Genomic DNA, 144,179 nt, shown 5'->3' on the forward strand with positions numbered 1-144,179 from the left:
CTGTACAGAGTGTCATGGCTGTTCGTCACTGGCACCGTACACAGTGTCTTGGCCGTGCGGCACAGGCACGGTACATAGTGTCATGGTGGTGCATCACAGGCACGGTACATCATGTCATGGCAGTGCGTTCCATGCACGGTACATCGTGTCATGGCGGTGCGTCACAGGCACGGTACATAGTGTCATGGCGGTGCGTCACAGGCACGGTACATCGTGTCAAGGCGGTGTGTCACATGCACGGTACATAGTGTCATGGTGGTGTTTCTAGCTGCTTGCTAATGGAACCCTAGCTGCTTGCTGATGGAACACGAGCTGCGTGCTAACGGAACACTAGCTGCTTGCTAATGGAACACTAGCTGCTTGCTCATGGAACACGAGCTGCTTGCTAATGGAACACTAGCTGCTTGCTAACGGAACACGAGCTGCTTGCGAATGGAACACGAGCTGCTTGCTAATGGAACACGAGGCACTTGCTGATGGAACAGTAGCTGCTTACTTATGGAACACCAGGTGCTTGCTAATGGAGCACGAGCTGCTTGCTAATGGAACACGAGCTGCTTGCTAATGGAACACTATGTGCTTGCTAATGGAACACGAGCTGCTTGCTAATGGAACACCAGCTGCTTACTTATGGAGCACGAGGCACTTGCTAATGGAACATGAGCTGCTTGCTAATGGAACACGAGCTGCTTGCTAATTGAACACTAGCTGCTTACTTATGGAACACTAGGCGATTGCTAATGGAACACGAGCTGCTTGCTAATGGAACACGAGCTGCTTGCTAATGGAACACTAGCTGCTTGCTAATGGAACACTAGCTGCTTGCTAATGGAACACTGGCTGCTTGCTAATGGAACACGAGCTGCTTGCCAATGGCACACGAGCTGCTTGCTAATGGAACACGAGCTGCTTGCTAATGGCACACTAGCTGCTTGCTAATGGAACACTAGCTGCTTGCTAATGGAACACTAGCTGCTTGCTAACGGAACACGAGCTGCTTGCTAATGGAACACGAGCTGCTTGCTAATGGAACACCAGCTGCTGGCTGATGGAACACGAGTTGCTTACCTATGGAACACTAGCTGCTTACGTATGGAACACTAGCTGCTTACTTATGGAACATTGGTGCTTGCTAACGGAACACGAGCTGCTTGCTCATGGAACACTAGGTGCTTGCTAATGGAACACTAGCTGCTTGCTATAAATGGAACACCAGCTGCTTACTTATGGAACACTAGGCACTTGCTCATGGAGCACTAGCTGCTTGCTCATGGAACACTAGCTGCTTGCTAATAGAACACTAGCTGCTTGCTAATGGAACACCAGCTGCTTACTTATGGAACACGAGGCACTTGCTAATGGAACACGAGCTGCTTGCTAATGGAACATGAGCTGCTTGCTAACGGAACACGAGCTGCTTGCTAATGGAACACGAGCTGCTTGCTAATGGAACACTAGCTGCTTGCTAATGGAACACCAGCTGCTTACTTATGGAACACCAGCTGCTTGCTAATGGAACACTAGCTGCTTGCGAATGGAACACTAGCTGCTTGCTAATGGAACACTAGCTGCTTGCTAATGGAACACGAGCTGCTTGCTAATGGAACACGAGCTGCTTGCTCATGGAACACTAGCTGCTTGCTGATGGAACACGAGTTGCTTGCTAATAGACCACGAGTTGCTTACTTATGGAACACTAGCTGCTTGGTAATGGAACACGAGTTGCTTGCTAATGGAACTCGAGCTGCTTGCTAATGGAACACTAGCTGCTTGCTGATGGAACACGAGCTGCTTGCTAATGGAACACTAGCTGATTGCTAATGGAACACTAGCTGCTTGCTGATGGAACACGAGTTGCTTACTTATGGAACACTAGCTGCTTACTTATGGAACACTAGCTGCTTGCTAATGGAACACTAGTTGCTTACTTATGGAACACTAGCTGCTTGCTAATGGAACACTAGCTGCTTGCTAACGGAACACGAGCTGCATACTTATGGAACACTAGGTGCTTGCTAATGGAACACGAGCTGCTTGCTAATGGAACACGCGGTGCTTGCTAATGGAACACGAGCTGCTTGCTAATGGAACACCAGCTGCTTGCTAATGGAACACTAGCTGCTTGCTAATGGAACACTAGCTGCTTGCTAATGGAACACCAGCTGCTTACTTATGGAACACCAGCTGCTTGCTAATGGAACACTAGCTGCTTGCGAATGGAACACGAGCTGCTTGCTAACGGAACACGAGCTGCTTGCTAATGGAACACGAGCTGCTTGCTAATGGAACACCAGCTGCTTGCTAATGGAACACTAGCTGCTTGCTAATGGAACACTAGCTGCTTGCTAATGGAACACCAGCTGCTTACTTATGGAACACCAGCTGCTTGCTAATGGAACACTAGCTGCTTGCGAATGGAACACTAGCTGCTTGCTAATGGAACACGAGCTGCTTGCGAATGGAACACTAGCTGCTTGCTGATGGAACACGAGTTGCTTGCTAATGGACCACGAGTTGCTTACTTATGGAACACTAGCTGCTTGGTAATGGAACACGAGCTGCTTGCTAATGGAACACGAGCTGCTTGCTAATGGAACACTAGCTGCTTGCTGATGGAACACGAGCTGCTTGCTAATGGAACACTAGCTGCTTGCTAATGGAACACTAGCTGCTTGCTGATGGAACACGAGTTGCTTACTTATGGAACACTAGCTGCTTACTTATGGAACACTAGCTGCTTGCTAATGGAACACTAGCTGCTTGCTAATGGAACACTAGCTGCTTGCTGATGGAACACGAGCTGCTTGCTGATGGAACACGAGCTGCTTGCTAATTGAACACTAGCTGCTTACTTATGGAACACTAGGCGATTGCTAATGGAACACGAGCTGCTTGCTAATGGAACACGAGCTGCTTGCTAATGGAACACTAGCTGCTTGCTAATGGAACACTAGCTGCTTGCTAATGGAACACTGGCTGCTTGCTAATGGAACACGAGCTGCTTGCCAATGGCACACGAGCTGCTTGCTAATGGAACACGAGCTGCTTGCTAATGGCACACTAGCTGCTTGCTAATGGAACACTAGCTGCTTGCTAATGGAACACTAGCTGCTTGCTAACGGAACACGAGCTGCTTGCTAATGGAACACGAGCTGCTTGCTAATGGAAGACCAGCTGCTGGCTGATGGAACACGAGTTGCTTACCTATGGAACACTAGCTGCTTACGTATGGAACACTAGCTGCTTACTTATGGAACACTAGGTGCTTGCTAACGGAACACGAGCTGCTTGCTCATGGAACACTAGGTGCTTGCTAATGGAACACTAGCTGCTTGCTATAAATGGAACACCAGCTGCTTACTTATGGAACACTAGGCACTTGCTCATGGAGCACTAGCTGCTTGCTCATGGAACACTTGCTGCTTGCTAATAGAACACTAGCTGCTTGCTAATGGAACACCAGCTGCTTACTTATGGAACACGAGGCACTTGCTTATGGAACACGAGCTGCTTGCTAATGGAACATGAGCTGCTTGCTAAGGGAACACGAGCTGCTTGCTAATGGAACACGAGCTGCGTGCTCATGGAACACCAGCTGCTTGCTAATGGAACACGAGCTGCTTGCTAATGGAACACTAGCTACTTGCTAATGGAACACCAGCTGCTTACTTATGGAACACCAGCTGCTTGCTAATGGAACACTAGCTGCTTGCGAATGGAACACCAGCTGCTTGCTAATGGAACACTAGCTGCTTGCTAATGGAACACGAGCTGCTTGCTAATGGAACACGAGCTGCTTGCTCATGGAACACTAGCTGCTTGCTGATGGAACACGAGTTGCTTGCTAATAGACCACGAGTTGCTTACTTATGGAACACTAGCTGCTTGGTAATGGAACACGAGTTGCTTGCTAATGGAACTCGAGCTGCTTGCTAATGGAACACTAGCTGCTTGCTGATGGAACACGAGCTGCTTGCTAATGGAACACTAGCTGATTGCTAATGGAACACTAGCTGCTTGCTGATGGAACACGAGTTGCTTACTTATGGAACACTAGCTGCTTACTTATGGAACACTAGCTGCTTGCTAATGGAACACTAGCTGCTTACTTATGGAACACTAGCTGCTTGCTAATGGAACACTAGCTGCTTGCTAACGGAACACGAGCTGCATACTTATGGAACACTAGGTGCTTGCTAATGGAACACGAGCTGCTTGCTAATGGAACACGCGGTGCTTGCTAATGGAACACTAGCTGCGTGCTAATGGAACACCAGCTGCTTACTTATGGAACACGAGGCACTTGCTAATGGAACACTAGCTGCTTCCTAATGGAACACGAGCTGCTTGCTAATTGAACACTAGCTGCTTACTTATGGAACACTAGGCGCTTCCTAATGGAACGCTAGCTGCTTGCTAATGGAACACTAGCTCCTTGCTAACGGAACACGAGCTGCTTGCTAATGGAACACGAGCTGCTTGCTGATAGAACACTAGCTGCTTGCTAATGGAACACAAGCTGCGTGCTAACGGAACACGAGCTGCTTGCTGATAGAACACTAGCTGCTTGCTAATGGAACACGAGCTGCTTGCTAATGGAACACGAGGCACTTGCTGATGGAACACTAGCTGCTTACTTATGGAACACAAGGTGCTTGCTAATGGAGCACGAGCTGCTTGCTAATGGAACACTATGTGCTTGCTAATGGAACACTAGCTGCTTGCTAATGGAACACCAGCTGCTTAATTATGGAGCACGAGGCACTTGCTAATGGAACACTAGCTGCTTGCTAATGGAACACGAGCTGCTTGCTAATGGAACACTAGCTGCTGGCTGATGGAACACGAGTTGCTTACTTATGGAACACTAGCTGCTTACTTATGGAACACGAGCTGCTTACTTATGGAACACTAGGTGCTTGCTAATGGAGCACGAGCTGCTTGATAATGGAACACTATGTGCTTGCTAATGGAACACTAGCTTCTTGCTAACAGAACACGAGCTGCTTGCTAATGGAACACGAGCTGCTTGCTAATGGAACACTAGCTGCTTGCTCATGGAACAATAGCTGCTTGCTAATGGAACACGAGCTGCTTGCTAATGGAACACGAGCTGCTTGCCAAATGGAACACTAGCTGCTTGCTAATGGAACACGAGCTGCTTGCCAATGGAACACGAGCTGCTTGCTAATGGAACACGAGCTGCTTTCTAATGGAACACGAGCTGCTTGCTAATGGAACACGATCTGCTTGCCAAATGGAACACTAGCTGCTTGCTGATGGAACACGAGCCGCTTGCCAATGGAACACGAGCTGCTTGCTAATGGAACACGAGCTGCTTGCTAATGGAGCACTAGCTGCTTGCTAATGGAACACTGGCTGCTTGCTAATGGAACACGAGCTGCTTGCCAATGGCACACGAGCTGCTTGCTAATGGAACACGAGCTGCTTGCTAATGGAACACTAGCTGCTTGCTAATGGAACACTCGCTGCTTGTTAATAGAACACTAGCTGCTTGCTGGTGGAACACCAGCTGCTTGGTAATGGAACACTCGCTGCTTGCGAATGGAACACCAGCTGCTTACGAATGGAAAACGAGCTGCTTGCTAATGGAACACTAGCTGCTTGCTAATGGAACACTAGGTGCTTGCTAATGGAACATGAGCTGCTTGCTAATGGAATACGAGCTGCTTGCTAACGGAACAGGAGCTGCTTGCTAATGAAACATGAGCTGCTTGCTAACAGAACACTAGCTGCTTGCTAATGGAACATGAGCTGCTTTCTAATGGAACACTAGCTGCTTGCTAATGGAACACTAGCTGCTTGCTAATGGAACACTAGGTGCTTGGTAACGGAACATGAGCTGCTTGCTAATGGAATACGAGCTGCTTGCTAACGGAACAGGAGCTGCTTGCTAATGGAACATGAGCTGTTTGCTAACAGAACACTAGCTGCTTGCTAATGGAACATGAGCTGCTTTCTAATGGAACACTAGCTGCTTGCTAATGGAACACTAGCTGCTTGCTAATGGAACACGAGCTGCTTGCTAATGGAACACGAGCTGCTTGCGAATGGAACACTAGCTGCTTGCTGATGGAACACGAGTTGCTTGCTAATGGACCACGAGTTGCTTACTTATGGAACACTAGCTGCTTGGTAATGGAACACGAGCTGCTTGCTAATGGAACACGAGCTGCTTGCTAATGGAACACTAGCTGCTTACTGATGGAACACGAGCTGCTTGCTAATGGGACACTAGCTGCTTGCTAATGGAACACTAGCTGCTTGCTGATGGAACACGAGTTGCTTACTTATGGAACACTAGCTGCTTACTTATGGAACACTAGGTGCTTGCTAACGGAACACGAGCTGCTTGCTAACGGAACACACCCCAACTTCCTTCCTTCATCCTTCGTTCCATCACTCATTCCTTCCTACTCAATCCTTCATGCGACCTCCCTTTCCTCAGAAGACGGTTGCTCGGCAACAGAAGGGGCGGAAGTGGGGGACGCGATCAGGAGTGAAGGTGAAACTTGGTCAAAGAACAAATGTGAATGTTACCGCAGATGGAGTGCAGAATGGCTGAATCATAAATAAAACTGTTAAAACCAGGACGACGGGTTCTCCAAACACAAGAATTCCCCTTTTAAGCGAGGTCAGTGTTCCAAGAACCTGCGGAAGGCGCGAAATTCTCGTCATGGTTTCTCCCTCAGCTGAGGTGAATGTTGTTGTTGAAATCCGTGTAAGATAATAACAACAGATCGGTTGAGAATTAGTCACCGGAGCTTTCAGGGAAAATCACTTCATTGAATTGAACTCCTGCGAGGTCAAACGACGCGACCAGCGGTGGGAGAAGTTCAAGAGAAAACACAAAACGGGCAGAAAACCTGAACCGTGTTTCCTACGAAGTCCGCGTTTATTGATTACCTGAACCGTGTTTCCTACGAAGTCCGCGTTTCGTTCTTAAATTCTTCACATTTTTCTTTCTATGGTTTAATTTTGTTTTTGTTTTTTTCTTTCATCTTTTTCATGTTTCATCAATTCTTCTTTGTTTAATTATTTGCAGCGCCAACATCTATGGCGAGTGAACGGTCGCAGATCTTCCAACCCTTTTTTTTTCCTTCCCCGTCCCCTCTTGCTCCCTTGCACCTGTTTTCCCCTACTCCACCTGAAGATCTCGCGAACGGTCCCGCCGCATATAGATGTTTAACTCTCGAGTGAAGGTGAGTGGGAAAACGTACGCCTGGTTTTGGCGGTGTAGGGGAAATGGTGGGGGAGACTCAAGACTCCAATGACCGGACACAGGTTTTACAAAAGGTCATGACTTTATTATTAACTGGTTGTTCACTTTCATTCCAATACCAAATAACTACCGTTTAACTCAATGGACCAGGTCACTCTATCCGCATGGTCCTTCTCGTTCGGCCAATGTTCCTCCGCCATTCCCGTCGGGCAGAGGTTCTGAGTATGAGTGCTCTCTCTCAGCGCTGTTCACAGGGTTCCGTACCGTACCGTAGGTCAGAGCTTCTGGTGACAAGTCTCTTGACTCATCGTTTGCTCTGGTTTTTATGGGCCTTGTCGCGCTAATCCTTTCTCCGCTAATGCCCCGAGGTCATGCATGCACCGAGTCCTGGCATCAGCTCGCTCCCCTCCTGCTGTGAGTTCCGTTTACCAAACGATAGGGGGGTGCTCCAGCCTGGGGCTGTGACCAGGTGGACAAGAGATTACCATGTTTGTGCACATTCTTGGCATCCATTTACGAAATCGTTACCAGTCTTTAATCAATGAGTTACCAGTGCCAATCAATAAGTTACACTGAGTTACACTTCCACAATTCCCTCATCTTTTTGTTTTTGTTTATATTAACCATTAATCTAAACATCAATATAAGTAAACAGTCAATCACTACAAGTAAACATCATTACAAGTATAAGTAAATAATCAATCACTGCAAGTAAACATCATTACAAGTATAAGTAAATAATCAATCACTGCAAGTAAACATCATTACAAGTATAAGTAAATAATCATAACTTTGGTAATCAAATTCCCTTAGGCATACACCGTCATCCTGCAAGAATCACAAAACATTTCGTTGGTCATTGACTCCTTCCATATTGTTCAATCTATTGCATTTGCATCACAAATATATTTTCAAAACAACACTTCACCATCACCAAGATACAACAATTTCACTTCATTTTCAAGTTTTGTAAAGCATCTGCACCATCTGGCAAAAACGTTTGCCTCCACACAAATGTTGACTTTGTTTGAAAGGAAGGGCTGATCACTTGTGTTTGAATCCAGGTATGAAACATTTTCTCCTAATGTCTTCATAGCTCCTGCACTACTTTGTGTAGGATTTCGCTGTTGTGGTAACATTGCAGAGTCATAGACTGACCCTGCTCTCCTTGTAGCATTCTTGCCACTTTTTTTGCTGTAAACCATTGTAATTCCTGAACAAGGCCTTCACCCAGTTGTAGTCGACTTGCCTCCTCCCTCATTGTGAGTGGGCAGCAAGTATTGGTGTGACGTTGATTGGCCAGCAAGATGTGGAACAGGGATGCCGGATGCATCCACAATGATGTTGGGACCATGGTGTTCAGGTCATCCATGGTCCATACCAGGAGTGGCCCGCAGAATCGCGCACAGCTGTTGTGAAAAGGCACAGCCATTGGTTTGCAGCTCCATGCTGGCTCCCCGGAAGTTGGTGAAGTAATAACATATGTCCCCGCATTTCACAGAGGTTGCGGGTAAAATGTCGTTGTCCTGCAACTTCTGATGTGATGAATGTTCGAAGCCTTCGAACAAGAGTAAGTGATCGCCTTTCTTTCATATGTTGCAGTGTGATCCAGGCAAATGGTCACATAAATTTCCTTGGTGAAGGTAAGCATTCATCTCCAAGTTACACGGGAGAATGTCTTCATCATTCTTTGAGAAAGAGGGTGTATGCCATGATTAACTTCATTTTTAGCCACAAATTTTCTTTCTCGAACTTCTTCCCAATTCCGTTAGCACTCCCTTCAAAATGTGATCTCGTCTTATCCTTATGCTCAGTCACATCTGAATCTGCTTTCCGCACACACTGAATCAGATAGGGTACATCTTACCATGAAATCAGCATAATCATGTATATCTTCCGACAGTTTCACATTCAACAATTTGTTGTTTTTCCTTAACACATTCAAAAAGTTATATTCATTTATATGCGTCACACAAATAATATTCAATCAGGTATGTATTTCACTACTAAACTAAGAATAGCATCCACAATTGCTTTCAGATTAATATAGTTCAAAAATTAACTCATGCAGGTATTTTAGCACTACTCTAAGAAAATAAATTGTATATGATTACAATCACAAACGGGTATATCTAATTCCCAACAACAATTTTCCCAAACCAACAAATTAAGCATAATGTATTATTACCATAATTCCTCTCCACTTTTCTTTTTCCTTTTTTTTTTTTTTTTTTTTTTCTAACAGTGTGTCACTCGTGGTGATATGAGTTCACTGATATTGTAATTGACACAACTCATAACATTGTCGTTATGCCATTATCTTAATTCTACTGTATTCATTTGCAACCTCACTTGATTTAATCTTTTAATCTCAGTATTTATGTCGCCATAAAAGTCTTCCTTTTCTGGTTCCACATTTCTTTCCTCATTTGTCACTTCATGCGTTATCATCGTGTTGTTGGTTGCCTTATTCAGGCACACCGTCACTAAGGCTTTCAAGCAAGCCACCACTAAAACAATTGCCAATATAACTACTAAACCAACAAACAAGTCTGCTACTCCTTGTATATATTCATACCTATGACATAATTATATGTTGATGACATTCAACATTATATACCAAACTAACAAGCTTCCTAAAAGGTAAATAAAGAAAATCCATTAATATGTAACATAAATCAGATTATTTGTCTTACCCTGATCCCCCTATCTCCCGGGGTTGAACTAACTCCCTTGATCATGAGTGTAATTGTGCTACATTATCACTCATGCTGTACTAATATCAGTAGGTAATTGTATGTCATGTAGGCAAATAAATGTCGCTATCTCAAGTAGGACTACTACATGATGAAATAATCAATCACTACAAGGGGCGTTAAAATGTAATTCAAATGAATGTAAATCACGAGTATGGTTTATCCGCCACTGAATGTTCTGCTGGGCTGCTAGGTGCAGCCTCATTTTCTGTGGGATCGTCCACCTTAGCCCCATGTGCTTGCTTGCAATGAGAGGCATGAATCCAACTTTCTATTTTGGGTCCATATTTGTTTCTATTCTTATCAATCTCCTATGGTTTATCAATTCTTTCCAAGATACCGCAACCAAAGGTTTTAACCAAAGCTCTACCAAACTATTTCCAATGTGAACAAAAATGCCAGTGAAACAATGATTCGAGGCATTAACTTCAAGGGGTCAATAAATTTATTCTATAACCAGATCTAATTTTCCCATCCAATAGTTTGCCTTGCCACATGTCATATTAAAACACTTTAATACACCTTCGAAAAATGTTTCCCATCTCAACAAATTTCCTTTTTTTACAAATAGCCATGTGTAACTTACGTATTTAACTACAATTTCCTCTCAATTTGTTTGGCCTAACTGGCCGCAAAAGTGGCTGCCAGCATGCAGTACCGTTTTTTATCTACCAAGGAAGTGTTCGTCCACACAAGACCTCTACCAAAATGTTGTTTGTAAAAACAAATCTGGGATTTCTGATTACATGGATGCACACTCTCAGGACATTTTCAGGCTGCTGTTAACAATCCACTACGATAAATTAATTCCTTTACCCACAATCAAATAATTAGTACAAATTGAGGATATTATCCCTATCACATTCTTTTATAGATTCATTATGTTGGATCTAATTTTTTTCCCAATAATTTTCCACTGCTGTAAGGAAGAACAATAGCTCTCATAAGTCTTAGTAATATCGTACTTAATTTACCCAGCATCGAATAATTTATTTACTATCCTCTCTCATCTGTTAACCAGTGACTTTGTTTGAACTCCAGAACTGAAAAACTCATAATAGTTCAAACCAGCAAAATTTTCTTTACTATTTTCCCATATCATCTATGCCTAAAACACATCCATACATACAGCACAATTTATATGCTGATAAAATTCAAGTTTATATATATAAAAATCCATGAGCAGAGTACTCTGGGAAGTCAGTGTAAGACCTCTCCAAAATTTGGCTAATTTTGTACTCCCACATTTTTATGAAGCTCATATCCATAAATAGCTTTGATTCTCATATAAATTCGATCACAATGGAATCCCAAGATTACTCCCAATTTTTACTATTAATGAATAGCTGCTCATAACTCAGCAAATCAAATCTTTATTCTCCATCTGCCTTGACAAAAGTGATAATTTTCATAACCAAATTATATTTCTAATTTTTTTTATTTTACGAATTCTCTCGATATGCGATCCCATCCCCATGGAACTATCTATTTTCCAGACAAGGCACACTGTCGGTGTCAACAATCTTGTAAGATTGAAACACAAAAACACTAACATTGACACACAAAATACCCACACACACATGCATTATGCGTATTTGTTTGCGTTGGAACCCTTATTTGCAGATCCGGATGGGTGTCAACTTTATTTCAATTTCTCAAAATTTGTCCTTCAATTTTATAAGCGCTAATACACAAATGGACCAAAAAGTTTATTCTTAGAAAACCCCTATGACGTCACATTGACATTACCCTTTCAGTTCCCACAATAATTTATCCAAATTTGACTACCCACCCATTTGTATGTCAGTCGACCACTGACCTATCAATCGTGTGGAACAATAGTCGGAAATTCCCACCTGATCATGATGTGACTCTTGTCACTTGGTTTGCCAAAAAAATTGCAAAGCAATTGTTCCAAACTTTGTAAATTTAAAATTTTGTGCCCAACATAAAAGATCCAATTTCGGCATTTGATCAATTAATTATCAATTTGCTTACAAGCAAAAGAAAAATGAATAATTATTGCTCCGAAAACTTTTCAGACCCAAGAATCATCGACAGTTATTCATGTTTGTCCAGTAATCTAATTTGTTGAGGCCGATCGTCATTTGGGATTTGTCGCAATGAAGGCCTAATCATTGTCTGAGGTATCGGTCAGCCCTGGTACCCTTGATCTTGGTTTACCCTATGAGCTTGTCTTCCTTTTGGTATACGGACATCCTCTTTTCCAATGTCCCATCCGTCCACACTTGAAACACCGGTTTCTGTCGTTGCCTGGTCTGTGCACCTGTGCACTTGTATTGCTGGGCTGCATCTCTACATCCCTGAGTTGCCACTGCAATCTCTCGTTATCTCCTGAAACACGAAAAATTCTCTGTACCGTCCTTTTTGGGGAGACAACTGGAAATCAGATGGGACAACTGACACTTTCATTCCTAATTTCGAGGGCAGTTGTGCATTTGTCTCCTCCACTGTATCCTGTATCCTTTTTATTTTAAGTTCTAGATCCGTTATCCGTTCTTGCTGTTCCCGTTGTCTGGATTCACCATCCCAAAGATGGAATGCAAGCCAGTCTACTGTTAGATTCTGTCTCTTCCTGGCTTTCAATCTTTGTTCCAATCTTTCCAATCGACTTCGCTCAAATGTACCATCTCTTGGAAACTCCTCATCATGTCCCTTTGTCCACAAATACCAATTCTCGACCTGCCTTATAGCTTCGGCACCATAACGGTCGTACATATGATGTGTACAAGTACCTTTTTGTGGAATCTCTGGTTGTCCTTGTGTATTCTTGCAGGCTCCATTTCCCATTTTGCCTTTTATCAAAGTAGCGTTGGATGTGTTGTAGTTTGTTCCTCTAAAGCTTCACTCGTACCTCCAGGAAGGATCTCTCCACCTGTTCAAATGGTGATTTCCAGAGAATCTCTCTCACCTGTGGCTTTTGCACAATCCAATCTCACAGATCAGTATTTGCAGATGAGCCAGAGGGTCAGTATGAAATGGGTGAATCCTCAGGTGTCCGCTCTGTTGAAGGGGAAATCATACAATGGTAACCGCACATATATATCTATATATAAACTCACCACCTTGCTCAATTTTCCAAGGTTGTCTTCACATTGATAATATCTCACAAAGATATTAAAGCTTCTTTCTTGAGACCGCATTTTCATCAATCAAACGATCAATATATTCAATTTAATTTATTCAATTCAATTTATCCAGTTAAATTTATTCAATTAAATTCAATCAATTAGATTCAATCAATCAACAATTCAATCAATTATTCAATTTCAATTAATTCATCAATATTCATCAATAAATCAAATTAATCATTTTGGATGACTCCTTGCATAAGCCCTTTCCCCAATGATGTCAGGACAGGTCCATCCATTGACTGAGATCGAATCTCATCGGTCGTCACCTCTGGTTCATACCTCATGTCAATTGATGAATCACCGTACTGTCCTAGGGTCATATCTGACATATTTCCCCATTTTGCCTGGTCTCCACAAATTTTCTTTGCAACCACTAAAGGCAACTCATCCTTCATTCGTGAGACAGCCAAAATGGATGGCAGATATTAAAGTTCATTGGGAAAAATATCTCATCATTTTTCTTTTAATAGTACCCAAAATCTCTTGGCAATATAAATTTCGTAAAACTCCTGAAATAAGACTGTAAAATTCCTTCAATCATGCTAAATTTTGAAACTCCATCGCTTGTAACACCCAATTTATCCCATAGGGCTTGAAAGTTCTTTCCCAAGTTCATGCAATCATTCTGCATTTGAACCCTATGATATCATTCATAATAATCATCATGATTTTATAGTCATGGTCCTATCATAATCATCTATTTAAAACGAACATTTCCTTTATCACCACAGCTATGTGGTATAATCAACAATAGAATAAAACTGTACATAGCAACAGGCTACCTCATGGCCACTTAGTATACCTATTGACAATAAGTCATAACAATATCGAATAATCATTGAACAATTAAAAAATCGCTTCCACTGCTCCAGCCGCAGCATTCGTCATTTTGTCTGCTCATCCGCGTGACCAAAACGAAATAAAGGGAGCTCAACTATTACACAGCGCTTTTAATGGCGCATGCCATAGGAACTCAACGCAATTTCGACTCGGCCAGAAAAACGAGCAAATTTTGCAGGATGTTAACTGGAATTAGCCGTGAAAATATATACAAAATACACAAAAATACACACCCACAAAAATAAACAACAAAACCCAAACAAACCCAAGGTCGACCATCTTACACAGTAAATTACATCATTTCAGCATCGTATTGATTGCTGAAATATTCCAGGGTTTATACACACCTTAAAAGAGGTATGCGTGGTGTTGCCCCCTCCCACGTTTATTCCAGGGTTTATACACACCTTAAAAGAGGTATGCGTGGTGTTGCCCCCTCCCACTTTTAATTCCTCATTAAATTCCTCATTAAATTACTCATTAAATTACTCATTAAATTACTCATTAAATTACTCATTAAATTACTTATTAAATTACTCATTAAATTACTCATTAAATTACTCATTAAATTACTCATTAAATTACTCATTAAATTACTCATTAAATTACTCATTAAATTACTCATTAAATTACTTATTAAATTACTCATTAAATTACTCATTAAATTACTCATTAAATTACTCATTAAATTACTCATTAAATTAACTTACATAGTTTCAGCATTGTATTGATTGCTGAAATATTCCAGGGTTTATACACACCTTAAAAGAGGTATGCGTGGTGTTGCCCCCTCCCACGTTTATTCCAGGGTTTATACACACCTTAAAAGAGGTATGCGTGGTGTTGCCCCCTCCCACTTTTAATTAAATTACATCGTTTCAATTAAAAACATCGCTTCTACTGCTCCAGCCGCAGCATTTGTCACTTTGTCTGCTCATCCGCATGACCAAAACGAAATAAAGGGAGCTCAACCATTACACAGCGCTTTTAATGGCGCATGCCATAGGAACTCAACGCAATTTCGACTCGGCCAGCAAACGAGCAAATTTTGCAGGATGTTAACTGGAATTAGCCGTGAAAATATATACAAAATACACAAGAATACACACCCACACAAATAAACAACATTTATTCCGTTCAACAGAACAAACATTTCCTATATCATGACATGCATGTCTTCAAAATTATATGACCAAGAGAAAAAGTAAAACTAATTAAAAAACTGCGGGCAGTGATGATCCGGGGACCATACCGCTCCATCCTGATTGGACGAGTGCGTGCTAGAGTCGTTAACAACGACAGTCCAGATCCGATTGTTCAAAATTTCAACTCAATCGATCGAAAAATGAACGCAGGGATGCATTTTAAAGGAGCAGTGGCACTAACTGAGTTGCCACGAATATGGCCACGAAATTGCCAATATGGCCATCACAAAATATTTTCCTTAATCAATTGGCTCATAGCATAACCAATCTGCAAGTATTTCATCCGAAGATGTATCTCTGAGGAATTTTAATTAAATAAGTCATTTATAAATCAACGAGTTAATTTATTAAATGATTAATCAATAAATCAAAATTTTCCCTGACAGCCACATCACTTGGTCAGTGTCATGTCCAAATATCAGCTTCCTTACTCAAAAGGTGCCTGAGTTAATGTAATGTAATTACTGTAATAAGATTACTGCAATTACTGTAATGATTACTGTAATTACTGTAATTACCGGAACTGTAATTACTGTAATTACCTCAGGTAATTACTGTAATGTAATTACTGTAATGTAATACGAAATGTAATTAATTAAATAAGTACTTCCTTAATCGCTAATAATTAAATAACTCGTGAATTCTTATCCGATTTACTTAACATTTGAGTGTCCCCAAAACGTTGGAGCAAAACGTTGCAACAACGAAAGTGAAACGTTGTGGCGACGTTGTGGAAACGTCAGCAAAACCCAACATTTGAATGTTCCCAAAACGTTGGAGCAAAACGTTGCAACAACGAAAGTGAAACGTTGTGGCGACGTTGTGGATACGTCAGCAAAACCCAACATTTGAATGTTCCCAAAACGTTGGAGCAAAACGTTGCGACAACGAAAGTGAAACGTTGTGGCGACGTTGTGGAAACGTCAGCAAAACCCAACATTTGAATGTTCCCAAAACGTTTCAACAACTATTTTATTCAACATAGGCCAAAAGTCAACAACAATTTCAAAATCCTTAATTTTCATCCAATTCACTTGACTTTTGAATTGGGATTTATATATCCGTCAACTAGTTCAATCAACAACTATTTTATTCAACATAGGCCAAAAGTCAACAACAATTTCAAAATCCTTAATTTTCATCCAATTCACTTGACTTTTGAATTGGGATTTATATATCCGTCAACTAGTTCAATCAACAACTATTTTATTCAACATAGGCCAAAAGTCAACAACAATTTCAAAATCCTTAATTTTCATCCAATTCACTTGACTTTTGAATTGGGATTTATATATCCGTCAACTAGTTCAATCAAAAACTATTTTATTCAACATAGGCCAAAAGTCAACAACAATTTCAAAATCCTTAATTTTCATCCAATTCACTTGACTTTTGAATTGGGATTTATATATCCGTCAACTAGTTCAATCAACAACTATTTTATTCAACATAGGCCAAAAGTCAACAACAATTTCAAAATCCTTAATTTTCATCCAATTCACTTGACTTTTGAATTGGGATTTATATATCCGTCAACTAGTTCAATCAACAACTATTTTATTCAACATAGGCCAAAAGTCAACAACAATTTCAAAATCCTTAATTTTCATCCAATTCACTTGACTTTTGAATTGGGATTTATATATCCGTCAACTAGTTCAATCAAAAACTATTTTATTCAACATAGGCCAAAAGTCAACAACAATTTCAAAATCCTTAATTTTCATCCAATTCACTTGACTTTTGAATTGGGATTTATATATCCGTCAACTAGTTCAATCAACAACTATTTTATTCAACATAGGCCAAAAGTCAACAACAATTTCTCTGCCGTCAAAGGCTAAAGTTTGGCCTCGGTGACTCCTCAGCTAATTGTCACTTTTTTTTTTTTTTACAAAACAAATATCTTTTATATTTATCCCATTAAAATCCCATTACAATCCCATATCTTGTCACCCTTTGCATTGTTGAAAGCACAACCGTGAAGCATGTCTCAAAGGCTTAGTGATGGACCTGGACAAAATTTGATGCAATTTTCATCCAATCGCCATCTTTCATAATAATTCTGGACCGGTATAAGATGGGGTTGTCTGTCATGAATTTATTTGTTGATCGAACGAGTTTTAGATACGGTGGGAAAACTGAAAAAAATTATTTATTAAAAACGGGTGTACACGATTGTACACATGTACGGATCTTACCGAACCTTACCGAACCGGCAAACAAATCGCCTCATGGTGCACTTCATGAGCCGATTTGCCTGCAGACCAGAGCAAGGCTTTTAATACCCAGCGTATAATGTCCTCGCAAGCTCACGAATAAATAGAATCATTTAAAACGTTCCATCCTTGGATTACCTATGGACAATCACAAGTCCCACACACCAAATCCTCCATGTATATACACATAACTATTCCCAAGTTCGTAAATCATACTGGACAAAAACAAGACACACTCACCTTTAAAGGTCTTGTATGTGTCCAATTGATCCCAGCGGTGCCTCCAAATTGTAGGGGAAATGGTGGGGGAGACTCAAGACTCCAATGACCGGACACAGGTTTTACAAAAGGTCATGACTTTATTATTAACTGGTTGTTCACTTTCATTCCAATACCAAATAACTACCGTTTAACTCAATGGACCAGGTCACTCTATCCGCATGGTCCTTCTCGTTCGGCCGATGTTCCTCCGCCATTCCCGTCGGGCAGAGGTTCTGAGTATGAGTGCTCTCTCTCAGCGCTGTTCACAGGGTTCCGTTCCGTACCGTAGGTCAGAGCTTCTGGTGACAAGTCTCTTGACTCATCGTTTGCTCTGGTTTTTATGGGCCTTGTCGCGCTAATCCTTTCTCCGCTAATGCCCCGAGGTCATGCATGCACTGAGTCCTGGCATCAGCTCGCTCCCCTCCTACTGCGAGTTCCGTTTACCAAACGATAGGGGGGTGCTCCAGCCTGGGGCTGTGACCAGGTGGACAAGAGATTACCATGTTCGTGCACATTCTTGGCATCCATTTACGAAATCGTTACCAGTCTTTAATCAATGAGTTACAAGTGCCAATCAATAAGTTACACTGAGTTACACTTCCACAGCGGTCACGGGGGGGGGGGCTCCCTTGGGCTCCGAGGATCCCGAGTGCGAATCCCGGTCGATCGTCAAATTTAAAAAGCGCCAGGCAGGTTCACTCAGCCTGTCATCCTTCCGAGGTGGACGAAATGGAGGACCAGCTTGCTGGGGCCGAATGGTCTTCATCACCATAATCATCATCATAATCATCATCATCTTCTCCATCATCATAATCATCATCATCTTCTTCATCACCATAATCATCATCATCTTCTTCATCACCATAATCATCTCGCCATGAACAATAAAGAAAGAAAGAATATGACTGATTAGGCAAAGATACGTGGACAAACATCGTGTCACGGCGGTGCGGCACAGCCACGGTACATCGTGTCATGGCGGTGCGTTCCATGCACGGTACATAGTGTCATGGCTGTGCGTCACAGGCACCGTACACAGTGTCTTGGCGGTGTGGCACAGGCACGGTACATAGTGTCATGACTGTGCGTCACAGGCACGGTACATAGTGTCATGGTGGTGCATCGCAGGCACGGTAGCTACATAGTATCATGGCGGTGCGTCCAATGCCTGGTACATAATGTCATGGCAGTGCGTCACATGCACGGTACATAGTGTCATGGTGGTGCGTCACAGGCACGGTTCATCATGTCATGGCAGTGCGTTCCATGCATGGTACATCGTGTCATGGCAGTGCGTCACATGCACGGTACATAGTGTCATGGTGGTGCGTCACTGGCACGGTACATAGTGTCATGGCGGTGCGTCCAATGCCTGGTACATAATGTCATGGCAGTGCGTCACATGCACGGTACATAGTGTCATGGTGGTGCGTCACAGGCACGGTTCATCATGTCATGGCAGTGCGTTCCATGCATGGTACATCGTGTCATGGCGGTGCGTCACAGGCACGGGACATAGTGTCATGGCGGTGCGTCACAGGCACGGTGCATAGTGTCATGGCGTTGTGTCACAGGCATGGTGCATCGTGTCATGGTGGTGCGTCACAGGCACGGTACACAGTGTCATGGTGGTGCGTCGCAGGCACGGTGCATAGTGTCATGGTGGTGCGTCGCAGGCACGGTGCACAGTGTCATGGCGGTGCGTCACAGGCATGGTACATCATGTCATGGCGATGCGTCACAGGCTGGGTACATCGTGTCATGGCGGTGCATCACAGGCACGGTACACAGTGTCATGGTGGTGCATCACAGGCACGGTACATAGTGTCATGGTGGTGCGTCACAGGCACGGTACATAGTGTCATTGTGGTGCATCGCATGCATGGTACATTGTGTCATGGTGGTGCGTCACAGGCACGGTACATAGTGTCATGGTGGTGCATCACTTGCATGGTACATAGTGTCATGGCAGTGCATCCAAACACGGTACATCGTGTCATGGCAGTGCATCACAGGCACGGTACATAGTGTCATGGCCGTGCGTCACAGGCACGGTACATAGTGTCATGGCAGTGCATCACAGGCACAGTGCATAGTGTCATGGTCGTGCGTCACAGGCACGGTACATCGTGTCATGGCGATGCGTCACAGGCATGGCACATAGTGTCATGGTGGTGCGTCACAGGCACGGTACATTGTGTCATGGCTGTGCATCACAGGCACGGCACATAGTGTCATGGCGGTGCGTCACAGGCACGGTACACGTGTCATTGTGGTGCGTCACAGGCACTGTACAGAGTGTCATGGCTGTTCGTCACAGGCACCGTACACAGTGTCATGGCCGTGCGGCACAGGCACGGTACATAGTGTCATGGTGGTGCATCACAGGCACGGTACATCATGTCATGGCAGTGCGTTCCATGCACGGTACATCGTGTCATGGCGGTGCGTCACAGGCACGGTACATAGTGTCATGGCGGTGCGTCACAGGCACGGTACATCGTGTCAAGGCGGTGTGTCACATGCACGGTACATAGTGTCATGGTGGTGTTTCTAGCTGCTTGCTAATGGAACACTAGCTGCTTGCTGATGGAACACGAGCTGCGTGCTAACGGAACACTAGCTGCTTGCTAATGGAACACTAGCTGCTTGCTCATGGAACACGAGCTGCTTGCTAATGGAACACTAGCTGCTTGCTAACGGAACACGAGCTGCTTGCGAATGGAACACGAGCTGCTTGCTAATGGAACACGAGGCACTTGCTGATGGAACAGTAGCTGCTTACTTATGGAACACCAGGTGCTTGCTAATGGAGCACGAGCTGCTTGCTAATGGAACACGAGCTGCTTGCTAATGGAACACTATGTGCTTGCTAATGGAACACGAGCTGCTTGCTAATGGAACACCAGCTGCTTACTTATGGAGCAGGAGGCACTTGCTAATGGAACACGAGCTGCTTGCTAATGGAACACGAGCTGCTTGCTAATTGAACACTAGCTGCTTACTTATGGAACACGAGGCGAATGCTAATGGAACACGAGCTGCTTGCTAATGGCACACTAGCTGCTTGCTAATGGAACACTAGCTGCTTGCTAACGGAACACGAGCTGCTTGCTAATGGAACACGAGCTGCTTGCTAATGGAACACTAGCTGCTGGCTGATGGAACACGAGTTGCTTACCTATGGAACACTAGCTGCTTACGTATGGAACACTAGCTGCTTACTTATGGAACACTAGGTGCTTGCTAACGGAACACGAGCTGCTTGCTCATGGAACACTAGGTGCTTGCTAATGGAACACTAGCTGCTTGCTATAAATGGAACACCAGCTGCTTACTTATGGAACACCAGGCACTTGCTCATGGAGCACTAGCTGCTTGCTCATGGAACACTAGCTGCTTGCTAATAGAACACTAGCTGCTTGCTAATGGAACACCAGCTGCTTACTTATGGAACACGAGGCACTTGCTAATGGAACACGAGCTGCTTGCTAATGGAACATGAGCTGCTTGCTAACGGAACACGAGCTGCTTGCTAATGGAACATGAGCTGCGTGCTCATGGAACACCAGCTGCTTGCTAATGGAACACGAGCTGCTTGCTAATGGAACACTAGCTGCTTGCTAATGGAACACCAGCTGCTTACTTATGGAACACCAGCTGCTTGCTAATGGAACACTAGCTGCTTGCGAATGGAACACTAGCTGCTTGCTAATGGAATACTAGCTGCTTGCTAATGGAACACGAGCTGCTTGCTAATGGAACACGAGCTGCTTGCTCATGGAACACTAGCTGCTTGCTGATGGAACACGAGTTGCTTGCTAATAGACCACGAGTTGCTTACTTATGGAACACTAGCTGCTTGGTAATGGAACGCGAGTTGCTTGCTAATGGAACTCGAGCTGCTTGCTAATGGAACACTAGCTGCTTGCTGATGGAACACGAGCTGCTTGCTAATGGAACACGAGCTGATTGCTAATGGAACACTAGCTGCTTGCTGATGGAACACGAGTTGCTTACTTATGGAGCACTAGCTGCTTACTTATGGAACACTAGCTGCTTGCTAATGGAACACTAGCTGCTTACTTATGGAACACGAGCTGCTTGCTAATGGAACACTAGCTGCTTGCTAACGGAACACGAGCTGCATACTTATGGAACACTAGGTGCTTGCTAATGGAACACGAGCTGCTTGCTAATGGAACACGCGGTGCTTGCTAATGGAACACTAGCTGCTTGCTAATGGAACACCAGCTGCTTACTTATGGAACACGAGGCACTTGCTAATGGAACACTAGCTGCTTGCTAATGGAACACGAGCTGCTTGCTAATTGAACACTAGCTGCTTACTTATGGAACACTAGGCGCCTCCTAATGGAACACTAGCTGCTTGTTAATGGAACACTAGCTCCTTGCTAACGGAACACGAGCTGCTTGCTAATGGAACACGAGCTGCTTGCTAATGGAACACTAGCTGCTGGCTGATGGAACACGAGTTGCTTACTTATGGAACACTAGCTGCTTACTTATGGAACACCAGGTGCTTGCTAACGGTACACGAGCTGCTTGCTAATGGAACACTAGGTGCTTGCTAATGGAACACTAGCTGCTTGCTATAAATGGAACACCAGCTGCTTGCTAATGGAGCACTAGGCACTTGCTAATGGAGCACTAGCTGCTTGCTAATGGAACACTAGCTGCTTGCTAATGGAACACTAGCTGCTTGCTAATGGAACACCAGCTGCTTACTTATGGAACACGAGGCACTTGCTAATGGAACACGAGCTGCTTGCTAATGGAACACGAGCTGCTTGCTAACGGAACACGAGCTGCTTGCTAATGGAACACGAGCTGCTTGCTAATGGAACACCAGCTGCTTGCTAATGGAACACGAGCTGCTTGCTAATGGAACACTAGCTGCTTGCTAATGGAACACCAGCTGCTTACTTATGGAACACCAGCTGCTTGCTAATGGAACACTAGCTGCTTGCGAATGGAACACTAGCTGCTTGCTAATGGAACACTAGCTGCTTGCTAATGGAACACGAGCTGCTTGCTAATGGAACACGAGCTGCTTGCGAATGGAACACTAGCTGCTTGCTGATGGAACACGAGTTGCTTGCTAATGGACCACGAGTTGCTTACTTATGGAACACTAGCTGCTTGGTAATGGAACACGAGCTGCTTGCTAATGGAACACGAGCTGCTTGCTAATGGAACACTAGCTGCTTGCTGATGGAACACGAGCTGCTTGCTAATGGAACACTAGCTGCTTGCTAATGGAACACTAGCTGCTTGCTGATGGAACACGAGTTGCTTACTTATGGAACACTAGCTGCTTACTTATGGAACACTAGCTGCTTGCTGATGGAACACGAGCTGCTTGCTAATGGAACACTAGCTGCTTGCTAATGGAACGAACACTAGGTGCTTGCTAACGGAACACACCCCAACTGCCTTCCTTCATCCTTCGTTCCATCACTCATTCCTTCCTACTCAATCCTTCATGCGACCTCCCTTTCCTCAGAAGACGCTGACGGTTGCTCGGCAACAGAAGGGGCGGAAGTGGGGGACGCGATCAGGAGTGAAGGTGAAACTTGGTCAAAGAACAAATGTGAATGTTACCGCAGATGGAGTGCAGAATGGCTGAATCATAAATAAAACTGTTAAAACCAGGACGACGGGTTCTCCAAACACAAGAATTCCCCTTGTAAGCGAGGTCAGTGTTCCAAGAACCTGCGGAAGGCGCGAAATTCTCGTCATGGTTTCTCCCTCAGCTGAGGTGAATGTTGTTGTTGAAATCCGTGTAAGATAATAACAACAGATCGGTTGAGATTTTTTTTTTTTTTTTTTTGTATACAAGATCGAGGCTCGTGAAAGAGCTAACATTAATCACACAAAAAGACAAACCGACACACAAAACACAAAAAACAAGGGGAGCGGCAGACAAGATGAGGAGAGAGGGGGAAGGACACAAAAGAGAGGGGGAAGAGGGGGAAGGACACAAACACAACATTTGAGAGCAGGGACATCGGGAGGACTTGGGGGGAGGTGGGAGAGGATTAAAACATATGAACACTGCAAGGACTCTGGGGTGAATTACCGGGGGTAGAAAAGATCAAGGTTTTCGATGGGGGACGATAAGAGATGGTGGTGAACAGCTGTTTTAAAGACCTGGAGGGAGGAGTGGGATTGAAGGGAGTGGGGGAGTTTGTTCCAGAGGCGGGAGAAAAGGGGAATGAAAGAGTGAAGGTGAGCAGAGAGCTTAGACTTTGGCAGTTTAACCATAAGAGGGTTGCAGGCAGATCTTGTGCGACCTGAAGGAATATTGGGGGGACAGAGCACAGAGAGAGCTGGGGGAGCAAGGCCGGAGAGGAGTCGGTAGAAGACAGAAAGACCACCAACCTGCCTGCGGTGAGTGAGTGAAAGGCCCTCGGCGTTGACTACATCGCAGGAGATTCCAATGATTCTGAAAACTTTGGCCTCAACAGCGTGAAGCCGAGCAAGGTGTGAGGCAGGAGCACCAGCCCAGAGGGGGGAACAGTATTCCATTGAGCTGCGGATGAAAGCCTTGTATGTGGTGAGGAGCTCAGGTGTGCCAAGGAAGGACTTCGCACGACGGAGGATGCCCAGAGAATTAGTCACCGGAGCTTTCAGGGAAAATCACTTCATTGAATTGAACTCCTGCGAGGTCAAACGACGCGACCAGCGGTGGGAGAAGTTCAAGAGAAAACACAAAACGGGCAGAAAACCTGAACCGTGTTTCCTACGAAGTCCGCGTTTATTGATTACCTGAACCGTGTTTCCTACGAAGTCCGCGTTTCGTTCTTAAATTCTTCACATTTTTCTTTCTAAGCGTCTTTGGGCTTCCTGAAAATCGCTATATAAAATAAATGCATTATTATTATTATTATGGTTTAATTTTGTTTTTGTTTTTTTCTTTCATCTTTTTCATGTTTCATCAATTCTTCTTTGTTTAATTATTTGCAGCGCCAACATCTATGGCGAGTGAACGGTCGCAGATCTTCCAACCCTTTTTTTTTTCCTTCCCCGTCCCCTCTTGCTCCCTTGCACCTGTTTTCCCCTACTCCACCTGAAGATCTCGCGAACGGTCCCGCCGCATATAGATGTTTAACTCTCGAGTGAAGGTGAGTGGGAAAACGTACGCCTGGTTTTGGCGGTCACGGGGGGGGGGCTCCCTTGGGCTCCGAGGATCCCGAGTGCGAATCCCGGTCGATCGTCAAATTTAAAAAGCGCCAGGCAGGTTCACTCAGCCTGTCATCCTTCCGAGGTGGACGAAATGGAGGACCAGCTTGCTGGGGCCGAATGGTCTTCATCACCATAATCATCATCATAATCATCATCATCTTCTCCATCATCATAATCATCATCATCTTCTTCATCACCATAATCATCATCATCTTCTTCATCACCATAATCATCTCGCCATGAACAATAAAGAAAGAAAGAATATGACTGATTAGGCAAAGATACGTGGACAAACATCGTGTCACGGCGGTGCGTCACAGCCACGGTACATAGTGTCATGGTGGTGCGTCACAGCCACAGTACATAGTGTCATGGTGGTGTGTCACATGCACCGTACACAGTGTCTTGGCGGTGCGGCACAGCCACGGTACATAGTGTCATGGCGGTGCGTTCCATGCACGGTACATAGTGTCATGGCTGTGCGTCACAGGCACCGTACACAGTGTCTTGGCGGTGTGGCACAGGCACGGTACATAGTGTCATGACTGTGCGTCACAGGCACGGTACATAGTGTCATGGTGGTGCATCGCAGGCACGGTAGCTACATAGTATCATGGCGGTGCGTCCAATGCCTGGTACATAATGTCATGGCAGTGCGTCACATGCACGGTACATAGTGTCATGGTGGTGCGTCACAGGCACGGTTCATCATGTCATGGCAGTGCGTTCCATGCATGGTACATCGTGTCATGGCAGTGCGTCACATGCACGGTACATAGTGTCATGGTGGTGCGTCACTGGCACGGTACATAGTGTCATGGCGGTGCGTCCAATGCCTGGTACATAATGTCATGGCAGTGCGTCACATGCACGGTACATAGTGTCATGGTGGTGCGTCACAGGCACGGTTCATCATGTCATGGCAGTGCGTTCCATGCATGGTACATCGTGTCATGGCGGTGCGTCACAGGCACGGGACATAGTGTCATGGCGGTGCGTCACAGGCACGGTGCATAGTGTCATGGCGTTGTGTCACAGGCATGGTGCATCGTGTCATGGTGGTGCGTCACAGGCACGGTACACAGTGTCATGGTGGTGCGTCGCAGGCACGGTGCATAGTGTCATGGTGGTGCGTCGCAGGCACGGTGCACAGTGTCATGGCGGTGCGTCACAGGCATGGTACATCATGTCATGGCGATGCGTCACAGGCTGGGTACATCGTGTCATGGCGGTGCATCACAGGCACGGTACACAGTGTCATGGTGGTGCATCACAGGCACGGTACATAGTGTCATGGTGGTGCGTCACAGGCACGGTACATAGTGTCATTGTGGTGCATCGCATGCATGGTACATTGTGTCATGGTGGTGCGTCACAGGCACGGTACATAGTGTCATGGTGGTGCATCACTTGCATGGTACATAGTGTCATGGCAGTGCATCCAAACACGGTACATCGTGTCATGGCAGTGCATCACAGGCACGGTACATAGTGTCATGGCCGTGCGTCACAGGCACGGTACATAGTGTCATGGCAGTGCATCACAGGCACAGTGCATAGTGTCATGGTCGTGCGTCACAGGCACGGTACATCGTGTCATGGCGATGCGTCACAGGCATGGCACATAGTGTCATGGTGGTGCGTCACAGGCACGGTACATTGTGTCATGGCTGTGCATCACAGGCACGGCACATAGTGTCATGGCGGTGCGTCACAGGCACGGTACACGTGTCATTGTGGTGCGTCACAGGCACTGTACAGAGTGTCATGGCTGTTCGTCACAGGCACCGTACACAGTGTCTTGGCCGTGCGGCACAGGCACGGTACATAGTGTCATGGTGGTGCATCACAGGCACGGTACATCATGTCATGGCAGTGCGTTCCATGCACGGTACATCGTGTCATGGCGGTGCGTCACAGGCACGGTATATAGTGTCATGGCGGTGCGTCACAGGCACGGTACATCGTGTCAAGGCGGTGTGTCACATGCACGGTACATAGTGTCATGGTGGTGTTTCTAGCTGCTTGCTAATGGAACACTAGCTGCTTGCTGATGGAACACGAGCTGCGTGCTAACGGAACACTAGCTGCTTGCTAATGGAACACTAGCTGCTTGCTCATGGAACACGAGCTGCTTGCTAATGGAACACTAGCTGCTTGCTAACGGAACACGAGCTGCTTGCGAATGGAACACGAGCTGCTTGCTAATGGAACACGAGGCACTTGCTGATGGAACAGTAGCTGCTTACTTATGGAACACCAGGTGCTTGCTAATGGAGCACGAGCTGCTTGCTAATGGAACACGAGCTGCTTGCTAATGGAACACTATGTGCTTGCTAATGGAACACGAGCTGCTTGCTAATGGAACACCAGCTGCTTACTTATGGAGCAGGAGGCACTTGCTAATGGAACACGAGCTGCTTGCTAATGGAACACGAGCTGCTTGCTAATTGAACACTAGCTGCTTACTTATGGAACACGAGGCGATTGCTAATGGAACACGAGCTGCTTGCTAATGGAACACGAGCTGCTTGCTAATGGAACACTAGCTGCTTGCTAATGGAACACTAGCTGCTTGCTAATGGAACACTGGCTGCTTGCTAATGGAACACGAGCTGCTTGCCAATGGCACACGAGCTGCTTGCTAATGGAACACGAGCTGCTTGCTAATGGCACACTAGCTGCTTGCTAATGGAACACTAGCTGCTTGCTAATGGAACACTAGCTGCTTGCTAACGGAACACGAGCTGCTTGCTAATGGAACACGAGCTGCTTGCTAATGGAACACTAGCTGCTGGCTGATGGAACACGAGTTGCTTACCTATGGAACACTAGCTGCTTACGTATGGAACACTAGCTGCTTACTTATGGAACACTAGGTGCTTGCTAACGGAACACGAGCTGCTTGCTCATGGAACACTAGGTGCTTGCTCATGGAACACTAGCTGCTTGCTATAAATGGAACACCAGCTGCTTACTTATGGAACACCAGGCACTTGCTCATGGAGCACTAGCTGCTTGCTCATGGAACACTAGCTGCTTGCTAATAGAACACTAGCTGCTTGCTAATGGAACACCAGCTGCTTACTTATGGAACACGAGGCACTTGCTAATGGAACACGAGCTGCTTGCTAATGGAACATGAGCTGCTTGCTAACGGAACACGAGCTGCTTGCTAATGGAACATGAGCTGCGTGCTCATGGAACACCAGCTGCTTGCTAATGGAACACGAGCTGCTTGCTAATGGAACACTAGCTGCTTGCTAATGGAACACCAGCTGCTTACTTATGGAACACCAGCTGCTTGCTAATGGAACACTAGCTGCTTGCGAATGGAACACTAGCTGCTTGCTAATGGAACACTAGCTGCTTGCTAATGGAACACGAGCTGCTTGCTAATGGAACACGAGCTGCTTGCTCATGGAACACTAGCTGCTTGCTGATGGAACACGAGTTGCTTGCTAATAGACCACGAGTTGCTTACTTATGGAACACTAGCTGCTTGGTAATGGAACGCGAGTTGCTTGCTAATGGAACTCGAGCTGCTTGCTAATGGAACACTAGCTGCTTGCTGATGGAACACGAGCTGCTTGCTAATGGAACACTAGCTGATTGCTAATGGAACACTAGCTGCTTGCTGATGGAACACGAGTTGCTTACTTATGGAACACTAGCTGCTTACTTATGGAACACTAGCTGCTTGCTAATGGAACACTAGCTGCTTACTTATGGAACACTAGCTGCTTGCTAATGGAACACTAGCTGCTTGCTAACGGAACACGAGCTGCATACTTATGGAACACTAGGTGCTTGCTAATGGAACACGAGCTGCTTGCTAATGGAACACGCGGTGCTTGCTAATGGAACACTAGCTGCTTGCTAATGGAACACCAGCTGCTTACTTATGGAACACGAGGCACTTGCTAATGGAACACTAGCTGCTTGCTAATGGAACACGAGCTGCTTGCTAATTGAACACTAGCTGCTTACTTATGGAACACTAGGCGCCTCCTAATGGAACACTAGCTGCTTGTTAATGGAACACTAGCTCCTTGCTAACGGAACACGAGCTGCTTGCTAATGGAACACGAGCTGCTTGCTAATGGAACACTAGCTGCTGGCTGATGGAACACGAGTTGCTTACTTATGGAACACTAGCTGCTTACTTATGGAACACCAGGTGCTTGCTAACGGTACACGAGCTGCTTGCTAATGGAACACTAGGTGCTTGCTAATGGAACACTAGCTGCTTGCTATAAATGGAACACCAGCTGCTTGCTAATGGAGCACTAGGCACTTGCTAATGGAGCACTAGCTGCTTGCTAATGGAACACTAGCTGCTTGCTAATGGAACACTAGCTGCTTGCTAATGGAACACCAGCTGCTTACTTATGGAACACGAGGCACTTGCTAATGGAACACGAGCTGCTTGCTAATGGAACACGAGCTGCTTGCTAACGGAACACGAGCTGCTTGCTAATGGAACACGAGCTGCTTGCTAATGGAACACCAGCTGCTTGCTAATGGAACACTAGCTGCTTGCTAATGGAACACTAGCTGCTTGCTAATGGAACACCAGCTGCTTACTTATGGAACACCAGCTGCTTGCTAATGGAACACTAGCTGCTTGCGAATGGAACACTAGCTGCTTGCTAATGGAACACTAGCTGCTTGCTAATGGAACACGAGCTGCTTGCTAATGGAACACGAGCTGCTTGCGAATGGAACACTAGCTGCTTGCTGATGGAACACGAGTTGCTTGCTAATGGACCACGAGTTGCTTACTCATGGAACACTAGCTGCTTGCTAATAGAACACTAGCTGCTTGCTAATGGAACACCAGCTGCTTACTTATGGAACACGAGGCACTTGCTAATGGAACACGAGCTGCTTGCTAATGGAACATGAGCTGCTTGCTAACGGAACACGAGCTGCTTGCTAATGGAACATGAGCTGCGTGCTCATGGAACACCAGCTGCTTGCTAATGGAACACGAGCTGCTTGCTAATGGAACACGAGCTGCTTGCGAATGGAACACTAGCTGCTTGCTGATGGAACACGAGTTGCTTGCTCATGGAGCACTAGCTGCTTGCTCATGGAACACTAGCTGCTTGCTAATAGAACACTAGCTGCTTGCTAATGGAACACCAGCTGCTTACTTATGGAACACGAGGCACTTGCTAATGGAACACGAGCTGCTTGCTAATGGAACATGAGCTGCTTGCTAACGGAACACGAGCTGCTTGCTAATGGAACATGAGCTGCGTGCTCATGGAACACCAGCTGCTTGCTAATGGAACACGAGCTGCTTGCTAATGGAACACTAGCTGCTTGCTAATGGAACACCAGCTGCTTACTTATGGAACACCAGCTGCTTGCTAATGGAACACTAGCTGCTTGCGAATGGAACACTAGCTGCTTGCTAATGGAACACTAGCTGCTTGCTAATGGAACACGAGCTGCTTGCTAATGGAACACGAGCTGCTTGCTCATGGAACACTAGCTGCTTGCTGATGGAACACGAGTTGCTTGCTAATAGACCACGAGTTGCTTACTTATGGAACACTAGCTGCTTGGTAATGGAACGCGAGTTGCTTGCTAATGGAACTCGAGCTGCTTGCTAATGGAACACTAGCTGCTTGCTGATGGAACACGAGCTGCTTGCTAATGGAACACTAGCTGATTGCTAATGGAACACTAGCTGCTTGCTGATAGAACACGAGTTGCTTACTTATGGAACACTAGCTGCTTACTTATGGAACACTAGCTGCTTGCTAATGGAACACTAGCTGCTTACTTATGGAACACTGGCTGCTTGCTAATGGAACACTAGCTGCTTGCTAACGGAACACGAGCTGCATACTTATGGAACACTAGGTGCTTGCTAATGGAACACGAGCTGCTTGCTAATGGAACACGCGGTGCTTGCTAATGGAACACTAGCTGCTTGCTAATGGAACACCAGCTGCTTACTTATGGAACACGAGGCACTTGCTAATGGAACACTAGCTGCTTGCTAATGGAACACGAGCTGCTTGCTAATTGAACACTAGCTGCTTACTTATGGAACACTAGGCGCCTCCTAATGGAACACTAGCTGCTTGTTAATGGAACACTAGCTCCTTGCTAACCGAACACGAGCTGCTTGCTAATGGACCACGAGTTGCTTACTTATGGAACACTAGCTGCTTGGTAATGGAACACGAGCTGCTTGCTAATGGAACACGAGCTGCTTGCTAATGGAACACTAGCTGCTTGCTGATGGAACACGAGCTGCTTGCTAATGGAACACTAGCTGCTTGCTAATGGAACACTAGCTGCTTGCTGATGGAACACGAGTTGCTTACTTATGGAACACTAGCTGCTTACTTATGGAACACTAGCTGCTTGCTGATGGAACACGAGCTGCTTGCTAATGGAACACTAGCTGCTTGCTAATGGAACGAACACTAGGTGCTTGCTAACGGAACACGAGCTGCTTGCTAACGGAACACACCCCAACTGCCTTCCTTCATCCTTCGTTCCATCACTCATTCCTTCCTACTCAATCCTTCATGCGACCTCCCTTTCCTCAGAAGACGCTGACGGTTGCTCGGCAACAGAAGGGGCGGAAGTGGGGGACGCGATCAGGAGTGAAGGTGAAACTTGGTCAAAGAACAAATGTGAATGTTACCGCAGATGGAGTGCAGAATGGCTGAATCATAAATAAAACTGTTAAAACCAGGACGACGGGTTCTCCAAACACAAGAATTCCCCTTGTAAGCGAGGTCAGTGTTCCAAGAACCTGCGGAAGGCGCGAAATTCTCGTCATGGTTTCTCCCTCAGCTGAGGTGAATGTTGTTGTTGAAATCCGTGTAAGATAATAACAACAGATCGGTTGAGATTTTTTTTTTTTTTTTTTTTTTTGTATACAAGATCGAGGCTCGTGAAAGAGCTAACATTAATCACACAAAAAGACAAACCGACACACTAAACACAAAAAACAAGGGGAGCGGCAGACAAGATGGGGAGAGAGGGGGAAGGACACAAAAGAGAGGGGGAAGAGGGGGAAGGACACAAACACAACATTTGAGAGCAGGGACATCGGGAGGACTTGGGGGGAGGTGGGAGAGGATTAAAACATATGAACACTGCAAGGACTCTGGGGTGAATTACCGGGGGTAGAAAAGATCAAGGTTTTCGATGGGGGACGATAAGAGATGGTGGTGAACAGCTGTTTTAAAGACCTGGAGGGAGGAGTGGGATTGAAGGGAGTGGGGGAGTTTGTTCCAGAGGCGGGAGAAAAGGGGAATGAAAGAGTGAAGGTGAGCAGAGAGCCTAGACTTTGGCAGTTTAACCATAAGAGGGTTGCAGGCAGATCTTGTGCGACCTGAAGGAATATTGGGGGGACAGAGCACAGAGAGAGCTGGGGGAGCAAGGCCGGAGAGGAGTCGGTAGAAGACAGAAAGACCACCAACCTGCCTGCGGTGAGTGAGTGAAAGGCCCTCGGCGTTGACTACATCGCAGGAGATTCCAATGATTCTGAAAGCTTTGGCCTCAACAGCGTGAAGCCGAGCAAGGTGTGAGGCAGGAGCACCAGCCCAGAGGGGGGAACAGTATTCCATTGAGCTGCGGATGAAAGCCTTGTATGTGGTGAGGAGCTCAGGTGTGCCAAGGAAGGACTTCGCACGACGGAGGATGCCCAGAGAATTAGTCACCGGAGCTTTCAGGGAAAATCACTTCATTGAATTGAACTCCTGCGAGGTCAAACGACGCGACCAGCGGTGGGAGAAGTTCAAGAGAAAACACAAAACGGGCAGAAAACCTGAACCGTGTTTCCTACGAAGTCCGCGTTTATTGATTACCTGAACCGTGTTTCCTACGAAGTCCGCGTTTCGTTCTTAAATTCTTCACATTTTTCTTTCTAAGCGTCTTTGGGCTTCCTGAAAATCGCTATATAAAATAAATGCATTATTATTATTATTATGGTTTAATTTTGTTTTTGTTTTTTTCTTTCATCTTTTTCATGTTTCATCAATTCTTCTTTGTTTAATTATTTGCAGCGCCAACATCTATGGCGAGTGAACGGTCGCAGATCTTCCAACCCTTTTTTTTTTCCTTCCCCGTCCCCTCTTGCTCCCTTGCACCTGTTTTCCCCTACTCCACCTGAAGATCTCGCGAACGGTCCCGCCGCATATAGATGTTTAACTCTCGAGTGAAGGTGAGTGGGAAAACGTACGCCTGGTTTTGGCGGTCACGGGGGGGGGGGGGGGGGCTCCCTTGGGCTCCGAGGATCCCGAGTGCGAATCCCGGTCGATCGTCAAATTTAAAAAGCGCCAGGCAGGTTCACTCAGCCTGTCATCCTTCCGAGGTGGACGAAATGGAGGACCAGCTTGCTGGGGCCGAATGGTCTTCATCACCATAATCATCATCATAATCATCATCATCTTCTCCATCATCATAATCATCATCTTCTTCTTCATCACCATAATCATCATCATCTTCTTCATCACCATAATCATCTCGCCATGAACAATAAAGAAAGAAAGAATATGACTGATTAGGCAAAGATACGTGGACAAACATCGTGTCACGGCGGTGCGGCACAGCCACGGTACATCGTGTCATGGCGGTGCGTTCCATGCACGGTACATAGTGTCATGGCTGTGCGTCACAGGCACCGTACACAGTGTCTTGGCGGTGTGGCACAGGCACGGTACATAGTGTCATGACTGTGCGTCACAGGCACGGTACATAGTGTCATGGTGGTGCATCGCAGGCACGGTAGCTACATAGTATCATGGCGGTGCGTCCAATGCCTGGTACATAATGTCATGGCAGTGCGTCACATGCACGGTACATAGTGTCATGGTGGTGCGTCACAGGCACGGTTCATCATGTCATGGCAGTGCGTTCCATGCATGGTACATCGTGTCATGGCAGTGCGTCACATGCACGGTACATAGTGTCATGGTGGTGCGTCACTGGCACGGTACATAGTGTCATGGCGGTGCGTCCAATGCCTGGTACATAATGTCATGGCAGTGCGTCACATGCACGGTACATAGTGTCATGGTGGTGCGTCACAGGCACGGTTCATCATGTCATGGCAGTGCGTTCCATGCATGGTCCATCGTGTCATGGCGGTGCGTCACAGGCACGGGACATAGTGTCATGGCGGTGCGTCACAGGCACGGTGCATAGTGTCATGGCGTTGTGTCACAGGCATGGTGCATCGTGTCATGGTGGTGCGTCACAGGCACGGTACACAGTGTCATGGTGGTGCGTCGCAGGCACGGTGCATAGTGTCATGGCGTTGTGTCACAGGCATGGTGCATCGTGTCATGGTGGTGCGTCACAGGCACGGTGCATAGTGTCATGGTGGTGCGTCGCAGGCACGGTGCACAGTGTCATGGCGGTGCGTCACAGGCATGGTACATCATGTCATGGCGATGCGTCACAGGCTGGGTACATCGTGTCATGGCGGTGCATCACAGGCACGGTACACAGTGTCATGGTGGTGCATCACAGGCACGGTACATAGTGTCATGGTGGTGCGTCACAGGCACGGTACATAGTGTCATTGTGGTGCATCGCATGCATGGTACATTGTGTCATGGTGGTGCGTCACAGGCACGGTACATAGTGTCATGGTGGTGCATCACTTGCATGGTACATAGTGTCATGGCAGTGCATCCAAACACGGTACATCGTGTCATGGCAGTGCATCACAGGCACGGTACATAGTGTCATGGCCGTGCGTCACAGGCACGGTACATAGTGTCATGGCAGTGCATCACAGGCACAGTGCATAGTGTCATGGTCGTGCGTCACAGGCACGGTACATCGTGTCATGGCGATGCGTCACAGGCATGGCACATAGTGTCATGGTGGTGCGTCACAGGCACGGTACATTGTGTCATGGCTGTGCATCACAGGCACGGCACATAGTGTCATGGCGGTGCGTCACAGGCACGGTACACGTGTCATTGTGGTGCGTCACAGGCACTGTACAGAGTGTCATGGCTGTTCGTCACAGGCACCGTACACAGTGTCTTGGCCGTGCGGCACAGGCACGGTACATAGTGTCATGGTGGTGCATCACAGGCACGGTACATCATGTCATGGCAGTGCGTTCCATGCACGGTACATCGTGTCATGGCGGTGCGTCACAGGCACGGTACATAGTGTCATGGCGGTGCGTCACAGGCACGGTACATCGTGTCAAGGCGGTGTGTCACATGCACGGTACATAGTGTCATGGTGGTGTTTCTAGCTGCTTGCTGATGGAACACGAGCTGCGTGCTAACGGAACACTAGCTGCTTGCTAATGGAACACTAGCTGCTTGCTCATGGAACACGAGCTGCTTGCTAATGGAACACTAGCTGCTTGCTAACGGAACACGAGCTGCTTGCGAATGGAACACGAGCTGCTTGCTAATGGAACACGAGGCACTTGCTGATGGAACAGTAGCTGCTTACTTATGGAACACCAGGTGCTTGCTAATGGAGCACGAGCTGCTTGCTAATGGAACACGAGCTGCTTGCTAATGGAACACTATGTGCTTGCTAATGGAACACGAGCTGCTTGCTAATGGAACACCAGCTGCTTACTTATGGAGCAGGAGGCACTTGCTAATGGAACACGAGCTGCTTGCTAATGGAACACGAGCTGCTTGCTAATTGAACACTAGCTGCTTACTTATGGAACACGAGGCGATTGCTAATGGAACACGAGCTGCTTGCTAATGGAACACGAGCTGCTTGCTAATGGAACACTAGCTGCTTGCTAATGGAACACTAGCTGCTTGCTAATGGAACACTGGCTGCTTGCTAATGGAACACGAGCTGCTTGCCAATGGCACACGAGCTGCTTGCTAATGGAACACGAGCTGCTTGCTAATGGCACACTAGCTGCTTGCTAATGGAACACTAGCTGCTTGCTAATGGAACACTAGCTGCTTGCTAACGGAACACGAGCTGCTTGCTAATGGAACACGAGCTGCTTGCTAATGGAACACTAGCTGCTGGCTGATGGAACACGAGTTGCTTACCTATGGAACACTAGCTGCTTACGTATGGAACACTAGCTGCTTACTTATGGAACACTAGGTGCTTGCTAACGGAACACGAGCTGCTTGCTCATGGAACACTAGGTGCTTGCTCATGGAACACTAGCTGCTTGCTATAAATGGAACACCAGCTGCTTACTTATGGAACACCAGGCACTTGCTCATGAAGCACTAGCTGCTTGCTCATGGAACACTAGCTGCTTGCTAATAGAACACTAGCTGCTTGCTAATGGAACACCAGCTGCTTACTTATGGAACACGAGGCACTTGCTAATGGAACACGAGCTGCTTGCTAATGGAACATGAGCTGCTTGCTAACGGAACACGAGCTGCTTGCTAATGGAACATGAGCTGCGTGCTCATGGAACACCAGCTGCTTGCTAATGGAACACGAGCTGCTTGCTAATGGAACACTAGCTGCTTGCTAATGGAACACCAGCTGCTTACTTATGGAACACCAGCTGCTTGCTAATGGAACACTAGCTGCTTGCGAATGGAACACTAGCTGCTTGCTAATGGAACACTAGCTGCTTGCTAATGGAACACGAGCTGCTTGCTAATGGAACACGAGCTGCTTGCTCATGGAACACTAGCTGCTTGCTGATGGAACACGAGTTGCTTGCTAATAGACCACGAGTTGCTTACTTATGGAACACTAGCTGCTTGGTAATGGAACGCGAGTTGCTTGCTAATGGAACTCGAGCTGCTTGCTAATGGAACACTAGCTGCTTGCTGATGGAACACGAGCTGCTTGCTAATGGAACACTAGCTGCTTGCTGATGGAACACGAGTTGCTTACTTATGGAACACTAGCTGCTTACTTATGGAACACTAGCTGCTTGCTAATGGAACACTAGCTGCTTACTTATGGAACACTAGCTGCTTGCTAATGGAACACTAGCTGCTTGCTAACGGAACACGAGCTGCATACTTATGGAACACTAGGTGCTTGCTAATGGAACACGAGCTGCTTGCTAATGGAACACGCGGTGCTTGCTAATGGAACACTAGCTGCTTGCTAATGGAACACCAGCTGCTTACTTATGGAACACGAGGCACTTGCTAATGGAACACTAGCTGCTTGCTAATGGAACACGAGCTGCTTGCTAATTGAACACTAGCTGCTTACTTATGGAACACTAGGCGCCTCCTAATGGAACACTAGCTGCTTGTTAATGGAACACTAGCTCCTTGCTAACGGAACACGAGCTGCTTGCTAATGGAACACGAGCTGCTTGCTAATGGAACACTAGCTGCTGGCTGATGGAACACGAGTTGCTTACTTATGGAACACTAGCTGCTTACTTATGGAACACCAGGTGCTTGCTAACGGTACACGAGCTGCTTGCTAATGGAACACTAGGTGCTTGCTAATGGAACACTAGCTGCTTGCTATAAATGGAACACCAGCTGCTTGCTAATGGAGCACTAGGCACTTGCTAATGGAGCACTAGCTGCTTGCTAATGGAACACTAGCTGCTTGCTAATGGAACACTAGCTGCTTGCTAATGGAACACCAGCTGCTTACTTATGGAACACGAGGCACTTGCTAATGGAACACGAGCTGCTTGCTAATGGAACACGAGCTGCTTGCTAACGGAACACGAGCTGCTTGCTAATGGAACACGAGCTGCTTGCTAATGGAACACCAGCTGCTTGCTAATGGAACACTAGCTGCTTGCTAATGGAACACTAGCTGCTTGCTAATGGAACACCAGCTGCTTACTTATGGAACACCAGCTGCTTGCTAATGGAACACTAGCTGCTTGCGAATGGAACACTAGCTGCTTGCTAATGGAACACTAGCTGCTTGCTAATGGAACACGAGCTGCTTGCTAATGGAACACGAGCTGCTTGCGAATGGAACACTAGCTGCTTGCTGATGGAACACGAGTTGCTTGCTAATGGACCACGAGTTGCTTACTCATGGAACACTAGCTGCTTGCTAATAGAACACTAGCTGCTTGCTAATGGAACACCAGCTGCTTACTTATGGAACACGAGGCACTTGCTAATGGAACACGAGCTGCTTGCTAATGGAACATGAGCTGCTTGCTAACGGAACACGAGCTGCTTGCTAATGGAACATGAGCTGCGTGCTCATGGAACACCAGCTGCTTGCTAATGGAACACGAGCTGCTTGCTAATGGAACACGAGCTGCTTGCGAATGGAACACTAGCTGCTTGCTGATGGAACACGAGTTGCTTGCTCATGGAGCACTAGCTGCTTGCTCATGGAACACTAGCTGCTTGCTAATAGAACACTAGCTGCTTGCTAATGGAACACCAGCTGCTTACTTATGGAACACGAGGCACTTGCTAATGGAACACGAGCTGCTTGCTAATGGAACATGAGCTGCTTGCTAACGGAACACGAGCTGCTTGCTAATGGAACATGAGCTGCGTGCTCATGGAACACCAGCTGCTTGCTAATGGAACACGAGCTGCTTGCTAATGGAACACTAGCTGCTTGCTAATGGAACACCAGCTGCTTACTTATGGAACACCAGCTGCTTGCTAATGGAACACTAGCTGCTTGCGAATGGAACACTAGCTGCTTGCTAATGGAACACTAGCTGCTTGCTAATGGAACACGAGCTGCTTGCTAATGGAACACGAGCTGCTTGCTCATGGAACACTAGCTGCTTGCTGATGGAACACGAGTTGCTTGCTAATAGACCACGAGTTGCTTACTTATGGAACACTAGCTGCTTGGTAATGGAACGCGAGTTGCTTGCTAATGGAACTCGAGCTGCTTGCTAATGGAACACTAGCTGCTTGCTGATGGAACACGAGCTGCTTGCTAATGGAACACTAGCTGATTGCTAATGGAACACTAGCTGCTTGCTGATGGAACACGAGTTGCTTACTTATGGAACACTAGCTGCTTACTTATGGAACACTAGCTGCTTGCTAATGGAACACTAGCTGCTTACTTATGGAACACTAGCTGCTTGCTAATGGAACACTAGCTGCTTGCTAACGGAACACGAGCTGCATACTTATGGAACACTAGGTGCTTGCTAATGGAACACGAGCTGCTTGCTAATGGAACACGAGCTGCTTGCGAATGGAACACTAGCTGCTTGCTGATGGAACACGAGTTGCTTGCTCATGGAGCACTAGCTGCTTGCTCATGGAACACTAGCTGCTTGCTAATAGAACACTAGCTGCTTGCTAATGGAACACCAGCTGCTTACTTATGGAACACGAGGCACTTGCTAATGGAACACGAGCTGCTTGCTAATGGAACATGAGCTGCTTGCTAACGGAACACGAGCTGCTTGCTAATGGAACATGAGCTGCGTGCTCATGGAACACCAGCTGCTTGCTAATGGAACACGAGCTGCTTGCTAATGGAACACTAGCTGCTTACTTATGGAACACCAGCTGCTTGCTAATGGAACACTAGCTGCTTGCGAATGGAACACTAGCTGCTTACTTATGGAACACCAGCTGCTTGCTAATGGAACACTAGCTGCTTGCGAATGGAACACTAGCTGCTTGCTAATGGAACACTAGCTGCTTGCTAATGGAACACGAGCTGCTTGCTAATGGAACACGAGCTGCTTGCTCATGGAACACTAGCTGCTTGCTGATGGAACACGAGTTGCTTGCTAATAGACCACGAGTTGCTTACTTATGGAACACTAGCTGCTTGGTAATGGAACGCGAGTTGCTTGCTAATGGAACTCGAGCTGCTTGCTAATGGAACACTAGCTGCTTGCTGATGGAACACGAGCTGCTTGCTAATGGAACACTAGCTGATTGCTAATGGAACACTAGCTGCTTGCTGATAGAACACGAGTTGCTTACTTATGGAACACTAGCTGCTTACTTATGGAACACTAGCTGCTTGCTAATGGAACACTAGCTGCTTACTTATGGAACACTGGCTGCTTGCTAATGGAACACTAGCTGCTTGCTAACGGAACACGAGCTGCATACTTATGGAACACTAGGTGCTTGCTAATGGAACACGAGCTCCTTGCTAATGGAACACGCGGTGCTTGCTAATGGAACACTAGCTGCTTGCTAATGGAACACCAGCTGCTTACTTATGGAACACGAGGCACTTGCTAATGGAACACTAGCTGCTTGCTAATGGAACACGAGCTGCTTGCTAATTGAACACTAGCTGCTTACTTATGGAACACTAGGCGCCTCCTAATGGAACACTAGCTGCTTGTTAATGGAACACTAGCTCCTTGCTAACCGAACACGAGCTGCTTGCTAATGGACCACGAGTTGCTTACTTATGGAACACTAGCTGCTTGGTAATGGAACACGAGCTGCTTGCTAATGGAACACGAGCTGCTTGCTAATGGAACACTAGCTGCTTGCTGATGGAACACGAGCTGCTTGCTAATGGAACACTAGCTGCTTGCTAATGGAACACTAGCTGCTTGCTGATGGAACACGAGTTGCTTACTTATGGAACACTAGCTGCTTACTTATGGAACACTAGCTGCTTGCTGATGGAACACGAGCTGCTTGCTAATGGAACACTAGCTGCTTGCTAATGGAACGAACACTAGGTGCTTGCTAACGGAACACGAGCTGCTTGCTAACGGAACACACCCCAACTGCCTTCCTTCATCCTTCGTTCCATCACTCATTCCTTCCTACTCAATCCTTCATGCGACCTCCCTTTCCTCAGAAGACGCTGACGGTTGCTCGGCAACAGAAGGGGCGGAAGTGGGGGACGCGATCAGGAGTGAAGGTGAAACTTGGTCAAAGAACAAATGTGAATGTTACCGCAGATGGAGTGCAGAATGGCTGAATCATAAATAAAACTGTTAAAACCAGGACGACGGGTTCTCCAAACACAAGAATTCCCCTTGTAAGCGAGGTCAGTGTTCCAAGAACCTGCGGAAGGCGCGAAATTCTCGTCATGGTTTCTCCCTCAGCTGAGGTGAATGTTGTTGTTGAAATCCGTGTAAGATAATAACAACAGATCGGTTGAGATTTTTTTTTTTTTTTTTTTTTTTGTATACAAGATCGAGGCTCGTGAAAGAGCTAACATTAATCACACAAAAAGACAAACCGACACACTAAACACAAAAAACAAGGGGAGCGGCAGACAAGATGGGGAGAGAGGGGGAAGGACACAAAAGAGAGGGGGAAGAGGGGGAAGGACACAAACACAACATTTGAGAGCAGGGACATCGGGAGGACTTGGGGGGAGGTGGGAGAGGATTAAAACATATGAACACTGCAAGGACTCTGGGGTGAATTACCGGGGGTAGAAAAGATCAAGGTTTTCGATGGGGGACGATAAGAGATGGTGGTGAACAGCTGTTTTAAAGACCTGGAGGGAGGAGTGGGATTGAAGGGAGTGGGGGAGTTTGTTCCAGAGGCGGGAGAAAAGGGGAATGAAAGAGTGAAGGTGAGCAGAGAGCCTAGACTTTGGCAGTTTAACCATAAGAGGGTTGCAGGCAGATCTTGTGCGACCTGAAGGAATATTGGGGGGACAGAGCACAGAGAGAGCTGGGGGAGCAAGGCCGGAGAGGAGTCGGTAGAAGACAGAAAGACCACCAACCTGCCTGCGGTGAGTGAGTGAAAGGCCCTCGGCGTTGACTACATCGCAGGAGATTCCAATGATTCTGAAAGCTTTGGCCTCAACAGCGTGAAGCCGAGCAAGGTGTGAGGCAGGAGCACCAGCCCAGAGGGGGGAACAGTATTCCATTGAGCTGCGGATGAAAGCCTTGTATGTGGTGAGGAGCTCAGGTGTGCCAAGGAAGGACTTCGCACGACGGAGGATGCCCAGAGAATTAGTCACCGGAGCTTTCAGGGAAAATCACTTCATTGAATTGAACTCCTGCGAGGTCAAACGACGCGACCAGCGGTGGGAGAAGTTCAAGAGAAAACACAAAACGGGCAGAAAACCTGAACCGTGTTTCCTACGAAGTCCGCGTTTATTGATTACCTGAACCGTGTTTCCTACGAAGTCCGCGTTTCGTTCTTAAATTCTTCACATTTTTCTTTCTAAGCGTCTTTGGGCTTCCTGAAAATCGCTATATAAAATAAATGCATTATTATTATTATTATGGTTTAATTTTGTTTTTGTTTTTTTCTTTCATCTTTTTCATGTTTCATCAATTCTTCTTTGTTTAATTATTTGCAGCGCCAACATCTATGGCGAGTGAACGGTCGCAGATCTTCCAACCCTTTTTTTTTTCCTTCCCCGTCCCCTCTTGCTCCCTTGCACCTGTTTTCCCCTACTCCACCTGAAGATCTCGCGAACGGTCCCGCCGCATATAGATGTTTAACTCTCGAGTGAAGGTGAGTGGGAAAACGTACGCCTGGTTTTGGCGGTCACGGGGGGGGGGGGGGGGGGGCTCCCTTGGGCTCCGAGGATCCCGAGTGCGAATCCCGGTCGATCGTCAAATTTAAAAAGCGCCAGGCAGGTTCACTCAGCCTGTCATCCTTCCGAGGTGGACGAAATGGAGGACCAGCTTGCTGGGGCCGAATGGTCTTCATCACCATAATCATCATCATAATCATCATCATCTTCTCCATCATCATAATCATCATCTTCTTCTTCATCACCATAATCATCATCATCTTCTTCATCACCATAATCATCTCGCCATGAACAATAAAGAAAGAAAGAATATGACTGATTAGGCAAAGATACGTGGACAAACATCGTGTCACGGCGGTGCGGCACAGCCACGGTACATCGTGTCATGGCGGTGCGTTCCATGCACGGTACATAGTGTCATGGCTGTGCGTCACAGGCACCGTACACAGTGTCTTGGCGGTGTGGCACAGGCACGGTACATAGTGTCATGACTGTGCGTCACAGGCACGGTACATAGTGTCATGGTGGTGCATCGCAGGCACGGTAGCTACATAGTATCATGGCGGTGCGTCCAATGCCTGGTACATAATGTCATGGCAGTGCGTCACATGCACGGTACATAGTGTCATGGTGGTGCGTCACAGGCACGGTTCATCATGTCATGGCAGTGCGTTCCATGCATGGTACATCGTGTCATGGCAGTGCGTCACATGCACGGTACATAGTGTCATGGTGGTGCGTCACTGGCACGGTACATAGTGTCATGGCGGTGCGTCCAATGCCTGGTACATAATGTCATGGCAGTGCGTCACATGCACGGTACATAGTGTCATGGTGGTGCGTCACAGGCACGGTTCATCATGTCATGGCAGTGCGTTCCATGCATGGTACATCGTGTCATGGCGGTGCGTCACAGGCACGGGACATAGTGTCATGGCGGTGCGTCACAGGCACGGTGCATAGTGTCATGGCGTTGTGTCACAGGCATGGTGCATCGTGTCATGGTGGTGCGTCACAGGCACGGTACACAGTGTCATGGTGGTGCGTCGCAGGCACGGTGCATAGTGTCATGGCGTTGTGTCACAGGCATGGTGCATCGTGTCATGGTGGTGCGTCACAGGCACGGTGCATAGTGTCATGGTGGTGCGTCGCAGGCACGGTGCACAGTGTCATGGCGGTGCGTCACAGGCATGGTACATCATGTCATGGCGATGCGTCACAGGCTGGGTACATCGTGTCATGGCGGTGCATCACAGGCACGGTACACAGTGTCATGGTGGTGCATCACAGGCACGGTACATAGTGTCATGGTGGTGCGTCACAGGCACGGTACATAGTGTCATTGTGGTGCATCGCATGCATGGTACATTGTGTCATGGTGGTGCGTCACAGGCACGGTACATAGTGTCATGGTGGTGCATCACTTGCATGGTACATAGTGTCATGGCAGTGCATCCAAACACGGTACATCGTGTCATGGCAGTGCATCACAGGCACGGTACATAGTGTCATGGCCGTGCGTCACAGGCACGGTACATAGTGTCATGGCAGTGCATCACAGGCACAGTGCATAGTGTCATGGTCGTGCGTCACAGGCACGGTACATCGTGTCATGGCGATGCGTCACAGGCATGGCACATAGTGTCATGGTGGTGCGTCACAGGCACGGTACATTGTGTCATGGCTGTGCATCACAGGCACGGCACATAGTGTCATGGCGGTGCGTCACAGGCACGGTACACGTGTCATTGTGGTGCGTCACAGGCACTGTACAGAGTGTCATGGCTGTTCGTCACAGGCACCGTACACAGTGTCTTGGCCGTGCGGCACAGGCACGGTACATAGTGTCATGGTGGTGCATCACAGGCACGGTACATCATGTCATGGCAGTGCGTTCCATGCACGGTACATCGTGTCATGGCGGTGCGTCACAGGCACGGTACATAGTGTCATGGCGGTGCGTCACAGGCACGGTACATCGTGTCAAGGCGGTGTGTCACATGCACGGTACATAGTGTCATGGTGGTGTTTCTAGCTGCTTGCTGATGGAACACGAGCTGCGTGCTAACGGAACACTAGCTGCTTGCTAATGGAACACTAGCTGCTTGCTCATGGAACACGAGCTGCTTGCTAATGGAACACTAGCTGCTTGCTAACGGAACACGAGCTGCTTGCGAATGGAACACGAGCTGCTTGCTAATGGAACACGAGGCACTTGCTGATGGAACAGTAGCTGCTTACTTATGGAACACCAGGTGCTTGCTAATGGAGCACGAGCTGCTTGCTAATGGAACACGAGCTGCTTGCTAATGGAACACTATGTGCTTGCTAATGGAACACGAGCTGCTTGCTAATGGAACACCAGCTGCTTACTTATGGAGCACGAGGCACTTGCTAATGGAACACGAGCTGCTTGCTAATGGAACACGAGCTGCTTGCTAATTGAACACTAGCTGCTTACTTATGGAACACTAGGCGATTGCTAATGGAACACGAGCTGCTTGCTAATGGAACACGAGCTGCTTGCTAATGGAACACTAGCTGCTTGCTAATGGAACACTAGCTGCTTGCTAATGGAACACTGGCTGCTTGCTAATGGAACACGAGCTGCTTGCCAATGGCACACGAGCTGCTTGCGAATGGAACACGAGCTGCTTGCTAATGGCACACTAGCTGCTTGCTAATGGAACACTAGCTGCTTGCTAATGGAACACTAGCTGCTTGCTAACGGAACACGAGCTGCTTGCTAATGGAACACGAGCTGCTTGCTAATGGAACACTAGCTGCTGGCTGATGGAACACGAGTTGCTTACCTATGGAACACTAGCTGCTTACGTATGGAACACTAGCTGCTTACTTATGGAACACTAGGTGCTTGCTAACGGAACACGAGCTGCTTGCTCATGGAACACTAGCTGCTTGCTATAAATGGAACACCAGCTGCTTACTTATGGAACACTAGGCACTTGCTCATGGAGCACTAGCTGCTTGCTCATGGAACACTAGCTGCTTGCTAATAGAACACTAGCTGCTTGCTAATGGAACACCAGCTGCTTACTTATGGAACACGAGGCACTTGCTAATGGAACACGAGCTGCTTGCTAATGGAACATGAGCTGCTTGCTAACGGAACACGAGCTGCTTGCTAATGGAACATGAGCGGCGTGCTCATGGAACACCAGCTGCTTGCTAATGGAACACTAGCTGCTTGCGAATGGAACACTAGCTGCTTGCTAATGGAACACTAGCTGCTTGCTAATGGAACACGAGCTGCTTGCTAATGGAACACGAGCTGCTTGCTCATGGAACACTAGCTGCTTGCTGATGGAACACGAGTTGCTTGCTAATAGACCACGAGTTGCTTACTTATGGAACACTAGCTGCTTGGTAATGGAACACGAGTTGCTTGCTAATGGAACTCGATCTGCTTGCTAATGGAACACTAGCTGCTTGCTGATGGAACACGAGCTGCTTGCTAATGGAACACTAGCTGATTGCTAATGGAACACTAGCTGCTTGCTGATGGAACACGAGTTGCTTACTTATGGAACACTAGCTGCTTACTTATGGAACACTAGCTGCTTGCTAATGGAACACTAGCTGCTTACTTATGGAACACTAGCTGCTTGCTAATGGAACACTAGCTGCTTGCTAACGGAACACGAGCTGCATACTTATGGAACACTAGGTGCTTGCTAATGGAACACGAGCTGCTTGCTAATGGAACACGCGGTGCTTGCTAATGGAACACTAGCTGCTTGCTAATGGAACACCAGCTGCTTACTTATGGAACACGAGGCACTTGCTAATGGAACACTAGCTGCTTGCTAATGGAACACGAGCTGCTTGCTAATTGAACACTAGCTGCTTACTTATGGAACACTAGGCGCCTCCTAATGGAACACTAGCTGCTTGTTAATGGAACACTAGCTCCTTGCTAACGGAACACGAGCTGCTTGCTAATGGAACACGAGCTGCTTGCTAATGGAACACTAGCTGCTGGCTGATGGAACACGAGTTGCTTACTTATGGAACACTAGCTGCTTACTTATGGAACACCAGGTGCTTGCTAACGGTACACGAGCTGCTTGCTAATGGAACACTAGGTGCTTGCTAATGGAACACTAGCTGCTTGCTATAAATGGAACACCAGCTGCTTGCTAATGGAGCACTAGGCACTTGCTAATGGAGCACTAGCTGCTTGCTAATGGAACACTAGCTGCTTGCTAATGGAACACTAGCTGCTTGCTAATGGAACACCAGCTGCTTACTTATGGAACACGAGGCACTTGCTAATGGAACACGAGCTGCTTGCTAATGGAACACGAGCTGCTTGCTAACGGAACACGAGCTGCTTGCTAATGGAACACGAGCTGCTTGCTAATGGAACACCAGCTGCTTGCTAATGGAACACTAGCTGCTTGCTAATGGAACACTAGCTGCTTGCTAATGGAACACCAGCTGCTTACTTATGGAACACCAGCTGCTTGCTAATGGAACACTAGCTGCTTGCGAATGGAACACTAGCTGCTTGCTAATGGAACACTAGCTGCTTGCTGATGGAACACGAGCTGCTTGCTAATGGAACACGAGCTGCTTGCTAATGGAACACTAGGTGCTTGCTAATGGAACACGAGTTGCTTACTTATGGAACACTAGCTGCTTACTTATGGAACACTAGCTGCTTGCTAATGGAACACTAGCTGCTTGCTGATGGAACACGAGCTGCTTGCTGATGGAACACGAGCTGCTTGCTAATTGAACACTAGCTGCTTACTTATGGAACACTAGGCGATTGCTAATGGAACACGAGCTGCTTGCTAATGGAACACGAGCTGCTTGCTAATGGAACACTAGCTGCTTGCTAATGGAACACTAGCTGCTTGCTAATGGAACACTGGCTGCTTGCTAATGGAACACGAGCTGCTTGCCAATGGCACACGAGCTGCTTGCTAATGGAACACGAGCTGCTTGCTAATGGCACACTAGCTGCTTGCTAATGGAACACTAGCTGCTTGCTAATGGAACACTAGCTGCTTGCTAACGGAACACGAGCTGCTTGCTAATGGAACACGAGCTGCTTGCTAATGGAACACCAGCTGCTGGCTGATGGAACACGAGTTGCTTACCTATGGAACACTAGCTGCTTACGTATGGAACACTAGCTGCTTACTTATGGAACACTAGGTGCTTGCTAACGGAACACGAGCTGCTTGCTCATGGAACACTAGGTGCTTGCTAATGGAACACTAGCTGCTTGCTATAAATGGAACACCAGCTGCTTACTTATGGAACACTAGGCACTTGCTCATGGAGCACTAGCTGCTTGCTCATGGAACACTAGCTGCTTGCTAATAGAACACCAGCTGCTTGCTAATGGAACACCAGCTGCTTACTTATGGAACACGAGGCACTTGCTTATGGAACACGAGCTGCTTGCTAATGGAACATGAGCTGCTTGCTAACGGAACACGAGCTGCTTGCTAATGGAACACGAGCTGCGTGCTCATGGAACACCAGCTGCTTGCTAATGGAACACGAGCTGCTTGCTAATGGAACACTAGCTGCTTGCTAATGGAACACCAGCTGCTTACTTATGGAACACCAGCTGCTTGCTAATGGAACACTAGCTGCTTGCGAATGGAACACTAGCTGCTTGCTAATGGAACACTAGCTGCTTGCTAATGGAACACGAGCTGCTTGCTAATGGAACACGAGCTGCTTGCTCATGGAACACTAGCTGCTTGCTGATGGAACACGAGTTGCTTGCTAATAGACCACGAGTTGCTTACTTATGGAACACTAGCTGCTTGGTAATGGAACACGAGTTGCTTGCTAATGGAACTCGAGCTGCTTGCTAATGGAACACTAGCTGCTTGCTGATGGAACACGAGCTGCTTGCTAATGGAACACTAGCTGATTGCTAATGGAACACTAGCTGCTTGCTGATGGAACACGAGCTGCTTGCTAATGGAACACGAGCTGCTTGCTAATGGAACACTAGCTGCTTGCTAATGGAACACTAGCTGCTTGCTAATGGAACACTGGCTGCTTGCTAATGGAACACGAGCTGCTTGCCAATGGCACACGAGCTGCTTGCTAATGGAACACGAGCTGCTTGCTAATGGCACACTATCTGCTTGCTAATGGAACACTAGCTGCTTGCTAATGGAACACTAGCTGCTTGCTAACGGAACACGAGCTGCTTGCTAATGGAACACGAGCTGCTTGCTAATGGAACACTAGCTGCTGGCTGATGGAACACGAGTTGCTTACCTATGGAACACTAGCTGCTTACGTATGGAACACTAGCTGCTTACTTATGGAACACTAGGTGCTTGCTAACGGAACACGAGCTGCTTGCTCATGGAACACTAGGTGCTTGCTAATGGAACACTAGCTGCTTGCTATAAATGGAACACCAGCTGCTTACTTATGGAACACTAGGCACTTGCTCATGGAGCACTAGCTGCTTGCTCATGGAACACTAGCTGCTTGCTAATAGAACACTAGCTGCTTGCTAATGGAACACCAGCTGCTTACTTATGGAACACGAGGCACTTGCTAATGGAACACGAGCTGCTTGCTAATGGAACATGAGCTGCTTGCTAACGGAACACGAGCTGCTTGCTAATGGAACATGAGCTGCGTGCTCATGGAACACCAGCTGCTTGCTAATGGAACACGAGCTGCTTGCTAATGGAACACTAGCTGCTTGCTAATGGAACACCAGCTGCTTACTTATGGAACACCAGCTGCTTGCTAATGGAACACTAGCTGCTTGCGAATGGAACACTAGCTGCTTGCTAATGGAACACTAGCTGCTTGCTAATGGAACACGAGCTGCTTGCTAATGGAACACGAGCTGCTTGCTCATGGAACACTAGCTGCTTGCTGATGGAACACGAGTTGCTTGCTAATAGACCACGAGTTGCTTACTTATGGAACACTAGCTGCTTGGTAATGGAACGCGAGTTGCTTGCTAATGGAACTCGAGCTGCTTGCTAATGGAACACTAGCTGCTTGCTGATGGAACACGAGCTGCTTGCTAATGGAACACTAGCTGATTGCTAATGGAACACTAGCTGCTTGCTGATGGAACACGAGTTGCTTACTTATGGAACACTAGCTGCTTACTTATGGAACACTAGCTGCTTGCTAATGGAACACTAGCTGCTTACTTATGGAACACTAGCTGCTTGCTAATGGAACACTAGCTGCTTGCTAACGGAACACGAGCTGCATACTTATGGAACACTAGGTGCTTGCTAATGGAACACGAGCTGCTTGCTAATGGAACACGCGGTGCTTGCTAATGGAACACTAGCTGCTTGCTAATGGAACACCAGCTGCTTACTTATGGAACACGAGGCACTTGCTAATGGAACACTAGCTGCTTGCTAATGGAACACGAGCTGCTTGCTAATTGAACACTAGCTGCTTACTTATGGAACACTAGGCGCCTCCTAATGGAACACTAGCTGCTTGTTAATGGAACACTAGCTCCTTGCTAACGGAACACGAGCTGCTTGCTAATGGAACACGAGCTGCTTGCTAATGGAACACTAGCTGCTGGCTGATGGAACACGAGTTGCTTGCTCATGGAACACTAGGTGCTTGCTAATGGAACACTAGCTGCTTGCTATAAATGGAACACCAGCTGCTTACTTATGGAACACTAGGCACTTGCTCATGGAGCACTAGCTGCTTGCTCATGGAACACTAGCTGCTTGCTAATAGAACACCAGCTGCTTGCTAATGGAACACCAGCTGCTTACTTATGGAACACGAGGCACTTGCTTATGGAACACGAGCTGCTTGCTAATGGAACATGAGCTGCTTGCTAACGGAACACGAGCTGCTTGCTAATGGAACACGAGCTGCGTGCTCATGGAACACCAGCTGCTTGCTAATGGAACACGAGCTGCTTGCTAATGGAACACTAGCTGCTTGCTAATGGAACACCAGCTGCTTACTTATGGAACACCAGCTGCTTGCTAATGGAACACTAGCTGCTTGCGAATGGAACACTAGCTGCTTGCTAATGGAACACTAGCTGCTTGCTAATGGAACACGAGCTGCTTGCTAATGGAACACGAGCTGCTTGCTCATGGAACACTAGCTGCTTGCTGATGGAACACGAGTTGCTTGCTAATAGACCACGAGTTGCTTACTTATGGAACACTAGCTGCTTGGTAATGGAACACGAGTTGCTTGCTAATGGAACTCGAGCTGCTTGCTAATGGAACACTAGCTGCTTGCTGATGGAACACGAGCTGCTTGCTAATGGAACACTAGCTGATTGCTAATGGAACACTAGCTGCTTGCTGATGGAACACGAGTTGCTTACTTATGGAACACTAGCTGCTTACTTATGGAGCACGAGGCACTTGCTAATGGAACACGAGCTGCTTGCTAATGGAACACGAGCTGCTTGCTAATTGAACACTAGCTGCTTACTTATGGAACACTAGGCGATTGCTAATGGAACACGAGCTGCTTGCTAATGGAACACGAGCTGCTTGCTAATGGAACACTAGCTGCTTGCTAATGGAACACTAGCTGCTTGCTAATGGAACACTGGCTGCTTGCTAATGGAACACGAGCTGCTTGCCAATGGCACACGAGCTGCTTGCTAATGGAACACGAGCTGCTTGCTAATGGCACACTATCTGCTTGCTAATGGAACACTAGCTGCTTGCTAATGGAACACTAGCTGCTTGCTAACGGAACACGAGCTGCTTGCTAATGGAACACGAGCTGCTTGCTAATGGAACACTAGCTGCTGGCTGATGGAACACGAGTTGCTTACCTATGGAACACTAGCTGCTTACGTATGGAACACTAGCTGCTTACTTATGGAACACTAGGTGCTTGCTAACGGAACACGAGCTGCTTGCTCATGGAACACTAGGTGCTTGCTAATGGAACACTAGCTGCTTGCTATAAATGGAACACCAGCTGCTTACTTATGGAACACTAGGCACTTGCTCATGGAGCACTAGCTGCTTGCTCATGGAACACTAGCTGCTTGTTAATGGAACACTAGCTCCTTGCTAACGGAACACGAGCTGCTTGCTAATGGAACACGAGCTGCTTGCTAATGGAACACTAGCTGCTGGCTGATGGAACACGAGTTGCTTACTTATGGAACACTAGCTGCTTACTTATGGAACACCAGGTGCTTGCTAACGGTACACGAGCTGCTTGCTAATGGAACACTAGGTGCTTGCTAATGGAACACTAGCTGCTTGCTATAAATGGAACACCAGCTGCTTGCTAATGGAGCACTAGGCACTTGCTAATGGAACACTAGCTGCTTGCTAATGGAACACACCCCAACTTCCTTCCTTCATCCTTCGTTCCATCACTCATTCCTTCCTACTCAATCCTTCACGCGACCTCCCTTTCCTCAGAAGACGCTGACGGTTGCTCGGCAACAGAAGGGGCGGAAGTGGGGGACGCGATCAGGAGTGAAGGTGAAACTTGGTCAAAGAACAAATGTGAATGTTACCGCAGATGGAGTGCAGAATGGCTGAATCATAAATAAAACTGTTAAAACCAGGACGACGGGTTCTCCAAACACAAGAATTGCCCTTGTAAGCGAGGTCAGTGTTCCAAGAACCTGCGGAAGGCGCGAAATTCTCGTCATGGTTTCTCCCTCAGCTGAGGTGAATGTTGTTGTTGAAATCCGTGTAAGATAATAACAACAGATCGGTTGAGATTTTTTTTTTTTTTTTTTTTTTTTGTATACAAGATCGAGGCTCGTGAAAGAGCTAACATTAATCACACAAAAAGACAAACCGACACACTAAACACAAAAAACAAGGGGAGCGGCAGACAAGATGGGGAGAGAGGGGGAAGGACACAAAAGAGAGGGGGAAGAGGGGGAAGGACACAAACACAACATTTGAGAGCAGGGACATCGGGAGGACTTGGGGGGAGGTGGGAGAGGATTAAAACATATGAACACTGCAAGGACTCTGGGGTGAATTACCGGGGGTAGAAAAGATCAAGGTTTTCGATGGGGGACGATAAGAGATGGTGGTGAACAGCTGTTTTAAAGACCTGGAGGGAGGAGTGGGATTGAAGGGAGTGGGGGAGTTTGTTCCAGAGGCGGGAGAAAAGGGGAATGAAAGAGTGAAGATGAGCAGAGAGCTTAGACTTTGGCAGTTTAACCATAAGAGGGTTGCAGGCAGATCTTGTGCGACCTGAAGGAATATTGGGGGGACAGAGCACAGAGAGAGCTGGGGGAGCAAGGCCGGAGAGGAGTCGGTAGAAGACAGAAAGACCACCAACCTGCCTGCGGTGAGTGAGTGAAAGGCCCTCGGCGTTCACTACATCGCAGGAGATTCCAATGATTCTGAAAGCTTTGGCCTCAACAGCGTGAAGCCGAGCAAGGTGTGAGGCAGGAGCACCAGCCCAGAGGGGGGAACAGTATTCCATTGAGCTGCGGATGAAAGCCTTGTATGTGGTGAGGAGCTCAGGTGTGCCAAGGAAGGACTTCGCACGACGGAGGATGCCCAGAGAATTAGTCACCGGAGCTTTCAGGGAAAATCACTTCATTGAATTGAACTCCTGCGAGGTCAAACGACGCGACCAGCGGTGGGAGAAGTTCAAGAGAAAACACAAAACGGGCAGAAAACCTGAACCGTGTTTCCTACGAAGTCCGCGTTTATTGATTACCTGAACCGTGTTTCCTACGAAGTCCGCGTTTCGTTCTTAAATTCTTCACATTTTTCTTTCTAAGCGTCTTTGGGCTTCCTGAAAATCGCTATATAAAATTAATGCATTATTATTATTATTATGGTTTAATTTTGTTTTTGTTTTTTTCTTTCATCTTTTTCATGTTTCATCAATTCTTCTTTGTTTAATTATTTGCAGCGCCAACATCTATGGCGAGTGAACGGTCGCAGATCTTCCAACCCTTTTTTTTTTCCTTCCCCGTCCCCTCTTGCTCCCTTGCACCTGTTTTCCCCTACTCCACCTGAAGATCTCGCGAACGGTCCCGCCGCATATAGATGTTTAACTCTCGAGTGAAGGTGAGTGGGAAAACGTACGCCTGGTTTTGGCGGTCACGGGGGGGGGGGGGGGGGGGGCTCCCTTGGGCTCCGAGGATCCCGAGTGCGAATCCCGGTCGATCGTCAAATTTAAAAAGCGCCAGGCAGGTTCACTCAGCCTGTCATCCTTCCGAGGTGGACGAAATGGAGGACCAGCTTGCTGGGGCCGAATGGTCTTCATCACCATAATCATCATCATAATCATCATCATCTTCTCCATCATCATAATCATCATCATCTTCTTCATCACCATAATCATCATCATCTTCTTCATCACCATAATCATCTCGCCATGAACAATAAAGAAAGAAAGAATATGACTGATTAGGCAAAGATACGTGGACAAACATCGTGTCACGGCGGTGCGTCACAGCCACGGTACATAGTGTCATGGTGGTGCGTCACAGGCATGGTACATAGTATCATGGCGGTGCGTCACAGGCACGGAACATAGTGTCATGGCGGTGCGTCACAGGCACGGTGCATAGTGTCATGGCGGTGTGTCACAGGCATGGTACATAGTGTCATGGCGGTGCGTCACATGCACGGTACATAGTGTCATGGTGGTGCATCACAGGCACGGTACATCATGTCATGGCAGTGCGTTCCATGCACGGTACATCGTGTCATGGCGGTGCGTCACAGGCACGGTACATAGTGTCATGGCGGTGCGTCACAGGCACGGTACATCGTGTCATGGTGGTGCGTCACAGCCACGGTACATAGTGTCATGGTGGTGTGTCACAGGCACCGTACACAGTGTCATGGTGGTGTGTCACAGGCACCGTACACAGTGTCTTGGCGGTGCGGCACAGCCACGGTACATCGTGTCATGGTGGTGCGTCACAGGCACGGTACATAGTGTCATGGTGGTGCGTCGCAGGCACGGTGCATAGTGTCATGGTGGTGCGTCGCAGGCACGGTGCACAGTGTCATGGCGGTGCGTCACAGGCACAGTACATCGTGTCATGGTGGTGTGTCACAGGCGCGGTACATCGTGTCATGGCAGTGCGTCACAGGCATGGTACATCATGTCATGGCGATGCGTCACAGGCTGGGTACATCGTGTCATGGCGGTGCATCACAGGCACGTTACACAGTGTCATGGTGGTGCGTCACAGGCACGGTACATAATGTCATGGTGGTGCGTCACAGGCACGGTACATAGTGTCATGGTGGTGCGTCACAGGCACGGTACATAGTGTCATGGCGGTGCGTTCCATGCACGGTACATAGTGTCATGGCTGTGCGTCACAGGCACCGTACACAGTGTCTTGGCGGTGTGGCACAGGCACGGTACATAGTGTCATGACTGTGCGTCACAGGCACGGTACATAGTGTCATGGTGGTGCATCGCAGGCACGGTAGCTACATAGTATCATGGCGGTGCGTCCAATGCCTGGTACATAATGTCATGGCAGTGCGTCACATGCACGGTACATAGTGTCATGGTGGTGCGTCACAGGCACGGTTCATCATGTCATGGCAGTGCGTTCCATGCATGGTACATCGTGTCATGGCAGTGCGTCACATGCACGGTACATAGTGTCATGGTGGTGCGTCACTGGCACGGTACATAGTGTCATGGCGGTGCGTCCAATGCCTGGTACATAATGTCATGGCAGTGCGTCACATGCACGGTACATAGTGTCATGGCGGTGCGTCACAGGCATGGTACATCATGTCATGGCGATGCGTCACAGGCTGGGTACATCGTGTCATGGCGGTGCATCACAGGCACGGTACACAGTGTCATGGTGGTGCATCACAGGCACGGTACATAGTGTCATGGTGGTGCGTCACAGGCACGGTACATAGTGTCATTGTGGTGCATCGCATGCATGGTACATTGTGTCATGGTGGTGCGTCACAGGCACGGTACATAGTGTCATGGTGGTGCATCACTTGCATGGTACATAGTGTCATGGCAGTGCATCCAAACACGGTACATCGTGTCATGGCAGTGCATCACAGGCACGGTACATAGTGTCATGGCAGTGCATCACAGGCACAGTGCATAGTGTCATGGTCGTGCGTCACAGGCACGGTACATCGTGTCATGGCGATGCGTCACAGGCATGGCACATAGTGTCATGGTGGTGCGTCACAGGCACGGTACATTGTGTCATGGCTGTGCATCACAGGCACGGCACATAGTGTCATGGCGGTGCGTCACAGGCACGGTACACGTGTCATTGTGGTGCGTCACAGGCACTGTACAGAGTGTCATGGCTGTTCGTCACAGGCACCGTACACAGTGTCTTGGCCGTGCGGCACAGGCACGGTACATAGTGTCATGGTGGTGCATCACAGGCACGGTACATCATGTCATGGCAGTGCGTTCCATGCACGGTACATCGTGTCATGGCGGTGCGTCACAGGCACGGTACATAGTGTCATGGCGGTGCGTCACAGGCACGGTACATCGTGTCAAGGCGGTGTGTCACATGCACGGTACATAGTGTCATGGTGGTGTTTCTAGCTGCTTGCTAATGGAACACTAGCTGCTTGCTGATGGAACACGAGCTGCGTGCTAACGGAACACTAGCTGCTTGCTAATGGAACACTAGCTGCTTGCTCATGGAACACGAGCTGCTTGCTAATGGAACACTAGCTGCTTGCTAACGGAACACGAGCTGCTTGCGAATGGAACACGAGCTGCTTGCTAATGGAACACGAGGCACTTGCTGATGGAACAGTAGCTGCTTACTTATGGAACACCAGGTGCTTGCTAATGGAGCACGAGCTGCTTGCTAATGGAACACGAGCTGCTTGCTAATGGAACACTATGTGCTTGCTAATGGAACACGAGCTGCTTGCTAATGGAACACCAGCTGCTTACTTATGGAGCAGGAGGCACTTGCTAATGGAACACGAGCTGCTTGCTAATGGAACACGAGCTGCTTGCTAATTGAACACTAGCTGCTTACTTATGGAACACGAGGCGAATGCTAATGGAACACGAGCTGCCTGCTAATGGAACACGAGCTGCTTGCTAATGGAACACTAGCTGCTTGCTAATGGAACACTAGCTGCTTGCTAATGGAACACTGGCTGCTTGCTAATGGAACACGAGCTGCTTGCCAATGGCACACGAGCTGCTTGCTAATGGAACACGAGCTGCTTGCTAATGGCACACTAGCTGCTTGCTAATGGAACACTAGCTGCTTGCTAATGGAACACTAGCTGCTTGCTAACGGAACACGAGCTGCTTGCTAATGGAACACGAGCTGCTTGCTAATGGAACACTAGCTGCTGGCTGATGGAACACGAGTTGCTTACCTATGGAACACTAGCTGCTTACGTATGGAACACTAGCTGCTTACTTATGGAACACTAGGTGCTTGCTAACGGAACACGAGCTGCTTGCTCATGGAACACTAGGTGCTTGCTAATGGAACACTAGCTGCTTGCTATAAATGGAACACCAGCTGCTTACTTATGGAACACTAGGCACTTGCTCATGGAGCACTAGCTGCTTGCTCATGGAACACTAGCTGCTTGCTAATAGAACACTAGCTGCTTGCTAATGGAACACCAGCTGCTTACTTATGGAACACGAGGCACTTGCTAATGGAACACGAGCTGCTTGCTAATGGAACATGAGCTGCTTGCTAACGGAACACGAGCTGCTTGCTAATGGAACATGAGCTGCGTGCTCATGGAACACCAGCTGCTTGCTAATGGAACACGAGCTGCTTGCTAATGGAACACCAGCTGCTTACTTATGGAACACCAGCTGCTTGCTAATGGAACACTAGCTGCTTGCGAATGGAATACTAGCTGCTTGCTAATGGAACACGAGCTGCTTGCTAATGGAACACGAGCTGCTTGCTCATGGAACACTAGCTGCTTGCTGATGGAACACGAGTTGCTTGCTAATAGACCACGAGTTGCTTACTTATGGAACACTAGCTGCTTGGTAATGGAACGCGAGTTGCTTGCTAATGGAACTCGAGCTGCTTGCTAATGGAACACTAGCTGCTTGCTGATGGAACACGAGCTGCTTGCTAATGGAACACGAGCTGATTGCTAATGGAACACTAGCTGCTTGCTGATGGAACACGAGTTGCTTACTTATGGAACACTAGCTGCTTACTTATGGAACACTAGCTGCTTGCTAATGGAACACTAGCTGCTTACTTATGGAACACGAGCCGCTTGCTAATGGAACACTAGCTGCTTGCTAACGGAACACGAGCTGCATACTTATGGAACACTAGGTGCTTGCTAATGGAACACGAGCTGCTTGCTAATGGAACACGCGGTGCTTGCTAATGGAACACTAGCTGCTTGCTAATGGAACACCAGCTGCTTACTTATGGAACACGAGGCACTTGCTAATGGAACACTAGCTGCTTGCTAATGGAACACGAGCTGCTTGCTAATTGAACACTAGCTGCTTACTTATGGAACACTAGGCGCCTCCTAATGGAACACTAGCTGCTTGTTAATGGAACACTAGCTCCTTGCTAACGGAACACGAGCTGCTTGCTAATGGAACACGAGCTGCTTGCTAATGGAACACTAGCTGCTGGCTGATGGAACACGAGTTGCTTACTTATGGAACACTAGCTGCTTACTTATGGAACACCAGGTGCTTGCTAACGGTACACGAGCTGCTTGCTAATGGAACACTAGGTGCTTGCTAATGGAACACTAACTGCTTGCTATAAATGGAACACCAGCTGCTTGCTAATGGAGCACTAGGCACTTGCTAATGGAGCACTAGCTGCTTGCTAATGGAACACTAGCTGCTTGCTAATGGAACACTAGCTGCTTGCTAATGGAACACCAGCTGCTTACTTATGGAACACGAGGCACTTGCTAATGGAACACGAGCTGCTTGCTAATGGAACACGAGCTGCTTGCTAACGGAACACGAGCTGCTTGCTAATGGAACACGAGCTGCTTGCTAATGGAACACCAGCTGCTTGCTAATGGAACACGAGCTGCTTGCTAATGGAACACTAGCTGCTTACTTATGGAACACCAGCTGCTTGCTAATGGAACACTAGCTGCTTGCTAATGGAACACTAGCTGCTTGCTAATGGAACACTAGCTGCTTGCTAATGGAACACGAGCTGCTTGCTAATGGAACACGAGCTGCTTGCGAATGGAACACTAGCTGCTTGCTGATGGAACACGAGTTGCTTGCTAATGGACCACGAGTTGCTTACTTATGGAACACTAGCTGCTTGGTAATGGAACACGAGCTGCTTGCTAATGGAACACGAGCTGCTTGCTAATGGAACACTAGCTGCTTGCTGATGGAACACGAGCTGCTTGCTAATGGAACACTAGCTGCTTGCTAATGGAACACTAGCTGCTTGCTGATGGAACACGAGTTGCTTACTTATGGAACACTAGCTGCTTACTTATGGAACACTAGCTGCTTGCTAATGGAACACTAGCTGCTTGCTAATGGAACACTAGCTGCTTGCTGATGGAACACGAGCTGCTTGCTGATGGAACACGAGCTGCTTGCTAATGGAACACTAGCTGCTTGCTAATGGAACACTAGCTGCTTGCTGATGGAACACGAGCTGCTTGCTAATGGAACACTAGCTGCTTGCTAATGGAACGAACACTAGGTGCTTGCTAACGGAACACGAGCTGCTTGCTAATGGAACACTAGCTGCTTGCTGATGGAACACGAGCTGCTTGCTAATGGAACACTAGCTGCTTGCTAATGGAACACTAGCTGCTTGCTGATGGAACACGAGTTGCTTACTTATGGAACACTAGCTGCTTACTTATGGAACACTAGCTGCTTGCTAATGGAACACTAGCTGCTTGCTAATGGAACACTAGCTGCTTGCTGATGGAACACGAGCTGCTTGCTGATGGAACACGAGCTGCTTGCTAATGGAACACTAGCTGCTTGCTAATGGAACACTAGCTGCTTGCTGATGGAACACGAGCTGCTTGCTAATGGAACACTAGCTGCTTGCTAATGGAACACTAGGTGCTTGCTAACGGAACACGAGCTGCTTGCTAACGGAACACACCCCAACTTCCTTCCGTCATCCTTCGTTCCATCACTCATACCTTCCTACTCAATCCTTCATGCGACCTCCCTTTCCTCAGAAGACGCTGACGGTTGCTCGGCAACAGAAGGGGCGGAAGTGGGGGACGCGATCAGGAGTGAAGGTGAAACTTGGTCAAAGAACAAATGTGAATGTTACCGCAGATGGAGTGCAGAATGGCTGAATCATAAATAAAACTGTTAAAACCAGGACGACGGGTTCTCCAAACACAAGAATTCCCCTTGTAAGCGAGGTCAGTGTTCCAAGAACCTGCGGAAGGCGCGAAATTCTCGTCATGGTTTCTCCCTCAGCTGAGGTGAATGTTGTTGTTGAAATCCGTGTAAGATAATAACAACAGATCGGTTGAGTTTTTTTTTTTTTTTTTTTTTTTTTGTATACAAGATCGAGGCTCGTGAAAGAGCTAACATTAATCACAAAAAAGACAAACCGACACACAAAACACAAAAAACAAGGGGAGCGGCAGACAAGATGGGGAGAGAGGGGGAAGGACACAAAAGAGAGGGGGAAGAGGGGGAAGGACACAAACACAACATTTGAGAGCAGGGACATCGGGAGGACTTGGGGGGAGGTGGGAGAGGATTAAAACATATGAACACTGCAAGGACTCTGGGGTGAATTACCGGGGGTAGAAAAGATCAAGGTTTTCGATGGGGGACGATAAGAGATGGTGGTGAACAGCTGTTTTAAAGACCTGGAGGGAGGAGTGGGATTGAAGGGAGTGGGGGAGTTTGTTCCAGAGGCGGGAGAAAAGGGGAATGAAAGAGTGAAGGTGAGCAGAGAGCCTAGACTTTGGCAGTTTAACCATAAGAGGGTTGCAGGCAGATCTTGTGCGACCTGAAGGAATATTTTGGGGGACAGAGCACAGAGAGAGCTGGGGGAGCAAGGCCGGAGAGGAGTCGGTAGAAGACAGAAAGACCACCAACCTGCCTGCGGTGAGTGAGTGAAAGGCCCTCGGCGTTGACTACATCGCAGGAGATTCCAATGATTCTGAAAGCTTTGGCCTCAACAGCGTGAAGCCGAGCAAGGTGTGAGGCAGGAGCACCAGCCCAGAGGGGGGAACAGTATTCCATTGAGCTGCGGATGAAAGCCTTGTATGTGGTGAGGAGCTCAGGTGTGCCAAGGAAGGACTTCGCACGACGGAGGATGCCCAGAGAATTAGTCACCGGAGCTTTCAGGGAAAATCACTTCATTGAATTGAACTCCTGCGAGGTCAAACGACGCGACCAGCGGTGGGAGAAGTTCAAGAGAAAACACAAAACGGGCGGAAAACCTGAACCGTGTTTCCTACGAAGTCCGCGTTTATTGATTACCTGAACCGTGTTTCCTACGAAGTCCGCGTTTCGTTCTTAAATTCTTCACATTTTTCTTTCTAAGCGTCTTTGGGCTTCCTGAAAATCGCTATATAAAATAAATGCATTATTATTATTATTATGGTTTAATTTTGTTTTTGTTTTTTTCTTTCATCTTTTTCATGTTTCATCAATTCTTCTTTGTTTAATTATTTGCAGCGCCAACATCTATGGCGAGTGAACGGTCGCAGATCTTCCAACCCTTTTTTTTTTCCTTCCCCGTCCCCTCTTGCTCCCTTGCACCTGTTTTCCCCTACTCCACCTGAAGATCTCGCGAACGGTCCCGCCGCATATAGATGTTTAACTCTCGAGTGAAGGTGAGTGGGAAAACGTACGCCTGGTTTTGGCGGTCACGGGGGGGGGGGGCTCCCTTGGGCTCCGAGGATCCCGAGTGCGAATCCCGGTCGATCGTCAAATTTTAAAAGCGCCAGGCAGGTTCACTCAGCCTGTCATCCTTCCGAGGTGGACGAAATGGAGGACCAGCTTGCTGGGGCCGAATGGTCTTCATCACCATAATCATCATCATAATCATCATCATCTTCTCCATCATCATAATCATCATCATCTTCTTCATCACCATAATCATCATCATCTTCTTCATCACCATAATCATCTCGCCATGAACAATAAAGAAAGAAAGAATATGACTGATAAGGCAAAGATACGTGGACAAACATCGTGTCACGGCGGTGCGTCACAGCCACGGTACATAGTGTCATGGTGGTGCGTCACAGCCACAGTACATAGTGTCATGGTGGTGTCACATGCACCGTACACAGTGTCTTGGCGGTGCGGCACAGCCACGGTACATAGTGTCATGGCGGTGCGTTCCATGCACGGTACATAGTGTCATGGCTGTGCGTCACAGGCACCGTACACAGTGTCTTGGCGGTGTGGCACAGGCACGGTACATAGTGTCATGACTGTGCGTCACAGGCATTGTACATAGTATCATGGCGGTGCGTCACTGGCACGGTACATAGTGTCATGGCGGTGCGTCACTGGCGCGGTACATAGTGTCATGGCGGTGCGTCCAATGCCTGGTACATAGTGTCATGGCAGTGCGTCACATGCACGGTACATAGTGTCATGGTGGTGCGTCACAGGCACGGTTCATCATGTCATGGCAGTGCGTTCCATGCATGGTACATCGTGTCATGGCGGTGCGTCACAGGCACGGGACATAGTGTCATGGCGGTGCGTCACAGGCACGGTACATAATGTCATGGTGGTGCGTCACAGGCACGGTACATAGTGTCATGGTGGTGCGTCACAGGCACGGTACATAGTGTCATTGTGGTGCATCGCATGCATGGTACATTGTGTCATGGTGGTGCATCACAGGCACGGTACATCGTGTCAGGGCAGTGCATCACAGGCACGGTACATAGTGTCATGGCCGTGCGTCACAGGCACGGTACATAGTGTCATGGCAGTGCATCACAGGCACAGTGCATAGTGTCATGGTCGTGCTTCACAGGCACGGTACATCGTGTCATGGCGATGCGTCACAGGAACGGCACATAGTGTCATGGCGGTGCGTCACAGGCACGGTGCATAGTGTCATGGCGGTGTGTCACAGGCATGGTGCATCGTGTCATGGTGGTGCGTCACAGGCACGGTACATAGTGTCATGGCGATGCGTCACAGGCACGGCACATAGTGTCATGGCGGTGCGTCACAGGCACGGTACATAGTGTCATGGCGGTGCGTCACAGGCACGGTACACGTGTCATTGTGGTGCGTCACAGGCACTGTACAGAGTGTCATGGCTGTTCGTCACAGGCACCGTACACAGTGTCTTGGCCGTGCGGCACAGGCACGGTACATAGTGTCATGGTGGTGCATCACAGGCACGGTACATCATGTCATGGCAGTGCGTTCCATGCACGGTACATCGTGTCATGGCGGTGCGTCACAGGCACGGTACATAGTGTCATGGCGGTGCGTCACAGGCACGGTACATCGTGTCAAGGCGGTGTGTCACATGCACGGTACATAGTGTCATGGTGGTGTTTCTAGCTGCTTGCTAATGGAACCCTAGCTGCTTGCTGATGGAACACGAGCTGCGTGCTAACGGAACACTAGCTGCTTGCTAATGGAACACTAGCTGCTTGCTCATGGAACACGAGCTGCTTGCTAATGGAACACTAGCTGCTTGCTAACGGAACACGAGCTGCTTGCGAATGGAACACGAGCTGCTTGCTAATGGAACACGAGGCACTTGCTGATGGAACAGTAGCTGCTTACTTATGGAACACGAGCTGCTTGCTAATGGAACACTATGTGCTTGCTAATGGAACACGAGCTGCTTGCTAATGGAACACCAGCTGCTTACTTATGGAGCACGAGGCACTTGCTAATGGAACACGAGCTGCTTGCTAATGGAACACGAGCTGCTTGCTAATTGAACACTAGCTGCTTACTTATGGAACACTAGGCGATTGCTAATGGAACACGAGCTGCTTGCGAATGGAACACTAGCTGCTTGCTAACGGAACACGAGCTGCTTGCTAATGGAGCACGAGCTGCTTGCTAATGGAACACGAGCTGCTTGCTAATGGAACACTATGTGCTTGCTAATGGAACACGAGCTGCTTGCTAACGGAACACCAGCTGCTTACTTATGGAGCACGAGGCACTTGCTAATGGAACACGAGCTGCTTGCTAATGGAACACGAGCTGCTTGCTAATTGAACACTAGCTGCTTACTTATGGAACACTAGGCGATTGCTAATGGAACACGAGCTGCTTGCGAATGGAACACTAGCTGCTTGCTAACGGAACACGAGCTGCTTGCTAATGGAGCACGAGCTGCTTGCTAATGGAACACGAGCTGCTTGCTAATGGAACACTATGTGCTTGCTAATGGAACACGAGCTGCTTGCTAATGGAACACCAGCTGCTTACTTATGGAGCACGAGGCACTTGCTAATGGAACACGAGCTGCTTGCTAATGGAACACGAGCTGCTTGCTAATTGAACACTAGCTGCTTACTTATGGAACACTAGGCGATTGCTAATGGAACACGAGCTGCTTGCTAATGGAACACGAGCTGCTTGCTAATGGAACACTAGCTGCTTGCTAATGGAACACTAGCTGCTTGCTAATGGAACACTGGCTGCTTGCTAATGGAACACGAGCTGCTTGCCAATGGCACACGAGCTGCTTGCTAATGGAACACGAGCTGCTTGCTAATGGCACACTAGCTGCTTGCTAATGGAACACTAGCTGCTTGCTAATGGAACACTAGCTGCTTGCTAACGGAACACGAGCTGCTTGCTAATGGAACACGAGCTGCTTGCTAATGGAACACCAGCTGCTGGCTGATGGAACACGAGTTGCTTACCTATGGAACACTAGCTGCTTACGTATGGAACACTAGCTGCTTACTTATGGAACATTGGTGCTTGCTAACGGAACACGAGCTGCTTGCTCATGGAACACTAGGTGCTTGCTAATGGAACACTAGCTGCTTGCTATAAATGGAACACCAGCTGCTTACTTATGGAACACTAGGCACTTGCTCATGGAGCACTAGCTGCTTGCTCATGGAACACTAGCTGCTTGCTAATAGAACACTAGCTGCTTGCTAATGGAACACCAGCTGCTTACTTATGGAACACGAGGCACTTGCTAATGGAACACGAGCTGCTTGCTAATGGAACATGAGCTGCTTGCTAACGGAACACGAGCTGCTTGCTAATGGAACACGAGCTGCTTGCTAATGGAACACTAGCTGCTTGCTAATGGAACACCAGCTGCTTACTTATGGAACACCAGCTGCTTGCTAATGGAACACTAGCTGCTTGCGAATGGAACACTAGCTGCTTGCTAATGGAACACTAGCTGCTTGCTAATGGAACACTAGCTGCTTGCTAATGGAACACGAGCTGCTTGCTAATGGAACACGAGCTGCTTGCTCATGGAACACTAGCTGCTTGCTGATGGAACACGAGTTGCTTGCTAATAGACCACGAGTTGCTTACTTATGGAACACTAGCTGCTTGGTAATGGAACACGAGTTGCTTGCTAATGGAACTCGAGCTGCTTGCTAATGGAACACTAGCTGCTTGCTGATGGAACACGAGCTGCTTGCTAATGGAACACTAGCTGATTGCTAATGGAACACTAGCTGCTTGCTGATGGAACACGAGTTGCTTACTTATGGAACACTAGCTGCTTACTTATGGAACACTAGCTGCTTGCTAATGGAACACTAGTTGCTTACTTATGGAACACTAGCTGCTTGCTAATGGAACACTAGCTGCTTGCTAACGGAACACGAGCTGCATACTTATGGAACACTAGGTGCTTGCTAATGGAACACGAGCTGCTTGCTAATGGAACACGCGGTGCTTGCTAATGGAACACTAGCTGCTTGCTAATGGAACACCAGCTGCTTACTTATGGAACACGAGGCACTTGCTAATGGAACACTAGCTGCTTGCTAATGGAACACGAGCTGCTTGCTAATTGAACACTAGCTGCTTACTTATGGAACACTAGGCGCTTCCTAATGGAACACTAGCTGCTTGCTAATGGAACACTAGCTCCTTGCTAACGGAACACGAGCTGCTTGCTAATGGAACACGAGCTGCTTGCTAATGGAACACTAGCTGCTGGCTGATGGAACACGAGTTGCTTACTTATGGAACACCAGCTGCTTACTTATGGAACACCAGGTGCTTGCTAACGGAACACGAGCTGCTTGCTAATGGAACACTAGGTGCTTGCTAATGGAACACTAGCTGCTTGCTATAAATGGAACACCAGCTGCTTGCTAATGGAGCACTAGGCACTTGCTAATGGAGCACTAGCTGCTTGCTAATGGAACACTAGCTGCTTGCTAATGGAACACTAGCTGCTTGCTAATGGAACACCAGCTGCTTACTTATGGAACACGAGGCACTTGCTAATGGAACACGAGCTGCTTGCTAATGGAACACGAGCTGCTTGCTAATGGAACACCAGCTGCTTGCTAATGGAACACTAGCTGCTTGCTAATGGAACACTAGCTGCTTGCTAATGGAACACCAGCTGCTTACTTATGGAACACCAGCTGCTTGCTAATGGAACACTAGCTGCTTGCGAATGGAACACGAGCTGCTTGCTAACGGAACACGAGCTGCTTGCTAATGGAACACGAGCTGCTTGCTAATGGAACACCAGCTGCTTGCTAATGGAACACTAGCTGCTTGCTAATGGAACACTAGCTGCTTGCTAATGGAACACCAGCTGCTTACTTATGGAACACCAGCTGCTTGCTAATGGAACACTAGCTGCTTGCGAATGGAACACTAGCTGCTTGCTAATGGAACACGAGCTGCTTGCGAATGGAACACTAGCTGCTTGCTGATGGAACACGAGTTGCTTGCTAATGGACCACGAGTTGCTTACTTATGGAACACTAGCTGCTTGGTAATGGAACACGAGCTGCTTGCTAATGGAACACGAGCTGCTTGCTAATGGAACACTAGCTGCTTGCTGATGGAACACGAGCTGCTTGCTAATGGAACACTAGCTGCTTGCTAATGGAACACTAGCTGCTTGCTGATGGAACACGAGTTGCTTACTTATGGAACACTAGCTGCTTACTTATGGAACACTAGCTGCTTGCTAATGGAACACTAGCTGCTTGCTAATGGAACACTAGCTGCTTGCTGATGGAACACGAGCTGCTTGCTGATGGAACACGAGCTGCTTGCTAATTGAACACTAGCTGCTTACTTATGGAACACTAGGCGATTGCTAATGGAACACGAGCTGCTTGCTAATGGAACACGAGCTGCTTGCTAATGGAACACTAGCTGCTTGCTAATGGAACACTAGCTGCTTGCTAATGGAACACTGGCTGCTTGCTAATGGAACACGAGCTGCTTGCCAATGGCACACGAGCTGCTTGCTAATGGAACACGAGCTGCTTGCTAATGGCACACTAGCTGCTTGCTAATGGAACACTAGCTGCTTGCTAATGGAACACTAGCTGCTTGCTAACGGAACACGAGCTGCTTGCTAATGGAACACGAGCTGCTTGCTAATGGAACACCAGCTGCTGGCTGATGGAACACGAGTTGCTTACCTATGGAACACTAGCTGCTTACGTATGGAACACTAGCTGCTTACTTATGGAACACTAGGTGCTTGCTAACGGAACACGAGCTGCTTGCTCATGGAACACTAGGTGCTTGCTAATGGAACACTAGCTGCTTGCTATAAATGGAACACCAGCTGCTTACTTATGGAACACTAGGCACTTGCTCATGGAGCACTAGCTGCTTGCTCATGGAACACTTGCTGCTTGCTAATAGAACACTAGCTGCTTGCTAATGGAACACCAGCTGCTTACTTATGGAACACGAGGCACTTGCTTATGGAACACGAGCTGCTTGCTAATGGAACATGAGCTGCTTGCTAACGGAACACGAGCTGCTTGCTAATGGAACACGAGCTGCGTGCTCATGGAACACCAGCTGCTTGCTAATGGAACACGAGCTGCTTGCTAATGGAACACTAGCTACTTGCTAATGGAACACCAGCTGCTTACTTATGGAACACCAGCTGCTTGCTAATGGAACACTAGCTGCTTGCGAATGGAACACTAGCTGCTTGCTAATGGAACACTAGCTGCTTGCTAATGGAACACGAGCTGCTTGCTAATGGAACACGAGCTGCTTGCTCATGGAACACTAGCTGCTTGCTGATGGAACACGAGTTGCTTGCTAATAGACCACGAGTTGCTTACTTATGGAACACTAGCTGCTTGGTAATGGAACACGAGTTGCTTGCTAATGGAACTCGAGCTGCTTGCTAATGGAACACTAGCTGCTTGCTGATGGAACACGAGCTGCTTGCTAATGGAACACTAGCTGATTGCTAATGGAACACTAGCTGCTTGCTGATGGAACACGAGTTGCTTACTTATGGAACACTAGCTGCTTACTTATGGAACACTAGCTGCTTGCTAATGGAACACCAGCTGCTGGCTGATGGAACACGAGTTGCTTACCTATGGAACACTAGCTGCTTACGTATGGAACACTAGCTGCTTACTTATGGAACACTAGGTGCTTGCTAACGGAACACGAGCTGCTTGCTCATGGAACACTAGGTGCTTGCTAATGGAACACTAGCTGCTTGCTATAAATGGAACACCAGCTGCTTACTTATGGAACACTAGGCACTTGCTCATGGAGCACTAGCTGCTTGCTCATGGAACACTTGCTGCTTGCTAATAGAACACTAGCTGCTTGCTAATGGAACACCAGCTGCTTACTTATGGAACACGAGGCACTTGCTTATGGAACACGAGCTGCTTGCTAATGGAACATGAGCTGCTTGCTAACGGAACACGAGCTGCTTGCTAATGGAACACGAGCTGCGTGCTCATGGAACACCAGCTGCTTGCTAATGGAACACGAGCTGCTTGCTAATGGAACACTAGCTACTTGCTAATGGAACACCAGCTGCTTACTTATGGAACACCAGCTGCTTGCTAATGGAACACTAGCTGCTTGCGAATGGAACACTAGCTGCTTGCTAATGGAACACTAGCTGCTTGCTAATGGAACACGAGCTGCTTGCTAATGGAACACGAGCTGCTTGCTCATGGAACACTAGCTGCTTGCTGATGGAACACGAGTTGCTTGCTAATAGACCACGAGTTGCTTACTTATGGAACACTAGCTGCTTGGTAATGGAACACGAGTTGCTTGCTAATGGAACTCGAGCTGCTTGCTAATGGAACACTAGCTGCTTGCTGATGGAACACGAGCTGCTTGCTAATGGAACACTAGCTGATTGCTAATGGAACACTAGCTGCTTGCTGATGGAACACGAGTTGCTTACTTATGGAACACTAGCTGCTTACTTATGGAACACTAGCTGCTTGCTAATGGAACACTAGCTGCTTACTTATGGAACACTAGCTGCTTGCTAATGGAACACTAGCTGCTTGCTAACGGAACACGAGCTGCATACTTATGGAACACTAGGTGCTTGCTAATGGAACACGAGCTGCTTGCTAATGGAACACGCGGTGCTTGCTAATGGAACACTAGCTGCTTGCTAATGGAACACCAGCTGCTTACTTATGGAACACGAGGCACTTGCTAATGGAACACTAGCTGCTTCCTAATGGAACACGAGCTGCTTGCTAATTGAACACTAGCTGCTTACTTATGGAACACTAGGCGCTTCCTAATGGAACACTAGCTGCTTGCTAATGGAACACTAGCTCCTTGCTAACGGAACACGAGCTGCTTGCTAATGGAACACGAGCTGCTTGCTGATAGAACACTAGCTGCTTGCTAATGGAACACAAGCTGCGTGCTAACGGAACACGAGCTGCTTGCTGATAGAACACTAGCTGCTTGCTAATGGAACACGAGCTGCTTGCTAATGGAACACGAGGCACTTGCTGATGGAACACTAGCTGCTTACTTATGGAACACAAGGTGCTTGCTAATGGAGCACGAGCTGCTTGCTAATGGAACACTATGTGCTTGCTAATGGAACACTAGCTGCTTGCTAATGGAACACCAGCTGCTTAATTATGGAGCACGAGGCACTTGCTAATGGAACACTAGCTGCTTGCTAATGGAACACGAGCTGCTTGCTAATGGAACACTAGCTGCTGGCTGATGGAACACGAGTTGCTTACTTATGGAACACTAGCTGCTTACTTATGGAACACGAGCTGCTTACTTATGGAACACTAGGTGCTTGCTAATGGAGCACGAGCTGCTTGATAATGGAACACTATGTGCTTGCTAATGGAACACTAGCTTCTTGCTAACAGAACACGAGCTGCTTGCTAATGGAACACGAGCTGCTTGCTAATGGAACACTAGCTGCTTGCTCATGGAACAATAGCTGCTTGCTAATGGAACACGAGCTGCTTGCTAATGGAACACGAGCTGCTTGCCAAATGGAACACTAGCTGCTTGCTAATGGAACACGAGCTGCTTGCCAATGGAACACGAGCTGCTTGCTAATGGAACACGAGCTGCTTTCTAATGGAACACGAGCTGCTTGCTAATGGAACACGATCTGCTTGCCAAATGGAACACTAGCTGCTTGCTGATGGAACACGAGCCGCTTGCCAATGGAACACGAGCTGCTTGCTAATGGAACACGAGCTGCTTGCTAATGGAGCACTAGCTGCTTGCTAATGGAACACTGGCTGCTTGCTAATGGAACACGAGCTGCTTGCCAATGGCACACGAGCTGCTTGCTAATGGAACACGAGCTGCTTGCTAATGGAACACTAGCTGCTTGCTAATGGAACACTCGCTGCTTGTTAATAGAACACTAGCTGCTTGCTGGTGGAACACCAGCTGCTTGGTAATGGAACACTCGCTGCTTGCGAATGGAACACCAGCTGCTTACGAATGGAAAACGAGCTGCTTGCTAATGGAACACTAGCTGCTTGCTAATGGAACACTAGGTGCTTGCTAATGGAACATGAGCTGCTTGCTAATGGAATACGAGCTGCTTGCTAACGGAACAGGAGCTGCTTGCTAATGGAACATGAGCTGCTTGCTAACAGAACACTAGCTGCTTGCTAATGGAACATGAGCTGCTTTCTAATGGAACACTAGCTGCTTGCTAATGGAACACTAGCTGCTTGCTAATGGAACACTAGGTGCTTGCTAACGGAACATGAGCTGCTTGCTAATGGAATACGAGCTGCTTGCTAACGGAACAGGAGCTGCTTGCTAATGGAACATGAGCTGTTTGCTAACAGAACACTAGCTGCTTGCTAATGGAACATGAGCTGCTTTCTAATGGAACACTAGCTGCTTGCTAATGGAACACTAGCTGCTTGCTAATGGAACATGAGCTGCTTGCTAATGGAGCACCAGCTGCTTGCTAATGGAGCACTAGCTGCTTGCTAATGGAACACTAGCTGCTTGCTAGTGGAACACTAGCTGCTTGCTCATGGAACACTAGCTGCTTGCTAATGGAACACTAGGTGCTTGCTAACGGAACATGAGCTGCTTGCTAATGGAATACGAGCTGCTTGCTAACGGAACAGGAGCTGCTTGCTAATGGAACATGAGCTGCTTGCTAACAGAACACTAGCTGCTTGCTAATGGAACATGAGCTGCTTTCTAATGGAACACTAGCTGCTTGCTAATGGAACACTAGCTGCTTGCTAATGGAACATGAGCTGCTTGCTAATGGAGCACCAGCTGCTTGCTAATGGAGCACTAGCTGCTTGCTAATGGAACACTAGCTGCTTGCTAGTGGAACACTAGCTGCTTGCTCATGGAACACTAGCTGCTTGCTAATGGAACACTAGTTGCTTGCGAATGGAACATGAGCTGCTTGCTAACGGAACATGAGCTGCTTGCTCATGTAATACGAGCTGCTTGCTGACGGAACAGGAGCTGCTTGCTAATGGAACATGAGCGGCTTGCTAACGGAACATGAGCTGCTTGCTAATGGAATACGAGCTGCTTGCTAACAGAACACTAGCTGCTTGCTAATGGAACACTAGCTGCTTGCTAATGGAACACGAGCTGCTTGCGAACGGAACACGATCTGGTTGCGAATGGAGCACTACCTGCTTGCTGATGGAACACTAGCTGCTTGCTAATGGAACACTAGCTGCTTGCTAATGGAACACTAGCTGCTTGCTAATGGAACACCAGCTGCTTCCGTATGGAACACCAGCTGCTTGCTAATGGAACACTAGCTGCTTGCGAATGGAACACTAGCTGCTTGCTAATGGAACACTAGCTGCTTGCTAATGGAACACGAGCTGCTTGCTAATGGAACACGAGCTGCTTGCGAATGGAACACTAGCTGCTTGCTGATGGAACACGAGTTGCTTGCTAATGGACCACGAGTTGCTTACTTATGGAACACTAGCTGCTTGGTAATGGAACACGAGCTGCTTGCTAATGGAACACGAGCTGCTTGCTAATGGAACACTAGCTGCTTGCTGATGGAACACGAGCTGCTTGCTAATGGGACACTAGCTGCTTGCTAATGGAACACTAGCTGCTTGCTGATGGAACACGAGTTGCTTACTTATGGAACACTAGCTGCTTACTTATGGAACACTAGGTGCTTGCTAACGGAACACGAGCTGCTTGCTAACGGAACACACCCCAACTTCCTTCCTTCATCCTTCGTTCCATCACTCATTCCTTCCTACTCAATCCTTCATGCGACCTCCCTTTCCTCAGAAGACGGTTGCTCGGCAACAGAAGGGGCGGAAGTGGGGGACGCGATCAGGAGTGAAGGTGAAACTTGGTCAAAGAACAAATGTGAATGTTACCGCAGATGGAGTGCAGAATGGCTGAATCATAAATAAAACTGTTAAAACCAGGACGACGGGTTCTCCAAACACAAGAATTCCCCTTTTAAGCGAGGTCAGTGTTCCAAGAACCTGCGGAAGGCGCGAAATTCTCGTCATGGTTTCTCCCTCAGCTGAGGTGAATGTTGTTGTTGAAATCCGTGTAAGATAATAACAACAGATCGGTTGAGAATTAGTCACCGGAGCTTTCAGGGAAAATCACTTCATTGAATTGAACTCCTGCGAGGTCAAACGACGCGACCAGCGGTGGGAGAAGTTCAAGAGAAAACACAAAACGGGCAGAAAACCTGAACCGTGTTTCCTACGAAGTCCGCGTTTATTGATTACCTGAACCGTGTTTCCTACGAAGTCCGCGTTTCGTTCTTAAATTCTTCACATTTTTCTTTCTATGGTTTAATTTTGTTTTTGTTTTTTTCTTTCATCTTTTTCATGTTTCATCAATTCTTCTTTGTTTAATTATTTGCAGCGCCAACATCTATGGCGAGTGAACGGTCGCAGATCTTCCAACCCTTTTTTTTTCCTTCCCCGTCCCCTCTTGCTCCCTTGCACCTGTTTTCCCCTACTCCACCTGAAGATCTCGCGAACGGTCCCGCCGCATATAGATGTTTAACTCTCGAGTGAAGGTGAGTGGGAAAACGTACGCCTGGTTTTGGCGGTGTAGGGGAAATGGTGGGGGAGACTCAAGACTCCAATGACCGGACACAGGTTTTACAAAAGGTCATGACTTTATTATTAACTGGTTGTTCACTTTCATTCCAATACCAAATAACTACCGTTTAACTCAATGGACCAGGTCACTCTATCCGCATGGTCCTTCTCGTTCGGCCAATGTTCCTCCGCCATTCCCGTCGGGCAGAGGTTCTGAGTATGAGTGCTCTCTCTCAGCGCTGTTCACAGGGTTCCGTACCGTACCGTAGGTCAGAGCTTCTGGTGACAAGTCTCTTGACTCATCGTTTGCTCTGGTTTTTATGGGCCTTGTCGCGCTAATCCTTTCTCCGCTAATGCCCCGAGGTCATGCATGCACCGAGTCCTGGCATCAGCTCGCTCCCCTCCTGCTGTGAGTTCCGTTTACCAAACGATAGGGGGGTGCTCCAGCCTGGGGCTGTGACCAGGTGGACAAGAGATTACCATGTTTGTGCACATTCTTGGCATCCATTTACGAAATCGTTACCAGTCTTTAATCAATGAGTTACCAGTGCCAATCAATAAGTTACACTGAGTTACACTTCCACAATTCCCTCATCTTTTTGTTTTTGTTTATATTAACCATTAATCTAAACATCAATATAAGTAAACAGTCAATCACTACAAGTAAACATCATTACAAGTATAAGTAAATAATCAATCACTGCAAGTAAACATCATTACAAGTATAAGTAAATAATCAATCACTGCAAGTAAACATCATTACAAGTATAAGTAAATAATCATAACTTTGGTAATCAAATTCCCTTAGGCATACACCGTCATCCTGCAAGAATCACAAAACATTTCGTTGGTCATTGACTCCTTCCATATTGTTCAATCTATTGCATTTGCATCACAAATATATTTTCAAAACAACACTTCACCATCACCAAGATACAACAATTTCACTTCATTTTCAAGTTTTGTAAAGCATCTGCACCATCTGGCAAAAACGTTTGCCTCCACACAAATGTTGACTTTGTTTGAAAGGAAGGGCTGATCACTTGTGTTTGAATCCAGGTATGAAACATTTTCTCCTAATGTCTTCATAGCTCCTGCACTACTTCGTGTAGGATTTCGCTGTTGTGGTAACATTGCAGAGTCATAGACTGACCCTGCTCTCCTTGTAGCATTCTTGCCACTTTTTTTGCTGTAAACCATTGTAATTCCTGAACAAGGCCTTCACCCAGTTGTAGTCGACTTGCCTCCTCCCTCATTGTGAGTGGGCAGCAAGTATTGGTGTGACGTTGATTGGCCAGCAAGATGTGGAACAGGGATGCCGGATGCATCCACAATGATGTTGGGACCATGGTGTTCAGGTCATCCATGGTCCATACCAGGAGTGGCCCGCAGAATCGCGCACAGCTGTTGTGAAAAGGCACAGCCATTGGTTTGCAGCTCCATGCTGGCTCCCCGGAAGTTGGTGAAGTAATAACATATGTCCCCGCATTTCACAGAGGTTGCGGGTAAAATGTCGTTGTCCTGCAACTTCTGATGTGATGAATGTTCGAAGCCTTCGAACAAGAGTAAGTGATCGCCTTTCTTTCATATGTTGCAGTGTGATCCAGGCAAATGGTCACATAAATTTCCTTGGTGAAGGTAAGCATTCATCTCCAAGTTACACGGGAGAATGTCTTCATCATTCTTTGAGAAAGAGGGTGTATGCCATGATTAACTTCATTTTTAGCCACAAATTTTCTTTCTCGAACTTCTTCCCAATTCCGTTAGCACTCCCTTCAAAATGTGATCTCGTCTTATCCTTATGCTCAGTCACATCTGAATCTGCTTTCCGCACACACTGAATCAGATAGGGTACATCTTACCATGAAATCAGCATAATCATGTATATCTTCCGACAGTTTCACATTCAACAATTTGTTGTTTTTCCTTAACACATTCAAAAAGTTATATTCATTTATATGCGTCACACAAATAATATTCAATCAGGTATGTATTTCACTACTAAACTAAGAATAGCATCCACAATTGCTTTCAGATTAATATAGTTCAAAAATTAACTCATGCAGGTATTTTAGCACTACTCTAAGAAAATAAATTGTATATGATTACAATCACAAACGGGTATATCTAATTCCCAACAACAATTTTCCCAAACCAACAAATTAAGCATAATGTATTATTACCATAATTCCTCTCCACTTTTCTTTTTCCTTTTTTTTTTTTTTTTTTTTTCTAACAGTGTGTCACTCGTGGTGATATGAGTTCACTGATATTGTAATTGACACAACTCATAACATTGTCGTTATGCCATTATCTTAATTCTACTGTATTCATTTGCAACATCACTTGATTTAATCTTTTAATCTCAGTATTTATGTCGCCATAAAAGTCTTCCTTTTCTGGTTCCACATTTCTTTCCTCATTTGTCACTTCATGCGTTATCATCGTGTTGTTGGTTGCCTTATTCAGGCACACCGTCACTAAGGCTTTCAAGCAAGCCACCACTAAAACAATTGCCAATATAACTACTAAACCAACAAACAAGTCTGCTACTCCTTGTATATATTCATACCTATGACATAATTATATGTTGATGACATTCAACATTATATACCAAACTAACAAGCTTCCTAAAAGGTAAATAAAGAAAATCCATTAATATGTAACATAAATCAGATTATTTGTCTTACCCTGATCCCCCTATCTCCCGGGGTTGAACTAACTCCCTTGATCATGAGTGTAATTGTGCTACATTATCACTCATGCTGTACTAATATCAGTAGGTAATTGTATGTCATGTAGGCAAATAAATGTCGCTATCTCAAGTAGGACGACTACATGATGAAATAATCAATCACTACAAGGGGCGTTAAAATGTAATTCAAATGAATGTAAATCACGAGTATGGTTTATCCGCCACTGAATGTTCTGCTGGGCTGCTAGGTGCAGCCTCATTTTCTGTGGGATTGTCCACCTTCGCCCCATGTGCTTGCTTGCAATGAGAGGCATGAATCCAACTTTCTATTTTGGGTCCATATTTGTTTCTATTCTTATCAATCTCCTATGGTTTATCAATTCTTTCCAAGATACCGCAACCAAAGGTTTTAACCAAAGCTCTACCAAACTATTTCCAATGTGAACAAAAATGCCAGTGAAACAATGATTCGAGGCATTAACTTCAAGGGGTCAATAAATTTATTCTATAACCAGATCTAATTTTCCCATCCAATAGTTTGCCTTGCCACATGTCATATTATAACACTTTAATACACCTTCGAAAAATGTTTCCCATCTCAACAAATTTCCTTTTTTTACAAATAGCCATGTGTAACTTACGTATTTAACTACAATTTCCTCTCAATTTGTTTGGCCTAACTGGCCGCAAAAGTGGCTGCCAGCATGCAGTACCGTTTTTTATCTACCAAGGAAGTGTTCGTCCACACAAGACCTCTACCAAAATGTTGTTTGTAAAAACAAATCTGGGATTTCTGATTACATGGATGCACACTCTCAGGACATTTTCAGGCTGCTGTTAACAATCCACTACGATAAATTAATTCCTTTACCCACAATCAAATAATTAGTACAAATTGAGGATATTATCCCTATCACATTCTTTTATAGATTCATTATGTTGGATCTAATTTTTTTCCCAATAATTTTCCACTGCTGTAAGGAAGAACAATAGCTCTCATAAGTCTTAGTAATATCGTACTTAATTTACCCAGCATCGAATAATTTATTTACTATCCTCTCTCATCTGTTAACCAGTGACTTTGTTTGAACTCCAGAACTGAAAAACTCATAATAGTTCAAACCAGCAAAATTTTCTTTACTATTTTCCCATATCATCTATGCCTAAAACACATCCATACATACAGCACAATTTATATGCTGATAAAATTCAAGTTTATATATATAAAAATCCATGAGCAGAGTACTCTGGGAAGTCAGTGTAAGACCTCTCCAAAATTTGGCTAATTTTGTACTCCCACATTTTTATGAAGCTCATATCCATAAATAGCTTTGATTCTCATATAAATTCGATCACAATGGAATCCCAAGATTACTCCCAATTTTTACTATTAATGAATAGCTGCTCATAACTCAGCAAATCAAATCTTTATTCTCCATCTGCCTTGACAAAAGTGATAATTTTCATAACCAAATTATATTTCTAATTTTTTTTATTTTACGAATTCTCTCGATATGCGATCCCATCCCCATGGAACTATCTATTTTCCAGACAAGGCACACTGTCGGTGTCAACAATCTTGTAAGATTGAAACACAAAAACACTAACATTGACACACAAAATACCCACACACACATGCATTATGCGTATTTGTTTGCGTTGGAACCCTTATTTGCAGATCCGGATGGGTGTCAACTTTATTTCAATTTCTCAAAATTTGTCCTTCAATTTTATAAGCGCTAATACACAAATGGACCAAAAAGTTTATTCTTAGAAAACCCCTATGACGTCACATTGACATTACCCTTTCAGTTCCCACAATAATTTATCCAAATTTGACTACCCACCCATTTGTATGTCAGTCGACCACTGACCTATCAATCGTGTGGAACAATAGTCGGAAATTCCCACCTGATCATGATGTGACTCTTGTCACTTGGTTTGCCAAAAAAATTGCAAAGCAATTGTTCCAAACTTTGTAAATTTAAAATTTTGTGCCCAACATAAAAGATCCAATTTCGGCATTTGATCAATTAATTATCAATTTGCTTACAAGCAAAAGAAAAATGAATAATTATTGCTCCGAAAACTTTTCAGACCCAAGAATCATCGACAGTTATTCATGTTTGTCCAGTAATCTAATTTGTTGAGGCCGATCGTCATTTGGGATTTGTCGCAATGAAGGCCTAATCATTGTCTGAGGTATCGGTCAGCCCTGGTACCCTTGATCTTGGTTTACCCTATGAGCTTGTCTTCCTTTTGGTATACGGACATCCTCTTTTCCAATGTCCCATCCGTCCACACTTGAAACACCGGTTTCTGTCGTTGCCTGGTCTGTGCACCTGTGCACTTGTATTGCTGGGCTGCATCTCTACATCCCTGAGTTGCCACTGCAATCTCTCGTTATCTCCTGAAACACGAAAAATTCTCTGTACCGTCCTTTTTGGGGAGACAACTGGAAATCAGATGGGACAACTGACACTTTCATTCCTAATTTCGAGGGCAGTTGTGCATTTGTCTCCTCCACTGTATCCTGTATCCTTTTTATTTTAAGTTCTAGATCCGTTATCCGTTCTTGCTGTTCCCGTTGTCTGGATTCACCATCCCAAAGATGGAATGCAAGCCAGTCTACTGTTAGATTCTGTCTCTTCCTGGCTTTCAATCTTTGTTCCAATCTTTCCAATCGACTTCGCTCAAATGTACCATCTCTTGGAAACTCCTCATCATGTCCCTTTGTCCACAAATACCAATTCTCGACCTGCCTTATAGCTTCGGCACCATAACGGTCGTACATATGATGTGTACAAGTACCTTTTTGTGGAATCTCTGGTTGTCCTTGTGTATTCTTGCAGGCTCCATTTCCCATTTTGCCTTTTATCAAAGTAGCGTTGGATGTGTTGTAGTTTGTTCCTCTAAAGCTTCACTCGTACCTCCAGGAAGGATCTCTCCACCTGTTCAAATGGTGATTTCCAGAGAATCTCTCTCACCTGTGGCTTTTGCACAATCCAATCTCACAGATCAGTATTTGCAGATGAGCCAGAGGGTCAGTATGAAATGGGTGAATCCTCAGGTGTCCGCTCTGTTGAAGGGGAAATCATACAATGGTAACCGCACATATATATCTATATATAAACTCACCACCTTGCTCAATTTTCCAAGGTTGTCTTCACATTGATAATATCTCACAAAGATATTAAAGCTTCTTTCTTGAGACCGCATTTTCATCAATCAAACGATCAATATATTCAATTTAATTTATTCAATTCAATTTATCCAGTTAAATTTATTCAATTAAATTCAATCAATTAGATTCAATCAATCAACAATTCAATCAATTATTCAATTTCAATTAATTCATCAATATTCATCAATAAATCAAATTAATCATTTTGGATGACTCCTTGCATAAGCCCTTTCCCCAATGATGTCAGGACAGGTCCATCCATTGACTGAGATCGAATCTCATCGGTCGTCACCTCTGGTTCATACCTCATGTCAATTGATGAATCACCGTACTGTCCTAGGGTCATATCTGACATATTTCCCCATTTTGCCTGGTCTCCACAAATTTTCTTTGCAACCACTAAAGGCAACTCATCCTTCATTCGTGAGACAGCCAAAATGGATGGCAGATATTAAAGTTCATTGGGAAAAATATCTCATCATTTTTCTTTTAATAGTACCCAAAATCTCTTGGCAATATAAATTTCGTAAAACTCCTGAAATAAGACTGTAAAATTCCTTCAATCATGCTAAATTTTGAAACTCCATCGCTTGTAACACCCAATTTATCCCATAGGGCTTGAAAGTTCTTTCCCAAGTTCATGCAATCATTCTGCATTTGAACCCTATGATATCATTCATAATAATCATCATGATTTTATAGTCATGGTCCTATCATAATCATCTATTTAAAACGAACATTTCCTTTATCACCACAGCTATGTGGTATAATCAACAATAGAATAAAACTGTACATAGCAACAGGCTACCTCATGGCCACTTAGTATACCTATTGACAATAAGTCATAACAATATCGAATAATCATTGAACAATTAAAAAATCGCTTCCACTGCTCCAGCCGCAGCATTCGTCATTTTGTCTGCTCATCCGCGTGACCAAAACGAAATAAAGGGAGCTCAACTATTACACAGCGCTTTTAATGGCGCATGCCATAGGAACTCAACGCAATTTCGACTCGGCCAGAAAAACGAGCAAATTTTGCAGGATGTTAACTGGAATTAGCCGTGAAAATATATACAAAATACACAAAAATACACACCCACAAAAATAAACAACAAAACCCAAACAAACCCAAGGTCGACCATCTTACACAGTAAATTACATCATTTCAGCATCGTATTGATTGCTGAAATATTCCAGGGTTTATACACACCTTAAAAGAGGTATGCGTGGTGTTGCCCCCTCCCACGTTTATTCCAGGGTTTATACACACCTTAAAAGAGGTATGCGTGGTGTTGCCCCCTCCCACTTTTAATTCCTCATTAAATTCCTCATTAAATTACTCATTAAATTACTCATTAAATTACTCATTAAATTACTCATTAAATTACTTATTAAATTACTCATTAAATTACTCATTAAATTACTCATTAAATTACTCATTAAATTACTCATTAAATTACTCATTAAATTACTCATTAAATTACTCATTAAATTACTTATTAAATTACTCATTAAATTACTCATTAAATTACTCATTAAATTACTCATTAAATTACTCATTAAATTAACTTACATAGTTTCAGCATTGTATTGATTGCTGAAATATTCCAGGGTTTATACACACCTTAAAAGAGGTATGCGTGGTGTTGCCCCCTCCCACGTTTATTCCAGGGTTTATACACACCTTAAAAGAGGTATGCGTGGTGTTGCCCCCTCCCACTTTTAATTAAATTACATCGTTTCAATTAAAAACATCGCTTCTACTGCTCCAGCCGCAGCATTTGTCACTTTGTCTGCTCATCCGCATGACCAAAACGAAATAAAGGGAGCTCAACCATTACACAGCGCTTTTAATGGCGCATGCCATAGGAACTCAACGCAATTTCGACTCGGCCAGCAAACGAGCAAATTTTGCAGGATGTTAACTGGAATTAGCCGTGAAAATATATACAAAATACACAAGAATACACACCCACACAAATAAACAACATTTATTCCGTTCAACAGAACAAACATTTCCTATATCATGACATGCATGTCTTCAAAATTATATGACCAAGAGAAAAAGTAAAACTAATTAAAAAACTGCGGGCAGTGATGATCCGGGGACCATACCGCTCCATCCTGATTGGACGAGTGCGTGCTAGAGTCGTTAACAACGACAGTCCAGATCCGATTGTTCAAAATTTCAACTCAATCGATCGAAAAATGAACGCAGGGATGCATTTTAAAGGTGCAGTGGCACTAACTGAGTTGCCACGAATATGGCCACGAAATTGCCAATATGGCCATCACAAAATATTTTCCTTAATCAATTGGCTCATAGCATAACCAATCTGCAAGTATTTCATCCGAAGATGTATCTCTGAGGAATTTTAATTAAATAAGTCATTTATAAATCAACGAGTTAATTTATTAAATGATTAATCAATAAATCAAAATTTTCCCTGACAGCCACATCACTTGGTCAGTGTCATGTCCAAATATCAGCTTCCTTACTCAAAAGGTGCCTGAGTTAATGTAATGTAATTACTGTAATAAGATTACTGCAATTACTGTAATGATTACTGTAATTACTGTAATTACCGGAACTGTAATTACTGTAATTACCTCAGGTAATTACTGTAATGTAATTACTGTAATGTAATACGAAATGTAATTAATTAAATAAGTACTTCCTTAATCGCTAATAATTAAATAACTCGTGAATTCTTATCCGATTTACTTAACATTTGAGTGTCCCCAAAACGTTGGAGCAAAACGTTGCAACAACGAAAGTGAAACGTTGTGGCGACGTTGTGGAAACGTCAGCAAAACCCAACATTTGAATGTTCCCAAAACGTTGGAGCAAAACGTTGCAACAACGAAAGTGAAACGTTGTGGCGACGTTGTGGATACGTCAGCAAAACCCAACATTTGAATGTTCCCAAAACGTTGGAGCAAAACGTTGCGACAACGAAAGTGAAACGTTGTGGCGACGTTGTGGAAACGTCAGCAAAACCCAACATTTGAATGTTCCCAAAACGTTTCAACAACTATTTTATTCAACATAGGCCAAAAGTCAACAACAATTTCAAAATCCTTAATTTTCATCCAATTCACTTGACTTTTGAATTGGGATTTATATATCCGTCAACTAGTTCAATCAACAACTATTTTATTCAACATAGGCCAAAAGTCAACAACAATTTCAAAATCCTTAATTTTCATCCAATTCACTTGACTTTTGAATTGGGATTTATATATCCGTCAACTAGTTCAATCAACAACTATTTTATTCAACATAGGCCAAAAGTCAACAACAATTTCAAAATCCTTAATTTTCATCCAATTCACTTGACTTTTGAATTGGGATTTATATATCCGTCAACTAGTTCAATCAAAAACTATTTTATTCAACATAGGCCAAAAGTCAACAACAATTTCAAAATCCTTAATTTTCATCCAATTCACTTGACTTTTGAATTGGGATTTATATATCCGTCAACTAGTTCAATCAACAACTATTTTATTCAACATAGGCCAAAAGTCAACAACAATTTCAAAATCCTTAATTTTCATCCAATTCACTTGACTTTTGAATTGGGATTTATATATCCGTCAACTAGTTCAATCAACAACTATTTTATTCAACATAGGCCAAAAGTCAACAACAATTTCAAAATCCTTAATTTTCATCCAATTCACTTGACTTTTGAATTGGGATTTATATATCCGTCAACTAGTTCAATCAAAAACTATTTTATTCAACATAGGCCAAAAGTCAACAACAATTTCAAAATCCTTAATTTTCATCCAATTCACTTGACTTTTGAATTGGGATTTATATATCCGTCAACTAGTTCAATCAACAACTATTTTATTCAACATAGGCCAAAAGTCAACAACAATTTCTCTGCCGTCAAAGGCTAAAGTTTGGCCTCGGTGACTCCTCAGCTAATTGTCACTTTTTTTTTTTTTTACAAAACAAATATCTTTTATATTTATCCCATTAAAATCCCATTACAATCCCATATCTTGTCACCCTTTGCATTGTTGAAAGCACAACCGTGAAGCATGTCTCAAAGGCTTAGTGATGGACCTGGACAAAATTTGATGCAATTTTCATCCAATCGCCATCTTTCATAATAATTCTGGACCGGTATAAGATGGGGTTGTCTGTCATGAATTTATTTGTTGATCGAACGAGTTTTAGATACGGTGGGAAAACTGAAAAAAATTATTTATTAAAAACGGGTGTACACGATTGTACACGTGTACGGATCTTACCGAACCTTACCGAACCGGCAAACAAATCGCCTCATGGTGCACTTCATGAGCCGATTTGCCTGCAGACCAGAGCAAGGCTTTTAATACCCAGCGTATAATGTCCTCGCAAGCTCACGAATAAATAGAATCATTTAAAACGTTCCATCCTTGGATTACCTATGGACAATCACAAGTCCCACACACCAAATCCTCCATGTATATACACATAACTATTCCCAAGTTCGTAAATCATACTGGACAAAAACAAGACACACTCACCTTTAAAGGTCTTGTATGTGTCCAATTGATCCCAGCGGTGCCTCCAAATTGTAGGGGAAATGGTGGGGGAGACTCAAGACTCCAATGACCGGACACAGGTTTTACAAAAGGTCATGACTTTATTATTAACTGGTTGTTCACTTTCATTCCAATACCAAATAACTACCGTTTAACTCAATGGACCAGGTCACTCTATCCGCATGGTCCTTCTCGTTCGGCCGATGTTCCTCCGCCATTCCCGTCGGGCAGAGGTTCTGAGTATGAGTGCTCTCTCTCAGCGCTGTTCACAGGGTTCCGTTCCGTACCGTAGGTCAGAGCTTCTGGTGACAAGTCTCTTGACTCATCGTTTGCTCTGGTTTTTATGGGCCTTGTCGCGCTAATCCTTTCTCCGCTAATGCCCCGAGGTCATGCATGCACTGAGTCCTGGCATCAGCTCGCTCCCCTCCTACTGCGAGTTCCGTTTACCAAACGATAGCGGGGTGCTCCAGCCTGGGGCTGTGACCAGGTGGACAAGAGATTACCATGTTCGTGCACATTCTTGGCATCCATTTACGAAATCGTTACCAGTCTTTAATCAATGAGTTACAAGTGCCAATCAATAAGTTACACTGAGTTACACTTCCACAGCGGTCACGGGGGGGGGGGGGCTCCCTTGGGCTCCGAGGATCCCGAGTGCGAATCCCGGTCGATCGTCAAATTTAAAAAGCGCCAGGCAGGTTCACTCAGCCTGTCATCCTTCCGAGGTGGACGAAATGGAGGACCAGCTTGCTGGGGCCGAATGGTCTTCATCACCATAATCATCATCATAATCATCATCATCTTCTCCATCATCACAATCATCATCATCTTCTTCATCACCATAATCATCATCATCTTCTTCATCACCATAATCATCTCGCCATGAACAATAAAGAAAGAAAGAATATGACTGATTAGGCAAAGATACGTGGACAAACATCGTGTCACGGCGGTGCGTCACAGCCACGGTACATAGTGTCATGGTGGTGCGTCACAGGCACCGTACACAGTGTCTTGGCGGTGCGGCACAGCCACGGTACATCGTGTCATGGCGGTGCGTTCCATGCACGGTACATAGTGTCATGGCTGTGCGTCACAGGCACCGTAAACAGTGTCTTGGCGGTGTGGCACAGGCACGGTACATAGTGTCATGACTGTGCGTCACAGGCACGGTACATAGTGTCATGGTGGTGCATCGCAGGCACGGTACATAGTATCATGGCGGTGCGTCACTGGCACGGTACATAGTGTCATGGCGGTGCGTCCAATGCCTGGTACATAGTGTCATGGCAGTGCGTCACATGCACGGTACATAGTGTCATGGTGGTGCGTCACAGGCACGGTTCATCATGTCATGGCAGTGCGTTCCATGCATGGTACATCGTGTCATGGCAGTGCGTCACAGGCACGGGACATAGTGTCATCGCGGTGCGTCACAGGCACGGTGCATAGTGTCATGGCGTTGTGTCACAGGCATGGTGCATCGTGTCATGGTGGTGCGTCACAGGCACGGTACATAGTGTCATGGTGGTGCGTCACAGGCACGGTGCATAGTGTCATGGTGGTGCGTCGCAGGCACGGTGCACAGTGTCATGGCGGTGCGTCACAGGCATGGTACATCATGTCATGGCGATGCTTCACAGGCTGGGTACATCGTGTCATGGCGGTGCATCACAGGCACGGTACACAGTGTCATGGTGGTGCGTCACAGGCACGGTACATAATGTCATGGCCGTGTGTCACAGGCACGGTACATAGTGTCATGGCAGTGCATCACAGGCACAGTGCATAGTGTCATGGTCGTGCGCCACAGGCACGGTACATCGTGTCATGGCGATGCGTCACAGGCATGGCACATAGTGTCAAGGTGGTGCGTCACAGGCACGGTACATTGTGTCATTGCTGTGCATCACAGGCACGGCACATAGTGTCATGGCGGTGCGTCAGAGGCACGGTACACGTGTCATTGTGGTGCGTCACAGGCACTGTACAGAGTGTCATGGCTGTTCGTCACAGGCACCGTACACAGTGTCTTGGCCGTGCGGCACAGTCACAGTACATAGTGTCATGGTGGTGCATCACAGGCACGGTACATAGTATCATGTCGGTGCGTCACTGGCACGGTACATAGTGTCATGGCGGTGCGTCCCATGCCTGGTACATAGTGTCATGGCGGTGCGTCACATGCACGGTACATAGTGTCATGGTGGTGCATCACAGGCACGGTACATCATGTCATGGCAGTGCGTTCCATGCACGGTACATCGTGTCATGGCGGTGCGTCACAGGCACGGTACATAGTGTCATGGCGGTGCGTCACAGGCACGGTACATCGTGTCAAGGCGGTGTGTCACATGCACGGTACATAGTGTCATGGTGGTGTTTCTAGCTGCTTGCTAATGGAACACTAGCTGCTTGCTGATGGAACACGAGCTGCGTGCTAACGGAACACTAGCTGCTTGCTAATGGAACACTAGCTGCTTGCTCACGGAACACGAGCTGCTTGCTCATGGAACACTAGCTGCTTGCTAACGGAACACGAGCTGCTTGCGAATGGAACACGAGCTGCTTGCTAATGGAACACGAGGCACTTGCTGATGGAACAGTAGCTGCTTACTTATGGAACACCAGGTGCTTGCTAATGGAGCACGAGCTGCTTGCTAATGGAACACGAGCTGCTTGCTAATGGAACACTATGTGCTTGCTAATGGAACACGAGCTGCTTGCTAATGGAACACCAGCTGCTTACTTATGGAGCACGAGGCACTTGCTAATGGAACACGTGCTGCTTGCTAATGGAACACGAGCTGCTTGCTAATTGAACACTAGCTGCTTACTTATGGAACACTAGGCGATTGCTAATGGAACACGAGCTGCTTGCTAATGGAACACGAGCTGCTTGCTAATGGAACACTAGCTGCTTGCTAATGGAACACTAGCTGCTTGCTAATGGAACACTGGCTGCTTGCTAATGGAACACGAGCTGCTTGCCAATGGCACACGAGCTGCTTGCTAATGGAACACGAGCTGCTTGCTAATGGCACACTAGCTGCTTGCTAATGGAACACTAGCTGCTTGCTAATGGAACACTAGCTGCTTGCTAACGGAACACGAGCTGCTTGCTAATGGAATACGAGCTGCTTGCTAATGGAACACCAGCTGCTGGCTGATGGAACACGAGTTGCTTACCTATGGAACACTAGCTGCTTACGTATGGAACACTAGCTGCTTACTTATGGAACACTAGGTGCTTGCTAACGGAACACGAGCTGCTTGCTCATGGAACACTAGGTGCTTGCTAATGGAACACTAGCTGCTTGCTATAAATGGAACACCAGCTGCTTACTTATGGAACACTAGGCACTTGCTCATGGAGCACTAGCTGCTTGCTCATGGAACACTAGCTGCTTGCTAATAGAACACTAGCTGCTTGCTAATGGAACACCAGCTGCTTACTTATGGAACACGAGGCACTTGCTAATGGAACACGAGCTGCTTGCTAATGGAACATGAGCTGCTTGCTAACGGAACACGAGCTGCTTGCTAATGGAACACGAGCTGCGTGCTCATGGAACACCAGCTGCTTGCTAATGGAACACGAGCTGCTTGCTAATGGAACACTAGCTGCTTGCTAATGGAACACCAGCTGCTTACTTATGGAACACCAGCTGCTTGCTAATGGAACACTAGCTGCTTGCGAATGGAACACTAGCTGCTTGCTAATGGAACACTAGCTGCTTGCTAATGGAACACGAGCTGCTTGCTAATGGAACACGAGCTGCTTGCTCATGGAACACTAGCTGCTTGCTGATGGAACACGAGTTGCTTGCTAATAGACCACGAGTTGCTTACTTATGGAACACTAGCTGCTTGGTAATGGAACACGAGTTGCTTGATAATGGAACTCGAGCTGCTTGCTAATGGAACACTAGCTGCTTGCTGATGGAACACGAGCTGCTTGCTAATGGAACACTAGCTGATTGCTAATGGAACACCAGCTGCTTGCTAATGGAACACTAGCTGCTTACTTATGGAACACTAGCTGCTTACTTATGGAACACTAGCTGCTTGCTAATGGAACACTAGCTGCTTGCTAATGGAACACTAGCTGCTTACTTATGGAACACTAGCTGCTTGCTAATGGAACACTGGCTGCTTGCTGATGGAACACGAGCTGCTTGCTAATGGAACACTAGGTGCTTGCTAATGGAACACTAGCTGCTTGCTATAAATGGAACACCAGCTGCTTACTTATGGAACACGAGGCGCTTGCTAATGGAGCACTAGCTGCTTGCTAATGGAACACTAGCTGCTTGCAAATGTAACACTAGCTGCTTGCTAATGGAACACCAGCTGCTTACTTATGGAAGACGAGGCACTTGCTAATGGAACACGAGCTGCTTGCTAATGGAACACGAGCTGCTTGCTAATGGAACACGAGCTGCGTGCTAACGGAACACGAGCTGCTTGCTGATGGAACACTAGCTGCGTGCTAACGGAACACTAGCTGCTTGCTAATGGAACACTAGCTGCTTGCTCATGGAACACGAGCTGCTTGCTAATGGAACACTAGCTGCTTGCTAACGGAACACGAGCTGCTTGCTAATGGAACACGAGCTGCTTGCTCATGGAACACGAGCTGCTTGCTAATGGAACACTAGCTGCTTGCTAATGGAACACTAGCTGCTTGCTCATGGAACACGAGCTGCTTGCTAATGGAACACGGGCTGCGTGCTAACGGAACACTAGCTGCTTGCTAATGGAACACTAGCTGCTTGCTCATGGAACACGAGCTGCTTGCTAATGGAACACTAGCTGCTTGCTAACGGAACACGAGCTGCTTGCTAATGGAACACGAGCTGCTTGCTAATGGAACACGAGGCACTTGCTGATGGAACAGTAGCTGCTTACTTATGGAACACCAGGTGCTTGCTAATGGAGCACGAGCTGCTTGCTAATGGAACATGAGCTGCTTGCTTATGGAGCACCAGCTGCTTGCTAATGGAGCACTAGCTGCTTGCTAATGGAACACTAGCTGCTTGCTAGTGGAACACTAGCTGCTTGCTCATGGAACACTAGCTGCTTGCTAATGGAACACGAGTTGCTTGCGAATGGAACATGAGCTGCTTGCTAACGGAACATGAGCTGCTTGCTCATGGAATACGAGCTGCTTGCTAACGGAACAGGAGCTGCTTGCTAATGGAACATGAGCGGCTTGCTAACGGAACATGAGCTGCTTGCTAATGGAATACGAGCTGCTTGCTAACATAACACTAGCTGCTTGCTAATGGAACACTAGCTGCTTGCTAATGGAACACGAGCTGCTTGCGAACGGAACACGAGCTGGTTGCGAATGGAGCACTACCTGCTTGCTAAGGGATCACTACCTGCTTGCTAACGGATCACTAGCTGCTTGCTAATGGAGCACGAGCTGCTTGCTAATGGAACACGAGCTGCTTGCTAATGGAACACTATGTGCTTGCCAATGGAACACGAGCTGCTTGCTAATGGAACACGAGCTGCTTGCTAATGGAACACGAGCTGCTTGCTAATGGAACACGAGCTGCTTGCCAAATGGAACACCAGCTGCTTGCTGATGGAACACGAGCCGCTTGCCAATGGAACACGAGCTGCTTGCTAATGGAACACGAGCTGCTTGCTAATGGAGCACTAGCTGCTTGCTAATGGAACAATGGCTGCTTGCTAATGGAACACGAGCTGCTTGCCAATGGCACACGAGCTGTTTGCTAATGGAACACGAGCTGCTTGCTAATGGAACACTAGCTGCTTGCTAATGGAACACTAGCTGCTTGCTAATAGAACACGAGCTGCTTGCTGGTGGAACACCAGCTGCTTGGTAATGGAACACTCGCTGCTTGCTAATGGAACACCAGCTGCTTACGAATGGAAAACGAGCTGCTTCCTAATGGAACACTAGCTGCTTGCTAATGGAACACTAGCTGCTTGCTAGTGGAACACCAGCTGCTTGGTAATGGAACACTCGCTGCTTGCTAATGGAACACCAGCTGCTTGCGAATGGAAAACGAGCTGCTTGCTAATGGAACACTAGCTGCTTGCTAATGGAACACTAGGTGCTTGCTAATGGAACATGAGCTGCTTGCTAACGGAACATGAGCTGCTTGCTAATGGAATACGAGCTGCTTGCTAACGGAACAGGAGCTGCTTGCTAATGGAACATGAGCTGCTTGCTAACAGAACACTAGCTGCTTGCTAATGGAACATGAGCTGCTTTCTAATGGAACACTAGCTGCTTGCTAATGGAACACTAGCTGCTTGCTAATGGAACATGAGCTGCTTGCTTATGGAGCACCAGCTGCTTGCTAATGGAGCACTAGCTGCTTGCTAATGGAACACTAGCTGCTTGCTAGTGGAACACTAGCTGCTTGCTCATGGAACACTAGCTGCTTGCTAATGGAACACTAGTTGCTTGCGAATGGAACATGAGCTGCTTGCTAACGGAACATGAGCTGCTTGCTCATGGAATACGAGCTGCTTGCTAACGGAACAGGAGCTGCTTGCTAATGGAACATGAGCGGCTTGCTAACGGAACATGAGCTGCTTGCTAATGGAATACGAGCTGCTTGCTAACAGAACACTAGCTGCTTGCTAATGGAACACTAGCTGCTTGCTAATGGAACACGAGCTGCTTGCGAACGGAACACGAGCTGGTTGCGAATGGAGCACTACCTGCTTGCTAACGGATCACTACCTGCTTGCTAACGGATCACTAGCTGCTTGCTGATGGAACACGAGCTGCTTGCTAATGGAATACTAGCTGCTTGCTAACGGAACACGAGCTGCTTGCTGATGGAACACTAGCTGCTTGCTAATGGAACACGAGCTGCATACTTATGGAACACTAGATGCTTGCAAATGGAACACGAGCTGCTTGCTAATGGAACACGAGGTGCTTGCTAATGGAACACTAGCTGCTTGCTAATGGAACACCAGCTGCTTACTTATGGAACACGAGGCACTTGCTAATGGAACACTAGCTGCTTGCTAATGGAACACGAGCTGCTTGCTAATTGAACACTAGCTGCTTACTTATGGAACACTAGGCGCTTCCTAATGGAACACTAGCTGCTTGCTAATGGAACACTAGCTCCTTGCTAACGGAACACGAGCTGCTTGCTAATGGAACACGAGCTGCTTGCTAATGGAACACTAGCTGCTGGCTGATGGAACACGAGTTGCTTACTTATGGAACACTAGCTGCTTACTTATGGAACACCAGGTGCTTGCTAACGGAACACGAGCTGCTTGCTAATGGAACACTAGGTGCTTGCTAATGGAACACAAGCTGCTTGCTATAAATGGAACACCAGCTGCTTGCTAATGGAGCACTAGGCACTTGCTAATGGAGCACTAGCTGCTTGCTAATGGAACACTAGCTGCTTGCTAATGGAACACTAGCTGCTTGCTAATGGAACACCAGCTGCTTACTTATGGAACACGAGGCACTTGCTAATGGAACACGAGCTGCTTGCTAATGGAACACGAGCTGCTTGCTAACGGAACACGAGCTGCTTGCTAATGGAACACGAGCTGCTTGCTAATGGAACACCAGCTGCTTGCTAATGGAACACGAGCTGCTTGCTAATGGAACACTAGCTGCTTGCTTATGGAACACTAGCTGCTTGCTGATGGAACACGAGTTGCTTACTTATGGAACACTAGCTGCTTACTTATGGAACACTAGCTGCTTGCTAATGGAACACTAGCTGCTTACTTATGGAACACTAGCTGCTTGCTAATGGAACACTAGCTGCTTGCTGATGGAACACGAGCTGCTTGCTAATGGAACACTAGCTGCTGGCTGATGGAACACGAGTTGCTTACTTATGGAACACGAGCTGCTTACTTATGGAACACTAGCTGCTTACTTATGGAACACTAGGTGCTTGCTAACGGAACACGAGCTGCTAGCTAATGGAACACTAGGTGCTTGCTAATGGAACACTAGCTGCTTGCTATAAATGGAACACCAGCTGCTTACTTATGGAACACTAGGCGCTTGCTAATGGAGCACTAGCTGCTTGCTAATGGAACACTGGCTGCTTGCTAATGGAACACGAGCTGCTTGCCAATGGCACACGAGCTGCTTGCTAATGGAACACGACCTGCTTGCTAATGGAACACTAGCTGCTTGCTAATGGAACACTAGCTGCTTGCTAATGGAACACTAGCTGCTTGCTAACGGAACACGAGCTGCTTGCTAATGGAACACGAGCTGCTTGCTAATGGAACACTAGCTGCTGGCTGATGGAACAGGAGTTGCTTACGTATGGAACACTAGCTGCTTACTTATGGAACACTAGCTGCTTACTGTTGGAACACTAGGTGCTTGCTAACGGAACACGAGCTGCTTGCTCATGGAACACGAGGTGCTTGCTAATGGAACACTAGCTGCTTGCTATAAATGGAACACCAGCTGCTTACTTATGGAACACGAGGCGCTTGCTGATGGAGCACTAGCTGCTTGCTAATGGAACACGAGCTGCTTGCTAATGGAACTGTGGAAATGTAACTCATTGATTGGGACTAGTAACGAAGCAGACAGACGATTTCGTAAATGAGTGTCAGGAATGTGCACGAACATGGTAATCTCTTGTCCACCTGGTCACAGCCCCAGGCTGGAGCACCCCCCTATTGTTTGGTAAATGGAACTCGCAGCAGGAGGGGAGCGAGCTGGTGCCAGTGAGGCGACCGAGTAACGTTTGCGGAGAAAGGATTAGAAGCAGCGGAGAAGGGATTACGATTTCAGCGCACAGGGGATTAACTGAAGCTTGCCCATATAAACAGAAGAGACTTGGAGTCAAGGAGCACTCATCATCAGAACCTCTGCCCGACGGGAGGAAGGAGGACGGGAATGGCGGAGGAACATCGGCCGAACAAGAAGGACCATGCGGATAGAGTGACCTTGTCCATTGAGTTAAACGGTAGTTATTTGGTATTGGAATGAAAGTGAACAACCAGTTAATAAAGTCATGACCTTTTGTAAAACCTGTTTCCGACCATTGGCGTCTTGAGTCTCACCTACACTTCCACGACAATCTGGAGGCACCGCTGGGATTTCGAGTGGACGTCGCCAAGTTCCCATTGGCGGACGTTTTGCGAGAAGCAAAGCGTTTTGCAGGAAGCTTCCAGGAATCTTCCAGGAAGCAAAGCCAGGGCTGTTGCTTTTTCGTGTTTTTCCACTGCTCCCTGTGCTGATATGTAAATCCCATTCGAATGTCAAGTGAATCGAATGAAAATTAAGGATTTTTGAAATTGTTGTTGACTTTTAGCCTATGTTGAATAAAAATAGTTGTTGGTTGAATTAGGTGGCTGATATGTAAATCCCATTCGAATGTCAAGTGAATCGAATGAAAATTAAGGATTTTTGAAATTGTTGTTGACTTTTGGCCTATGTTGAATAAAAATAGTTGTTGGTTGAATTAGGTGGCTGATATGTAAATCCCATTCGAATGTCAAGTGAATCGAATGAAAATTAAGGATTTTTGAAATTGTTGTTAACTTTTGGCCTATGTTGAATAAAAATAGTTGTTGGTTGAATTAGGTGGCTGATATGTAAATCCCATTCGAATGTCAAGTGAATCGAATGAAAATTAAGGATTTTTGAAATTGTTGTTGACTTTTGGCCTATGTTGAATAAAAATAGTTGTTGGTTGAATTAGGTGGCTGATATGTAAATCCCATTTGAATGTCAAGTGAATCGAATGAAAATTAAGGATTTTTGAAATTGTTGTTGACTTTTGGCCTATGTTGAATAAAAATAGTTGTTGGTTGAATTAGGTGGCTGATATGTAAATCCCATTCGAATGTCAAGTGAATCGGATGAAAATTAAGGATTTTTGAAATTGTTGTTGACTTTTGGCCTATGTTGAATAAAAATAGTTGTTGGTTGAATTAGGTGGCTGATATGTAAATCCCATTCGAATGTCAAGTGAATCTAATGAAAATTAAGGATTTTTGAAATTGTTGTTAACTTTTGGCCTATGTTGAATAAAAATAGTTGTTGGTTGAATTAGGTGGCTGATATGTAAATCCCATTCGAATGTCAAGTGAATCGAATGAAAATTAAGGATTTTTGAAATTGCTGTTGACTTTTGGCCTATGTTGAATAAAAATAGTTGTTGGTTGAATTAGGTGGCTGATATGTAAATCCCATTCGAATGTCAAGTGAATCGAATGAAAATTAAGGATTTTTGAAATTGTTAACTTTTGGCCTATGTTGAATAAAAATAGTTGTTGGTTGAATTAGGTGGCTGATATGTAAATCCCATTCGAATGTCAAGTGAATCGAATGAAAATTAAGGATTTTTGAAATTGTTGTTGACTTTTGGCCTATGTTGAATAAAAATAGTTGTTGGTTGAATTAGGTGGCTGATATGTAAATCCCATTTGAATGTCAAGTGAATCGAATGAAAATTAAGGATTTTTGAAATTGTTGTTGACTTTTGGCCTATGTTGAATAAAAATAGTTGTTGGTTGAATTAGGTGGCTGATATGTAAATCCCATTCGAATGTCAAGTGAATCGAATGAAAATTAAGGATTTTTGAAATTGTTGTTGACTTTTGGCCTATGTTGAATAAAAATAGTTGTTGGTTGAATTAGGTGGCTGATATGTAAATCCCATTCGAATGTCAAGTGAATCGAATGAAAATTAAGGATTTTTGAAATTGTTGTTGACTTTTGGCCTATGTTGAATAAAAATAGTTGTTGGTTGAATTAGGTGGCTGATATGTAAATCCCATTCGAATGTCAAGTGAATCGAATGAAAATTAAGGATTTTTGAAATTGTTGTTAACTTTTGGCCTATGTTGAATAAAAATAGTTGTTGGTTGAATTAGGTGGCTGATATGTAAATCCCATTCGAATGTCAAGTGAATCGAATGAAAATTAAGGATTTTTGAAATTGTTGTTGACTTTTGGCCTATGTTGAATAAAAATAGTTGTTGGTTGAATTAGGTGGCTGATATGTAAATCCCATTCGAATGTCAAGTGAATCGAATGAAAATTAAGGATTTTTGAAATTGTTAACTTTTGGCCTATGTTGAATAAAAATAGTTGTTGGTTGAATTAGGTGGCTGATATGTAAATCCCATTCGAATGTCAAGTGAATCGAATGAAAATTAAGGATTTTTGAAATTGTTGTTGACTTTTGGCCTATGTTGAATAAAAATAGTTGTTGGTTGAATTAGGTGGCTGATATGTAAATCCCATTTGAATGTCAAGTGAATCGAATGAAAATTAAGGATTTTTGAAATTGTTGTTGACTTTTGGCCTATGTTGAATAAAAATAGTTGTTGGTTGAATTAGGTGGCTGATATGTAAATCCCATTCGAATGTCAAGTGAATCGAATGAAAATTAAGGATTTTTGAAATTGTTGTTGACTTTTGGCCTATGTTGAATAAAAATAGTTGTTGGTTGAATTAGGTGGCTGATATGTAAATCCCATTCGAATGTCAAGTGAATCGAATGAAAATTAAGGATTTTTGAAATTGTTGTTGACTTTTGTCCTATGTTGAATAAAAATAGTTGTTGGTTGAATTAGGTGGCTGATATGTAAATCCCATTCGAATGTCAAGTGAATCGAATGAAAATTAAGGATTTTTGAAATTGTTGTTAACTTTTGGCCTATGTTGAATAAAAATAGTTGTTGGTTGAATTAGGTGGCTGATATGTAAATCCCATTCGAATGTCAAGTGAATCGAATGAAAATTAAGGATTTTTGAAATTGTTGTTAACTTTTGGCCTATGTTGAATAAAAATAGTTGTTGGTTGAATTAGGTGGCTGATATGTAAATCCCATTCGAATGTCAAGTGAATCGAATGAAAATTAAGGATTTTTGAAATTGTTGTTGACTTTTGGCCTATGTTGAATAAAAATAGTTGTTGGTTGAATTAGGTGGCTGATATGTAAATCCCATTCGAATGTCAAGTGAATCGAATGAAAATTAAGGATTTTTGAAATTGTTGTTGACTTTTGGCCTATGTTGAATAAAAATAGTTGTTGGTTGAATTAGGTGGCTGATATGTAAATCCCATTCGAATGTCAAGTGAATCGGATGAAAATTGAGAATTTTGAAATTGTTGTTGACTTTTGGCCTATGTTGAATAAAAATAGTTGTTGGTTGAATTAGGTGGCTGATATGTAAATCCCATTCGAATGTCAAGTGAATCGAATGAAAATTAAGGATTTTTGAAATTGTTGTTGACTTTTGGCCTATGTTGAATAAAAATAGTTGTTGGTTGAATTAGGTGGCTGATATGTAAATCCCATTCGAATGTCAAGTGAATCGGATGAAAATTGAGAATTTTGAAATTGTTGTTAACTTTTGGCCTATGTTGAATAAAAATAGTTGTTGGTTGAATTAGGTGGCTGATATGTAATACCCATTCGAATGTCAAGTGAATCGGATGAAAATTCAGGAGTTATTTCATTATTAGCGATTAATGAAGTACTTATTTAATTAATTACATTTCTTATTACATTACAGTAATTACATTACAGTAATTACCTGAGGTAATTACAGTAATTACAGTTCCGGTAATTACAGTAATTACAGTAATCATTACAGTAATTGCAGTAATCTTATTACAGTAATTACATTACATTAACTCAGGCACCTTTTGAGTAAGGAAGCTGATATTTGGACATGACACTGACCAAGTGATGTGGTTGTCAAGGAAAATTTTGATTTATTGATTAATCATTTAATAAATTAACTCGTTGATTTATAAATGACTTATTTAATTAAAATTCCTCAGAGATACATCTTCGGATGAAATACTTGCAGATTGGTTATGCTATGAGCCAATTGATTAAGGAAAATATTTTGTGATGGCCATATTGGCAATTTCGTGGCCATATTCGTGGCAACTCAGTTAGTGCCACTGCACCTTTAAAATGCATCCCTGCGTTCATTTTTCGATCGATTGAGTTGAAATTTTGAACAATCGGATCTGGACTGTCGTTGTTAACGACTCTAGCACGCACCCGTCCAATCAGGATGGAGCGGTATGGTCCCCGGATCATCACTGCCCGCAGTTTTAATTAGTTTTACTTTTTCTCTTGGTCATATAATTTTGAAGACATGCATGTCATGATATAGGAAATGTTTGTTCTGTTGAACGGAATAAATGTTGTTTATTTGTGTGGGTGTGTATTTTTGTGTATTTTGTTTATATTTTCACGGCTAATTCCAGTTAACATCCTGCAAAATTTGCTCGTTTTTCTGGCCGAGTCGAAATTGCGTTGAGTTCCTATGGCATGCGCCATTAAAAGCGCTGTGTAATGGTTGAGCTCCCTTTATTTCGTTTTGGTCATGCGGATGAGCAGACAAAGTGACGAATGCTGCGGCTGGAGCAGTAGAAGCGATGTTTTTTTAATTGAAATGATGTAATTTAATTCAACGTGGTAGGTGGGCAACACCACAAAGCATACCTCTTTTAAGGTGTGTTTAAACCCATGAACATTTCAGCAATCAATACGATGCTGAAATGATGTAATTTAATTAAACGTGGTAGGTGGGCAACACCACAAAGCATACCTCTTTTAAGGTGTGTTCAAACCCATGAACATTTCAGCAATCAATACGATGCTGAAATGATGTAATTTAATTCAACGTGGTAGGTGGGCAACACCACAAAGCATACCTCTTTTAAGGTGTGTTTAAACCCATGAACATTTCAGCAATCAATACGATGCTGAAATGATGTAATTTAATTAAACGTGGTAGGTGGGCAACACCACAAAGCATACCTCTTTTAAGGTGTGTTCAAACCCATGAACATTTCAGCAATCAATACGATGCTGAAATGATGTAATTTAATTAAACGTGGTAGGTGGGCAACACCACAAAGCATACCTCTTTTAAGGTGTGTTTAAACCCATGAACATTTCAGCAATCAATACAATGCTGAAACTATGTAAGTTAATTTAATGAGTAATTTAATGAGTAATTTAATGAGTAATTTAATGAATAATTTAATGTGTAATTTAATTGTGTAATATGGTCGACCTTGGGTTTGTTTGGGTTTTGTTGTTTATTTTTGTGGGTGGGTATTTTTGTGTATTTTGGATATATTTTCACGACTAATTCCAGTTAACATCCTGCAAAATTTGCTCGTTTTTCTGGCCGAGTCGAAATGGCGTTGAGTTCCTATGGCATGCGCCATTAAAAGCGCTGTGTAATGGTTGAGCTCCCTTTATTTCGTTTTGGTCACGCAGATGAGCAGACAAAATGACGAATGCTGCGGCTGGAGCAGTAGAAGCGATTTTTTAATTGTTCAATGATTATTCGATATTGTTATGACTTATTGTCAATAGGTATACTAAGTGGCCATGAGGTAGCCTGTTGCTATGTACAGTTTTATTCTATTGTTGATTATACCACATAGCTGTGGTGATAAAGGAAATGTTCGTTTTAAATAGATGATTATGATAGGACCATGACTATAAAATCATGATGATTATTATGAATGATATCATAGGGTTCAAATGCAGAATGATTGCACGAACTTGGAAAAGAACTTTCAAGCCCTATGGGATAAATTGGGTATTACAAGCGATGGAGTTTCAAAATTTAGCATGATTGAAGGAATTTTGCAGTCTTATTTCAGGAGTTTTACGAAATTTATATTGCCAAGAGATTTTGGGTACTATTAAAAGAAAATGATGAGATATTTTTCCCAATGAACTTTAATATCTGCCATCCATGTTGGCTGTCTCACGAATGAAGGATGAGTTGCCTTTAGTGGTTGCAAAGAAAATTTGTGGAGACCAGGCAAAATGGGGAAATATGTCAGATATGACCCTAGGACAGAACGGTGATTCATCAATTGACATGAGGTATGAACCAGAGGTGACGACCGATGAGATTCGATCTCAGTCAATGGATGGACCTGTCCTGACATCATTGGGGAAAGGGCTTATGCAAGGAGTCATCCAAAATGATTAATTTGATTTATTGATGAATATTGATGAATTAATTGAAATTGAATAATTGATTGAATTGTTGATTGATTGAATCTAATTGATTGAATTTAATTGAATAAATTTAACTGGATAAATTGAATTGAATAAATTAAATTGAATATATTGATCGTTTGATTGATGAAAATGCGGTCTCAAGAAAGAAGCTTTAATATCTTTGTGAGATATTATCAATGTGAAGACAACCTTGGAAAATTGAGCAAGGTGGTGAGTTTATATATAGATATATATGTGCGGTTACCATTGTATGATTTCCCCTTCAACAGAGCGGACACCTGAGGATTCACCCATTTCATACTGACCCTCTGGCTCATCTGCAAATACTGATCTGTGAGATTGGATTGTGCAAAAGCCACAGGTGAGAGAGATTCTCTGGAAATCACCGTTTGAACAGGTGGAGAGATCCTTCCTGGAGGTACGAGAGAAGCTTTAGAGGAACAAACTACAACACATCCAACGCTACTTTGATAAAAGGCAAAATGGGAAATGGAGCCTGCAAGAATACACAAGGACAACCAGAGATTCCACAAAAAGGTACTTGTACACATCATATGTACGACCGTTATGGTGCCGAAGCTATAAGGCAGGTCGAGAATTGGTATTTGTGGACAAAGGGACATGATGAGGAGTTTCCAAGAGATGGTACATTTGAGCGAAGTCGATTGGAAAGATTGGAACAAAGATTGAAAGCCAGGAAGAGACAGAATCTAACGGTAGACTGGCTTGCATTCCATCTTTGGGATGGTGAATCCAGACAACGGGAACAGCAAGAACGGATAACGGATCTAGAACTTAAAATAAAAAGGATACAGGATACAGTGGAAGAGACAAATGCACAACTGCCCTCGAAATTAGGAATGAAAGTGACAGTTGTCCCATCTGATTTCCAGTTGTCTCCCCAAAAAGGACGGTACAGAGAATTTTTTCGTGTTTCAGGAGATAACGAGAGATTGCAGTGGCAACTCAGGGATGTAGAGATGCAGCCCAGCAATACAAGTGCACAGGTGCACAGACCAGGCAACGACAGAAACCGGTGTTTCAAGTGTGGACGGATGGGACATTGGAAAAGAGGATGTCCGTATACCAAAAGGAAGACAAGTTCATAGGGTAAACCAAGATCAAGGGTACCAGTGCTGACCGATACCTCAGACAATGATTAGGCCTTCATTGCGACAAATCCCAAATGACGATTGGCCTCAACAAATTAGATTACTGGACAAACATGAATAACTGTCGACGATTCTTGGGTCTGAAAAGTTTTTGGAGCAAGAATTATTCATTTTTCTTTTGCTTGTAAGCAAATTGATAATTAATTGATCAAATGCCGAAATTGGATCTTTTATGTTGGGCACAAAATTTTAAATTTACAAAGTTTGGAACAATTGCTTTGCAATTTTTGGCAAACCAAGTGACAAGAGTCATATCATGATCAGGTGGGAATTTCAGACTATTGTTCCACACGAATGATAGGTCAGTGGTCGACTGACATACAAATGGGTGGGTAGTCAAATTTGGATAAATTATTGTGGGAACTGAAAGGGTAATGTCAATGTGACGTCATAGGGGTTTTCTAAGAATAAACTTTTTGGTCCATTTGTGTATTAGCGCTTATAAAATTGAAGGACAAATTTTGAGAAATTGAAATAAAGTTGACACCCATCCGGATCTGTAAATAAGGGTTCCAACGCAAACAAATATGCATAATGCATGTGTGTGTGGGTATTTTGTGTGTCAGTGTTTTTGTTTTTGTGTATCAATCTTACAAGATTGTTGACACCGACAGTGTGCCTTGTCTGAAAAATAGATAGTTCCATGGGGATAGGATCGCATATCGAGAGAATTCGTAAAATAAAAAATAGAAATATAATTTGATTATGAAAATTATCACTTTTGTCAAGGGAGATGGAGAATAAAGATTTGATTTGCTGAGTTATGAGCAGCTATTCATTAAAAAAAAAAAAAAATTGGAAGTAATCTTGGGATTCCATTGTGATAGAATTTATATGAGAATCAAAGCTATTTATGGATATGAACTTCATAAAAAATGTGGGAGTACAAAATTAGCCAAATTTTGGAGAGGTCTTACACTGACTTCCCAGAGTACTCTGCTCACGGATTTTATATATATATAAACTTGAATTTTATCAGAATATAAATTGGGCTGTATGTATGGATGTGTATAAGGCATAGATGATATGGGAAAATAGTAAAGGAAATTTTGCTGGTTTGAACTATTGTGAGTTTTGAGTTCTGGAGTTCAAACAAAGTCACTGGTTAACAGATGAGAAAGGATAGTAAATAAATTATTCGATGCTGGGTAAATTAAGTATGATATTACTAAGACTTATGAGAGCTATTGTTCTTCCTTACAGCAGTGGAAAATTATTGGGAAAGAAATTAGATCCAACATAATGAATCTATAAAAGAATGTGATAGGGATAATATCCTCAATTTGTACTAATTATTTGATTGTGGGTAAAGGAATTAATTTATCGTAGTGGATTGTTAACAGCAGCCGGAAAATGTCCTGAGAGTGTGCATCCATGTAATCAGAAATCCCAGATTTGTTTTTACAAACAACATTTTGGTAGAGGTCTTGTGTGGACGAGTTCCTATGGCATGCGCCATTAAAAGCGCTGTGTAATGGTTGAGCTCCCTTTATTTCGTTTTGGTCACGCGGATGAGCAGACAAAATGACGAATGCTGCGGCTGGAGCAGTGGAAGCGATTTTTTAATTGTTCAATGATTATTCGATATTGTTATGACTTATTGTCAATAGGTATACTAAGTGGCCATGAGGTAGCCTGTTGCTATGTACAGTTTTATTCTATTGTTGATTATACCACATAGCTGTGGTGATAAAGGAAATGTTCGTTTTAAATAGATGATTATGATAGGACCGTGACTATAAAATCATGATGATTATTATGAATGATATCATAGGGTTCAAATGCAGAATGATTGCATGAACTTGGGAAAGAACTTTCAAGCCCTATGGGATAAATTGGGTGTTACAAGCGATGGAGTTTCAAAATTTAGCATGATTGAAGGAATTTTACAGTCTTATTTCAGGAGTTTTACGAAATTTATATTGCCAAGAGATTTGGGTACTATTAAAGAAAAATGATGAGATATTTTTCCCAAAGAACTTTAATATCTGCCATCCATTTTGGCGGTCTCACGAATGAAGGATGAGTTGCCTTTAGTGGTTGCAAATAAAATTTGTGGAGACCAGGCAAAATGGGGAAATATGTCAGATATGACCCTAGGACAGAACGGTGATTCATCAATTGACATGAGGTATGAACCAGAGGTGACGACCGATGAGCTTCGATCTCAGTCAATGGATGGACCTGTCCTGACATCATTGGGGAAAGGGCTTATGCAAGGAGTCATCCAAAATGCTTAATTTGATTTATTGATGAATATTGATAAATTAATTGAAATTGAATAATTGAATTGAACTGAATAAATTTAATTGAATAAATTTAACTGAATAAATTGAACTGGATAAATTGAATTGAATATATTGATTGTTTGATTGATGAAAATGCGGTCTCAAGAAAGAAGCTTTGATATCTTTGTGAGATATTATCAACAGAAGACAACCTTGGAAAATTGAGCAAGGTGGTGAGTTTATATATAGATATATGTGCGGTTACCATTGTGTGATTTCCCCTGCAACAGAGCGGACACCTGAGGATTCACCCATTTCATACTGACCCTCTGGCTCATCTGCAAATACTGATCTGTGAGATTGGATTGTGCAAAAGCCACAGGTGAGAGAGATTCTCTGGAAATCACCGTTTGAACAGGTGGAGAGATCCTTCCTGGAGGTACGAGTGAAGCTTTAGAGGAACAAACTACAACACATCCAACGCTACTTTGATAAAAGGCAAAATGGGAAATGGAGCCTGCAAGAATACACAAGGACAACCAGAGATTCCACAAAAAGGTACTTGTACACATCATATGTACGACCGTTATGGTGCCGAAGCTATAAGGCAGGTCGAGAATTGGTATTTGTGGACAAAGGGACATGATGAGGAGTTTCCAAGAGATGGTACATTTGAGCGAAGTCGATTGGAAAGATTGGAACAAAGATTGAAAGCCAGGAAGAGACAGAATCTAACGGTAGACTGGCTTGCATTCCATCTTTGGGATGGTGAATCCAGACAACGGGAACAGCAAGAACGGATAACGGATCTAGAACTTAAAATAAAAAGGATACAGGATACAGTGGAGGAGACAAATGCACAACTGCCCTCGAAATTAGGAATGAAAGTGACAGTTGTCCCATCTGATTTCCAGTTGTCTCCCCAAAAAGGACGGTACAGAGAATTTTTTCGTGGTTCAGGAGATAACGAGAGATTGCAGTGGCAACTCAGGGATGTAGAGATGCAGCCCAGCAATACAAGTGCACAGGTGCACAGACCAGGCAACGACAGAAACCGATGTTTCATGTGTGGACGGATGGGACATTGGAAAAGAGGATGTCCGTATACCAAAAGGAAGACAAGTTCATAGGGTAAACCAAGATCAAGGGTACCAGTGCTGACCGATACCTCAGACAATGATTAGGCCTTCATTGCGACAAATCCCAAATGACGATTGGCCTCAACAAATTAGATTACTGGACAAACATGAATAACTGTCGATGAGTCTTGGGTCTGAAAAGTTTTCGGAGCAAGAATTATTCATTTTTCTTTTGCTTATAAGCAAATTAATAATTAATTGATCAAATGCCGAAATTGGATCTTTTATGTTGGGCACAAAATTTTAAATTTACAAAGTTTGGAACAATTGCTTTGCAATTTTTTTGGCAAACCAAGTGACAAGAGTCACATCATGATCAGGTGGGAATTTCGGACTATTGTTCCACACGATTGATAGGTCAGTGGTCGACTGACATACAAATGGGTGGGTAGTCAAATTTGGAGAAATTATTGTGGGAACTGAAAGGGTAATGTCAATGTGACGTCATAGGGGTTTTCTAAGAATAAACTTTTTGGTCCATTTGTGGGAACGTTTTGTATTAGCGCTTATAAAATTGAAGGACAAATTTTGAGAAATTGAAATAAAGTTGACACCCATCCGGATCTGTAAATAAGGGTTCCAACGCAAACAAATACGCATAATGCATGTGTGTGTGGGTATTTTGTGTGTCAATGTTAGTGTTTTTGTGTATCAATCTTACAAGATTGTTGACACCGACAGTGTGCCTTGTCTGGAAAATAGATAGTTCCATGGGGATGGGATCGCATATCGAGAGAATTCGTAAAATAAAAAAATTTAAAAATAGAAATATAATTTGATTATGAAAATTATCACTTTTGTCAAGGCAGATGGAGAATAAAGATTTGATTTGCTGAGTTATGAGCAGCTATTCATTAATAGTAAAAATTGGGAATAATCTTGGGATTCCATTGTGATCGAATTTATATGAGAATCAAAGCTATTTATGGATATGAGCTTCATAAAAATGTGGGAGGACAAAATTAGCCAAATTTTGGAGAGGTCTTACACTGACTTCCCAGAGTACTCTGCTCATGGATTTTTATATATATAAACTTGAATTTTATCAGCATATAAATTGTGCTGTATGTATGGATGTGTTTTAGGCATAGATGATATGGGAAAATAGTAAAGAAAATTTTGCTGGTTTGAACTATTGTGGGTTTTCAGTTCTGGAGTTCAAACAAAGTCACTGGTTAACAGATGAGAAAGGATAGTAAATAAATTATTCGATGCTGGGCAAATTAAGTACGATATTACTAAGACTTATGAGAGCTATTGTTCTTCCTTACAGCAGTGGAAAATTATTGGGAAAAATTAGATCCAACATAATGAATCTATAAAAGAATGTGATAGGGATAATATCCTCAATTTGTACTAATTATTTGATTGTGGGTAAAGGAATTAATTTATCGTAGTGGATTGTTAACAGCAGCCTGAAAATGTCCTGAGAGTGTGCATCCATGTAATCAGAAATCCCAGATTTGTTTTTACAAACAACATTTTGGTAGAGGTCTTGTGTGGATGAGCACTTCCTTGGTAGATAAAAAACGGTACTGCATGCTGGCAGCCACTTTTGCGGCCAGTTAGGCCAAACAAATTGAGAGGAAATTGTAGTTAAATACGTAAGTTACACATGGCTATTTGTAAAAAAGGAAATTTGTTGAGATGGGAAACATTTTTCGAAGGTGTATTAAAGTGTTATAATATGACATGTGGCAAGGCAAACTATTGGATGGGAAAATTAGATCTGGTTATAGAATAAATTTATTGACCCCTTGAAGTTAATTCCTCGAATCATTGTTACACTGGCATTTTTGTTCACATTGGAAATAGTTTGGTAGAGCTTTGGTTAAAACCTTTGGTTGCGGTATCTTGGAACGAATTGATAAACCATAGGAGATTGATAAGAATAGAAACAAATATGGACCCAAAATAGAAAGTTGGATTCATGCCTCTCATTGCAAGCAAGCACATGGGGCTAAGGTGGACGATCCCACAGAAAATGAGGCTGCACCTAGCAGCCCAGCAGAACATTCAGTGGCGGATAAATGATAGTCGTGATATACATTCATTTGAATTACATTTTAACACCCCTTGCATTGATAAACATTACATTTTTCAACATGTGATATTCCTCCTTGGGATAGTGACATTTATTTGCCTACATGACATACCATTATCTACTGATATTAGCGCAACATGAGGGATAATGTATCACAACTACACTCATGATTAGGGGATTTAGTTCGACCCCGGGAGATAGGGGGATCAGGGTAAGACAAATAATCTGATTTATGTTACATATTAAGGGATTTTCTTTATTTACCTTTTAGGAAGCTTGTTAGTTTGGTATACAATGTTGAATGTCATTGACATATAATTATGTTATAGGTATGAACATATACAAGGGGTAGCTCACATGTTTTACAGATGGCTACAGGTGGGACAAGAGGGAGCAAGATACCACGATTATATAAAAGGGGGTGCCTTTGCATGGTTGGGAAACACATTTGGAGGGGTGGTAGCTAAGATACTCCAATATTTGTTTGTTGGTTTAGTAGTTATATTGGCAATTGTTTTAGTGGTGGCTTGCTTGAAAGCCTTAGTGACGGTGTGTTTGAATAAGGTAACCAACAACACGATGATAACGCATGAAGTGACAAATGAGGAAAGAAATGTGGAACCAAAAAAGGAAGACTTTTGAGGCGACATAAATACTGAGATTAAAAGATTAAATCAAGTGATGTTGCAAATGAATACAGTAGAATTAAGATAATGGCATAACGACAATGTTATGAGTTGTGTCAATTACAATATCAGTGAACTTATATCACCACGAGTGACACACTGTTAGGGAAAAAAAAAAAAAAAAAAAAAAAAAGAAGGGAAAAGAAAAAGTGGAGAGGAATTATGGTAATAATACATTATGCTTAATTTGTTGGTTTGGGAAAATTGTTGTTGGGAATTAGATATTCCCGTTTGTGATTGTAATCATATACAATTTATTTTCTTAGAGTAGTGCTAAAATACGTGCATGAGTTAATTTTTGAACTATATTAACCTGAAAGCAATTGTGGATGCTATTCTTAGTTTAGTAGTCAAATACATACCTGATTGAATATTATTTGTGTGACGCATATAAATGAATATAACCTTTTTTGTGTTAAGGAAAAACAACAAATTGTTGAATGTGAAACTGTCGGAAGATATACATGATTATGCTGATTTCATGGTAAGATGTACCCTATCTGATTCAGTGTGTGTGGAAAGCAGATTCAGATGTGACTGAGCATAAGGATAAGACGAGATCACATTTGAAGGGGGGTGCTAACGGAATTGGGAAGAAGTTCGAGAAAGAAAATTTGTGGCTAAAAAATGAAGTTAAACGTGGCATACACCCTCTTTCTCAAAGAATGATGAAGACATTCTCCCGTGTAACTTGGAGATGGATGCTTACCTTCACCAAGGAAATTTATGTGACCATTTGCCTGGATCACACTGCAACATATGAAAGAAAGGCGATCACTTACTCTTGTTCGAAGGCTTGGAACATTCATCACATCAGAAGTTGCAGGACAACGACACCTTACCTGCAACCTCTGTGAAATGCGGGGACATATGTTATTACTTCACCAACTTCCGGGGAGCCAGCATGGAGCTGCAAACCAATGGCTGTGCCTTTTCACAACAGCTGTGCACGATTCTGCGGGCCACTCCTGGTATGGACCATGGATGACCTGAACACCATGGTCCCAACATCATTGTGGATGCATCCGGCATCCCTGTTCCACATCTTGCTGGCCAATCAACGTCACACCAATACTTGCTGCCCACTCACAATGAGGGAGGAGGCAAGTCGACTACAACTGGGTGAAGGCCTTGTTCAGGAATTACTATGGTTTACAGCAAAAAGTGGCAAGAATGCTACATGGAGAGCAGGGTCAGTCTATGACTCCGCAATGTTACCACAACAGCGAAATCCTACACGAAGTAGTGCAGGTGCTATGAAGACATTAGGAGAAAATGTTTCATACCTGGATTCAAACACAAGTGATCAGCCCTTCCTTTCAAACAAAGTCAACATTTGTGTGGAGGCAAACGTTTTTGCCAGATGGTGCAGATGCTTTACAAAACTTGAAAATGAAGTGAAATTGTTGTATCTTGGTGATGGTGAAGTGTTGTTTTGAAAAGATATTTGTGATGCAAAGGCAATAGATTGAACAATATGGAAGGAGTCAATGACCAACGAAATGTTTTGTGATTCTTGCAGGATGACGGTGTATGCCTAAGGGAATTTGATTACCAAAGTTATGGTTTGGATACTTGTAATGATGTTTACTTGCAGTGATTGATTATTTACTTATACTTGTATTGATGTTTACTTGCAGTGATTGATTGTTTACATATATTGATGTTTAGATTAATGGTAAATATAAACAAAAACAAAAAGATGGGGAATTGTGGAAATGTAACTCATTGATTGGGACTAGTAACGAAGCAGATAGACGATTTCGTAAATGAGTGTCAGGAATGTGCACGAACATGGTAATCTCTTGTCCACCTGGTCACAGCCCCAGGCTGGAGCACCCCCCTATTGTTTGGTAAATGGAACTCGCAGCAGGAGGGGAGCGAGCTGGTGCCAGTGAGGCGACCGAGTAACGTTTGCGGAGAAAGGATTAGAAGCAGCGGAGAAGGGATTACGATTTCAGCGCACAGGGGATTAACTGAAGCTTGCCCATATAAACAGAAGAGACTTGGAGTCAAGGAGCACTCATCATCAGAACCTCTGCCCGACGGGAGGAAGGAGGACGGGAATGGCGGAGGAACATCGGCCGAACAAGAAGGACCATGCGGATAGAGTGACCTGGTCCATTGAGTTAAACGGTAGTTATTTGGTATTGGAATGAAAGTGAACAACCAGTTAATAAAGTCATGACCTTTTGTAAAACCTGTTTCCGATCATTGGCGTCTTGAGTCTCACCTACACTTCCACGACAGAACACTCGCTGCTTGCTAATGGAATACTAGCTGCTTGCTAATGGAACACTGGCTGCTTGCTAATGGAGCACGAGCTGCTTGCTAATGGAACACTAGCTGCTTGCTAGTGGAACACCAGCGCCTTGGTAATGGAACACCAGCTGCTTGCGAATGGAAAACGAGCTGCTTGCTAGTGGAATACCAGCTGCTTGCAAATGGAACACCACCTGCTTGCGAATGGAAAACGAGCTGCTTGCTAATGGAACACGAGCTGCTTGGTAATGGAACACTAGCTGCTTGCTCGTGGAACACCAGCTGCTTGGTAATGGAACACTCGCTGCTTGCTCATGGAACACCAGCTGCTTGCGAATGGAAAACGAGCTGCTTGCTAATGGAACACTAGCTGCTTGCTAATGGAGCACTAGCTGCTTGCTAATGGAACACTAGCTACTTGCTTGTGGAACACGAGCTGCTTGCTCATGGAACACTAGCTGCTTGCTAATGGAACACTAGGTGCTTGCTAATGGAACATGAGCTGCTTGCTAACGGAACATGAGCTGCTTGCTAATGGAATACGAGCTGCTTGCTAACGGAACAGGAGCTGCTTGCTAATGGAACATGAGCTGCTTGCTAATGGAACACTAGCTGCTTGCTAATGGAACACTAGCTGCTTGCTAATGGAACATGAGCTGCTTGCTAATGGAGCACTAGCTGCTTGCTAATGGAACACTAGCTGCTTGCTAGTGGAACACGAGCTGCTTACTCATGGAACATTGGAACACTAGCTGCTTGCTAATGGAACACTAGTTGCTTGCTAATGGAACATGAGCTGCTTGCTAACGGAACATGAGCTGCTTGCTCATGGAATACGAGCTGCTTGCTAACGGAACAGGAGCTGCTTGCTAATGGAACATGAGCTGCTTGCAAACGGAACATGAGCTGCTTGCTAATGGAATACGAGCTGCTTGCTAACAGAACACGAGCTGGTTGCGAATGGAGCACTACTTGCTTGCTAACGGATCACTAGCTGCTTGCTGATGGAACACGAGCTGCTTGCTAATGGAACACTAGCTGCTTGCTAACGGAACACGAGCTGCTTGCTGATGGAACACGAGTTGCTTACTTATGGAACACTAGCTGCTTACTTATGGAACACTAGCTGCTTGCTAATGGAACACTAGCTGCTTGCTAATGGAACACTAGCTGCTTGCTGATGGAACACGAGCTGCTTGCTGATGGAACACGAGCTGCTTGCTAATGGAACACTAGCTGCTTGCTAATGGAACACTAGCTGCTTGCTGATGGAACACGAGCTGCTTGCTAATGGAACACTAGCTGCTTGCTAATGGAACGAACACTAGGTGCTTGCTAACGGAACACGAGCTGCTTGCTAACGGAACACACCCCAACTTCCTTCCTTCATCCTTCGTTCCATCACTCATTCCTTCCTACTCAATCCTTCATGCGACCTCCCTTTCCTCAGAAGACGCTGACGGTTGCTCGGCAACAGAAGGGGCGGAAGTGGGGGACGCGATCAGGAGTGAAGGTGAAACTTGGTCAAAGAACAAATGTGAATGTTACCGCAGATGGAGTGCAGAATGGCTGAATCATAAATAAAACTGTTAAAACCAGGACGACGGGTTCTCCAAACACAAGAATTCCCCTTGTAAGCGAGGTCAGTGTTCCAAGAACCTGCGGAAGGCGCGAAATTCTCGTCATGGTTTCTCCCTCAGCTGAGGTGAATGTTGTTGTTGAAATCCGTGTAAGATAATAACAACAGATCGGTTGAGTTTTTTTTTTTTTTTTTTTTGTATACAAGATCGAGGCTCGTGAAAGAGCTAACATTAATCACACAAAAAGACAAACCGACACACAAAACACAAAAAACAAGGGGAGCGGCAGACAAGATGGGGAGAGAGGGGGAAGGACACAAAAGAGAGGGGGAAGAGGGGGAAGGACACAAACACAACATTTGAGAGCAGGGACATCGGGAGGACTTGGGGGGAGGTGGGAGAGGATTAAAACATATGAACACTGCAAGGACTCTGGGGTGAATTACCGGGGGTAGAAAAGATCAAGGTTTTCGATGGGGGACGATAAGAGATGGTGGTGAACAGCTGTTTTAAAGACCTGGAGGGAGGAGTGGGATTGAAGGGAGTGGGGGAGTTTGTTCCAGAGGCGGGAGAAAAGGGGAATGAAAGAGTGAAGGTGAGCAGAGAGCCTAGACTTTGGCAGTTTAACCATAAGAGGGTTGCAGGCAGATCTTGTGCGACCTGAAGGAATATTGGGGGGACAGAGCACAGAGAGAGCTGGGGGAGCAAGGCCGGAGAGGAGTCGGTAGAAGACAGAAAGACCACCAACCTGCCTGCGGTGAGTGAGTGAAAGGCCCTCGGCGTTGACTACATCGCAGGAGATTCCAATGATTCTGAAAGCTTTGGCCTCAACAGCGTGAAGCCGAGCAAGGTGTGAGGCAGGAGCACCAGCCCAGAGGGGGGAACAGTATTCCATTGAGCTGCGGATGAAAGCCTTGTATGTGGTGAGGAGCTCAGGTGTGCCAAGGAAGGACTTCGCACGACGGAGGATGCCCAGAGAATTAGTCACCGGAGCTTTCAGGGAAAATCACTTCATTGAATTGAACTCCTGCGAGGTCAAACGACGCGACCAGCGGTGGGAGAAGTTCAAGAGAAAACACAAAACGGGCAGAAAACCTGAACCGTGTTTCCTACGAAGTCCGCGTTTATTGATTACCTGAACCGTGTTTCCTACGAAGTCCGCGTTTCGTTCTTAAATTCTTCACATTTTTCTTTCTAAGCGTCTTTGGGCTTCCTGAAAATCGCTATATAAAATAAATGCATTATTATTATTATTATGGTTTAATTTTGTTTTTGTTTTTTTCTTTCATCTTTTTCATGTTTCATCAATTCTTCTTTGTTTAATTATTTGCAGCGCCAACATCTATGGCGAGTGAACGGTCGCAGATCTTCCAACCCTTTTTTTTTTCCTTCCCCGTCCCCTCTTGCTCCCTTGCACCTGTTTTCCCCTACTCCACCTGAAGATCTCGCGAACGGTCCCGCCGCATATAGATGTTTAACTCTCGAGTGAAGGTGAGTGGGAAAACGTACGCCTGGTTTTGGCGGTCACGGGGGGGGGGGGCTCCCTTGGGCTCCGAGGATCCCGAGTGCGAATCCCGGTCGATCGTCAAATTTAAAAAGCGCCAGGCAGGTTCACTCAGCCTGTCATCCTTCCGAGGTCGACGAAATGGAGGACCAGCTTGCTGGGGCCGAATGGTCTTCATCACCATAATCATCATCATAATCATCATCATCTTCTCCATCATCATAATCATCATCATCTTCTTCATCACCATAATCATCATCATCTTCTTCATCACCATAATCATCTCGCCATGAACAATAAAGAAAGAAAGAATATGACTGATTAGGCAAAGATACGTGGACAAACATCGTGTCACGGCGGTGCGTCACAGCCACGGTACATAGTGTCATGGTGGTGCGTCACAGCCACAGTACATAGTGTCATGGTGGTGTGTCACATGCACCGTACACAGTGTCTTGGCGGTGCGGCACAGCCACGGTACATAGTGTCATGGCGGTGCGTTCCATGCACGGTACATAGTGTCATGGCTGTGCGTCACAGGCACCGTACACAGTGTCTTGGCGGTGTGGCACAGGCACGGTACATAGTGTCATGACTGTGCGTCACAGGCATGGTACATAGTATCATGGCGGTGCGTCACTGGCACGGTACATAGTGTCATGGTGGTGCGTCACAGGCACGGTTCATCATGTCATAGCAGTGCGTTCCATGCATGGTACATCGTGTCATGGCGGTGCGTCACAGGCACGGGACATAGTGTCATGGCGGTGCGTCACAGGCACGGTGCATAGTGTCATGGCGTTGTGTCACAGGCATGGTGCATCGTGTCATGGTGGTGCGTCACAGGCACGGTACATAGTGTCATGGTGGTGCGTCGCAGGCACGGTGCATAGTGTCATGGTGGTGCGTCGCAGGCACGGTGCACAGTGTCATGGCGGTGCGTCACAGGCACAGTACATCGTGTCATGGTGGTGTGTCACAGGCACGGTACATCGTGTCATGGCAGTGCGTCACAGGCTGGGTACATCGTGTCATGGCGGTGCATCACAGGCACGGTACACAGTGTCATGGTGGTGCGTCACAGGCACGGTACATAATGTCATGGTGGTGCGTCACAGGCACGGTACATAGTGTCATGGTGGTGCGTCACAGGCACGGTACATAGTGTCATTGTGGTGCATCGCATGCATGGTACATTGTGTCATGGTGGTGCGTCACAGGCACGGTACATCGTGTCAGGGCAGTGCATCACAGGCACGGTACATAGTGTCATGGCCGTGCGTCACAGGCACGGTACATAGTGTCATGGCAGTGCATCACAGTGCATAGTGTCATGGTCGTGCGTCACAGGCACGGTACATCGTGTCATGGCGATGCGTCACAGGCACGGCACATAGTGTCATGGCGGTGCGTCACAGGCACGGTGCATAGTGTCATGGCGGTGTGTCACAGGCATGGTGCATCGTGTCATGGTGGTGCGTCACAGGCACGGTACATAGTGTCATGGCGGTGTGTCACAGGCACGGTGCATAGTGTCATGGTGGTGCGTCGCAGGCACGGTGCACAGTGTCATGGCGGTGCGTCACAGGCACGGTACATCGTGTCATGGTGGTGTGTCGCAGGCACAGTACATCGTGTCATGGCAGTGCGTCACAGGCATGGTACATCATGTCATGGCGATGCGTCACAGGCTGGGTACATCGTGTCATGGCGGTGCATCACAAGCACGGTACACAGTGTCATGGTGGTGCGTCACAGGCATGGTACATCATGTCATGGCGATGCGTCACAGGCTGGGTACATCGTGTCATGGCGGTGCGTCACAGGCACGGGACATAGTGTCATGGCGGTGCGTCACAGGCACGGTGCATAGTGTCATGGCGTTGTGTCACAGGCATGGTGCATCGTGTCATGGTGGTGCGTCACAGGCACGGTACACAGTGTCATGGTGGTGCATCACAGGCACGGTACATAGTGTCATGGTGGTGCGTCACAGGCACGGTACATAGTGTCATTGTGGTGCATCGCATGCATGGTACATTGTGTCATGGTGGTGCGTCACAGGCACGGTACATAGTGTCATGGTGGTGCATCACTTGCATGGTACATAGTGTCATGGCAGTGCGTCCAAACACGGTACATCGTGTCATGGCAGTGCATCACAGGCACGGTACATAGTGTCATGGCCGTGCGTCACAGGCACGGTACATAGTGTCATGGCGGTGCGTCACAGGCACGGTACATCGTGTCAAGGCGGTGTGTCACATGCACGGTACATAGTGTCATGGTGGTGTTTCTAGCTGCTTGCTAATGGAACACTAGCTGCTTGCCAATGGAACACGAGCTGCGTGCTAACGGAACACGAGCTGCTTGCTGATGGAACACTAGCTGCGTGCTAATGGAACACGAGCTGCGTGCTAACGGAACACTAGCTGCTTGCTAATGGAACACTAGCTGCTTGCTCATGGAACACGAGCTGCTTGCTAATGGAACACTAGCTGCTTGCTAACGGAACACGAGCTGCTTGCTAATGGAACACGAGCTGCTTGCTAATGGAACACGAGGCCCTTGCTGATGGAACAGTAGCTGCTTACTTATGGAACACCAGGTGCTTGCTAATGGAGCACGAGCTGCTTGCTAATGGAACACGAGCTGCTTGCTAATGGAACACTATGTGCTTGCTAATGGAACACGAGCTGCTTGCTAATGGAACACCAGCTGCTTACTTATGGAGCACGAGGCACTTGCTAATGGAACACGAGCTGCTTGCTAATGGAACACGAGCTGCTTGCTAATTGAACACTAGCTGCTTACTTATTGTTACACTAGGCGATTGCTAATGGAACACTAGCTGCTTGCTGATGGACCATGAGCTGCTTGCTAATGGAACACTAGCTGCTTGCTCACGGAACACGAGCTGCTTGCTAATGGAACACGAGCTGCTTGCTAATGGAACACTAGCTGCTGGCTGATGGAACAGGAGTTGCTTACTTATGGAACACTTGCTGCTTACTTATGGAACACTAGCTGCTTACTGTTGGAACACTAGGTGCTTGCTAACGGAACACGAGCTGCTTGCTCATGGAACACGAGGTGCTTGCTAATGGAACACTAGCTGCTTGCTATAAATGGAACACCAGCTGCTTACTTATGGAACACGAGGCGCTTGCTGATGGAGCACTAGCTGCTTGCTAATGGAACACCAGCTGCTTGCTAATGGAACACTCGCTGCTTGCTAACAGAACACGAGCTGCTTGCTAATGGAACACGAGCTGCTTGCTAATGGAACACTAGCTGCTTGCTCATGGAACAATAGCTGCTTGCTAATGGAACACGAGCTGCTTGCTCATGGAACACGAGCTGCTTGCTAATGGAACACGAGCTACTTGCCAAATGGAACACTAGCTGCTTGCTAATGGAACACTAGGTGCTTGCTAATGGAACACTAGCTGCTTGCTATAAATGGAACACCAGCTGCTTACTTATGGAACACTAGGCACTTGCTCATGGAGCACTAGCTGCTTGCTCATGGAACACTAGCTGCTTGCTAATGGAACACCAGCTGCTTACTTATGGAACACGAGGCACTTGCTAATGGAACACGAACTGCTTGCTAATGGAACATGAGCTGCTTGCTAACGGAACACGAGCTGCTTGCTAATGGAACACGAGCTGCGTGCTCATGGAACACCAGCTGCTTGCTAATGGAACACGAGCTGCTTGCTAATGGAACACTAGCTGCTTGCTAATGGAACACCAGCTGCTTACTTATGGAACACCAGCTGCTTGCTAATGGAACACTAGCTGCTTGCGAATGGAACACTAGCTGCTTGTTAATGGAACACTAGCTGCTTGCTAATGGAACACGAGCTGCCTGCTAATGGAACACGAGCTGCTTGCTCATGGAACACTAGCTGCTTGCTGATGGAACACGAGTTGCTTGTTAATAGACCACGAGTTGCTTACTTATGGAACACTAGCTGCTTGGTAATGGAACACGAGTTGCTTGCTAATGGAACTCGAGCTGCTTGCTAATGGAACACTAGCTGCTTGCTGATGGAACACGAGCTGCTTGGTAATAGACCACGAGTTGCTTACTTATGGAACACTAGCTGCTTGGTAATGGAACACGAGTTGCTTGCTAATGGAACACTAGCTGCTTGCGAATGGAACACTAGCTGCTTGCTAATGGAACACTAGCTGCTTGCTAATGTAACACGAGCTGCTTGCTAATGGAACACGAGCTGCTTGCTCATGGAACACTAGCTGCTTGGTAATGGAACACGAGTTGCTTGCTAATGGAACTCGAGCTGCTTGCTAATGGAACACTAGCTGCTTGCTGATGGAACACGAGTTGCTTACTTATGGAACACTAGCTGCTTACTTATGGAACACTAGCTGCTTGCTAATGGAACACTAGCTGCTTACTTATGGAACACTAGCTGCTTGCTAATGGAACACTAGCTGCTTGCTGATGGAACACGAGCTGCTTGCTTATGGAACACGAGCTGCTTGCTAATGGAACACGAGCTACTTGCCAAATGGAACACTAGCTGCTTGCTAATGGAACACTAGGTGCTTGCTAATGGAACACTAGCTGCTTGCTATAAATGGAACACCAGCTGCTTACTTATGGAACACTAGGCACTTGCTCATGGAGCACTAGCTGCTTGCTCATGGAACACTAGCTGCTTGCTAATGGAACACCAGCTGCTTACTTATGGAACACGAGGCACTTGCTAATGGAACACGAACTGCTTGCTAATGGAACATGAGCTGCTTGCTAACGGAACACGAGCTGCTTGCTAATGGAACACGAGCTGCGTGCTCATGGAACACCAGCTGCTTGCTAATGGAACACGAGCTGCTTGCTAATGGAACACTAGCTGCTTGCTAATGGAACACCAGCTGCTTACTTATGGAACACCAGCTGCTTGCTAATGGAACACTAGCTGCTTGCGAATGGAACACTAGTTGCTTGTTAATGGAACGCTAGCTGCTTGCTAATGGAACACGAGCTGCCTGCTAATGGAACACGAGCTGCTTGCTCATGGAACACTAGCTGCTTGCTGATGGAACACGAGTTGCTTGCTAATAGACCACGAGTTGCTTACTTATGGAACACTAGCTGCTTGGTAATGGAACACGAGTTGCTTGCTAATGGAACTCGAGCTGCTTGCTAATGGAACACTAGCTGCTTGCTGATGGAACACGAGCTGCTTGGTAATAGACCACGAGTTGCTTACTTATGGAACACTAGCTGCTTGGTAATGGAACACGAGTTGCTTGCTAATGGAACACTAGCTGCTTGCGAATGGAACACTAGCTGCTTGCTAATGGAACACTAGCTGCTTGCTAATGTAACACGAGCTGCTTGCTAATGGAACACGAGCTGCTTGCTCATGGAACACTAGCTGCTTGGTAATGGAACACGAGTTGCTTGCTAATGGAACTCGAGCTGCTTGCTAATGGAACACTAGCTGCTTGCTGATGGAACACGAGCTGCTTGCTAATGGAACACTTGCTGCTTGCTAATGGAACACTAGCTGCTTGCTGATGGAACACGAGTTGCTTACTTATGGAACACTAGCTGCTTACTTATGGAACACTAGCTGCTTGCTAATGGAACACTAGCTGCTTACTTATGGAACACTAGCTGCTTGCTAATGGAACACTAGCTGCTTGCTGATGGAACACGAGCTGCTTGCTTATGGAACACGAGCTGCTGGCTGATGGAACACGAGTTGCTTACTTATGGAACACTAGCTGCTTGCTAATGGAACACTAGCTGCTTACTTATGGAACACTAGCTGCTTGCTAATGGAACACTAGCTGCTTGCTGATGGAACACGAGCTGCTTGCTTATGGAACACTAGCTGCTGGCTGATGGAACACGAGTTGCTTACTTATGGAACACAAGCTGCTTACTTATGGAACACCAGCTGCTTACTTATGGAACACTAGGCGCTTGCTAATGGAGCACTAGCTGCTTGCTAATGGAACACTAGCTGCTTGCTAATGTAACACTAGCTGCTTGCTAATGGAACACGAGCTGCTTGCTAATGGAACACGAGCTGCTTGCTAATGGAACACGAGCTGCTTGCCAATGGAACACGAGCTGCTTGCTAATGGAACACTAGCTGTTTGCTAATGGAACACTAGCTGCTTACTTATGGAACATGAGTTGCTTACTTATGGAACACTAGCTGCTTGCTAATGGAACACTAGCTGCTTACTTGTGGAACACGAGTTGCTTACTTATGGAACACTAGCTGCTTGCTAACGGAACACGAGCTGCTTGCTAACGGAACACACCCCAACTTCCTTCCTTCATCCTTCGTTCCCTCACTCATTCCTTCCTTCTCAATCCTTCATTTGACCTCCCTTTCCTCAGAAGACGGTTGCTCGGCAACAGAAGGGGCGGAAGTGGAGGACGCGATCAGGAGTGAAGGTGAAACTTGGTCAAAGAACAAATGTGAATGTTACCGCAGATGGAGTGCAGAATGGCTGAATCATAAATAAAACTGTTAAAACCAGGACGACGGGTTCTCCAAACACAAGAATTCCCCTTTTAAGCGAGGTCAGTGTTCCAAGAACCTGCGGAAGGCGCGAAATTCTCGTCATGGTTTCTCCCTCATCTGAGGTGAATGTTGTTGTTGAAATCCGTGTAAGATAATAACAACAGATCGGTTGATAATTAGTCACCGGAGCTTTCAGGGAAAATCACTTCATTGAATTGAACTCCTGCGAGGTCAAACGACGCGACCAGCGGTGGGAGAAGTTCAAGAGAAAACACAAAACGGGCAGAAAACCTGAACCGTGTTTCCTACGAAGTCCGCGTTTATTGATTACCTGAACCGTGTTTCCTACGAAGTCCGCGTTTCGTTCTTAAATTCTTCACATTTTTCTTTCTAAGCGTCTTTGGGCTTCCTGAAAATCGCTATATAAAATAAATGCATTATTATTATTATTATGGTTTAATTTTGTTTTTGTTTTTTTCTTTCATCTTTTTCATGTTTCATCAATTCTTCTTTGTTTAATTATTTGCAGCGCCAACATCTATGGCGAGTGAACGGTCGCAGATCTTCCAACCCTTTTTTTTTTCCTTCCCCGTCCCCTCTTGCTCCCTTGCACCTGTTTTCCCCTACTCCACCTGAAGATCTCGCGAACGGTCCCGCCGCATATAGATGTTTAACTCTCGAGTGAAGGTGAGTGGGAAAACGTACGCCTGGTTTTGGCGGTCACGGGGGGGGGGGCTCCCTTGGGCTCCGAGGATCCCGAGTGCGAATCCCGGTCGATCGTCAAATTTAAAAAGCGCCAGGCAGGTTCACTCAGCCTGTCATCCTTCCGAGGTGGACGAAATGGAGGACCAGCTTGCTGGGGCCGAATGGTCTTCATCACCATAATCATCATCATAATCATCATCATCTTCTCCATCATCATAATCATCATCATCTTCTTCATCACCATAATCATCATCATCTTCTTCATCACCATAATCATCTCGCCATGAGCAATAAAGAAAGAAAGAATATGACTGATTAGGCAAAGATACGTGGACAAACATCGTGTCACGGCGGTGCGTCACAGCCACGGTACATAGTGTCATGGTGGTGCGTTCCATGCACGGTACATAGTGTCATGGCTGTGCGTCACAGGCACCGTACACAGTGTCTTGGCGGTGTGGCACAGGCACGGTACATAGTGTCATGACTGTGCGTCACAGGCACGGTACATAGTGTCATGGTGGTGCATCGCAGGCGCGGTACATAGTATCATGGCGGTGCGTCACTGGCACGGTACATAGTGTCATGGCGGTGCGTCCAATGCCTGGTACATAGTGTCATGGCAGTGCGTCACATGCACGGTACATAGTGTCATGGTGGTGCGTCACAGGCACGGGACATAGTGTCATGGCGGTGCGTCACAGGCACGGTGCATAGTGTCATGGCGTTGTGTCACAGGCACGGTGCATCGTGTCATGGCGGTGCGTCACAGGCACGGTGCATAGTGTCATGGCGTTGTGTCACAGGCATGGTGCATCGTGTCATGGTGGTGCGTCACAGGCACGGTACACAGTGTCATGGTGGTGCGTCGCAGGCACGGTGCATAGTGTCATGGTGGTGCGTCGCAGGCACGGTGCACAGTGTCATGGCGGTGCGTCACAGGCATGGTACATCATGTCATGGCGATGCGTCACAGGCTGGGTACATCGTGTCATGGCGGTGCATCACAGGCACGGTACACAGTGTCATGGTGGTGCATCACAGGCACGGTACATAGTGTCATGGTGGTGCGTCACAGGCACGGTTCATAGTGTCATTGTGGTGTTTCTAGCTGCTTGCTAATGGAACACTAGCTGCTTGCTCATGGAACACGAGCTGCTTGCTAATGGAACACTAGCTGCTTGCTAACGGAACACGAGCTGCTTGCGAATGGAACACGAGCTGCTTGCTAATGGAACACGAGGCACTTGCTGATGGAACAGTAGCTGCTTACTTATGGAACACCAGGTGCTTGCTAATGGAGCACGAGCTGCTTGCTAATGGAACACGAGCTGCTTGCTAATGGAACACTATGTGCTTGCTAATGGAACACTAGGCACTTGCTCATGGAGCACTAGCTGCTTGCTCATGGAACACTAGCTGCTTGCTATAAATGGAACACCAGCTGCTTACTTATGGAACACTAGGCACTTGCTCATGGAGCACTAGCTGCTTGCTCATGGAACACTAGCTGCTTGCTAATAGAACACTAGCTGCTTGCTAATGGAACACCAGCTGCTTACTTATGGAACACGAGGCACTTGCTAATGGAACACGAGCTGCTTGCTAATGGAACATGAGCTGCTTGCTAACGGAACACGAGCTGCTTGCTAATGGAACACGAGCTGCTTGCTAATGGAACACTAGCTGCTTGCTAATGGAACACCAGCTGCTTACTTATGGAACACCAGCTGCTTGCTAATGGAACACTAGCTGCTTGCGAATGGAACACTAGCTGCTTGCTAATGGAACACTAGCTGCTTGCTAATGGAACACGAGCTGCTTGCTAATGGAACACGAGCTGCTTGCTCATGGAACACTAGCTGCTTGCTGATGGAACACGAGTTGCTTGCTAATAGACCACGAGTTGCTTACTTATGGAACACTAGCTGCTTGGTAATGGAACACGAGTTGCTTGCTAATGGAACTCGAGCTGCTTGCTAATGGAACACTAGCTGCTTGCTGATGGAACACGAGCTGCTTGCTAATGGAACACTAGCTGATTGCTAATGGAACACTAGCTGCTTGCTGATAGAACACGAGTTGCTTACTTATGGAACACTAGCTGCTTACTTATGGAACACTAGCTGCTTGCTAATGGAACACTAGCTGCTTACTTATGGAACACTAGCTGCTTGCTAATGGAACACTAGCTGCTTGCTAACGGAACACGAGCTGCATACTTATGGAACACTAGGTGCTTGCTAATGGAACACGAGCTGCTTGCTAATGGAACACGCGGTGCTTGCTAATGGAACACTAGCTGCTTGCTAATGGAACACCAGCTGCTTACTTATGGAACACGAGGCACTTGCTAATGGAACACTAGCTGCTTGCTAATGGAACACGAGCTGCTTGCTAATTGAACACTAGCTGCTTACTTATGGAACACTAGGCGCCTCCTAATGGAACACTAGCTGCTTGTTAATGGAACACTAGCTCCTTGCTAACGGAACACGAGCTGCTTGCTAATGGAACACGAGCTGCTTGCTAATGGAACACTAGCTGCTGGCTGATGGAACACGAGTTGCTTACTTATGGAACACTAGCTGCTTACTTATGGAACACCAGGTGCTTGCTAACGGTACACGAGCTGCTTGCTAATGGAACACTAGGTGCTTGCTAATGGAACACTAGCTGCTTGCTATAAATGGAACACCAGCTGCTTGCTAATGGAGCACTAGGCACTTGCTAATGGAGCACTAGCTGCTTGCTAATGGAACACTAGCTGCTTGCTAATGGAACACTAGCTGCTTGCTAATGGAACACCAGCTGCTTACTTATGGAACACGAGGCACTTGCTAATGGAACACGAGCTGCTTGCTAATGGAACACGAGCTGCTTGCTAACGGAACACGAGCTGCTTGCTAATGGAACACGAGCTGCTTGCTAATGGAACACCAGCTGCTTGCTAATGGAACACTAGCTGCTTGCTAATGGAACACTAGCTGCTTGCTAATGGAACACCAGCTGCTTACTTATGGAACACCAGCTGCTTGCTAATGGAACACTAGCTGCTTGCGAATGGAACACTAGCTGCTTGCTAATGGAACACTAGCTGCTTGCTGATGGAACACGAGCTGCTTGCTAATGGAACACTAGCTGCTTGCTAATGGAACACTAGCTGCTTGCTGATGGAACACGAGTTGCTTACTTATGGAACACTAGCTGCTTACTTATGGAACACTAGCTGCTTGCTAATGGAACACTAGCTGCTTGCTAATGGAACACTAGCTGCTTGCTGATGGAACACGAGCTGCTTGCTGATGGAACACGAGCTGCTTGCTAATTGAACACTAGCTGCTTACTTATGGAACACTAGGCGATTGCTAATGGAACACGAGCTGCTTGCTAATGGAACACGAGCTGCTTGCTAATGGAACACTAGCTGCTTGCTAATGGAACACTAGCTGCTTGCTAATGGAACACTGGCTGCTTGCTAATGGAACACGAGCTGCTTGCCAATGGCACACGAGCTGCTTGCTAATGGAACACGAGCTGCTTGCTAATGGCACACTAGCTGCTTGCTAATGGAACACTAGCTGCTTGCTAATGGAACACTAGCTGCTTGCTAACGGAACACGAGCTGCTTGCTAATGGAACACGAGCTGCTTGCTAATGGAACACCAGCTGCTGGCTGATGGAACACGAGTTGCTTACCTATGGAACACTAGCTGCTTACGTATGGAACACTAGCTGCTTACTTATGGAACACTAGGTGCTTGCTAACGGAACACGAGCTGCTTGCTCATGGAACACTAGGTGCTTGCTAATGGAACACTAGCTGCTTGCTATAAATGGAACACCAGCTGCTTACTTATGGAACACTAGGCACTTGCTCATGGAGCACTAGCTGCTTGCTCATGGAACACTAGCTGCTTGCTAATAGAACACTAGCTGCTTGCTAATGGAACACCAGCTGCTTACTTATGGAACACGAGGCACTTGCTTATGGAACACGAGCTGCTTGCTAATGGAACATGAGCTGCTTGCTAACGGAACACGAGCTGCTTGCTAATGGAACACGAGCTGCGTGCTCATGGAACACCAGCTGCTTGCTAATGGAACACGAGCTGCTTGCTAATGGAACACTAGCTGCTTGCTAATGGAACACCAGCTGCTTACTTATGGAACACCAGCTGCTTGCTAATGGAACACTAGCTGCTTGCGAATGGAACACTAGCTGCTTGCTAATGGAACACTAGCTGCTTGCTAATGGAACACGAGCTGCTTGCTAATGGAACACGAGCTGCTTGCTCATGGAACACTAGCTGCTTGCTGATGGAACACGAGTTGCTTGCTAATAGACCACGAGTTGCTTACTTATGGAACACTAGCTGCTTGGTAATGGAACACGAGTTGCTTGCTAATGGAACTCGAGCTGCTTGCTAATGGAACACTAGCTGCTTGCTAATGGAACACGAGCTGCTTGCTAATGGAACACTAGCTGATTGCTTATGGAACACTAGCTGCTTACTTATGGAACACTAGCTGCTTGCTCATGGAACACTAGCTGCTTACTTATGGAACACTAGCTGCTTGCTAATGGAACACTAGCTGCTTGCTAACGGAACACGAGCTGCATACTTATGGAACACTAGGTGCTTGCTAATGGAACACGAGCTGCTTGCTAATGGAACACGCGGTGCTTGCTAATGGAACACTAGCTGCTTGCTAATGGAACACCAGCTGCTTACTTATGGAACACGAGGCACTTGCTAATGGAACACTAGGTGCTTGCTAATGGAACACGAGCTGCTTGCTAATTGAACACTAGCTGCTTACTTATGGAACACTAGGCGCTTCCTAATGGAACACTAGCTGCTTGCTAATGGAACACTAGCTCCTTGCTAACGGAACACGAGCTGCTTGCTAATGGAACACGAGCTGCTTGCTAATGGAACACTAGCTGCTGGCTGATGGAACACGAGTTGGTTACTTATGGAACACTAGCTGCTTACTTATGGAACACCAGGTGCTTGCTAACGGAACACGAGCTGCTTGCTAATGGAACACTAGGTGCTTGCTAATGGAACACTAGCTGCTTGCTATAAATGGAACACCAGCTGCTTGCTAATGGAGCACTAGGCACTTGCTAATGGAGCACTAGCTGCTTGCTAATGGAACACTAGCTGCTTGCTAATGGAACACTAGCTGCTTGCTAATGGAACACCAGCTGCTTACTTATGGAACACGAGGCACTTGCTAATGGAACACGAGCTGCTTGCTCATGGAACACGAGCTGCTTGCTAACGGAACACGAGCTGCTTGCTAATGGAACACGAGCTGCTTGCTAATGGAACACCAGCTGCTTGCTAATGGAACACTAGCTGCTTGCTAATGGAACACTAGCTGCTTGCTAATGGAACACCAGCTGCTTACTTATGGAACACCAGCTGCTTGCTAATGGAAGACTAGCTGCTTGCGAATGGAACACTAGCTGCTTGCTAATGGAACACGAGCTGCTTGCGAATGGAACACTAGCTGCTTGCTGATGGAACACGAGTTGCTTGCTAATGGACCACGAGTTGCTTACTTATGGAACACTAGCTGCTTGGTAATGGAACACGAGCTGCTTGCTAATGGAACACGAGCTGCTTGCTAATGGAACACTAGCTGCTTGCTGATGGAACACGAGCTGCTTGCTAATGGAACACTAGCTGCTTACTTATGGAGCACGAGGCACTTGCTAATGGAACACGAGCTGCTTGCTAATGGAACACGAGCTGCTTGCTAATTGAACACTAGCTGCTTACTTATGGAACACTAGGCGATTGCTAATGGAACACGAGCTGCTTGCTAATGGAACACGAGCTGCTTGCTAATGGAACACTAGCTGCTTGCTAATGGAACACTAGCTGCTTGCTAATGGAACACTGGCTGCTTGCTAATGGAACACGAGCTGCTTGCCAATGGCACACGAGCTGCTTGCTAATGGAACACGAGCTGCTTGCTAATGGCACACTAGCTGCTTGCTAATGGAACACTAGCTGCTTGCTAATGGAACACTAGCTGCTTGCTAACGGAACACGAGCTGCTTGCTAATGGAACACGAGCTGCTTGCTAATGGAACACTAGCTGCTGGCTGATGGAACACGAGTTGCTTACCTATGGAACACTAGCTGCTTACGTATGGAACACTAGCTGCTTACTTATGGAACACTAGGTGCTTGCTAACGGAACACGAGCTGCTTGCTCATGGAACACTAGGTGCTTGCTAATGGAACACTAGCTGCTTGCTATAAATGGAACACCAGCTGCTTACTTATGGAACACTAGGCACTTGCTCATGGAGCACTAGCTGCTTGCTCATGGAACACTAGCTGCTTGCTAATAGAACACTAGCTGCTTGCTAATGGAACACCAGCTGCTTACTTATGGAACACGAGGCACTTGCTAATGGAACACGAGCTGCTTGCTAATGGAACATGAGCTGCTTGCTAACGGAACACGAGCTGCTTGCTAATGGAACATGAGCGGCGTGCTCATGGAACACCAGCTGCTTGCTAATGGAACACGAGCTGCTTGCTAATGGAACACTAGCTGCTTGCTAATGGAACACCAGCTGCTTACTTATGGAACACCAGCTGCTTGCTAATGGAACACTAGCTGCTTGCGAATGGAACACTAGCTGCTTGCTAATGGAACACTAGCTGCTTGCTAATGGAACACGAGCTGCTTGCTAATGGAACACGAGCTGCTTGCTCATGGAACACTAGCTGCTTGCTGATGGAACACGAGTTGCTTGCTAATAGACCACGAGTTGCTTACTTATGGAACACTAGCTGCTTGGTAATGGAACACGAGTTGCTTGCTAATGGAACTCGAGCTGCTTGCTAATGGAACACTAGCTGCTTGCTGATGGAACACGAGCTGCTTGCTAATGGAACACTAGCTGATTGCTAATGGAACACTAGCTGCTTGCTGATGGAACACGAGTTGCTTACTTATGGAACACTAGCTGCTTACTTATGGAACACTAGCTGCTTGCTAATGGAACACTAGCTGCTTACTTATGGAACACTAGCTGCTTGCTAATGGAACACTAGCTGCTTGCTAACGGAACACGAGCTGCATACTTATGGAACACTAGGTGCTTGCTAATGGAACACGAGCTGCTTGCTAATGGAACACGCGGTGCTTGCTAATGGAACACTAGCTGCTTGCTAATGGAACACCAGCTGCTTACTTATGGAACACGAGGCACTTGCTAATGGAACACTAGCTGCTTGCTAATGGAACACGAGCTCCTTGCTAATTGAACACTAGCTGCTTACTTATGGAACACTAGGCGCCTCCTAATGGAACACTAGCTGCTTGTTAATGGAACACTAGCTCCTTGCTAACGGAACACGAGCTGCTTGCTAATGGAACACGAGCTGCTTGCTAATGGAACACTAGCTGCTGGCTGATGGAACACGAGTTGCTTACTTATGGAACACTAGCTGCTTACTTATGGAACACCAGGTGCTTGCTAACGGTACACGAGCTGCTTGCTAATGGAACACTAGGTGCTTGCTAATGGAACACTAGCTGCTTGCTATAAATGGAACACCAGCTGCTTGCTAATGGAGCACTAGGCACTTGCTAATGGAGCACTAGCTGCTTGCTAATGGAACACTAGCTGCTTGCTAATGGAACACTAGCTGCTTGCTAATGGAACACCAGCTGCTTACTTATGGAACACGAGGCACTTGCTAATGGAACACGAGCTGCTTGCTAATGGAACACGAGCTGCTTGCTAACGGAACACGAGCTGCTTGCTAATGGAACACGAGCTGCTTGCTAATGGAACACCAGCTGCTTGCTAATGGAACACTAGCTGCTTGCTAATGGAACACTAGCTGCTTGCTAATGGAACACCAGCTGCTTGCTAATGGAACACTAGCTGCTTGCTAATGGAACACCAGCTGCTTACTTATGGAACACGAGGCACTTGCTAATGGAACACGAGCTGCTTGCTAATGGAACACGAGCTGCTTGCTAACGGAACACGAGCTGCTTGCTAATGGAACACGAGCTGCTTGCTAATGGAACACCAGCTGCTTGCTAATGGAACACGAGCTGCTTGCTAATGGAACACGAGCTGCTTGCTAATGGAACACCAGCTGCTTGCTAATGGAACACTAGCTGCTTGCTGATGGAACACGAGCTGCTTGCTAATGGAACACTAGCTGTTTGCTAATGGAACACTAGCTGCTTGCTGATGGAACACGAGTTGCTTACTTATGGAACACTAGCTGCTTACTTATGGAACACTAGCTGCTTGCTAATGGAACACTAGCTGCTTGCTAATGGAACACTAGCTGCTTGCTGATGGAACACGAGCTGCTTGCTGATGGAACACGAGCTGCTTGCTAATGGAACACTAGCTGCTTGCTAATGGAACACTAGCTGCTTGCTGATGGAACACGAGCTGCTTGCTAATGGAACACTAGCTGCTTGCTAATGGAACACTAGGTGCTTGCTAACGGAACACGAGCTGCTTGCTAACGGAACACACCCCAACCTCCTTCCTTCATCCTTCGTTCCATCACTCATTCCTTCCTACTCAATCCTTCATGCGACCTCCCTTTCCTCAGAAGACGCTGACGGTTGCTCGGCAACAGAAGGGGCGGAAGTGGGGGACGCGATCAGGAGTGAAGGTGAAACTTGGTCAAAGAACAAATGTGAATGTTACCGCAGATGGAGTGCAGAATGGCTGAATCATAAATAAAACTGTTAAAACCAGGACGACGGGTTCTCCAAACACAAGAATTCCCCTTGTAAGCGAGGTCAGTGTTCCAAGAACCTGCGGAAGGCGCGAAATTCTCGTCATGGTTTCTCCCTCAGCTGAGGTGATTGTTGTTGTTGAAATCCGTGTAAGATAATAACAACAGATCGGTTGAGATTTTTTTTTTTTTTTTTTTTGTATACAAGATCGAGGCTCGTGAAAGAGCTAACATTAATCACACAAAAAGACAAACCGACACACAAAACACAAAAAACAAGGGGAGCGGCAGACAAGATGGGGAGAGAGGGGGAAGGACACAAAAGAGAGGGGGAAGAGGGGGAAGGACACAAACACAACATTTGAGAGCAGGGACATCGGGAGGACTTGGGGGGAGGTGGGAGAGGATTAAAACATATGAACACTGCAAGGACTCTGGGGTGAATTACCGGGGGTAGAAAAGATCAAGGTTTTCGATGGGGGACGATAAGAGATGGTGGTGAACAGCTGTTTTAAAGACCTGGAGGGAGGAGTGGGATTGAAGGGAGTGGGGGAGTTTGTTCCAGAGGCGGGAGAAAAGGGGAATGAAAGAGTGAAGGTGAGCAGAGAGCCTAGACTTTGGCAGTTTAACCATAAGAGGGTTGCAGGCAGATCTTGTGCGACCTGAAGGAATATTGGGGGGACAGAGCACAGAGAGAGCTGGGGGAGCAAGGCCGGAGAGGAGTCGGTAGAAGACAGAAAGACCACCAACCTGCCTGCGGTGAGTGAGTGAAAGGCCCTCGGCGTTGACTACATCGCAGGAGATTCCAATGATTCTGAAAGCTTTGGCCTCAACAGCGTGAAGCCGAGCAAGGTGTGAGGCAGGAGCACCAGCCCAGAGGGGGGAACAGTATTCCATTGAGCTGCGGATGAAAGCCTTGTATGTGGTGAGGAGCTCAGGTGTGCCAAGGAAGGACTTCGCACGACGGAGGATGCCCAGAGAATTAGTCACCGGAGCTTTCAGGGAAAATCACTTCATTGAATTGAACTCCTGCGAGGTCAAACGACGCGACCAGCGGTGGGAGAAGTTCAAGAGAAAACACAAAACGGGCAGAAAACCTGAACCGTGTTTCCTACGAAGTCCGCGTTTATTGATTACCTGAACCGTGTTTCCTACGAAGTCCGCGTTTCGTTCTTAAATTCTTCACATTTTTCTTTCTAAGCGTCTTTGGGCTTCCTGAAAATCGCTATATAAAATAAATGCATTATTATTATTATTATGGTTTAATTTTGTTTTTGTTTTTTTCTTTCATCTTTTTCATGTTTCATCAATTCTTCTTTGTTTAATTATTTGCAGCGCCAACATCTATGGCGAGTGAACGGTCGCAGATCTTCCAACCCTTTTTTTTTTCCTTCCCCGTCCCCTCTTGCTCCCTTGCACCTGTTTTCCCCTACTCCACCTGAAGATCTCGCGAACGGTCCCGCCGCATATAGATGTTTAACTCTCGAGTGAAGGTGAGTGGGAAAACGTACGCCTGGTTTTGGCGGTCACGGGGGGGGGGGGGGGGGGCTCCCTTGGGCTCCGAGGATCCCGAGTGCGAATCCCGGTCGATCGTCAAATTTAAAAAGCGCCAGGCAGGTTCACTCAGCCTGTCATCCTTCCGAGGTGGACGAAATGGAGGACCAGCTTGCTGGGGCCGAATGGTCTTCATCACCATAATCATCATCATAATCATCATCATCTTCTCCATCATCATCATCATCATCATCTTCTTCATCACCATAATCATCAACATCTTCTTCATCACCATAATCATCTCGCCATGAACAATAAAGAAAGAAAGAATATGACTGATTAGGCAAAGATACGTGGACAAACATCGTGTCACGGCGGTGCGTCACAGCCACGGTACATAGTGTCATGGTGGTGCGTCACAGGCACCGTACACAGTGTCATGGTGGTGTGTCACAGGCACCGTACACAGTGTCATGGTGGTGTGTCACAGGCACCGTACACAGTGTCTTGGCGGTGCGTCACAGCCACGGTACATAGTGTCATGGTGGTGTGTCACAGGCACCGTACACAGTGTCTTGGCGGTGCGGCACAGCCACGGTACATCGTGTCATGGTGGTGCGTCACAGGCACGGTACATAGTGTCATGGTGGTGCGTCGCAGGCACGGTGCATAGTGTCATGGTGGTGCGTCGCAGGCACGGTGCACAGTGTCATGGCGGTGCGTCACAGGCACAGTACATCGTGTCATGGTGGTGTGTCACAGGCGCGGTACATCGTGTCATGGCAGTGCGTCACAGGCATGGTACATCATGTCATGGCGATGCGTCACAGGCTGGGTACATCGTGTCATGGCGGTGCATCACAGGCACGTTACACAGTGTCATGGTGGTGCGTCACAGGCACGGTACATAATGTCATGGTGGTGCGTCACAGGCACGGTACATAGTGTCATGGTGGTGCGTCACAGGCACGGTACATAGTGTCATGGTGGTGCGTCACAGGTACGGTACATAGTGTCATTGTGGTGCATCGCATGCATGGTACATTGTGTCATGGTGGTGCGTCACAGGCACGGTACATAGTGTCATGGTGGTGCATCACTTGCATGGTACATAGTGTCATGGCAGTGCGTCCAAACACGGCACATCGTGTCAGGGCAGTGCATCACAGGCACGGTACATAGTGTCATGGCCGTGCGTCACAGGCACGGTACATAGTGTCATGGCAGTGCATCACAGGCACAGTGCATAGTGTCATGGTCGTGCGTCACAGGCACGGTACATCGTGTCATGGCGATGCGTCACAGGCACGGCACATAGTGTCATGGCGGTGCGTCACAGGCACGGTACATAGTGTCATGGCGGTGCGTCACAGGCACGGTACACGTGTCATTGTGGTGCGTCACAGGCACTGTACAGAGTGTCATGGCTGTTCGTCACAGGCACCGTACACAGTGTCTTGGCCGTGCGGCACAGGCACGGTACATAGTGTCATGGTGGTGCATCACAGGCACGGTACATCATGTCATGGCAGTGCGTTCCATGCACGGTACATCGTGTCATGGCGGTGCGTCACAGGCACGGTACATAGTGTCATGGCGATGCGTCACAGGCATGGCACATAGTGTCATGGTGGTGCGTCACAGGCACGGTACATTGTGTCATGGCTGTGCATCACAGGCACGGCACATAGTGTCATGGCGGTGCGTCACAGGCACGGTACACGTGTCATTGTGGTGCGTCACAGGCACTGTACAGAGTGTCATGGCTGTTCGTCACAGGCACCGTACACAGTGTCTTGGCCGTGCGGCACAGGCACGGTACATAGTGTCATGGTGGTGCATCACAGGCACGGTACATCATGTCATGGCAGTGCGTTCCATGCACGGTACATCGTGTCATGGCGGTGCGTCACAGGCACGGTACATAGTGTCATGGCGGTGCGTCACAGGCACGGTACATCGTGTCAAGGCGGTGTGTCACATGCACGGTACATAGTGTCATGGTGGTGTTTCTAGCTGCTTGCTAATGGAACACTAGCTGCTTGCTGATGGAACACGAGCTGCGTGCTAACGGAACACTAGCTGCTTGCTAATGGAACACTAGCTGCTTGCTCATGGAACACGAGCTGCTTGCTAATGGAACACTAGCTGCTTGCTAACGGAACACGAGCTGCTTGCGAATGGAACACGAGCTGCTTGCTGATGGAACACGAGGCACTTGCTGATGGAACAGTAGCTGCTTACTTATGGAACACCAGGTGCTTGCTAATGGAGCACGAGCTGCTTGCTAATGGAACACGAGCTGCTTGCTAATGGAACACTATGTGCTTGCTAATGGAACACGAGCTGCTTGCTAATGGAACACCAGCTGCTTACTTATGGAGCAGGAGGCACTTGCTAATGGAACACGAGCTGCTTGCTAATGGAACACGAGCTGCTTGCTAATTGAACACTAGCTGCTTACTTATGGAACACGAGGCGATTGCTAATGGAACACGAGCTGCTTGCTAATGGAACACGAGCTGCTTGCTAATGGAACACTAGCTGCTTGCTAATGGAACACTAGCTGCTTGCTAATGGAACACTGGCTGCTTGCTAATGGAACACGAGCTGCTTGCCAATGGCACACGAGCTGCTTGCTAATGGAACACGAGCTGCTTGCTAATGGCACACTAGCTGCTTGCTAATGGAACACTAGCTGCTTGCTAATGGAACACTAGCTGCTTGCTAACGGAACACGAGCTGCTTGCTAATGGAACACGAGCTGCTTGCTAATGGAACACTAGCTGCTGGCTGATGGAACACGAGTTGCTTACCTATGGAACACTAGCTGCTTACGTATGGAACACTAGCTGCTTACTTATGGAACACTAGGTGCTTGCTAACGGAACACGAGCTGCTTGCTCATGGAACACTAGGTGCTTGCTAATGGAACACTAGCTGCTTGCTATAAATGGAACACCAGCTGCTTACTTATGGAACACTAGGCACTTGCTCATGGAGCACTAGCTGCTTGCTCATGGAACACTAGCTGCTTGCTAATAGAACACTAGCTGCTTGCTAATGGAACACCAGCTGCTTACTTATGGAACACGAGGCACTTGCTAATGGAACACGAGCTGCTTGCTAATGGAACATGAGCTGCTTGCTAACGGAACACGAGCTGCTTGCTAATGGAACATGAGCTGCGTGCTCATGGAACACCAGCTGCTTGCTAATGGAACACGAGCTGCTTGCTAATGGAACACTAGCTGCTTGCTAATGGAACACCAGCTGCTTACTTATGGAAATTAGCTGCTTGCTAATGGAACACTAGCTGCTTGCGAATGGAACACTAGCTGCTTGCTAATGGAACACTAGCTGCTTGCTAATGGAACACGAGCTGCTTGCTAATGGAACACGAGCTGCTTGCTCATGGAACACGAGTTGCTTGCTAATAGACCACGAGTTGCTTACTTATGGAACACTAGCTGCTTGGTAATGGAACGCGAGTTGCTTGCTAATGGAACTCGAGCTGCTTGCTAATGGAACACTAGCTGCTTGCTGATGGAACACGAGCTGCTTGCTAATGGACCACTAGCTGATTGCTAATGGAACACTAGCTGCTTGCTGATGGAACACGAGTTGCTTACTTATGGAACACTAGCTGCTTACTTATGGAACACTAGCTGCTTGCTAATGGAACACTAGCTGCTTACTTATGGAACACTAGCTGCTTGCTAATGGAACACTAGCTGCTTGCTAACGGAACACGAGCTGCATACTTATGGAACACTAGGTGCTTGCTAATGGAACACGAGCTGCTTGCTAATGGAACACGCGGTGCTTGCTAATGGAACACTAGCTGCTTGCTAATGGAACACCAGCTGCTTACTTATGGAACACGAGGCACTTGCTAATGGAACACTAGCTGCTTGCTAATGGAACACGAGCTGCTTGCTAATTGAACACTAGCTGCTTACTTATGGAACACTAGGCGCCTCCTAATGGAACACTAGCTGCTTGTTAATGGAACACTAGCTCCTTGCTAACGGAACACGAGCTGCTTGCTAATGGAACACGAGCTGCTTGCTAATGGAACACTAGCTGCTGGCTGATGGAACACGAGTTGCTTACTTATGGAACACTAGCTGCTTACTTATGGAACACCAGGTGCTTGCTAACGGTACACGAGCTGCTTGCTAATGGAACACTAGGTGCTTGCTAATGGAACACTAGCTGCTTGCTATAAATGGAACACCAGCTGCTTGCTAATGGAGCACTTGGCACTTGCTAATGGAGCACTAGCTGCTTGCTAATGGAACACTAGCTGCTTGCTAATGGAACACTAGCTGCTTGCTAATGGAACACCAGCTGCTTACTTATGGAACACGAGGCACTTGCTAATGGAACACGAGCTGCTTGCTAATGGAACACGAGCTGCTTGCTAACGGAACACGAGCTGCTTGCTAATGGAACACGAGCTGCTTGCTAATGGAACACCAGCTGCTTGCTAATGGAACACGAGCTGCTTGCTAATGGAACACTAGCTGCTTGCTAATGGAACACCAGCTGCTTACTTATGGAACACCAGCTGCTTGCTAATGGAACACTAGCTGCTTGCGAATGGAACACTAGCTGCTTGCTAATGGAACACTAGCTGCTTGCTAATGGAACACGAGCTGCTTGCTAATGGAACACGAGCTGCTTGCGAATGGAACACTAGCTGCTTGCTGATGGAACACGAGTTGCTTGCTAATGGACCACGAGTTGCTTACTTATGGAACACTAGCTGCTTGGTAATGGAACACGAGCTGCTTGCTAATGGAACACGAGCTGCTTGCTAATGGAACACTAGCTGCTTGCTGATGGAACACGAACTGCTTGCTAATGGAACACTAGCTGCTTGCTAATGGAACACTAGCTGCTTGCTGATGGAACACGAGTTGCTTACTTATGGAACACTAGCTGCTTACTTATGGAACACTAGCTGCTTGCTAATGGAACACTAGCTGCTTGCTAATGGAACACTAGCTGCTTGCTGATGGAACACGAGCTGCTTGCTGATGGAACACGAGCTGCTTGCTAATGGAACACTAGCTGCTTGCTAATGGAACACTAGCTGCTTGCTGATGGAACACGAGCTGCTTGCTAATGGAACACTAGCTGCTTGCTAATGGAACGAACACTAGGTGCTTGCTAACGGAACACGAGCTGCTTGCTAATGGAACACTAGCTGCTGGCTGATGGAACACGAGTTGGTTACTTATGGAACACTAGCTGCTTACTTATGGAACACCAGGTGCTTGCTAACGGAACACGAGCTGCTTGCTAATGGAACACTAGGTGCTTGCTAATGGAACACTAGCTGCTTGCTATAAATGGAACACCAGCTGCTTGCTAATGGAGCACTAGGCACTTGCTAATGGAGCACTAGCTGCTTGCTAATGGAACACTAGCTGCTTGCTAATGGAACACTAGCTGCTTGCTAATGGAACACCAGCTGCTTACTTATGGAACACGAGGCACTTGCTAATGGAACACGAGCTGCTTGCTCATGCAACACGAGCTGCTTGCTAACGGAACACGAGCTGCTTGCTAATGGAACACGAGCTGCTTGCTAATGGAACACCAGCTGCTTGCTAATGGAACACTAGCTGCTTGCTAATGGAACACTAGCTGCTTGCTAATGGAACACCAGCTGCTTACTTATGGAACACCAGCTGCTTGCTAATGGAACACTTGCTGCTTGCGAATGGAACACTAGCTGCTTGCTAATGGAACACGAGCTGCTTGCGAATGGAACACTAGCTGCTTGCTGATGGAACACGAGTTGCTTGCTAATGGACCACGAGTTGCTTACTTATGGAACACTAGCTGCTTGGTAATGGAACACGAGCTGCTTGCTAATGGAACACGAGCTGCTTGCTAATGGAACACTAGCTGCTTGCTGATGGAACACGAGCTGCTTGCTAATGGAACACTAGCTGCTTGCTAATGGAACACTAGCTGCTTGCTGATGGAACACGAGTTGCTTACTTATGGAACACTAGCTGCTTACTTATGGAACACTAGCTGCTTGCTAATGGAACACTAGCTGCTTGCTAATGGAACACTAGCTGCTTGCTGATGGAACACGAGCTGCTTGCTGATGGAACACGAGCTGCTTGCTAATGGAACAATAGCTGCTTGCTGATGGAACACGAGCTGCTTGCTAATGGAACACTAGCTGCTTGCTAATGGAACACTAGGTGCTTGCTAACGGAACACGAGCTGCTTGCTAACGGAACACACCCCAACCTCCTTCCTTCATCCTTCGTTCCATCACTCATTCCTTCCTACTCAATCCTTCATGCGACCTCCCTTTCCTCAGAAGACGCTGACGGTTGCTCGGCAACAGAAGGGGCGGAAGTGGGGGACGCGATCAGGAGTGAAGGTGAAACTTGGTCAAAGAACAAATGTGAATGTTACCGCAGATGGAGTGCAGAATGGCTGAATCATAAATAAAACTGTTAAAACCAGGACGACGGGTTCTCCAAACACAAGAATTCCCCTTGTAAGCGAGGTCAGTGTTCCAAGAACCTGCGGAAGGCGCGAAATTCTCGTCATGGTTTCTCCCTCAGCTGAGGTGAATGTTGTTGTTGAAATCCGTGTAAGATAATAACAACAGATCGGTTGAGATTTTTTTTTTTTTTTTTTTTGTATACAAGATCGAGGCTCGTGAAAGAGCTAACATTAATCACACAAAAAGACAAACCGACACACAAAACACAAAAAACAAGGGGAGCGGCAGACAAGATGGGGAGAGAGGGGGAAGGACACAAAAGAGAGGGGGAAGAGGGGGAAGGACACAAACACAACATTTGAGAGCAGGGACATCGGGAGGACTTGGGGGGAGGTGGGAGAGGATTAAAACATATGAACACTGCAAGGACTCTGGGGTGAATTACCGGGGGTAGAAAAGATCAAGGTTTTCGATGGGGGACGATAAGAGACGGTGGTGAACAGCTGTTTTAAAGACCTGGAGGGAGGAGTGGGATTGAAGGGAGTGGGGGAGTTTGTTCCAGAGGCGGGAGAAAAGGGGAATGAAAGAGTGAAGGTGAGCAGAGAGCCTAGACTTTGGCAGTTTAACCATAAGAGGGTTGCAGGCAGATCTTGTGCGACCTGAAGGAATATTGGGGGGACAGAGCACAGAGAGAGCTGGGGGAGCAAGGCCGGAGAGGAGTCGGTAGAAGACAGAAAGACCACCAACCTGCCTGCGGTGAGTGAGTGAAAGGCCCTCGGCGTTGACTACATCGCAGGAGATTCCAATGATTCTGAAAGCTTTGGCCTCAACAGCGTGAAGCCGAGCAAGGTGTGAGGCAGGAGCACCAGCCCAGAGGGGGGAACAGTATTCTATTGAGCTGCGGATGAAAGCCTTGTATGTGGTGAGGAGCTCAGGTGTGCCAAGGAAGGACTTCGCACGACGGAGGATGCCCAGAGAATTAGTCACCGGAGCTTTCAGGGAAAATCACTTCATTGAATTGAACTCCTGCGAGGTCAAACGACGCGACCAGCGGTGGGAGAAGTTCAAGAGAAAACACAAAACGGGCAGAAAACCTGAACCGTGTTTCCTACGAAGTCCGCGTTTATTGATTACCTGAACCGTGTTTCCTACGAAGTCCGCGTTTCGTTCTTAAATTCTTCACATTTTTCTTTCTAAGCGTCTTTGGGCTTCCTGAAAATCGCTATATAAAATAAATGCATTATTATTATTATTATGGTTTAATTTTGTTTTTGTTTTTTTCTTTCATCTTTTTCATGTTTCATCAATTCTTCTTTGTTTAATTATTTGCAGCGCCAACATCTATGGCGAGTGAACGGTCGCAGATCTTCCAACCCTTTTTTTTTTCCTTCCCCGTCCCCTCTTGCTCCCTTGCACCTGTTTTCCCCTACTCCACCTGAAGATCTCGCGAACGGTCCCGCCGCATATAGATGTTTAACTCTCGAGTGAAGGTGAGTGGGAAAACGTACGCCTGGTTTTGGCGGTCACGGGGGGGGGGGGGGCTCCCTTGGGCTCCGAGGATCCCGAGTGCGAATCCCGGTCGATCGTCAAATTTAAAAAGCGCCAGGCAGGTTCACTCAGCCTGTCATCCTTCCGAGGTGGACGAAATGGAGGACCAGCTTGCTGGGGCCGAATGGTCTTCATCACCATAATCATCATCATAATCATCATCATCTTCTCCATCATCATAATCATCATCATCTTCTTCATCACCATAAACATCATCATCTTCTTCATCACCATAATCATCTCGCCATGAACAATAAAGAAAGAAAGAATATGACTGATTAGGCAAAGATACGTGGACAAACATCGTGTCACGGCGGTGCGTCACAGCCACGGTACATAGTGTCATGGTGGTGCGTCACAGGCATGGTACATAGTATCATGGCGGTGCGTCACAGGCACGGAACATAGTGTCATGGCGGTGCGTCACAGGCACGGTGCATAGTGTCATGGCGGTGTGTCACAGGCATGGTACATAGTGTCATGGCGGTGCGTCACATGCACGGTACATAGTGTCATGGTGGTGCATCACAGGCACGGTACATCATGTCATGGCAGTGCGTTCCATGCACGGTACATCGTGTCATGGCGGTGCGTCACAGGCACGGTACATAGTGTCATGGCGGTGCGTCACAGGCACGGTACATCGTGTCATGGTGGTGCGTCACAGCCACGGTACATAGTGTCATGGTGGTGTGTCACAGGCACCGTACACAGTGTCATGCTGGTGTGTCACAGGCACCGTACACAGTGTCTTGGCGGTGCGGCACAGCCACGGTACATCGTGTCATGGTGGTGCGTCACAGGCACGGTACATAGTGTCATGGTGGTGCGTCGCAGGCACGGTGCATAGTGTCATGGTGGTGCGTCGCAGGCACGGTGCACAGTGTCATGGCGGTGCGTCACAGGCACAGTACATCGTGTCATGGTGGTGTGTCACAGGCGCGGTACATCGTGTCATGGCAGTGCGTCACAGGCATGGTACATCATGTCATGGCGATGCGTCACAGGCTGGGTACATCGTGTCATGGCGGTGCATCACAGGCACGTTACACAGTGTCATGGTGGTGCGTCACAGGCACGGTACATAATGTCATGGTGGTGCGTCACAGGCACGGTACATAGTGTCATGGTGGTGCGTCACAGGCACGGTACATAGTGTCATGGTGGTGCGTCACAGGCACGGTACATAGTGTCATTGTGGTGCATCGCATGCATGGTACATTGTGTCATGGTGGTGCGTCACAGGCACGGTACATAGTGTCATGGTGGTGCATCACTTGCATGGTACATAGTGTCATGGCAGTGCGTCCAAACACGTCACATCGTGTCAGGGCAGTGCATCACAGGCACGGTACATAGTGTCATGGCCGTGCGTCACAGGCACGGTACATAGTGTCATGGCAGTGCATCACAGGCACAGTGCATAGTGTCATGGTCGTGCGTCACAGGCACGGTACATCGTGTCATGGCGATGCGTCACAGGCACGGCACATAGTGTCATGGCGGTGCGTCACAGGCACGGTACATAGTGTCATGGCGGTGCGTCACAGGCACGGTACACGTGTCATTGTGGTGCGTCACAGGCACTGTACAGAGTGTCATGGCTGTTCGTCACAGGCACCGTACACAGTGTCTTGGCCGTGCGGCACAGGCACGGTACATAGTGTCATGGTGGTGCATCACAGGCACGGTACATCATGTCATGGCAGTGCGTTCCATGCACGGTACATCGTGTCATGGCGGTGCGTCACAGGCACGGTACATAGTGTCATGGCGGTGCGTCACAGGCACGGTACATCGTGTCAAGGCGGTGTGTCACATGCACGGTACATAGTGTCATGGTGGTGTTTCTAGCTGCTTGCTAATGGAACCCTAGCTGCTTGCTGATGGAACACGAGCTGCGTGCTAACGGAACACTAGCTGCTTGCTAATGGAACACTAGCTGCTTGCTCATGGAACACGAGCTGCTTGCTAATGGAACACTAGCTGCTTGCTAACGGAACACGAGCTGCTTGCGAATGGAACACGAGCTGCTTGCTAATGGAACACGAGGCACTTGCTGATGGAACAGTAGCTGCTTACTTATGGAACACCAGGTGCTTGCTAATGGAGCACGAGCTGCTTGCTAATGGAACACGAGCTGCTTGCTAATGGAACACTATGTGCTTGCTAATGGAACACGAGCTGCTTGCTAATGGAACACCAGCTGCTTACTTATGGAGCACGAGGCACTTGCTAATGGAACACGAGCTGCTTGCTAATGGAACACGAGCTGCTTGCTAATTGAACACTAGCTGCTTACTTATGGAACACTAGGCGATTGCTAATGGAACACGAGCTGCTTGCTAATGGAACACGAGCTGCTTGCTAATGGAACACTAGCTGCTTGCTAATGGAACACTAGCTGCTTGCTAATGGAACACTGGCTGCTTGCTAATGGAACACGAGCTGCTTGCCAATGGCACACGAGCTGCTTGCTAATGGAACACGAGCTGCTTGCTAATGGCACACTAGCTGCTTGCTAATGGAACACTAGCTGCTTGCTAATGGAACACTAGCTGCTTGCTAACGGAACACGAGCTGCTTGCTAATGGAACACGAGCTGCTTGCTAATGGAACACTAGCTGCTGGCTGATGGAACACGAGTTGCTTACCTATGGAACACTAGCTGCTTACGTATGGAACACTAGCTGCTTACTTATGGAACACTAGGTGCTTGCTAACGGAACACGAGCTGCTTGCTCATGGAACACTAGGTGCTTGCTAATGGAACACTAGCTGCTTGCTATAAATGGAACACCAGCTGCTTACTTATGGAACACTAGGCACTTGCTCATGGAGCACTAGCTGCTTGCTCATGGAACACTAGCTGCTTGCTAATAGAACACTAGCTGCTTGCTAATGGAACACCAGCTGCTTACTTATGGAACACGAGGCACTTGCTAATGGAACACGAGCTGCTTGCTAATGGAACATGAGCTGCTTGCTAACGGAACACGAGCTGCTTGCTAATGGAACACGAGCTGCTTGCTAATGGAACACTAGCTGCTTGCTAATGGAACACCAGCTGCTTACTTATGGAACACCAGCTGCTTGCTAATGGAACACTAGCTGCTTGCGAATGGAACACTAGCTGCTTGCTAATGGAACACTAGCTGCTTGCTAATGGAACACGAGCTGCTTGCTAATGGAACACGAGCTGCTTGCTCATGGAACACTAGCTGCTTGCTGATGGAACACGAGTTGCTTGCTAATAGACCACGAGTTGCTTACTTATGGAACACTAGCTGCTTGGTAATGGAACACGAGTTGCTTGCTAATGGAACTCGAGCTGCTTGCTAATGGAACACTAGCTGCTTGCTGATGGAACACGAGCTGCTTGCTAATGGAACACTAGCTGATTGCTAATGGAACACTAGCTGCTTGCTGATGGAACACGAGTTGCTTACTTATGGAACACTAGCTGCTTACTTATGGAACACTAGCTGCTTGCTAATGGAACACTAGCTGCTTACTTATGGAACACTAGCTGCTTGCTAATGGAACACTAGCTGCTTGCTAACGGAACACGAGCTGCATACTTATGGAACACTAGGTGCTTGCTAATGGAACACGAGCTGCTTGCTAATGGAACACGCGGTGCTTGCTAATGGAACACTAGCTGCTTGCTAATGGAACACCAGCTGCTTACTTATGGAACACGAGGCACTTGCTAATGGAACACTAGCTGCTTGCTAATGGAACACGAGCTGCTTGCTAATTGAACACTAGCTGCTTACTTATGGAACACTAGGCGCCTCCTAATGGAACACTAGCTGCTTGTTAATGGAACACTAGCTCCTTGCTAACGGAACACGAGCTGCTTGCTAATGGAACACGAGCTGCTTGCTAATGGAACACTAGCTGCTGGCTGATGGAACACGAGTTGCTTACTTATGGAACACTAGCTGCTTACTTATGGAACACCAGGTGCTTGCTAACGGTACACGAGCTGCTTGCTAATGGAACACTAGGTGCTTGCTAATGGAACACTAGCTGCTTGCTATAAATGGAACACCAGCTGCTTGCTAATGGAGCACTAGGCACTTGCTAATGGAGCACTAGCTGCTTGCTAATGGAACACTAGCTGCTTGCTAATGGAACACTAGCTGCTTGCTAATGGAACACCAGCTGCTTACTTATGGAACACGAGGCACTTGCTAATGGAACACGAGCTGCTTGCTAATGGAACACGAGCTGCTTGCTAACGGAACACGAGCTGCTTGCTAATGGAACACGAGCTGCTTGCTAATGGAACACCAGCTGCTTGCTAATGGAACACTAGCTGCTTGCTAATGGAACACTAGCTGCTTGCTAATGGAACACCAGCTGCTTACTTATGGAACACCAGCTGCTTGCTAATGGAACACTAGCTGCTTGCGAATGGAACACTAGCTGCTTGCTAATGGAACACTAGCTGCTTGCTGATGGAACACGAGCTGCTTGCTAATGGAACACTAGCTGCTTGCTAATGGAACACTAGCTGCTTGCTGATGGAACACGAGTTGCTTACTTATGGAACACTAGCTGCTTACTTATGGAACACTAGCTGCTTGCTAATGGAACACTAGCTGCTTGCTAATGGAACACTAGCTGCTTGCTGATGGAACACGAGCTGCTTGCTGATGGAACACGAGCTGCTTGCTAATTGAACACTAGCTGCTTACTTATGGAACACTAGGCGATTGCTAATGGAACACGAGCTGCTTGCTAATGGAACACGAGCTGCTTGCTAATGGAACACTAGCTGCTTGCTAATGGAACACTAGCTGCTTGCTAATTGAACACTAGCTGCTTACTTATGGAACACTAGGCGATTGCTAATGGAACATGAGCTGCTTGCTAATGGAACACGAGCTGCTTGCTCATGGAACACTAGGTGCTTGCTAATGGAACACTAGCTGCTTGCTATAAATGGAACACCAGCTGCTTACTTATGGAACACTAGGCACTTGCTCATGGAGCACTAGCTGCTTGCTCATGGAACACTAGCTGCTTGCTAATAGAACACTAGCTGCTTGCTAATGGAACACCAGCTGCTTACTTATGGAACACGAGGCACTTGCTTATGGAACACGAGCTGCTTGCTAATGGAACATGAGCTGCTTGCTAACGGAACACGAGCTGCTTGCTAATGGAACACGAGCTGCGTGCTCATGGAACACCAGCTGCTTGCTAATGGAACACGAGCTGCTTGCTAATGGAACACTAGCTGCTTGCTAATGGAACACCAGCTGCTTACTTATGGAACACCAGCTGCTTGCTAATGGAACACTAGCTGCTTGCGAATGGAACACTAGCTGCTTGCTAATGGAACACTAGCTGCTTGCTAATGGAACACGAGCTGCTTGCTAATGGAACACGAGCTGCTTGCTCATGGAACACTAGCTGCTTGCTGATGGAACACGAGTTGCTTGCTAATAGACCACGAGTTGCTTACTTATGGAACACTAGCTGCTTGGTAATGGAACACGAGTTGCTTGCTAATGGAACTCGAGCTGCTTGCTAATGGAACACTCGCTGATTGCTAATGGAACACTAGCTGCTTGCTGATGGAACACGAGTTGCTTACTTATGGAACACTAGCTGCTTACTTATGGAACACTAGCTGCTTGCTCATGGAACACTAGCTGCTTACTTATGGAACACTAGCTGCTTGCTAATGGAACACTAGCTGCTTGCTAACGGAACACGAGCTGCATACTTATGGAACACTAGGTGCTTGCTAATGGAACACGAGCTGCTTGCTAATGGAACACGCGGTGCTTGCTAATGGAACACTAGCTGCTTGCTAATGGAACACCAGCTGCTTACTTATGGAACACGAGGCACTTGCTAATGGAACACTAGGTGCTTGCTAATGGAACACGAGCTGCTTGCTAATTGAACACTAGCTGCTTACTTATGGAACACTAGGCGCTTCCTAATGGAACACTAGCTGCTTGCTAATGGAACACTAGCTCCTTGCTAACGGAACACGAGCTGCTTGCTAATGGAACACGAGCTGCTTGCTAATGGAACACTAGCTGCTGGCTGATGGAACACGAGTTGGTTACTTATGGAACACTAGCTGCTTACTTATGGAACACCAGGTGCTTGCTAACGGAACACGAGCTGCTTGCTAATGGAACACTAGGTGCTTGCTAATGGAACACTAGCTGCTTGCTATAAATGGAACACCAGCTGCTTGCTAATGGAGCACTAGGCACTTGCTAATGGAGCACTAGCTGCTTGCTAATGGAACACTAGCTGCTTGCTAATGGAACACTAGCTGCTTGCTAATGGAACACCAGCTGCTTACTTATGGAACACGAGGCACTTGCTAATGGAACACGAGCTGCTTGCTCATGGAACACGAGCTGCTTGCTAACGGAACACGAGCTGCTTGCTAATGGAACACCAGCTGCTTGCTAATGGAGCACTAGGCACTTGCTAATGGAGCACTAGCTGCTTGCTAATGGAACACTAGCTGCTTGCGAATGGAACACTAGCTGCTTGCTAATGGAACACTAGCTGCTTGCTGATGGAACACGAGCTGCTTGCTAATGGAACACTAGCTGCTTGCTAATGGAACACTAGCTGCTTGCTGATGGAACACGAGTTGCTTACTTATGGAACACTAGCTGCTTACTTATGGAACACTAGCTGCTTGCTAATGGAACACTAGCTGCTTGCTAATGGAACACTAGCTGCTTGCTGATGGAACACGAGCTGCTTGCTGATGGAACACGAGCTGCTTGCTAATTGAACACTAGCTGCTTACTTATGGAACACTAGGCGATTGCTAATGGAACACGAGCTGCTTGCTAATGGAACACGAGCTGCTTGCTAATGGAACACTAGCTGCTTGCTAATGGAACACTAGCTGCTTGCTAATGGAACACTGGCTGCTTGCTAATGGAACACGAGCTGCTTGCCAATGGCACACGAGCTGCTTGCTAATGGAACACGAGCTGCTTGCTAATGGCACACTAGCTGCTTGCTAATGGAACACTAGCTGCTTGCTAATGGAACACTAGCTGCTTGCTAACGGAACACGAGCTGCTTGCTAATGGAACACGAGCTGCTTGCTAATGGAACACCAGCTGCTGGCTGATGGAACACGAGTTGCTTACCTATGGAACACTAGCTGCTTACGTATGGAACACTAGCTGCTTACTTATGGAACACTAGGTGCTTGCTAACGGAACACGAGCTGCTTGCTCATGGAACACTAGGTGCTTGCTAATGGAACACTAGCTGCTTGCTATAAATGGAACACCAGCTGCTTACTTATGGAACACTAGGCACTTGCTCATGGAGCACTAGCTGCTTGCTCATGGAACACTAGCTGCTTGCTAATTGAACACTAGCTGCTTGCTAATGGAACACCAGCTGCTTACTTATGGAACACGAGGCACTTGCTTATGGAACACGAGCTGCTTGCTAATGGAACATGAGCTGCTTGCTAACGGAACACGAGCTGCTTGCTAATGGAACACGAGCTGCGTGCTCATGGAACACCAGCTGCTTGCTAATGGAACACGAGCTGCTTGCTAATGGAACACTAGCTGCTTGCTAATGGAACACCAGCTGCTTACTTATGGAACACCAGCTGCTTGCTAATGGAACACTAGCTGCTTGCGAATGGAACACTAGCTGCTTGCTAATGGAACACTAGCTGCTTGCTAATGGAACACGAGCTGCTTGCTAATGGAACACGAGCTGCTTGCTCATGGAACACTAGCTGCTTGCTGATGGAACACGAGTTGCTTGCTAATAGACCACGAGTTGCTTACTTATGGAACACTAGCTGCTTGGTAATGGAACACGAGTTGCTTGCTAATGGAACTCGAGCTGCTTGCTAATGGAACACTAGCTGCTTGCTGATGGAACACGAGCTGCTTGCT

This window comes from Myxine glutinosa, chromosome 8 (assembly GCF_964187855.1).
Source record: "Myxine glutinosa chromosome 8, kmMyxGlut1.1, whole genome shotgun sequence".
In the NCBI taxonomy this organism is placed as follows: domain Eukaryota; kingdom Metazoa; phylum Chordata; class Myxini; order Myxiniformes; family Myxinidae; genus Myxine; species Myxine glutinosa.